This window comes from Cygnus olor, chromosome 11 (assembly GCF_009769625.2).
Source record: "Cygnus olor isolate bCygOlo1 chromosome 11, bCygOlo1.pri.v2, whole genome shotgun sequence".
NCBI lineage: Eukaryota > Metazoa > Chordata > Aves > Anseriformes > Anatidae > Cygnus > Cygnus olor.
Window position 1 is genome coordinate 13,636,716 of NC_049179.1, and position 121,896 is coordinate 13,758,611.

A 121,896-nucleotide genomic window follows, 5' to 3' on the forward strand; every position below is an offset into this window, starting at 1 on the left:
TGATGAAAAAGTGACTCAAACACCATAGAGGAAAAACAACGTGAAAATTCCCAAGAAAGCCAGTGTATAATTTTCCCATCTCCAGGCTGTAATGTAGCAATGCTGCAAAGGTGCCTGTTTGGGAAATAGAGCGACCAGGGAGATTGCAGAAGAGCTGGGTCCTGCAGCAAGCAGGCTTGCCAGAGCATCAAGCATCATAATTTGTTTTTTTTGTGCTTTCTGTGGTGTCCTGCAACCTCTCGGTATGGTGAAGAACACCGGGAGGAGGGGTGGGAAGGGGAAGGTGCTCAACCCACCTGGCATGCACCTGCAAAGGACAACACCACTGGCCATCACGAGTTGACTTGCCAACAGGAGACAGAACTAGGTCCAGTCCTGATGTGATTTATAATTGTTTAACCATTTTAAAGCAGCTCAGACACACACTGACTCACGGCTCTGCCTTCCTGAGACCAGAGGTTCAGACACTGTGGAACAGAAATCAATGTCGATGAGCCAGAGCTCGCTTTTCATTACAGAAATAATGAATAAACAGCTATTCCTTAAAAAGGGCAACAGAAAACTTTACAAGACCATCCACAATTTGAATCCTAGCCAGCTTGAAATATGTGAATACCACAAGCATTTGATCTTTTATGAGAAGGGGAAGAATACTAATTTACTGCTGAAGAATATTTTGGTTTTTTCACCTCCTGTGATGAATATTTCAGCCAGGGAAAATCAAATCAGCTCACGTTACCACACGTATATCAGATCATACCGAGATACCATTCAGAAGGTAATTGAATAAAGTTTTTAATCTTAGATGACATTCAAACAATAAGTAATCAGCTTTCTCACTATTAAATAATATCACTCTTGCCTAACAGGCGGCAGATGCAATGACAGCTTTTAAAGAGATTGCAGTATTAAGCTGGACAGTATGACAGAGCTGACAGTATCTCCGCACCGGTCTCCAGAAAACAAAGTTTGCTTGCAAATGTTTCAGTCTTACAGCATCTCGGAAGCTCACTGGGAAAGATCAGCTCTACTTGTGGAGGCTCAGAAACGCGTAGAAGGCAATTTTATTTGCAGAAAGTTACTTATTTCAAAAGGAGACAAGAAAACTGATACCCATCTCTTACTATTTCACCCCAAACGCCGAGCAACAAGCAAAGGAGCAGCACCAAACAGCCTGCCTTGGGACATTTCACCCTAGACAGCGGTCGGATGAGCCCCCTTAGCACGCAGCCCTGGCTTGCCCCACATCCATCCCACCAAGCTGAGCAGCACCCACGCAGATGCAGCAGTACAGGTAGTGGGCATCAATGCTACCTCTACCTTTTGGGGCACATCTGCCCTTCTGGAAATAAATAAATCTCCTCCAGTCCATGAGTATAAGGGAGACAGAAGGCTTACAGAGAAGGCATATTTTATTGGAACAGTGATATCATTAGGAAAAAAAAGAAAGAAGAAGGAAAATAGGAACAAACATACCTGCCTAGAAGCCTTCCTCACTGCTTCTTTTACCTTAACACAGATATTGCAAACCTCCATCTCTAGGCAGATGCACTTTTAAGAAGTCTGAAAATTGGCTTCATCTTGCCACAAGTGCTCCTACAGCACTTTTCTCCTGGCTTCAGAGAACGAGCCCCTTTCTCGCTGCTTGCCCTGTACATCAAAATATTCTGTCCTGCTGCCTGGCACCAGGCTCGGTCCTGCTTAACTGCACAATGCCCATGAGATACAAACCCCAGCTACGTCCCAGTGTGGCTGGGAAACCCCTGCAGAAAGAATTGCTCTCTGTTGAGAACAGTTAACAATCCAATTAGTTTAAAATTACCTGCTTTTAAGGTGCAAGGCAAAAAAAAAAAAAAAAAAAGTCAGGAGGAATTCTCTTCTTTAATTAACTTTGGTGGAAAATAACTTTGTCAGATCAGATATGGATATGTTTGCTTTGGTTCACTAGATTTCCTAATAAACACATTAACCGTAACTTACCGTTCCAAGCTTAATTGCGCAACTATAACGAAATTCAATAAAGAGCATGGTTAACACTTGCTGAACTGCAGTTGCTCTCGTTATAGCTCTGAGTCATTATGGATGGAGCGGTCAGCTGGTTGCCCCAGAGTCCAAGCAGAACTGGGACCTGACCAATCCACAAGAGAGGCAGAAATGGGGAGAGACCGATATGTGCTTAAATAAACTCATAGAGGGGTCTATAAATTCCATTTTCTGTTAGCACAGCTTCCCGTGGAGAATAAATAACATGGGCTGGCGTGCTGTGTGCTTCTCCTGTCTAGCTGAGCTCCAACACCGCAGACCAGACCTGCTAAGGTCCCCAGCAGCACTTCTGGATGAAGGATCGTGCACCGCTCCCTTAGTGCTCACTCATGGGCCAGGAAGCAGCAATTAATTGTGTTACTCTGCAAGTTAGTACGCTGCTTTAAGCATTTCCATTCATCAGATGGAAACATGGAGGGAAGAGCAGGAGGAAGAGGTGCCACCAACATCTCCCTGCTGCCAAGGGGCACAGACGTCACTGCTGTAAGGATTATGGGGAGTGAGGGGCTTGATGAGTTTCCCTATCAAAAGGGCAGAGCCAAGCAAAACGCATACTTAGGTTTTTGGTAGTAGCATTGTTGGAGCTTCAGGCAAGTGCTTGGGTATTACTCAGCCACATGCTGCGCAGAACTTGGATGATGAGAAACACTAATTTCACAGGAACCAATGCCTCAGCATTCATGAGCTTCCCCTAGCAGGAGAAGAAAGCTGAAAGAGGGCCCCTGAAGACACAGCACAGAGCAATAGATGATGCAGGAGCAGGGCAAGGGCAGAGCAGGCGAGGAGACCCTGCAAGGAGAGCAGCAGGGAGCAGCTCTGGGGGCACTGGGTTTCATGGAGGAGACGTGTCCCACCCCAGGCATGGCCTCTCACATCCAAAGCAAAAAGAAACAGAGACGGGCACGAATAATTCTGGTTTTGTTTGACATGGATTCACATTTCTATTTCTCCTGATAAGCCGAGCAGCAGTAGGTGATCCATATATCTATATATCTATATCTATATCCATATAATAACACGCAATTTGTGAGACGGGCACGTTCCTTTCTCTACCCTTATCCTTCAGCCACCGCAGAAATCAAGCTCAGTCAATCAATCATCCTGCCATCAGCATCTATCGCCAGACATTAGCCCTGGTGACAGGCTGAAGTTCAGATCTAGGCCTCTAACCCCTGGCTGGTGCAAATGAGTTTACACAGCCAGTACTTCTGCAGTCCCCGGAGAAGCAATAATACCTACTACCTCTGGTTTAATGATGAGCACAGACTGCATATTGTACTTTTACAGATACCCTGGAGAAAGGTGAGGGGAAAACGCACTCCATAAGCATACTGATGAGTTATATAGAAGAGCTCCCAGTACCTATTAGACCCTCTAATATGATGCAGTCTATTAAGGGGAGCACAGACAGGGCGAATTACTGTGCTCCATTCATTTTATTAGCGCCAGGCAAGAGGGGCTGTGGACAGGAGAAAGTTCTCTGACTAAAATTCAATCAGACAGCAGACAATGCACAGGATTTTTGCTGCTGTTCCACCCATCATCCCTCAAGATGAGAAAAATAATTCTTGTTCACTTGCGATGGTAGAGAAGAATTACTGCCATACTGGGAGCGAGGGTCGAGGGCATTTTCTCCACAAAGCAGACTCCGATAGCTGGCTCAGTTCATTTGATTCTGCGTCTTCCCCAAAGCCAACCATTTCCCAAGCTGTCCATTGCACGTAACCTCAAAATGGTATCATTTGTTCCACTCCTTGGTAAAGTCCATTTTGGCCTAAAACAGCGGCAATTTAGCAAAGCAAAATAAATTTAACTTCTTTGGGTAGATAGAGCACATTAGTCATGGAAAAGATGTGCGGTATTCCCCCTCCTCTCGGCACTGCAGCCTGTACACGATCTCAGGTGATTCGAAGCAGTTATGTTTGGAAATCCAAGTTTTTCCACTATTTGGCGAACATTCTGCATTTGGGAGGGGAGGGGAGGGGAGGGGAGGGGAGGGGAGGGGAGGGGAGGGGAGGGGAGGGGAGGGGAGGGGAAGGGAAGGGAAGGGGAGGGGAGGGGAGGGGAGGGGAGGGGAGGGGAGGGGAGGGGAGGGGAGGGAAGGGAAGGGAAGGGAGGGAAGGGAAGGGAAGGGAAGGGAAGGGAAGGGAAGGGAAGGGAAGGGAAGGGAAGGGAAGGGAAGGGAAGGGAAGGGAAGGGAAGGGAAGGGAAGGGAAGGGAAGGGAAGGGAAGGGAAGGGAAGGGAAGGGAAGGGAAGGGAAGGGAAGGGAAGGGAAGGGAAGGGAAGGGAAGGGAAGGGAAGGGAAGGGAAGGGAAGGGAAGGGAAGGGAAGGGAAGGGAAGGGAAGGGAAGGGAGGGAAGGGAAGGGAAGGGAAGGGAAGGGAAGGGAAGGGAAGGGAAGGGAAGGGAAGGGAAGGGAAGGGAAGGGAAGGGAAGGGAAGGGAAGGGAAGGGAAGGGAAGGGAAGGGACGGGAAGGGAGGGAAGGGAAGGGAAGGAAGGAGGGAAGGAAGGGAAGGAAGGGAAGGGAAGGGAAGGGAAGGGAAGGGAAGGGAAGGGAAGGGAAGGGAAGGGAAGGGAAGGGAAGGGAAGGGAAGGGAAGGGAAGGGAAGGGAAGGGAAGGGAAGGGACCTGTTTCTGTTGTGTCACAGCAGAAGGCCTGGAGAGCATCAATTAAGATCAAGGGAAAGCTTTAGCAGGACCGAGAGCACAGGAGCAGTCAGCAGCAAAATATTGCCAATTAACATAAAAAGCGCACAAGATGTTCATTCTATTTAAGCTAGTTAAACACCGAGATTAAATGTTATGAACTATTAAATAAAATTAAAGCCAAAATGAACTGCCATGCATGTTATGCCTCGCCTTAATAGTAGCTTATCAGCAGCCCTCACCGAGGAGCACCCCCTGCACCCAACACCAACCCTGCTGCTTCTCGGGGTCTGCCCATGGGTTGTCCCAGCGCATGGGGCAGCTCTCAGCAAGATGAAGCCCAACTTCATCTGTCCGAGCTAGGAACAGCTGGCGATGCATAATAACCAGCAGCCATCACCCGACCATTTCAAGTGACAGCGCTCTTTTCAGAGCAGCATTAAAGTCCACCCCCCACCCCCCATTTCCACATGTTCACTAATTAGTCACTCCTAAAAATACCTCTCTTGCCCCGGAGACCAAGAGGATTAAGTCACAGATTTTTAAAGAAGACACAGTATTTTTATAGGAAGGGAATTTGGTAAATATATGGAAATTAACAAGCTCTCCAAAAAGGTTCACTAATTTTAAATGAAGACTGTTCTGCATCACCAGCTGTTTATACGCACTGATTGAAGGCTTAATTGACAAGGGATAATTGCTTATTCTTCCTAATATATGGCGAATTACATTTTTCTTACTCAGCACATCGTGCTGATGAGGAGCCTGGTGACGGCAGGCAAAACATTTCTTTCGGAGTCAGCTCGGAGGGCAGGAGCGGCACAAACTCCTGCGCAGCGGCAGGTCGGGTGCCCCCAGCGAGCCTCTCCTGAGCACCACGGAGAGCTGTTCTGAGCCCTGACCAAAGCCCGTGGCTCTGCTGAGGGCTGGGTTCTCGTGGCCTTACAAAACAGCTCAGCTACCAGTGCGACAGAGGTGCCAGCGGTTCATCCCTGGTGCCAAATCAGCAATCAAGGCAGCATAGGCATGCTCCGAGTGCAAAACAGGACCAGAGTTTAAAATGGAGTGGGTTTAAATGTTACGAGTGTTGACCAGTCAGGTGAATGTAAGATCTACTTAAAGCAAGAATACAAGCCACAGAAATGTTAAATACTGGTAAGTTAGCAAAGGCTGATAACTGCTTTGCAGAAAACACAACATGAGGAATGATGGAGATTTAAACCCGTATAATATTGGAAAATAAAATAAGTTTGTCCTTAAAATGCTTCACACTTCTTAAACACATTTAAAGGGTTTGAGGAGCCCAAGTGCATTTGGAAACATTGGAGATTAAGTTGGAAGAAGGCATTATTGTTGGGTGCCTTCAAGTCCAACCAATTTCCCAGGCTCAGCCCAAGAGCAGCGAGACACCCTCTGTGTTCAACACTCCTTGTAGGGAGGTACAAAGGTGCTCAGTGTTGGAGTAGAGGTTCTGCACAAGACAAAACTCTTCCTTGATAAAATCCTGACTTTGGTGCTCAAGCAAATGTGTTGAGATGGATCATGGCAGTACTTTATGGGTGCTCTCACAACGTACCCACCCCAGCCCTGCTGATTTCAAAGGCTTTGAATGAGGCAGTCGTACTCCAGGAGTATCTCCTATCTTATCAAATTAGAAGCTTTGAAAGCTAAAGCAAGGATATTCCAAGTCTCTCCATATTCTGCACGTTCATTTTTTCAGTGAAAAGGTATTTAACCTAAACCTTTTCAACTCTGTCTACAGCCAGTAATTGGCTGGGACTGGCAGATAAGCAGTTAAAAGTCTCCAGCTCCTTTTTCAGTTAGGGCTCTCTTGAAAATAACCTATATCACATGTAATGGACTTGAAGTAATTAGTGCTTATTCAGTAAGTTTCACTGGACTTAATTTTTGTTTTGTATGCAAACAGCACTTCTGATAGGTTGAAGTACAATATTTCTTAAAATTAAAACCCGCTGCTGGGAGATGTAATCTAGCATTTCCTTCAAATTAATGCCAACATTAGCGAGAGCAGTTCTTGAGCAACACTACCGCTCCAAAGAGCTCTTAAAATAAGGGATGGATAATAAGGTATATTTGCAGAGGGCTGGGGTTCATCTTTCTTCCAAGGGTACCCAGAGGGCTTACCCTTGATGGCTGTCCTGTCCCCAAGCACATCAGAAATTGCTGCTGAGCACATGCAGGTCCTGGGTTTCCCCTCTCTACCCTGCTATGGGACAGAGCTCCCCGCATGGCCACCAGCTGACCAAATCGAGGTCTTTTTGCTAAATCTCCCTCCGCTGTGCACATTGCACAACCGCTGGTTGAGTTGCATTTCAGAGCTGGATGGCTGGTGACCACTGTATGTCCCCTGTTTACACACAGACACTTGAAAGCATCCTGACACCCTGCTCTAAAGAAAAATCCTTTGCACAGACTGCATTAGCAGTCAGCAGCAGCACACAAAGGACAAGGGCAGTCTGTCAGCTGCGTGAAGCCTTACCCTGGTGTAGCTTGCCCAAGTCATTAAAGCTGGAAGAAGAGTCAAGGCGAGATGCCATCAACTGGAACAGACCTTCAAATAGGGCAATACCGTCCCAGCAAGGGCCACTGAACAGTCCCAGAGAAAGGCAGAGAGGAGCTAACAAGACTCAAATCAATAGTCACTTTGCCTCGTCTGTCCTTTTGCCTTGCCTACGGGAAGGAAGAGACTGCAGCAGCAGGAAAAGTGGTCCCAGGCAGCAGCAGAAGCCATAGGAAGCCCTCTGAACCCCTGCATCCCCCAGCTGCTTTGCCCAAATTTCAGCAGTGGGTTTGCTGGGCAGGGAGGTAGAGGATACCCGCTTCACCCCCTGAGGACAGGCCCTTATTCAGTGCTGATGACTTGTCAGGCACTGCTAAAGACTTTGCAACTCAGGAAGACATCACGACACCATTACAGGTTTCTGCCATTTAAGTCAGGGAGATGAGACAGGAACAGAGAAAAGCTGTGAAGTTGAATTGTGTCTTCGAGGCATTCTTAGGGCTCCAGCAGTGATGCCCAATTAACACAAACAGACAGTGCCAAGAGCACTCCCAAAGCACTAGGCACAGATTACTCTGCAAAATACAGACATCAGCTCACCATTTGCACGTGCTGTGCCTTCCAGAGGCTCTGCTGCACCTCGGCAGAGCTTTTCCCTTAACCTACTGCTGTAGGCTATGGGTCTAGAAGCAATACAATGGAAAGGATAAAAATGAGGATAACCCAAAAAACAATCTGCTGGCTCATTCATCAGCCAAGAATTAAGCAGCAATGGCTGTTCAGCTTGGTGGCTGTTGCTGTACCACTCCATGAAATGAGGCAATTTAGCCAGGATTCATTTGCTCTACAAGGATGTGTTTGTTCTACATGCTACTGAGGATTATTTGATATATAGCTGTTGGAGGACAAATATTTTGAGAAGCGCTGAGTGCTTCTGCAGAGTGCAGGAGCTGTGACATGCACAAGACGAGGGTGTGACTGCGAGACACGGTGCCTCTCCTGCCAGCACAGGTCCCTGCACACATATGTTGGCCCCATCTGCAAAGTTCTTTGTGCAAGGTCAGCTTCCTTGGTCTCCATCCTTGAGGTGGAACCTTGGTGTTTCCACCAAGGCTGTCGTTATTGTCAGGTGTGGGAGCTCAGAGAGGTGATGCCACCAGTGCAGTTCCTCACCAATTCTGCTGTGAGCTTGGCTTGGCAACCTCAAACATTGAAAGGAGAGCCACAAGGTGAAGCACGTTCATGCTGCATGGAGCACACCGGCCCCTCGAGGTGAGCTGGCCTGTCAGGAGATTACTTTGATCCTTCCAGCCTGCGTTCAGCCAGTTCTGCTATCAGGGAGAGCAAGAAGGGAACAGGAGACATCAGGGAAAACAAGAAATCAAAGATGCATCCTCTGCACTTCAGAGCAGAATTACCGAGGTAAGTCCATAACCTCAAGAGCTCTCCAGCAGATACTCAGGAAAACGAGCTATGATGTATGCTTAAACCAAAGAAATCTCCCATGGTTGTTGAACAAGCTCTTGTAGCTCAGCAGACAAGGCACTGTTAGAGCCCAGCTGAGCAGCTCTCACCTCCCCTCGCTGCCACGTCTCACCATGCCGAGGTTAATGCCTTGCAAGGAGGGAGGCTCACACCTTTGGACCAGCCCAGCTGCTTGCCATCACCTCCCAACTCTACCTGGGAGAAGGGAAGGCATGGGGTGGGTGTGGATGTCTGGGGGACAGCAACACTAACTGGTCTCATTTCGTACCTTACCAATGCAAACTAATTTCTGCCATGATCCAAATGACAGTAGCTGGCAGTCAGCACCTGCAGCTGACAGACCAGGAGGCTCAGCCAGCTTGTCAACACTGGCCAGGGTGAATATCTGCTTCAAGAGCACCCGGTGAGCTGGTGGAGAGGGAGCAGGAAGGGTTAAAAGGCCACTGTGAGGCAGACAGGCTTGACATTACAGTAGGGAGCCCCTTTTTGCAACCAAAGGACAGATAGACAGTCCAAGACCCAAACCAGCAGACAGCTCAAGTCAAACTGTGCTGGTTTACAGGGGCTGCTGACCTGACCAGGCATCCCTGGGAACATACAGAGCAAAGGATTGAAGAAAGCTGAAAAAGTAATTGTGCCTGAGACCACCCAATTACAGGTGGAGACACCTGGCTGGCTTAAATACAGAGAATTAAATTTAAGTTCATTAAGGGTCTAACACAGAACAGCCAATGACCTCAAAAACCCACCACTTTCCTCTAGGACAGTGGCTTTTGGATATTCTTGTTTTACCTATTTTTTTGACCACCAAAATTTTTTTAAAGCAGAGAGGACCCTTGTTAAAGGCTTCCCTTGCCATACAGAAGCCCGAGACACCCTGCTCCTGCCACGTCACGCTGCCTTGTGCACCAGCTCCACATTCAGAAAGAAAACAGCTATTTCAGCCTTAAGCTCATGGCAGCTAAAGGGCTACTGCCTTCATGCCAGCCAGCTCCTAAACGCAGTGTTAATGGGGACAGTGCAAGGAGCTTTGAGATGGGCAGAAAGAATGGGTTTGGAAGCACACTGAGCACCAGAAACGTTCTGGGCTTCTGTAGTGGGAATTGGCTACAGTCACTGAAAAAAAAAAAAAAATAATAAAACTCTATATAGATTGCAGCAAAATGCATTCAGTTAGTGCTGCTGTCCTGCCTGCGTGCATCTCTACACAGAGATTGTTCAATCCCAACCACTGCCACCCAAAGAGAAGAAAGGTGGAGGAACAAGCCACTTTCCTAGGTTGTACCAAAGCTGCTGGCCAAAGAAGAAAGAAGCTTTGCCTCCTTCCTGCAGGAGATGCTGAACAAACGAGCCATGCCCAGCAGCAGGACAGGCAGCAGCAGGACCTCCAGCCGCTCTGCAGAGCTGACCCTGTTACATCCTGCTCCTGGGGGCAGCTTGTGGCACAGGTGTGCAGGGATGTGCTTCGTGCTTCAGGAGAGAACAAGCTGCCTCTGACAATGCAGAGAATTTGAATTCCTGCCCAGCAAATCATCCCCTTGAACGGGAACTTCCAGATCAGCGTTTATTAATTCTGGAGTGTGATTTTGTTTCCAAGAAACTTTGTCGGCTGCAACAATAAAAAAAAAAAAATGCTGCTTTGGCAAAGTTTCTGACTGAGGAGGATTCAAGTGACAGCACAAGTGTTTTGCTGATAACAAAATCATATACATTTGTTTTATAGCCATTGCTATTTGCCGCAGAATATTTATGGGATGTGCAGAAAAATTCTGTGCATTCAGCACAGCTCAAACTCCTTTCCCCTGGACAAGCCTTTTACCAGCCAGAAGTTTTGTCTGGACCAAGCCCTGATGGTACCTGCATGGATCCCACAAACCAACACCCCCACTGCCCACCCGTGGACCAGCTCAGCCCCAAGCATGGGAGCAGAGCTGCCCAGAGGCTTTGGACAGAGCAGGAGCTGCACAAGAAGTACTTGGCTGCATGAAGGCAGCCCCCAGCCACAGCACTGCCTCATCCAGCATGCAAACCCTTCACCAAACCAACCTGACCAGAGAAAATGAGCTGGAAGAATGTGTGGTTGTCCTGCTCCTATTGCAAGGTACATAACAGCCCACTTAGGGCTCCGTGTCCCTCCTATATTTTCATTTAAACCCAAACAACATTAGCCTGAATAGACACTCCTGTAGAAGCTGTGTCTAGGCAGTCTAGCTTATCCCTGTTGTTTTATCTGACTTCAGCCCTTTTTATTTAATACCTCTTGCAGTTAAGATTTGGAGCATAAGGCAATTTCCAGCCCTGGCTCCTGCCTCGCTCGGTTTGTCTAATAGATCTTGGGGCAGTGCTGCAGATTACTTGATTGCCGCCGGATCTCGTGTTGTCACCTCTGAAAAAGCATGTTGATGGACACTGATGACTGTAGGTCAGAGCAAACAGCTGGCAAATGGCTACTAGCATTTCTGTGGAGGAAGAAAGACTATCAAGCCTGGAGTATTTATCAGGCTGCAGGAAAGCTGACTTGCCTGCTAAACAGGGTGGTTGGTGTGTTTTTGTTTTTTTTTTTTTCCCTCCATTCAGATGAGGAGGGAGTAAGGATTCATAGGGCTGGTTGCTGGAAAGGAACAGCTTTCCAGCCCAGCAATAGCAGCCCTGCCTGAATTACCACTGTCCTGACAGCCAGGATATATTGCCTTACTACTTTTCTCAGAACAAAATTCACGGATTTGCATCTGCAGCCCCTACCATTAATCATTGAGGCCCGGAGCTTTGACTTCCACGCATCTCCAACAGAGCCCTTTGAATGCAATAGACAACCCCTGGGCAATGGCTCTGGCATGTGGAGGTTGAAGAGCGAAAACCAGGACCACGGCACAAGCTGGGGGCACTGCAAAGGGCCCAGACACCATCCCTGACACCTGCCTTCCTTAAGGACACGCACGCTCACTGGAGATGTGTAGGTCTTCAGCCTGGCTGAGGACTGCAGCCTACCTGCACTGGGTCAGGATACCCGGTTAAACCCTCCTGGCTCACATTTGCCAAGTGAAAGCATCCCAGGTACATGCAGACAAGGCACTGCTCAAAAGTTGTGACTTATCTGCCACCATTACCAAGCACAGCAGGTTTCTTTCCTTTCTGTTGAGCTCATCAATCCATAGAGAGGCCATTATTGTTATTGATGTGCCTCAGACTCCAGGAGTCCTCCGACTTCCAACCCCAAGAACTTTAAAGTCATGAATTAAGCCCTAAGAATCATTATTAAAAAGCTTCCTCCATTGCATTATTTTCATCTGCCGTCTGCTTAAATGCTTTAGGCTATACTTAGCTCAAGGTTTCTCACAACAAGAGCTAGAAATGTATTTATTCTTAATGAAAAAAGTTTAATTCATATCTATGCATAACTCCAGGACAATCGGCGCTCTCATTACGGTGATACTTGCAGCACAGGCGAGCTGCTCTGGTGCTCCCAGCTTGCCTTTGAGAACACCCGGCTCACGATGTGGAAGGATGACAGGCCAGGACCTGGCCAGAGCTCCCCTGTCCTGGCTCCATCCCATCATTTTTCCCCCACAGACCTTTTGAAGACAGAAGCAAGGCCATGCCACAGTTCACCTAAAGATTTTCTTGGGATTAAGTTTCTTATCGTAGGTGCTCACCTGCACTCTTTATCTTTTCTATCACCAGATGAGGAGGAACATGCACTACCTTCATTTTTCCACTTGGATTTAGCAAAATTGAATGGGAAAGCAGGAGGCTGGTAGGAGCCCTAGACCTAAACAGGAACGAAGTTAAACTACAGTTGATTAAAAGATGTTCCCCCCAGCAGTTACGGTATCTAAAGTCCATAACATTCACCCAGAAATAAACAGTCTAGATTTTAATTACTTCACATAATTTATACAGCAGAAAGCTTGTGGTTACAAGTTAGGACGAAATGTTCCTCAAAATCAGTGAAAAGTGACCCTGAAGACCAGAACTGACACCTGCAAGGAAAAAAAATCTCCACTAAGAATAGCCTTAATTTCTGTATGCTTTAGGTATTTAAGAAAAATCCATCCTGTTTTTCAAGCTGGGCAGCTCTTCAGTTTATTTTCTGCTTTATACAGTAATCCTACTGGAAACATCTCTGTGCATACATTCAGTAACTATTTCAACACAAAAGGAAGCCCTACCCAATACCATGGATAGCTTTAACAAATATTGAAAGGATTGTTCTACAAATACTGCGGCCCTGCGTGGCGCTGGGATCGAGAACAGCAGCTGGAAGGTGGCTGCATTGTACCTATGCATAAAGCACCCCTCTTCTTCCACAGCACCTGCCCTCACTATGTGGTACTCGCCTTGGTAAGGGTCACAACATAGCTGATAGCAGCAAAAAGCAGACTTATAGCAAGACATCCACAAAAGAAAGTCACAAGGAACTTGGACGTTCACATTGCTGGTAATTGCTCCACTAAGGAATAAGACAATCTGCTGAAGTCAGTGAAAATTGACTTTATTTGTGAATGACAGCCAACAGAAATTAAAAAAAAAAAAAGCCTTGGTTTGCCCCAAGCAACTTCATCTCACATGGATTGACTTTTGGGAAGTTGTGAACAGCCTCAGATGCTGGCAGGTCTTCACGAGTGGGGAGGACCAGGCACTTTACACAGCCCCATTTGCACTTTGGGTAGCAAGATGCTGGTGGAGGAAAAAAAGTAATAAATGTATTTTAAACTCCTGAATAAGCCTAGAAAGTTAGAGAAACTTGCAGATTCAAAGCACATTCATCTTGGCTGTATCAATTAGCATTTCCTGTTGTGGTACCAAGGTCTCCTTTCCAGAGACCACCAAATGCTCTAGAGCAGCTGTATCACTCACACAGGCATTAATAATTCCTTTAATAAGTAATTTTTAAGCTACCTACCACGCTTAACCATTCAGGACCTCAGTGCTCATCTGCTGCTTTACTGAGGCCTTTTGTTAAGGCACGACGTGATTGACTGGAAGCTCTCTAGGGCGAACCAATTTCCACAGAATATGGCTTTAACAAATTCTATGTAGCCAACTGGAAAATTAAGAGCTGTCTTTTGCTCTGGGATTTATTAAGGTTGAAGTGGTCTTTATAAGTGTCTTCTCAACATGCTGTTGCTATCTAATCAATTGAGGATAAATTAAGGGTTTGATCAGATTTTCTTTCGCAGGAATTGACCTGATGATTAGAGATGATGCCCTGTGCATTGCTTTACCCAGAGCAAGGAAAGCCCAGCTGTGGCTTGCTCTGAGAGGCCACTTTTAAGTGCCCAAGACAGCCTGACCTGACCCTTCAGAAATCACTAGCTACTACAGTTGGCTAACAGTAACTGTACAACATATTTGCATTTCATTTGGCTTGACTGGAGAACCAATAGCTGGTGTTTAAAGAGCTTTAAGCTGTGGCAGCTTGAAGTGCAGAGGGGCAAACTGGATCACACACACAGGCAGCTCCACTCAGGTCCCTACAATTACAACCATGCTACCCTAGCAAGAGACACTTTCTGATTTTTCTTCACAAAAAAAAAAAGTTTCCAAACAGCCAAGGGTAGTTAACAGCAGTAAAACCCAGATCCACCTTGATGCAATCAAATTCCCTTGTCGTCTAACCAGCTGTTTTCCAAACCAGGCAAGGATGCTGGAACCCCACAGCAGCCTTCCCTCCAGACTCTTGCAGGGCCTGTAGAAAAAATCAGAGGGAGTGAAAAAACATCACTACAGAAGCATCATCTGTAAACTAACCCATCCATTTCTTACTATGCAGGGCAGTCAGACACCAACATTAACATGGCTGCTTTGATTAGCTATTAAGCCAACAGAATTGTTGGACAATACCAAATTTAACCTGATATCCTTCACCCTCTCAGCTGCAGAGGTGCCTCTCAGAGATATGGGGGCTGTAAGTTACAAAGATCCTGAAACCAGTATGCCTTCATTTCAGGGAAAGTACCATGGACAGGAGGAGACAAATTATTTTTTCCTGTGAATTATATTTGATAAGAGTCTAGCAGATAGCCCCCAGGAAGACAACAACCTTTGTGTATTTGTTGATAGGAGAACAAGCCGATGATGTGACGGGCCACCAGAGAGGCTAATGAGTTTCTGTAATTATTACAGAAGATCTGCCCAGGAGAAGCTGGAGATTAGCGTCACTGCTCAGACAGCAGTAGGGAACCTGAAAATCAGGACAGGGCCAGGCATCACAAATTCAAGACAGAACAGGTACAAAAATGCATGGATGTTTAGCTAATCTCTCAACAGGAGATTAAAAACATCTCACTTGGGTTTGCAAATGAAAGACCGAGGTACAACTGCTGTCTATAACTAGGTCAGGGAGAGTAACATCAGACCCTGCCTGGTTTTGCATTGAGTCCCAAGATCTGAAATGTTCCCTGTCTCCACTGGCAACATAAGACAATAGAATCTTTAGGCACAAGGGGAATTTTGCATATGATTTCTGGAGTAAACTCTTCAGTCAGTTAAGTGTTTAAGCCTTAGAGGAAGCAAGGCTGGAAGAGCTTTCCTATGGGAGGAGAGGGACAGATCTTGAGAGTCAGTAATGCACAGGCACAGCCAGTAGCTGCCTGCTCCGCACCTAGTTTGCTCCTGCTTCAATGACATCGACATCTCACCATTCCACTGATGCCCACCTTTCCCCATGAGGTGGTCTGAGCATATCCCAGCAGCAGCCCCTGCTTGCAAGTCCCCTGAGCAGGGCTGGGATTCCTTCCCAAGCCAAGATGCTCACAAGCCTTCAGTTCCTTTGCTTTATCCCTGACCCCAGACAGCAATTTCTGTGGGTACCAAGAGCCCCAGTAACATCCGCAAAGCTGTTCATATTTGTCAGAATATCTCCATGAAACAGTTACAAGTTTCTCAGAAAAGGAAGAAGGGAAGTAAATCTAACATTGAAAAATTAAAAATTTAGGGGCATGATCAAACTAAATGAACCTTATGTTAAATTATACGACTGCAGGAATGCCAGCACAATTTTATCATTCATACTTAGTCTGATAAAACCCTCAGGCCTTTAATTTATCTCCACTCCAGTACAACCCTGAATCACAAGAAGGTTTTGCTACAGAGCAGAGGTCAGGCTCGCTGCAGAGCAGCACAGGCTGTAAATACAGCTGACTGGTCTCAGCCACCTCCCCTGTGGGACTGACACCGGGATGCTCTTTGCTAATGATAAATCAGAAGCACAGCACCTGAGAGCTCATTTGCTTTCACGCTCTGAGCAACTTCACTGTTTGAGCAGGCACAAAACCATCCAGCCACCCTCAAACAACTTCATCACCATCATCCAGCAGCTCCATCACCACAGGTTGCCCTGATGGATCCCAACAGCAGTAACAGCTTTGCTATTTTACAGGGCCTCTGCTTTCCTTCTAGGTTGCTCTGAATACAGCAAAGCCCGACTATTTACACCCCTCACCAGACCTCACATCCAGGCTTCTGGGGAAGCAGGAGGTGGCACCACAACACTGAGGAGAGGAGAGCATGCAACACAAGGCAGGAAGAGGAAATTTAGGGTGCTTCAGCTGCCATAATCCCAAAGGCTAAAACCTGAGAAGGCCCTGGGACAGATACCTTGAATTTCCCATGCCCTGGCTCAGCTCCACACACCTGAGCAGGTAGCAGTGGGTACACAGAAGGTGCAGGAGCCCCCAGATGTGCCTGGCTGGAGCAGAGCAACTTTGCCATGATGCAAATCTCTCCAGACGGTGTAAATCCAAGTCACAAAGCTCACATTTGCTGTGGCAGTAGCAATCACAGAATAAAGGCAAATCAAACTGAAGTAGTCACAATTAATCCTACCTGCATTTAGAGGAGTTCCCATAGACCACAGGCAACTGCACAAGCACTACAGGGTGTTCAGGTGAGGGAAGCCAGCATCCTCGGGATCTACCCAGCTTCCGCAACCCAAGTGCCCGGAAAAGGGCTGGGTTGTGTAACAAGCACTTGCCAGGCTTCCTGTTCTCTCTGCTTGTTTTTTTTTGTTTGTGTTTTGTTTGTTTCTCCTAGTCCTAACTAGCATTAGCCAGACTACAAACAACAAGGGGAACATTCCCCTGTCACAATCTTGAGCACGCGTTTTCTGTCTGGAGAAGAAACGGGGTATCTGATGTTACTCTTGTATTCCCAGTCCTCTCCAATTCACCGCAGGACCATGGCAAGTTATTAATAGCACAAAGACAAATGTTTTGGTCCTCTCCCCTGCTCAAATGCAAAAGTTGATTCCTGAGAAGCTCACAGACTTCCAAGCAGCACAGCTGACCCACGCAGACAGGACAGCTCATGCTACAGCTGGCATGAACAAGACCTTCTGTACTTTACTCCCCAAGTCTGTAGGGACATGATGGATGCTCTGCGCATCTTCTGGAGTAGAGATTTATTGAACAGTTTCTGAGCTCAGTGCTGCAGCTGATCCCTGTGAGCCCCATGTCCCTACTCTTTTGAAGCCCTGCCTTGAGTTGTGATTGCCCCAAGGTGGAAATCAACACCTTCTGGAAATCCATGTGGCTCCACCTGCCTGACACATGGGTTTCACACCAAGTTTCTCAGTGAATCTTTTCTACTCCTTATCAGCCTCCCAGCAGGACTCACAGGACCTCTCACTTGGAGGACTAACCCTTGCCAGCCTCCCTGCTCAGCCCATGTGTCACCATAACCCCCAAATGGGGCAGCGTATCACTTCCACAATGCATCTTAAGAAAATTTCAGCTACAAAAAGTCAACAAAAAAGTGAACAGCTGACTACATTGTGGCAAAACTGACATGTGTGGTTTTGAGGAATTATTTAATTTTCCTTATTGATACAAGCTATGCATTCGTAAGCAGCTCAGTGCCTCACCAGCCTCCTGCCAGACTGAATCATTTCAGCTGCGAGATGAGAAACAGCAAAAGTTCAAGGTTGCCACAACAGCAATCAGGCTTAAGGTCTGGAAATACTATAGACAAGTAAGCAAAATATCTCTCAGCCTCAGGACATTCAAGATTCAATTTCATTTAACGAAGCTGGCCGCAATTCACCCTGGCACAACAGCATCGCAGGCAGAAGCGCACAGCAACATTTTGCTGGAGCCACACAGCAAGGAGGGCTCCGTGGTGGCCCCAGCCCCAAAGAGCACGGGGCCACCCTTGGGATGGAGGGACCCACCTGGCAATGAAGGGAAGGCATGGAGCAAGTCAGCAGCACTGCATCAAAAGCAGACCACACAACCCTTGTTTTTGAGGTAGGTTTTCCCCAGCTTGCACCAGAAGCAGCTGTGTTGTAGTTAGGTTTTCAGCTTTGGGGGGGCCACAGGCAGTAGAAAGCCAGTGTTTTCCTTAATGGTAAGTCAAGATGAACTTCACCTGGAGCAGCTTCTGAAATAACTGGTCCTGAGGCATATGCAGCCATGGGACATTTAGCTCTAAGTCAGGACACCCATCTCTGGGGTCATCCAGCAAGTACTTGTATTTCCTTCCACCACACTGCCCCCAGATCAGTGCTTTCTTTGCAGCAAAAGGGCCCTTTAGACAGTTCTAGCCCCAGCAGCTTTAGTCTACCCCAGGATGAAAGGAATCACCAGAGCATCTCCCCCAGGCAGGGGCGATGTGACTGCAGCATCCTGCTGCCTCCCCAGGGACATCTCAGACAGCAACCCGTAGAACTGCACAGAGTAGGCACACATGGTCAGAGACTGCTCTCAAAACAGGGCAATTTTAATTATTTTTGTTCCTGTGCCAGATTATGGCAGTTTACCTTTGGATTAAAGGCTATCAGCTTCCATCCCCCTACTGTTATCCTTTTCTACCCAAAACTTGTTCCCATTGCGCCTGCTTTAATATTTTAAGCTGCCCTGGAATGAGACTTTTCAAAAGAAAAGTTCGTAGCCAAACAAATATGCCCATGACATAAGATGAGTGATTGCACAGCTGAAGCACTGATGTCTTCAGGATTAATCTTACCTAAATATTTCATTTCTTCATTTTGAATTATGAACCTCTTTTTACATAAATACTGGTAGAGTTTATAGATCATTCCTGAAAGCAAAGTTTGATTAAAAAACTAGGAAAACACTTGGGGAGGAAAACTTCGGTCTCATCTAAAAGATGGCATCTGCTATCTTCTGAAGAACCCAAGGCAGGATAACAAATCGGTCACTTATTTTTGATGGCATTTTTATTTAAACTAAGCAGGATATCATAAGCCTTGTGCTACTTTTGCCATTGTTGGATTATTGTAATGAAAGATTTAATTAAGAATAAAGCCTCTGACCTAACTGTGCCTGAGTCCCAGAGTCTGGGGGCTCACTAATCCCTAGTCCCAGCGCTCTGTTGTCTGTGTAGGACCTCAGCATCCCAGACACCTTCAATCTGTAAACCCTGGGCTTGCTCCAGCCACCAGACAGCCTGTCCATGCCCCTATTTCTCACAGCTGTCTCCCACCAGCTCTGAAGACCACCTTGTCAGACCCCACAGTGACATGAAGATAACACCAATCCTTGAGTCTTGCCCTAATAATTAATGTCCAACATGGAAGAGCCTGGCCCAGACACTGCTGCACATCTGGCAAACCCCATTCCTGTGTGTGCCCCTTGCCCCAAAGCCAGGTGCTCAGCCCCACAGCTGGGCACCACCTCAGGGGCTGCTGGAGGGCCAAAGGGAAAGGAAATAAATATTAGGTTTTCTACAGGAGCAGTTCTTCAGGGGCTTTCTGCTTGTTGAGCACATCCCACAAGGTCTTTTCCTCCCATTGGTTGCAGCGTGGACAGGCTAGAGCCCCAAAAGGAATATGGAAAGTGCCCTAAGAGATCTTACAGATGAAAAAAGGAGACAGACATCAAGGACAAACTCAGCCCGGTGTCACCAGGCACCCGAGCAGATGATGTAAGCCATCCAAGTTATGAATTTCATTTAAAGCTCCGTGTGATTATTATATCTGCACAATCTGGGTAGCAATTCTCATCCCACAGCTCTTCCTTAACTAGAAGATAAGTCCTATTAATTACCAGCAGGCCTGGGGATATCTCCTTTCCCTACTACCCTAGTTTTTCAGGCACTTGGATAAATACTGAGCTTCCTCTTGCAGGGAAGGGATTGTATCTGCAAAGCGTTAATAATCTAAAGCTGCTTCCAAAATAGCTTGCATAAGCTGATAAGTTTATCCTACATCTCAACGCTTTAAAAACAGCAGCTCCAAACACCTTCCCTGACCAATTCATCAAGATTTCTATCAAATTCAGGATCTCTATCCCAGCTTGACTCACCCAATTTTTCAGCGTTCAGTAATCAAACCCCAAGATGCCCATGACTCCTGCGTACTAAATTTTCTGCTTTCAGGGTCTTCCTGTGTTAGGAAAGAGGTAATGGTGTCAGGCAACAAGCAGGAGGAGAATATTCCACAAATACAAAAGAAATAATTAGAACTCAGCAATTTATTTGGGAACGCGCATGTGTTTTTGTTGGTAGGAGAATGTCATTCCCTGCTTTTTAATCTCAGGATCCACTGATGTATTGTGACTTTCGTGCTTCTTTGTGCCACGCATTCATATCCATTTTGCTCCCTCAAGTGGGGCAGGCTTTCCAATGGATTGTCACCATTTAGTAATTACAAATATAAATGTCACCGCTGTCAAATAATATAATGCACCTCACGCATCAGGACACAAGCTGTTTAAAATCAAACTATTATAGTAAAGCTGCTGCTGCTGCGTGAATACGCATTGATTAAATTTCTAGACATTAATCATTTTTAATAAAAACTGAATTTTGTCAAGGCAGCTATGAACTTTCCAGAAGACACTGGAATGAAATGATGTCTCCAGAAGGCACTGTTCCTCCAGGCATTGCTTGAGCGCTGGGGAACTGTTTGAGTACATAATGTATAGCTGCAGAAAGCTTTTTCTAAAAATTACCTCGACACAGCAGTTCAACCAATTCTGCCAGGAGAAATGCAAAAGGCCCGAAAGCTGCAGCTCCCAGTAGGTGGCCAACACTCACCTGAGCACCAGGATGTGTGTGTATAAGCGCAGTGGCTGCTTTCTGATGCTCACAGGATCTGGCTTCCCCACGCTGCCAATGCCACCCCAGGATGAGGTCTCCCAGCATGCTCAACAGTGCCAAGACGTTTTTCCTTTTTCCACCCCATCACCCTCAAACCCTAACAGATTTCAGACTGTAGAAGATAGATTATCTAAGCAGTGCTATGAGGGATACGCCGCTGAGGATGTCCACTTACTCAAAGAGAAAAGGGTAAATTTGTTTCCCGTGTGCCTTTCTATGAGCATCAGATCCACCTGCTGCCCACTGCCATCTTTGTCACATCTGGGAAATGTGGCCACTGAAAGGCTCGTGGCACACAGTAATTAAGCAGAAACATGTTTTGATTGAAAGATTTGGGTTACCTTTCTAGAGAAGGGATACCCTGGGAAAACAAGCTGTGACTATTCACCCTGTACATTGGAGAAGTTACTCAGCACCAGGATCAAATCGCAGGCACAGAGTGGAGCAGCCACTTGGCATGATGATAGATTGCTGTATCAGTCTTACCTGTGAGCCTTATTTACAGAAGCACCACAAAAATATTTGAGCTGGCAGCCACTCCATTCTGAGAGCAAATACAGCAAAAAATGTTTTCTAACCTATGGAATTTGCAACTTTAAAAAAAAAGTGTACAAAACAGGTTTCTCCTCACTAGCCCTTCAGCTCCTGCCTGCCTGGTTTAATAAGGCAAAAAGTCTTAAAAGCATGAAGTATTTGCTAAAATACAGGCAAGGATGTTGATGTCATTGCTCAATCTACTGCTGGGAGTGCAGCTCTGAAACTGGGAGCAGGTGAAAAGAGGGAAATCACGTTTGGAGCCAGATGTCACCCAAACTCAGCTTGCTACACATTCAGCCAAGACAGGAGCTGTGATCAGGATTTACACCTCCTTGCAGGGGAGCTGGATGAGAGCACCATGGCACCAGCCTGCACTCAAAGCACTGGTTTCCCAGGATTTCAGGGTGGGACTGAGCCTCACCCAGCCCGAACTGAGCCAAGATGCTGGTGCCAGGCACAGCAGAGCATGACCACAGCAGCTACCTCCTTCCCAGGGCCATACCAACCACAGAGCCCAAGTTTCTTACCCTTTGCCCCCGCTTCAAACCCCCAGGGAGCTCAGAGCCCCCACGCAGGGGTGAATTAAGCACAGGAATACCCTCCTGGTCCATCCCTGGTCCTCAGCCCTGCGCTGCTCCCTCCATCGCCCTGGTAAGCTGCATGTGCAGCTGCACAGAAAAGCAGATTGAGGAACTGAGCTGGGCTAAAAATAGGGGCAACTCTTCCTAAATAGAGCTTAAATTTAGCTGAACACCACACAGCAAAACTGTGCTTGAATGAAGCTGGTCTGCAGGGAGCAAAGCACTGCAAGATGCCTCCTTGGCCAGGAAGGCTCCACTCCTCACCAGAGGTGCACTGGGGGAGCACAGGGTTTCTCCATGCTGATCTTGAGCACATCAGCATCACTCCCTGAAGAGCCTGTGGTCCCCAGTGACACCCTGGCCCTCCCCTCAGCCACCCCTGTACCAGGACAGCCAGCCTCACCAGGCAGTCCGTCTGACCTGCCCTTGGATCCATCAGGAGACCTTGGAGTGGCTTTATTGCCTAGTCTTAACCAACAGCACAAGATGTAAGGTGGTTGCTACTTTTTTTTTTTTAAGCTTTCCTGATCAGTTAAAACACATTCTCATACATTTCAGTGTCATCTCTCTGCAGCCAGCAAAAGAAAAGGAGCAGACATTGTTTGGAGCACAACAACCAAAGACCCTTCCCTTTCTGCTCACCCTAAGGAGCAGGGCAGCTTAACCAGCTCAGCCTCCTCTTTCCCTAGGGCAAACACATATCAGGAGAGAAATTGTGCCAGGACACAAAGTACATTGCCACCTACTAGTGGAGCCAGAATTGCATTTCACATCTTTAAGTGCCTCCTGGGTGTTTATTGCAAACCCAAGTCAACAGTGGGCTTCTCTGGCATCAGCTGGAGCAGCTCTACTGAAAGCTGCCTGAACTGCAAGAGCTTGCACCCAAACGAGCTCCCTGAAGGAGCAGGTTGCTACAGCATACTTCAGTAGCTTTGTTTTCTTACCTGATTTGCCAAAATACAAGCCCTTTCCTGCTCCTCAACATCCCACAATGAGAGACTGAGCTCCAAAGCAAAGCTGCTGTTCCAAGAAAAAGCAGAGCATGTACCCCACTGACCTTAATCCATACCCTAAGCAACTCCTCTTCCTCCAGCCATCCTCTCCTCTGCAGAAGCTCTTCATCCTGCAGCCCAACAGCCTTACCCAACCTCATTTTGGGTTGGGGAAGAGCCTTTTATAAACTCATGGCCCTAAATGATTTTCAGGTGGTCTGGATTCAATGCACCACAAAAAGCTCCTCATCAGCACCTGGAAGGTCCTACCCCAGACTGCTACAGGGGTTCTACAAGCAGACCTTGATCTCTATGCTTTGCAGGTTTGGTCAGCCTGACAGCTCAGGTGCTTTCACAAAATGTAGCTCTTATCCCTGTATAAGGGATATATATCCCTGTATATAATAACCTCTTACCCCTCTTATCTTATCTTATCTCCTCTGAGCTGCATGAAAAGGAGAACAGACCTTGCTGCAGATAGGATGGGTTGGTAATAACTGATGTGTACAACAACATACTGTAATTTCCAAGGAGTTAAAGATCTTTAATTCAGACTCCCAGAGCTGGCAAACAGCGAGGTGTTCAACTAAAGATGCTGGGTCTCGTGCTAGCCAGCTCTCTATGCAGGCAATTGATCCTGGGAAATAAGATGAACTTTGGGTCCCTTCCCACTGAAAAATTTTCTCTAACAAAAACATGAATTTTTGACAAAGCAAGGTGGGTGGTTTTTGCAAAACATCTGTTTTTTACACATATTTTTCTTCTTAAATAGAAGAAAAAAGGCTCAATTTTTTTTTCTCTCTCTCTTGTGGAAAAGCTGTCACTGAGCTCTGGGGGAGTTTTAAGTCTGTTTTCAACTACATTGCTTTTTCTCCCTGCAAAATGCTATTCCCTGGCTGGATTTCACCTCCTGCATGCGTTTCCCAGGTAGGAAACATGTGAAATTCAAGGCAAATCATTTGTGTTCCTTCATGGCGGAGAGAAGAGAGGCCAGCCTAGAGGAAGAGATGACAGGGTCCAAATGGAAAGCTTTTGGTGGCTTTTTTCTTTTTTTTTTTTTTTTTTTTTTTTTATGGACAAAAAACTAACATCTCTATGTGATTAAAAAAAAAAAAAAAAAGACATTCAGGGCAGAGTCAGCAGCAAAGCACACTTTTTCCATTAAAAAAATAAGACGTACAAATGTAATAAGAGCAGCCATGTCCTTCTGCAATTCAGCAGCAATGTGTCACTGAGTTGTATCTGCTTAAGCTGCTGAAGAGAAACCTTTGCTGCTCCTAGGGTTAAATCTGTTTGCATTAATATCAGAAGAGAGAATAGGTTCTTAGTAATATCCAGCATTATATACATATCCATACATACTACTGGGGCGCAATGAGGTGTCCCCTGCTCTTATCCATACTTTATAAATGAATCCATCCTCCTCGTCTCCATTATCCCTGCACAGGGTCAGGAGCACGCCTTGGGGCAAGTTTTGTGTGGTTGGGAGAAACACCCACCCTGCATCACTGCTGGGAAGACTTTGGGAGGTAAAATAGTAGTAGTGTCCAAGGGATGGACAAACAGTGTTTTAGTCATATTGCAGCCATGGAGCTGAGCTCTAATAACACCATCATTCTGATATGAATCTAAAAATCTTTAAAAATCCTTTCATACACCTCAATTATTTTAACCACTTAGCCATCACGTTCCAGGATTGATTCGAACACATGCCAATTATTTAAGTCAATTGCCTATTAAAATTCATTTTCAACAAAAGGTCAAAAAAGCAAATTGAAACCAGATGCAGTACATTATGCCTATCAGTATTGTGATCTGCACAAAAGTTCATTATTACGTTTCTGCTGAGGTAATTCCTCTTGTCAAATTTTGGTCTGTTATGCCAGTGTCGCTATTACAGACTCTATTAATTAAGAGGGTTGTTTTTTTTATTATTATTAACAGAAAGTTTAAAATCCTGCAATCTCACATAATTGGGGATTGCCTACCTACAGCACAGGTTTTGCAGCTGGATGTGCACGTTATATCATTACAGGAGATCTGAGGAGCTTTAAGGCTCCCTGTTGAGAGTCTGTGGAGCCACAAAGCGTTTAGGCAGCTCTCTCATTTAGCATCCAGAGCAGGTACACCCTACCCAGATCCCTGGCCCCATCCCAGAAACCCTGTGGGATGCTTTTCTGCAGCGCCAGCAAGCTGCCGTGCTGCTTTCTGAGCCTTTGGGATGCCCTGTGGTACCATCTGATTTTCTCTTTACAATAAAGACCGGGAGAGCAGTTATTCCCCAGACAGTCCTGCTGATGTCCAGGCTGCTCTTTATGGAGCAAATGCTATTCCACGGGGTCAGGGCAGCAGCATCTGGCCCTAAGAGAAGAGCACCTTAGTGGGTTCATCGATTCAGAGCAGCATCAAGGGCTGGGTGTCTCCAGTGACTCAGTTCTCAGTCCCATAGCCCAGCGTTGGTTCACGCAGCTGATGTACAGAATGTTCTTGGCTCTCCACAATGAAATACCCATTCACAACATGGTCGTTAGCAAAAGTTCATTTCTGGGACATCTGTGGGTGTCCAGGTGTAACCACAAGCGGCTGGAGATGGTGGTGAAGTGGGCAAAGAGCTACCCAGGGCTGCTCTGCCACAGCTCCCAAGCGTGTCCCCAGAACTACCCACTGCCCTGTGCATCTTTATTTTATGTGCAAGGACATGAGCAGCTGGTTCAGGGGCTGAGCAGTAAAGGGGGCATTGGCACGCAAGGGAAAACACAGTGCTTTCTCCTGGAGCATCAGAAGCATTTTCTTTCCTTTGAGATTGATGTTGTGACTGTCCCAAGAGGAAAATTAATTTTCTTCCTAACTAAAGTCATTTGAAAGGAGCCCTCAGTTCCAGTAGAAAAATGTTGGCATTTCCCATGAGAAAACTAGAAACAAACCAAAACGGAAAATTTCATTCTAAAATGCCAGCTTGAAATAGGACATTTGCATTTCCACCCTCTGATAACAGGCACGTTTTTCCAATTAAGTATTTTTTAAAGGGGATGTGTTTTGGTGGAAGGAGGGGGTGTTTGATATTTCTGATTTGGAAATCTGACCTCCAACCCTCAGGTTAAGTCTGAGAGAAATGTCGCTTAAATTAGAGGAAAAATATATATTTTTTTTTTCAATTAATGTTTGGACAGGGGGAGCAGCGGGCCTCCAGCTGATTTCTCTTCCCAGCCAGCCATGGCCCGGAAGGCCTACAACAGTGGGAATTGCATAACGTGAAGGCAATGCAATTTCTTATTCTGTGGGCCCTTGATAACTCCCAAGAAACTAGCCTAGGCAGAATACATTTTATTTTACAGAAGAGTTGGCATCCTACGTGGAGGATCAGTGGAGGGGATCGAGTTGCTCTCCCAGTGCCCACCGTGGCTGTGGCTGAGCTGTGGAGCCGCCTGCTCTGAAGGCGGGTCAGGGCCGCGTTTGCAGCAGGTTTTGGGAACAGAGCAGACCGGCGAGCAGATGATGAGGACCTTCCATCCCCACACAAGCCCTGGGCCGCCTCGGGAGGAGGGCAGGCTCGGCCCCTGCTCTCCACATCTCACACAGCCCCGTGCAAGCAAAGGGATGGCCCAGGAGCAAGGCCCTGCTCAGGGCCTACTCAGGGCCCTGCTACCCCACTGCACTCACTGGAGGCCACAGCCATCCCCTCTCCACCTCTCTTGCTTCCTATTTTAAAAGAGATAAGCAAGGGCAGGATTTGCAGGCAGCTGTGGCCTCTTTGGGTGCAATTCACCACACGGAGGCATCTCGGTGCGGCTCAGAAATGACTAGCATCGAGGAGTCACAACAATTCGGCTGAGATCATCCCAGTGCCAACACAAGGCAGTCCCTGGGTAGGGTACACAGCTGATGTGAAACTGATGCTACACTTGATCTTAGCTGAAAGGCCATTAAAAAGAAATCAGAAGAGACTGGCTAAAAGCAATTTATGGGGTTACAAAATGATGTATTACATGCACCATGGCTCCAGGTTTGCGGTAATTTAGGCTGGTATTGATTGAGGAGAGACTGGGGCATATTCCACCACCTTTTTAATTTCAGTCTGATTTGGCCGCTGCTTGCAGGTCAGCAGGCAATTTGATGAGACAAAAACAAACCAAGCATTAGAGCAGCCTAAATCACCCACTTTTAGAAGTACCTTGTAAATAACGTTAAGGCTGAAGAAGGAGAACAGAGTGAAAGAACTGGCTATTAAGGAAAACAAGACTGAAGTTCCAGATCAAGAAAAAATGGTTTCATGGCACCATTAAGAAGGAATATCACTCACACATACCATCATTGCCTGCCTGTATTTTCCCAGACAAATATGCTGTCTTTTTCCTTGTATTATGGTGCTAATTCTGATTCAATGTGAACTGATTAGGTATCAAAATAATGCCAAAGTATACACAGGGCTGCTTACAGAGGCCTCTAATCATATCATTGCAGCAACGGGATGGATGACTTGGTGTTGTTCCAGCCTATTCACATCATACAATATTGCAGGACTGCCTCTACACCCTGAGAAAAGGGACAGGCTGCAAATCCGAGACTAAATCTCCCACGAAAGTAAATCTGGGATGATTTTCTCCTGCAGGTAGTGATTACAATATTAAGTGTACTGGTGCCTGGAAGGCGAAGGTGAATAGAGAAAACCCATTGTGAGATCAAACACATGGCTTATACCAACCATTGGGTGCTGGGTAAAAATGAATTTTCCAAGTTCACTGCGACTATCTAAAGCTTGAACTCTGATGCGCGCAGGGAAAGACAGACGCAGGCACTTCTGATTGTACTAATTAGCACTTTCCTGTAAGAAGGCTTCTCTGATCTCTAATTGCATGTTCATTTCAGTCTTTTAATATCGCACTTGTGAGGCTCTTTTCTATTCTCCAAAGGTAAGGGGAGGCACAACCCCATGTTGCCACACTCACTGGCAGAGCAGAAGGTGTGATGTCCCTATCTCCTGGAGCTTGGGGCCGTGCTTGGCTCTCCCCCTCGCATCCTTCACACCCGCACCACATGGGTGTTCAGGGAGGGAGCTGGGGACACATCCTGCACTGCTCAGAGAAGGAAAACCCTGTCTTTAATCCAGAGTAGCAACTGCTGAAAAGCCATATCCTTTTTCTGGCTCTCAGGGTGTTTGACCAAACACAGACGTTTTTCGCTCATAATAAGATCAAGCTGAGGATGTGGAAGTGGAGGGAGGGTGAACATCTTCTGCGGACAGTAATATCCTGGTCCCAAAAACACCCAGATGTTTGGAAGCCCAGCCTGGCCAGGCTCTGATGGACTCACAGCCAGCATAGGAACTGCAGGGCTTAGCTGCCAGTGAACCCAGTTCCTCCCTTCTAATAATTAGTTGAACAATCAAGTGAAACCACCTGAGCACCTTGGTCCTCTGCTTCCACTCCAGAAGACCTCAAAAGTTATTGGCAGTTTTAATTAAAACTAGCTTTGAAATACACAGCAACCTATAATGGGCATGGCTCCTTCCAGATAATACTGTAATAACCCTCACTCATATTAAATATAGCGGCAATATTGTTCACCAGAGGTGAGGACATTAACACAAATAATCAGCCTCACTGTGATGGGGAGAGCACTGAAGCCAAGAGGGAGTCTGAAAGGATTGCGTAAAAGGCATTTGCTCCCAAAAAGAAAAAGTCCTGCAGCTCCCTGCCCTCCTTAGCATCCTGCCCAGAAGGTCCCTGAGTGTCCAGCAACTTTAGCTCAAAGGTTCCCCCTTACTTTCTTGGCAACATGCTGCCAGTAGGAGGCAACTTCCAGGTCCCTGCATCTTTTCCTCTGGCCCATCCTATTTATGTGAGCTGTTTGTCACCAACACACACCTCTGGCAGGAAGGCTGCAGGCACAGCAATCACAGAGGTGGTCACAATTTCAGTCCACTGCAATTTTATTGCACAATGGAGCAATGGAAATTTTTGTTGTTTCCTCATCATTAGTGAATGACAGTCAAATCTTCATTGTATTTTCTAGTAAAATATCTTATAATCAAATGAAAAATCCTAAAAGTAGGCTTTCTGGGGACAGCAAAGAAACCATAGTCCATTTGAAGGAGCTCTAGTTGAATACTATAACATAAAGACATCCAAGATCATGGCTCATTTTGAAAACCATGTCTCTATTTCCCAAAACACTGAGCATGTGCACGGAGCTAAGTGAAACAAGATTTTGCTCAGAAGACCATTTCAGTCAAAAAGGTTGGTTTTATTTTTTTAATGAATGAAACAAAATATGGCAATATTTATCCTTTGAGCCAAACAAAAAAAAAATACAACCTACTTCCTTCGAGGTCTTATTCTTCCTTCACGCTGCACCTCTAACTAGATAATAAAGGGAAGTGAAAAATACTGGGTTTGTACTCAAAATTTGAAAACATCTTCACAGGATTTTTTCAAGCTTCTTGGCAAAACGCTTCGCTTTCCGATAGATTATACTTACCTTACTTATATAACTATAAGCTCCTGCTAACTTGAAATCCCTCCCATATGAAATGCACTTCAGTGGCTGTTCTGTTCAGGAACAGTTCATCCCTGGGAAAATATTATTGCTGGAATGTTACGTGAGTCCACAGCTTCAAGCTGGATGGTGCATTTAAATTCTCTAAAGAGGCTTTTAGGAATTCATAACAGTGCTCGATCTACCTTTGGGGGAAGAAATATGTCTTTTTTTTGAGCTGCAGCAGCTGAAAGCATTAATTGGCTGATCTTTTCACCAACAATTCATTATATTTGATTGTGTGCCTTTTGTGCAGCTGTTCTGTTACCCCAGTGCCTTGTTAATACTTCCTAACTGCAGGATGTCATCTTTGAAAAAGGGAGAGGGGTTCCAGCAGTTGCCCTGTTCCCAAAGAATGAAAGTAAATTCAAAGATGGATGGGAAAACAGTTGTCACCATGATGATAATGAAACTGTATTAGTGCTTTTCCTCGGGAAGCTCTGAAATGAGGCAGCAAGATGCATGTGTTTCAGCAAAATAATTATGTTATAATGAGACTACCCTAATGTATTCAGTAAGAGAAACTGTTAAGATGGTCTTAAATGAAAGTGCACATGCAAAACAGGTAGCCTAAATGATGGAGTTAGGCTCCATATTTTCTTCCCAGATCTGGAAGATTAGGATCGGTGTAGTCAGAGAGGGATCCAAGTGTAAAATCCAGATCTGGATTTCAGGCTTTCCCTCAAGAGGTGGAGAATTTACAGAGGAAGGCTTTTGATTCCGATTAATTTTATAAAGGAAACGTGCAAGTCTATCTCTTCACTCTGGTTCCCACAAGAAAATAACCTCAGCCCTTCTGATCCCAGAGGAATGATGATTTACAACACTGGTAACGTGCACTGAAGAAAAATACAACTTGTTCCTGAAAACTGCTGATTAAAGTGATCACAGCAAAGCAAAATAACTCTGGGCTTCCTCCTTTTATCACTTATACCTGCTTTACCTCTTGTTACTCCACTCAGCAGCATCGGCTCTGATTTAATCTGCAGGAAGAATGCTTGTCCACAAACCTGATCAACGCAATCCAGCCTTCACAAACGTGTACCAGTGCAATGTACCTTCTAGCGAGGCTTTGAGCAGAAATATTTTTAGGAATATGAACTGCTAAAATATAAAATTCCACAGAAATAACACAAGAAGAGGGGAAAAAAGAGAGAGAGATGGCAAAAACATAGCATCCACTGCCTCCTCACAGCAAAGTAGTGCTGTGTAGGTTAAGGGCTGCTGAAGTGGCAGGAAGGTACAACATGGCAGGTGTTTAGCCTTGTCACATCAACCATCACGGCTGCAGGATCTGCCAGGAGACTGCCACAGAACTGACCACGTAATTCCCATCTGGGCAACTACAAGACCTTTTCCTGGTCTGCCCCCCATGCTGTTGCCTCTCTGCACTGTCCCAGGAATTGTGTGAAAGTCTCTTCTCTTCTTTTCTTCCTGTGGACTAAGAGTATGTTGTAACCTTCGTGGGGACTGAGGCTCAGAACACAAAGTGTACAGGGAAGGCTTCAGGAGCCCAGACCATTTCCCTGCTAGAAACTGAGAATCACAGGAAATCTGGACTAGAAACAACTCACAAGATCTTCTTATATTTGTGAATTTCCCTGATCAAGGTCTATGCTATGTCATCCCTGGCAGATACTTGAGAAAACTTCCACTGATGAAAGCTGCACGGCTCCCCAGCAGAACTACACCAATGCTGCAGCTGTAACCACTACAAATTTCTCCTCATACCCAAACTGAGCCTCCTTTACTGCAGTTCAGACCCACCACTATGCTCCACCATGGACAATGAGAAGCATTTAGCATCCCCACTCCAGCTTTGCACACATACGTGGCTTGTAAGTCCCCAAACATGAGGCACACCTATTGCTGGTGGGCTCTTCAGCTGCCAGACGAAGATCCAGCAAGGTCCAAGGACTGGAGGCTGGAACATAACCTACTCAGATTAAAAACTGGGTGCAGTTTTGAACAACACAGTTAGATCAACAACTGGGATGATTTACCACAGGCTGTGATGGAGTCTATGACATGCAGTTTAAAATTAGGGTGCCGGATGTTTTTAAACGATCACTGTTTCAAACTGGAATTAATTCAGAAGCATCCTCTACACTGTGTTTACTCTGCATTACGAAGCTATATTATACTCTTATTTGATTGTTTGGTCAGGATTGCAGCTTGGCAGGTTCCTCCTCCTTGCCTAATTAGTGCTTCTTCCTCATAGCTCAGCGCAGGACTTGTTTTTCTCCCCCCACAGAGCCCCATTTCCTGTGCACACCCCCTCACACCACACACTTATTCCCCTCTCCCCTGACCCTTGAATGACAATGACCCAGCCCCATGTATGAAGAAGAATTGCCCTTTGCTCAGCTGGGCTGGCACCAAGCTCCTAACCCCAAAGCTGTTCAGTTTGAGGAGCTGAGGGCAGGAGAAGCACTTCACACATGGCAGCCCAGGCCGGTTTGCCACGCAGATGTGGTACATTCCCTCCTGCAGCACCAGCAGTGACGTGAGTCACTCGCCTTCACTCCTCTCAGAGCAAGGCCTTTCCTGGGGCTGAGGCAGCAGTCGCTGCGCAGAGGTGTGCCACGTGAAGGCCGGGCTCTCGTGATGACAAATCCTCTGCTGCCGCTCTGCTGCTCTGTTGGCCTACATAGAGGGAAGCTGTTAACAGCAAGGCCTTGTCTGTCTTCGTTGATGTGAAGTGCCTGTAAATCCACGGGGTTACGGCCAGAACCCAGCATCACCCTAGTAATCATGCAAATCTCCTCCTTCTAACACCCTCAGCGAGGCTCAGCCAACTTCCTCCTGTATTTTGGCTTCAAGAACACAGCTGATTTCTCATCCTAGCCACTGGCCATGCTCTTGGAAAAGCATGTATAAAAGACAGCTGAGCCAGGCTCCCCATGGCCCATGAGAGTGCACATGAAATTCTGCACCAGGTCCTAGACAGAGCAGCACCAGAAACACGAGACAGTCACCAGCTGGGACAGAAACACGGACAACCCGGAAGGGGTTGAAACCCAAAATTAAACTAGACTGAGATGCCTGACACAAAGCATTAGAGATTATTAGCATAATCCCCGTAGCTTGGCTCAGCAGCACATCCCCAGCTATAGCCTGGACTCAAAGAAGAGAAACCGTGGCCTGGTACAGGGAACTGGCATTAAAGGCAATGAGGTGACACTAGTTTGGGCAGTGAGGGCTGTCTGAACAATTAGGAATGGGATGCAGTACCTGGTTCCCCTGTGTCTAGGCCCAGCGTCGTAGGGCTGCCCCTACACCCTCTTGTGCCCCTGCTTCCAGAGTAAACAGAAAAACAGCACTTGCTGGGGCTGCCCTGCTCCAGCCACCACCGCACGTCCCTCGGTGCCTTGCAGTGACATTACCTGCCCCAGATAGCACACAGAGATCGCTGCAGATTCCTCCTTAGGATGGCTTCAGGTTGTATGTGGTGAGGCACTGGGGGATAACAAGGGTTATTGAATCAAGGCTGGCAACACGGGTGCAAGGAACGCAGCTCCCGGAGCACACAGTACTCCTGTTGTGAGGACCACACTCCTTACAGCCCCACAGACATGGCTCACCCAAACCGCCCGAACCTTTGCTGGCTCTCAGGAGCAGCAGAATGTTATCAGATCAGCCTCTGATTTCCTCTGCTTCCACAGCACAAGCAAGCATGCGAAGAAATAAGATGACATTTGGCTTCTTGCAGAGAACAGCAGATAATTTAGGGAGATTAAAGTACAGCCTCTTCTCCCACAGAAACCATCTCCGCATGGCTGGGCAGCAACCTGGCTCAGCTGGAACGATGCTGCTCGAGCGCCTCTCTGTGGATTTGGGCTCCTCTTCCTCCTGCACACAATCTTTCTCAATCCAACTGGTATTTTTTTCCTTTTTGAATACAGAGCCCACTTGCTCCTGTTATACCCAGGAAGCAACTCAGAGTTCACTGAACTTGCCACTGAGCGAGGACTTGGCCCAGCCAAAACTCTAGCAGTTTCATCTGTTGATTTTCACCTTTGTATCTCTATCATAAAGGCCTTTCTATAATTTCCAGCATCAAAACAGCTTAAATTGGCTCAGATCTACAGCTGTCTAAGGCTCACAGAGTGACCAGGAATGAAAAAAAAAAAAAAGCTGGCAAGCGCATCATCTTTGGAATAAGCAATCAGGAGCCTCTGATCCTCTCCAGAACATGCTGTGGAGCTCAGCACACAGCTCCATGACCAACATGCATGTCAACACGCTGATCATACCGATTTTTTTGTATCCTTTCAAGAAGCAGGAAACAAAGGGTCCGCTGCTGAAGTCATGAGGAAAAACAAAGGCTCTTCATCAGCCTCCCGCAGCTGCTTGTTGTTTTCCTTTCTCTGTGGAGCCTGCCAGCTCCTGGTTATCTTGGCCAAGCACATGATTAGGGTTTTAGAGTAAATTCAAACTGCAAACAAACAAGCACATCTTTAGATGAATACACACAAACTGGTGGGTGCACAGGACACCTAACTGTTTAGTAGATCATGTCCTGCCTCTTCTGTGGATGCTAGGCAAGCCCCGTTCCACTTCTGGGCAGGCAGCAGACGTGGTACGATTAGAGGGCACAGATCCCCAAACCCTTTACATTTGCACAAATAGTAAGAATTAGATTTAGTGCTGCTCAAGCAGACACACAGTAGTTGTGTTGGCTCTCTGCAGAACGGGAAGCAATGCAGAACTAGGATTTCCTGCCCAGAGTAATCCCCTGTGCCCAGATATGGCAGAAGGTCCATTGTTTCTTAAACTACCGTAGAAACCAAATAATTTAGCTGTTACTGCCACCACAGCAAGAACAGAGGAAAAGATCAAGGATTGTTCCTTGATCACTTTATTGCTAAACCAGGTGGCTCAGTTTAAATAGGCATTGAAGGTAGTTTGAGCTAACCAGCTTGACTTTGCACTGAAGCAGATGGCAAGTGCTCACACAACCCAGTATCAATATCCATAACAATCAGATGAGCTGTGGAGCTGTAGTCTGTGGCAGACGGAAAATGACAGCACAAAGGACTTTACTGTGGCCCTCAAAACCCTTCACAAAGGTAGCACATTGGAAGGTTTAAATACAAATAGCTTGCACTTCTCCAGAGCAAAACCAGCCATCTGAAACTTGTGAAACAAATGGAGTGCTTCTCCTGTTTCCTACCTCCACAACAGACTGGTTGCTGTTATTTCCAGAAGAGCTGAGACCTCTCATCAAAACTCAATTCAAAATAAGACAATTTGCTATTAAAAACTGAAGTGGGACTTTGGCATGGGAGTGCCTACATTGCTCAATCTGTGCTGAATCTCTGGCTCTGTGTATTGATGCTTTGCTGAACCTTTGGGGGAATCACTAGATGGAGACCTGGAAAAAATACAGCCCATCCTTGCACACAGGAATGGTTGCTGGCAGCTTTGTAAGATTCTTTGTGAATTAGACATTAACCCTGGAAGCATGACTGGTTGTAAAAAGACTAAGGCTTTCTCATGATTTTATATAAACCTTTACTTACATGCACTAACACAACCCCTCCTGAGGTGGCAGCTGTAACAGCACAGCTTCTACACAGTGCCAGGAGCCAGGCAGAGATATTTAGTTGATGCTCAAGAAAGCATGTTTTCAGTGACCTCTCTTAAATCCCCTCAAGTTCCAGAAGACCCTTGACTGCCCTGAGCAAAGACACCCAGTACAAAAATGCAGTTAGCCCCTGACTGAGCAATCAAACTCTGAAACTAACATCTAGATACTGCCAAAGGACTGAAAACACTGACCATGAAAGACTGATCAGGGAGCCTGCACAGGCTTCCTTGTCCTGTCCACAGGAACTTCCTTGTGCTGTGCTGCTGAAGGGATGCTTCAGCTTTCTGTGGCCTTTGACCTGTGTGCTTGGCCATGCTCCTGGCCTGTCTTTGGCTCAGCGCAGCCCTGGCTTCTCTGAACTCCCCAGCTTCTGTCCTGCTCCTCAGTGACATCAATACTTGGCTCTAACACCAATCCTATCTTTAACTTAACCCAGTGATCTCGTGTGAACATTTCCAGCCTGCAAACCCTAAGTAGTCTTATCTCAAACCTTCCTTCTTTGAAGTCAAAAGAAACAACTTGACTGAGGAGCAGCCTAGGTCAGGCCTGAAACACTCTGCAGGGTCACTGTGGCTTAGCCCTGCAACCCTGTATGCTCTGGGGGATGCCCACCTTCATGGCTGATTTGCTGCCTAGTTTGAAAAGACCAGATCCCTTGCTGAGCACAAGGATGCTGCTGCCTGCCCATCTGGATTAGAACAGAAGAAGACACATACTGGTGAGCCTCAGAAACAGAAGGACAGAAGATCAGAGTCTGGTAAAAAGCCAGTCTTGTGAAGTGTGAGAGACATTTATTGGTTTTGTTAAGGAGGGACATTGTAACATACCATATTGCTCTGATGTTCCAGGTCTCTGAGAGGACTCAGAGATCCAGCACAAACCCTTAGCTGAAGCACAAAGTTGTTTCACCTACCACCTTGGTAAGAGTTCTTTCCTACTTGAAGACTCTTCCACCAGCTGTGTTGATCTCCAATGAGGAAGAGCTGAACCCTGCTGGAACAGGCTGAAGGTTAGATAAACAGAGAGTCGGGAGCAGATCCTTGTGGCTGTGGCAGACAAGCAGATAGTTCAGATAACAAATTGCCCCAGGCTGGAAAGCAGCAGGATAGATTTGAATAGAGATGCTGTTAAAATATCAGTGCTGGATCACGGGTCTGTAGGATTAGGATAGTGCAGAGCCTGGTCCTCAGGATGCATGGCTGACTATGGCTTCTTCTGTCCCTTTATTTTCTGACTCTCCTTGTCCATGGCAGCTGCTCGTGCCTGCAGCCGACTCCAGTACTCAGGCAACTGCTCCTCGAGTCCTAGCAGGCGCTGCTGCCTAGCAGGGGAAGAAGAGGGGGTTAGAACAGTCCCTGCCATTCTCCCAGTGCTCACACAACCCTAGCCTGGCTCCCCAAGGGTCCCTGGGGTTCCTCTTCATAGCAGTAGCCTCTGTATTTCTCCTTACCTGAGAGTCTGTAGACACAGGTCTCACTGCAGTCATATCTAGTCTGCTCTGGCCTGAGCTCTCAGTACCCAGAGAGGATGTTTCCCCAGTGTTTCTGGCATGAGGCAGACAAGAGTCTGCTCTCCATCTTTTTAAGAAGGGGGGACAGAACCGGTGGCATAGGATGAAACTTTTACTTTTCTGTCTCTAACTAATCAGACAACACCACAGGATTCACCCTGGAAACAAGGAATCAGAAAAGACTACTAGCTAATAAGTGCTATAAGGTCATACCTGTACCCACCTGTTCCACTTCAAAACAGAGAATTAAAGCAGAGTGATAAGAAAGAACAGAATGTCACTGACATGGAACAGGCTCCAGGTAAGAATTCAAGGAAAAAGTCATCCAATAAGAGATGTCACATTGCCATCTAGTGACAGCATGAATTCAGCACATCAGCTAAGCTCTAATTTACAAATTAAGCAACAAATTAACCGAAGAATGGAGGTGAGCAGCAACGTACAAAGAGATCCCAGCTCTGCCTGTCTATGGGGTCAAAAGGAAGAGGACAACAGTTAAGCAAGGATCATATTATCCGACAACCTTGCACAACCTGTGTTACCCAAAAGTAACTTAGAACTAGCAAGTCCTCTTTACCTGGAATGAGAGGCCTGCCCCAGGCATCCTGACTTACAGTTGCACATTATTCTACGGAGGAAAGAAGGGGAGGAGGAAGGGGCATGTGTTCTTGGTGGCTGGCAGGGATCCAGCTAGCTGAACATCAACTTTATCCAGACATAAGTCTGTGTCACAGTACACAGAAGAACCCAGAAGCTCCAAGGCGAGACCTTGCTTGGACCTCAGCAACGCCACAGCTTACATCGATGCACTTACCTATCAGGCAGAAGGAGACTCTTACCTATCACGCAGGAACATGTTACATCTCTCAAACAATGGCATGTTCTGTAAGGACTTGAAAGGCAAATCTGGTTTCTTTGGGAAAGCCTCCTCCAGTGGGTAGGAGTTAAAGTAAAAGAGGAAGATGGTGCTGTGACTGGCTCTGCTCTGTGCCAATGCATCTGCCTGCTGCTCGTCTCCTAGACAGAGACAAGAACAGTGTAGGTCTCTTAGTAGAGACGTACCAGTATACAAGAGCTTGTCAGGTCTGAGCGATTCTTGTAGATTAACTCATGAGGTCATGCTGTGAGAATTTGTGCCCTCCCCAGACATTTGCCTGCCAAGAAACACAGCCCAGCAGTGTCCTTTGCCCTCTCACTGCCACGTCACTGCACGGTCCCACTTTTCATCTTGATACCCACCTCGAAGAAGCAGGCACCAGTTCACAGTGTCCAACGTGAACACTGGCTGCCAGGGGGATGCTACAGCATGAGAAGGAGGACTACTGAAGCAGCAAACAGTCTGCGATGTGGCAGTGTTCATCAAGGACACCGTGCCATCCCGGGAGAAAACCAGGGCCTGAAACAGCAAGTTGACACTTAAAGGTGGATCTAAGAGAGGTGAAAAGCATTTCCTGGAAAGGGCTGGGAATGTCATTCAGGACTTGACATTCAGGATTTGACATCCCCAACTACGATGCTGTTTTCTTTGCTTGCCCAGTAGTCGTAGGACCACAGCAAGTCAAGAACAGGCTGTGCAGGGAACTTGGACCAGAATTGCTGGGCTGGGATTGGGAAGGGGCAGCAGGACAAGTCAGAAATTAAGTAGATGCAGTCTTCTACATGGCTGGCTCTGGTGAAGGGCTTTTAGTCCTTTTCTCCCCAAGCCTGAAAACTTGGAGGCTATTTGAAAGGTCTGTGTGGACTTGTGTTTACAGCTTCCCACCATGATGCCCTCCTGTATTTGACTCTGATCCTGGAAGCTTCACAGCCAGACCCCCTCATTTTTGCAGCTGGACGCTCCCACATGCAGGCCTCCAGTGCCTCCCACCTCAGTGGTCATTAGAGAACAAGGGAAAGGTACAAGGGGATACCAAGTAAGATCAAGGAAGAGAAATCGTTTGAGAGTTAGAAGGTACATGCAGAACTGTAACTAGTGCAGGAAGTCCTTGAGCTGAAAATAGCTGGAGGCTGGGAAAGAATGTGAGGAGAGAAACATCTGCTTGCCCTGTTCTTATTCTTCTAGGTACCCAGTTAAAGCCATCACTGGAAAGAGGGTGCTAGGCCAGATGGACCTGTGCTCTTAAAGAACTTGGCAGCAATACTCACAGCACTGGGGAATGCCAGGACAGGCACCAGTGCGCTGACAACAAGATTTGGATCTTCAGGCCTGTAAAACAGACACAGGGTTATGCCACTGTCTCATGCATATCACATGCACTGAGAGGCTGTAATAATGGCAACATCAATATGTGGTACAGGGGCTGGCATGAGGTTCCAGCCAAGTCCTTTCCCTATACAAACAAAGCCTGCTTCCTCCTGAGAAGGAACCCCCAAGGCCTATCTATGTGCATAGCTGCACAAGAACTACACTGGAGATTCAAGTCCCTGCCTGACATGGAGACAGGAAACCATAGCTCCCAGAGCAGCAGCAGGCTCTCTTCTCCTCAAACCAAGGGGATAAGTGAAAGTAAAGTTGATAGAAAGATGTCAGGAAATGCTTAATTTGACTTCCAAGTGGAAGTTACTCTGGCAAGGACAGAAGAAAGAAGTGCCCTGGGTACCTGGCAGAGACCCAGCTAGTTGAACATCAGCAGTGCTACAAGCCCCTGTGTTCTAGTGCACAGAACCCAGGAACACCCATCGTTCTGGAACAACCATTGGATTTTAGGACTGGGACTGACTCCTAGTAAAACCACGTTTGTTGCTGACAGCAACATGGCAGAGCTATCTGGGTGAAGGCAGTAGAAAGTCCTCTATCCCACAGAGATCTGGGCCTCCCTGATGGACCTGAGCACTATAATGCAGCTTCTTCGTCTGGAGTGAGATCTATCAGAGACTACCTCACCTGTCTGCCAGCAGCGTGATGCTGGGCTTCTTGGCCCTGGATGCTCTCAACAAATACAAAGACCCATCTGTACACAGCACTAAAAGCTCCACGGTTGGAGAGGGAGGATCTACACCAAGGCAAGGTGTCTCACTGCTGGCAGCTGCAGCACTCTGCAGGAAGTGGATGCTACGTATGGGACGTTTCTCTGGCATGGCAGTCACAGACAGTGGATATCCTGGAGAGGCATTAAATAAAAATTAACCAACTAACTAAATAAATAAATAAAAAGGCAGCAGTTTAAGAAGAAAAAAAAGCTACCAGAATAGCCTTGATGGCAGAGGAAGATTCTTCTGCCAGAAGAATCATGCATCGTGGCAGAATGATACTTCCACTGATGGCAGCCTGGACTACGATGCCACAACAGCCTCAAAGATAGCCTGAGGATGCAGTGGCAAAGCAGTGACTGTCCCGCAGCCTCAGGACGAGAGAGGTGTCAGTGCTCGCGGCAGCAGTTCACAGCCCCTGCATTGCTGTGCATGGGAATGGTTCTATCAGGGCTATGGAGTCAGGCTGCTTTGGCAACTTCTGGCAGAGCATCCCATGAACAAGCGAGTCCAAACTAACTTCAGATTTGCTTGTAAATTCACTGGCAGCTCTCTGCTCACACCAAGCCAGAGCCTTACACTCCTAAGGAAGGGAACAATCTATCCATTGTGATCCCAGTGCACAGTACCTAAAGGCAAGCTCACCTAGGTGTTTATCCCAAATAGTTATTGCTGAATCTTCACATGCCAGTGCCAGGTACCTGGAGCAGGAACTGACAGCTGAGCATGCAATTGGAGCTGCACATGGCCACACAACATCAGGTTTCAGATCAGCATCTAAACAGGAGGACACAAAGACAGATAAGAAAGTGCAGAACATTCTCTCTCATGGTACCAGCTTCCAGTTTCCCAATAAAACATGTACTATTCTGCAGTCTCTTGATGGGGTTGCTTCACTAAAGATTCTGTCAGCCTGTACAACACAGAACCCTGCAATCCAAATAGCAGCCTAACACACAAGATATGGTGTAGCTCTCCTCCCCATTCCTCATTTCCCTGAATAGTGGAAGATCTGGCTGAGTGACAGCTACTGGCCACTGAATACTCTCACTCCCCAAAGTGCTCTTTTATGGAAAGTAAGACTTCCTTACCCACTTTTTCCTTGAGTGGACGGTTAAGTAAATAGAAACAGAGATTGTGGCTTCCATCCCAGTACACACTGATGCTAGCTGGAACATCTAGAATGGAGAAGGGGACGATAAAAATAGAGGATATCAAGGGACAAAGAAAGGAACAATCCAGGACACCAAAACCCCAATTAGAAAGCTCTTATCAAGGCTGTCCTGGTTTCCCTGACAAGACTTATAGAAACTCTGCTCCCACAAACTAGAACACAACAAACTCTCCCTTGTCTGCCTTTTTTTTTTTCCTTGCCTATGTGTCCCCCTCATTTAGTTATTTTAAACCAAGGAGCCAAGTTTGTTTGACTTCATGCTGGTGACTGACTTTAAAGTCTTAGGGCTGACATTTTTACCCAGACTTATGCCTTTGAAGATGGAATTTATAGAGCCAACCCAACCCAGAGTCACTGAGTTCTAACTGAAGCTCAATGTCATGCAAATGACAAACTTCACGTTAACATGTTTTTGCTCAGTTGAGTTACCTGGCTGTACTTTTATTTCAAGTCCCCCCTGTAGGATCCAGCTGGGCAGGAGAAAATGAAAAGTTGCACGCCTGAAAAAGGAATCAATAAAGAAAGGCCTTGATAAGTAGGTAGTGATGCAACAGGCTCTGGAATTGCTCTAGCCCCCTGCCCTGAAGCCCTGGGGAACAGAGCTAAGAAAGAGGCTTCCATCTACACTTGAAGTGTCCCATGTTGAAGTCTCATGGAACGAAATGCTGGCTGGGACTCTCACTCACCTGGGAACCTCATCCTTGCTCTCACTCTCACCCTCAGCCTCCAGAAACTCCCGATAAATGCTGCGGAAGATTGCCTCCTGCTGCTCCCACTGAGAGTCCTTGATCAGGTGATTGTGCCCCAAGCCAAGCACGCTGCCATCATCCACTTTCTTCAAGGCATCCAAAGGGCCTTTAAAATTAGTTCCTAGATTACAAACATAAAGGGAAGAGGCACAGCCCTGGGAGGAGTAGGCACCATGAAGATGTGGGAGAGTCCCAGATGCACTTTTACCATCCCACCTTCAGGGTGGCATTGTCTTGAAGAGGACCACACTGCATTTTCCTGGTATAAGTATTTCAACATTAACATATTATCTGAGACTTTCCATATCACTAACCCATCTCCCAGTATTTGGAGGCAGGGATTAGAGCAAGTCAGAGGACCCAGCTCACCTTGCCTTCCTGTGGCATGCTCCCTGACATCATCCCAGCACAACGTCTGCTCCCTCCCCATCCTCTCTATAAAGCTTCAGTATGTTCCTGAATCCAGGAGTCAGAGTGACAAAAGTAAGGGTGCTGTCAGGTTGCCAGAATCTAGGAGCAGCCTCCTCCCTCTCTGGTGACAATGAAGCCAAGGGTGTATGACAACCACTTCCAGACACACTGAAGTGTTTTGTGCTAACAAAGATAGGCCAGGAAGGGACAAATGAGCACATTACTGAAGTTTTCTGACTGTTCTGTAGACTTAAGGGTCATGATTCCTTTGCCACCTGAAGAAGACAGCATGTTCTAAGTACAGAAACAGTCCCTGACCTGTAATGGGCTTGGGTGGTTTCACTTTCAGCAGCAGCACTGGGAGACTCAGCTTTGCCTCAGCTTTGTTTGCAGACACAAAAGACTCCTGCAACAGAAAAATGTCAGCCTGAGAAGTGGCTTCCCTGGAGCTGTGTTGTGTTCAATGCTGCTAAGTTTTCACCTGTCAGAAGTTCATGGGAATCGAATGCCTCCTGAAGGAAGCGTAGGCAAAGCTCACATTGCCTCCTATACTGAGATACTCATTTTAGGCTCATTCTTCAGGCCAAAACACAGAAACCCAAGGAGTCCACTAGTTCCTTAACACCATTACAAAGGATGGAGGAGTTCACTCTTGAATGCCCAGAAAAGTCTCTGCTGAAGGAGAAGCAAGAGGTATGAGGCAGGTACTACAGAGGGTTAGCTGGAGGTTCTGGGCAGAAGGTGTCTATGTGTGGAAAGGTGAAATCTAGAAGGGCGAAGGTGATGTACGAGAGGGTTAAGCACTGACTCAGCATTTAAGATTTCCCTCAACAGCCCAGGACTTTCATTGAGGCTGGTTACTATCTCTGTAGAACAGTCTCCATGCGGCTCCAGACTTTTTGCCAACAAACTGGTGATTGCATCGGTTAGTTCAAACAAACTAACTGAGGCAGGGCGGAGGCACTGCCTTGCTCAGGTGGATTCAGCTATGAGCCCCCCAGATCCCTCTCGTAGGCAGCCTAAAGCAAGAACCCAAGTCATAGGCCCTTGCAGGACCAGACTTCCGAGTGGAGATCTCAGGCCTGATTCCCACTGTGCTCCTCCACCTTCCCCTAATAACATAAGGGAGAAACCCTGTGGGAATACCCTTGCACAGGGCCTCCTCAGATGGGGCAATACTGCTGGGAAAGGAGCTGACGGTTTCAGGGAGGAGCAGTAGGAATGCTAGCCCTGGGACCAAAGGAACCTCATTGGAAAGCCTGTCTTGGGAGAGTAAACATGTCCCAATAACACAAAGGCCTTGTGAAATGTGGGATGGGCAGCTGTAGAGACACATGCTCCATCCCCCTGGGCTGACAGACTTGTTCAGCCTGTATCTTGCTGTCACTGTCTGCAAGAGCAAGGTTTGGGGAAAGACCTGTAGGCAAAAGGGTATAAGAAAAAATAGCATGGAGAGGGGTGGAACTGTTTTGTACCACAGATGTCCAGCTTGACCTCATCTCCCTGAAAGCCAGCCCTGCTGCAGCTCCTGGGCTCCTCTCTGTCTCCTTCAGCCAGGAATCTTTAGGCAATCGGTAGACCTCCAGCCAAACTTTTGAGTTGCCTGCATTGGGAAACTTTGTTGAGCAACTGGAAACAAGGAGTAAAGGTCTTTCAAGCAAGCAGCCTCTGTTATCTCATACCATTAAAACAAAATGTGGAGAGTTTTTGAAATATAAAATCCTGGTGAACTCCATATAACCCACCTCTCCTCCCACTTAGGGCTTCACATGCTTGACTGAGGCTGACATTACAGCCTTCATCCAGTTCAGCCCCTCAAAGCCCCACAACCACCAAACAAATTCCATGAAGTAACTAAGTCAGAGAATTTGACCTGACGCCTCTGATGTAAAGCAGAAAGTGAGATATGGTTTCACACACTGGCTCTCTACAAACAGTTGAGATATATAGTTAAATCAATCATATATAAATCATTCTCAGCACATATCCAGGCAGGTACCACCAAAGAGGGGTCCAGAAAACCTGCTAGCAGCAAATGAGTTGACAGAGGCAGCTGCCATGAAACAGCAGAACAGTATAGCAAGGAGAGTTGGTTGTAGTGCTTTTAGAAATTGTCTCTATGCTGTCTGGCTTACATTGGCAGAGAAATTTCTTCAGGTCTACATGCTTGCAGCATAAAAGTGAGCCATAGTGAACCAGAGGAAGAACTGAGGTAAGTAATTCTGGGGACAAGAGGAGCCTTCACTGAGCCTCTGCTTTGCTAAGCCTAATGGGAGCTGGGAACTGCACTGACCGGTTCCAGTCAGCCAACTTTTGGGATCAGTGCTGATCCATACCAGGCCTTTGGGGAGGAAAGAGAGCGGCAGGAGCATGTCTCTAAGCTGGAAGAGGGACTGGGAAGGCTAGGAACAGGATCCCTGGGAACCCAGAATGTTTGGAACATTTTAAAAGCATTGCTGCTGGCCCCTGTGCTAGAACACAACAGCCGTCATCAAACACACCGTGTTCTTGCACTTGCCTTGCAGCAGGACTCCTGCATAATCACCTCCTGAGGACAGCACCACCTCCACACAAGTACTTCGCTTGCTAATATCTTCCTGCCAAAGAAAAGCAGGCTGGCGTCAAAGCAAGATCACTGAGTCACTGAGCTCCACAGCCTTACACAGTTCTCAATACTGTTGGAAGAACAGAACTGAATATTCTTTCCCAGTAAAGTATCTTGTGCCTAGGGTTTTGTTTCTCAGGTTTCCTCTGGGTTGGCAGGAAGGTCTGGTGGCCCTTAGTGCTACTCCTGTGTGCTCTGTGTAAACACCTCAGAGATGTTTAGTTTGCGCCTTGCATCAGGCTGTCCTTTCGAGGTGCATGTAAGCCATTAGTTCTGAAAATCACTTCCCTGAGACTAGTGTAAATGAAGATTTATTCCTCTGGTTCATATAGGATGGTGTCAGGGACCTCCAGCAGCTACTTTTGCTGCAGATACATCTCTGGGACGTTGGCATGGGATGACTTTGGCACTCAGAGAGCATATGTCACACCACCAGCCAACCTGCATGCTTCCGGCTCAGTGAATGAGCTCTGGTGTCAGCATGTGGCTGCCCATGACCGAATTTCCTGAAGGCAATTAGTACTCTTCATGATTGATTATTTACTAGTCCTTACGCAGTGTCTATGCAATTAAATCAGTACTTACCACCTCATTTAAGATCTTAATGAGTAGGAAGCTTTCCCTGTGAAAGCAGAAGAGCGAGACAAGCCCTGCAATAGAAATACAGAAGTAGGAGGAGGAAAGTGAACAGATGGTAGCCATGCTCTTGGGAGAGGGCTGTTACAATATGTCCAGGAGAGTGGACAGGATTATGTTTTTGTTTTTTTTCTGGGCTCAAGGAAGAATATCCCACTGCTTCCAGCAATAAACTTTCACTGGCTTCCTTTGTCATCACCAGCAAACACTCGATTGTACACAGAGATGGATAAGACAGTCTGAAAAGCACCTCCACCAGAAATGACAGGTTTCAGATGAATCAACAAACAAACTTGTTTATCACAGGGCTGTGCAATTACAGGTGCTGAAACAAAGCACAAGCAGGAGGTCACACCTAGCAATGCTTCTTTCCATCTGGTCCAAGTTATTCCTAAAACTTATTGCACTTCAGCCTCAGCCCTGCATCTGCCTCTGCTGTTCCAGTGAGGACACCAAACCCACACCCTTTCCTAATCCCAAGGCCTTAGGGCCACTCTATCACCCTACAGCCCATTACCTAACACTCTTGTTTGCAGGGCTTTCTAGGAAATACAACAGCCACACTCACATTCCTCCTGATTTAGCACTCTTCCATAAAGCAGCTACCAACCCTTCAGCTCCAGAGCGCAGCCATCCACCAGCCAGGTCAGGGAAACCCACGTCACACCTACCCATTTCATCCACAGTGAGCAGGACATGGTGCTCGTTCCCCAAGTCCGAGGAGTGGATGACACAAATCTCTGTCTTGACTGCATCCCAAACACAGACCTGCTTACAGTCATACATCCTGAAGGCAGCCAGACCCACGGACAGACCAACAAAGATGAATTTTCCAGACACTGACAGGCAATTGGCTGTTCCAGTTACCTACCAAGAAAGGGGAAAGATGTGTGCACCCCACTTCAGACGAGGAGGATACATCAGCCACACTAGCCAATACTCTCCTAACCTTTCACCAATAGCAAAGGCTGATTTATTCTACAAGGGAAAAGCTTTTGCATGAGCTTTCATCAGAAGAGCAGGGGAAGAAGGTCTCATCTCTTCTGTCACAGAGATTGCTCTGTCAGGAATTAGAGAGTTTATTTCTCTCAGAAATAAAAAAAAAAAAAAAAAAAAAACTGCTCCCACCTTTCACAGCATATTCACTATTACACAAAGCTGAGCTTGCTCATTTGCATGCTACTGACTAATTACCTTCTGGGCCAACAAGGGTGGAGCCAGCCAAGGAAGCAGAAGGTGAATTTAGTACTCTTTAATACCTGCTTCTTTCTTTTCAGAGAGATGTGATAGATGGGTGGCAAGCAGAACCTGTCAGACAAGCTTAGAAACTGCAGCCTTTTGAAATGAATCGGGGAGATGGTGGTGGATTCTGAGGAAGGTGATGAACAGAAGGATGTAAAGCCAACTGAATGGATATTCTCTAGAGAAACCGTCAAGGTAATTGCTGCTATCCCTGGTGTAAGGGGCTCTGTACCTGGAATTCAGCTGTAGGAAAGCATTTTGTGGGCCGGACCTTCAGTTTTTGTGCTTCTCGGAGCGTCTCCCTTCTTTCGATGATTTCCATAGCATTTTCAAAAACCAGCATCACCAGTTTGTTGACCATCCTGAAGGGCTGAGGCAACGCATCACGTATTCGCTCGGGATCCTGCAGGAAGAAGTCTTCCTCGTCATCCTTTAGCCAGTCCTCCTCAGATGGCGGAGGAATCTCCAGGGAATGCTTCCGGACACGCGCGGGCATCTTGCTGCCTCTCCCAGTGCAGAGCACACCACCGGTGCAGTAACCACAGCAGGTGCAGGAGAACGAAGAATCGCACAATATCTACTTTCCTGAGGTAAAGGGGAAAAAAAAGAAAATATGGTTAATGATCGTTAAGAGGGAAGGGGGTTCCTTTGGGCGTGGGCAGAGCAAACTTGTTCTTTATAGTTTATTTCTACTTGTTGCATCCCCTCTGTTACTTATAGCTTTTGTTCTGCCCTGCAAATATCGGCCACACAGACATTGATATTTTACATTTACAAAAAAAAAAAAAAAAAGTAAAAGTTTAGGACTGAGTTTGTTAAGATTTATGAGAAGGCATTAAACAAAAACAACCGGGGGGTGGGGGGAGGAAGCTTTTCGCGGGGACACCGGCCCGCACCCGCCCCGCTGTTGCCGGTCGCCATGACAACGGGCCGGCAGCGACGCCGCCCGGCCGGGGAACAGAGGCCGCAGCGGCAAGGTTCCGCCGGCGGGGCGGAGCGGGGCGGAGCGGAGCGGGGCGGCCGCCGTTCTCCTCCCGGTGCTGCCCCGCCGCCGCCGCCGCCGCCATGGAGCGCTTCGTGGACTTCACCGACCGCAGCCAGGGCCGCGAGCGGCTCCTACGGTGAGTGCGGCGCCGCCCCACGGGCCCCCGGCGCCCCCCCAGCCCCGGCGTGTCGCCCCGCTGCCGCTTCGGCCGTGTGCCGCTCGCCCCGTGTGCCTGCGGTGTTTTCACCCCGCGTTCCTGCTGTGTTTGCCGCCGCAGAGCCGCGCAGTACACGTGCATGCTGCTGAGCTATGTCATAGAGCGTAAGGCCGATAAGGAGGAGCTGGTGCTGAAGCTGAAGCAGCTGGAAGCCAGCGTGAGCTCTGGCCGTAAGAGTAAGTACCGGTGTCCCGGGGCCAGCCTCCGCCACGGGCACCTCCACCCAACTCGCCTGGCCCTCTCCGTGCCTCACCTTGGGACACAGAACCCTTCTAATGTGCTCACAGAGCTGTCAACGTCCTTACCCTGCCTTGGCTTGCCAGAATCAGTAAGGCTAAAATGACATTTATCGCTTCTTTAGCCTCTTCTCCGACGAGTTGTTGCTGGGAGAACTGGAGAAGTAAGGTAACAGCCAGCTGCTGCTGCAGGAATCGAAGTTGACATCCCTGTTTAGGGACAGAACGAGGAGTTCTGACACACAACTGGCTTACTGCACTCCCATTAGTCCTCCCGGCTAACCGAGTGAGGCATCTTAACGTTAAAGATCACCATGCCATGAAAATCACCTCTGAAGAGCCATCCTTCAATGTGGCTTCTTAAATCTTACTTCACACATGACTTTCCTTTAGCACTTACACTCTACTAGTAAATTATATACCCTTCCCTACTTTTCTCGTGGTCTAACTGTATGCATCACTTCATTCTGTGTCACCCCTGCATCTGTTAGGGTTGTGCTGTTTGTTGCTGTGGTTGTCCTGTTTGCTTTCAGCTTGATCTTACACCTACTTATCAATTACTCAGTCCTGGAACAATTTCAATATGTGAGGCAAGTACGCTGATTTAATGTGTTACCATAGATTCATTTTATTACGCCAATTAGCTCTGGAGTATGGTAATTTCCAGGAGAGAGGCCAGCTGGTTTATCAGCATAGCCATAATTCTCTTGTTTGTGCTAAACAAACCTCTAGTAGGCTTCAGGCCTAAATTCAGGGCGCTTGTAGCTCCACTAAACTTGGGTACAGCCAACATCTATCACTGTTACACTGCAGCAGGTTATTAAAAGTATTTTGTGTGATACAGTATTAACATTCATGAGGTGAAACCTAAACTGTGCAGGGCATGAAATTGGGTTTGTTAAGTGTTATAGCTTGAAGTGGAATACACTGCTCCTGTTTGCAGGGAACTATGTGTACCTCTGACAAATTCGTGGCTGAGGAGGGACTTGGGTGTCAGCGTGCTCAGCATGGAAATCACCAGCTTTTGCAGAAGCTTAGGAAAGGTGTAGCTCGTGGTGGCAATGGGGTTTATGCAGTAACATCTCCTGTCCAGCGTTAAGTGAAATTCACAGCAGTGTACCACTGACACTGGAGGCTCTGTTTGTGTCGCTGCCCTGTTCAGAGTCATATGGGTCCAGAGCACACCCAAGCACTGAAAATGGAGCAGCAGGAAAAACTGGCAACTCCTGGCTATTGACAAGATTGTGTTTAGGACAGTAGTACTGAGGGATTTACACCCCTTTCCTCCCTAATACTAGCCTCTCACACTGTGAACTCACAATTTTCCTTAACAGTGGAGAAAATGTTTAAACATACAAATGCCCAAAGCCTGTTAAGTTTATGTAAATGTAAGAAATGTACGTGTGGGCAGTGATGTGCCGAGTCGCCCTGCCTAGAGCTGTGTCTGTGCAGTAGCCATGCTAGCCATTGTGGTGTCTCCTGCAGTGTTCCGACTGGGCAACACGGTGCATGCCTTGGTAGCAGCCAGGAGAACTACGCAGCTGCCAGACGTGGTTCCTCGCGTCTGCCTGACAGCTTCCAACCTAACCCGTGCCCTGTACTTCGTCTGCGACACAGTTCTGTGGTTGAAGAGCGTTGGACTCCAGCCTGACATCGATGCGCCAAAGTGGCGGAACTGGGCTACCAAGTGCTACTACTTTTCGCTGCTGATGAACCTGGCCAGGGATTGGTATGAGGTCTCGTGGAGGCTGGAACAAGCTGTACAGGAAGAAAAGATTAAGGAGAATTCTTCCTGGGACAAACGAAATCAGGAACTAAACTGTTTGAAATGTGATGGCTTGCATGGTTTTTTCCTCCTCCTGTTTCAGATACTTAAAAATCATCCTCCTCTGGTGCTAGACATGGTGAAGAATCTCTGTGATCTCTCGGGTCCTTTGGATACACTGGGAATCTACAAGACCAATCCAGGAGTGATTGGTTTCTGTGGCCTCCTCTCCTCTCTGGTGGGGATCCTCACATTAGCAAGCCCTCATCTGAAGCTGAAACAGTGACAGAGAGGAACCGCACGGTGTGCGGTGAGCCAACAGCTTTGAACCTCTGACAGGTTTTTATTCTCCCTGTGGCACTTTACAAATGAAGATATCTCACAGTAACCTCAAGATGAGTTTTGTCCCCTGAATAAATGAACTCCACCCTTGCTCCTTCCCTCTCTCTTTGCAGATGGTGCCCAATGGAGTGAAAATGGGAAAAGACAGAATAACATTGCACAAACAGAAACAGGACTTGGAACGTGGCTGCCAGATAAGGAACTACTGATGATCCTTTATTTTAATACAGGGTTACGAAATAGCTGCCTAGACTACTGCAATAGGTGATAGGACTCATAATTAATCGTGTTTACACTGGAAAGCTAGAATTCGCCAATCAAAAGTTCCTGCAGTCAAATTTTCTACAGCGTGTTCAGTCAAGTTAGGAACTCCGCTTATATGGCCTGAAGTGAAGCCGGAGTGTTGTGATGGGACTGGACTGCTGGACCCTGACGTCTGTGGGCAGTGGTTTGACGATAACTGAGAAGTGGTGTTACCTGACCTTCCAGTGATCTCCGCGTTACATGAGCACGCACTGTTGACGCTAGACCTATGGTCTGGTGAGTGCCAGCTTTGTCCCAGGGCATCAGCACCTTCTTCTTTTCCTTTGTTAATGTGAGCCAAGGACTGCTGGCCACTTACTCTGACTTTTCCAGCTGAGGATTTTGGTGAAGGACAGTGCCTGGGAAAAGCTGGTCTCATTGCCGATAATGCTGTGATTTGTAGGGAACTGACTTTCCAAAGCTGTGAATCTGGAACCTCTCCTGAGCACTACATTTCCCATTACACATGCACCTTAACTCCCAAGCCCCCATGATTCTCAATTCAACGATTTTACATTAATCGCAGTGTGATAAGCAGCTTGTTCTTCTGTTTTAATTTTACTTGAAAACATCCACTGTAATAAGGAGCTTTGGAACCTGTATTTAAGGAGAGAAGGCTGTCTTGGAGCTTGTTGAGTCAAACTGCAAGGGTGTGTTTCCAGTTGTGTAAGCTCCTGGAGGGAAGGGAATGGAGTTGGACTTGATCGTATCGGAATCTCCTTGAGAAGAGAAGCTTATTACCTGGATTTGGGCATTCACGTTTCACATTTTCTTTCTTTATCCTCATTATCCTCCCATCACAACCACAAGATTTCTTTTGCATTCCCTCGCTGGTTCTACCGTTTGAAAATGCCTTATATTTGCCCTGTGACAGCATAATTGCTCTTCAGTTACCTAGCTGGGAATGATTGCCTGGCACTGATCTAGGTTAAAGGAGAAATGCTGTGTCCAACTGTGTCACAGTTACATGACGTGCAGTCTTTGTCGCTCCTGACTTTGCAGAGTACACCACACTGTCTGAGAAAAATTTGCACATCACGTAGGAGACAAAATCATCGCTTTTCTTCATCAGAGCTCGGCCTGTGTGTTCTGTTGCTTTCAGATGCAAGGACTCCTTGTTTCATCTGTCAGGAGATGTGAACAGAGATTACTCTAACCTGATACTGTCTGTAAACAGAAATTAAAAGGTGCTGGTCTCCTTTATTAAAAGAAGAAGGCTGTGGAATTGAGTAGGCACGGTAATGCAGTGCCCCAGTTTACCTTAAGTCGTTGTGGTCATGCCTGGAATCCCTTCCACTTTGAATCTGAAGTCTTAGGCTGCCAATGAAGGGTTCGAAAAAAGAGGTTGCTGAGCAGGATAATTAAGTGTGTCTGAAGACCAAACGTGGCCTGCAGCAGCTCTTCTTTTTAATATGGAAATGAACACCATTAAAAGCAGAGCGTACTGGCAGTTCAGACCATAATGGATATGTTGCCTTCAAGGGCTTCCTCCTGATACACTTTTTAATAGTGTGGTTGTTTTGTTCCTTTACTCCGTTTGCCTTTGAGATGCTGGCAATGTGTTACCCATCCCTCCCTCGGTCAGACTGATCATTATCCTAGCGTGCAGCAACCCCTACACCCTCTTAACTCCTCTCCTAAGGAAAGGAGAAGAATCTCGATGCCCTGGCAGTGGAGGTTTGGCTACCCTTTGTCTACAGAATTTTGTCTTCTTGCAAGAAGCTGCATTACGAATTCCTCTCAGGGGACCTCTTGGATACAAAATAGATCTTCCGCTGTTTTGCAAGCTGATTCCTCTTTTTCCCTTGTAGTTCATAGGTAAAGGGAAAGAGATTAACTTGCTGATGTGGCCTCTGGCCAGATATACCTCGCTCTGCCCTCTGCAGAGGGAGTAGTGTGGGTTTTTTGCCCTTGTGCCAAGCAAACACTATGCAAAGCCACAAGCCAGTTCTTGATGTTTCTCCTGGAGGGACTGGGGTGGATTAACAAGTACAGACTTAACCTGGGAGACAGGGCAATGAATTTTCAGCCTTACCTGCCCCATTCTGTATAGAACAGGTCGGAGCATACAGGAGTAACTTTACTGGATGTTAAGCACTAACACTTGCCTTTCTGCTCCCCAGCTGGAGGCTAGTAATTTAATGTACTTTAATGTGATGCAACTGAAGCCATAGAATCATGATCAAGTGGAGAAGATCCTTTTAGTGCCTTTTCTTTGTATGTTTCTAATCCAGCAGTTGGAGTAAGGACAGCTGTTTGAACGCAAGCAATAAACTTATCTAAGAATGACACCGTGTCTGTGTGTGATTTAGAGGGTGGAGAAGAGATGCCGAAGAAGGAATCCTCTCTCATATCTCCAAATAGGGCGAAACTGTTGAAGAGATACTGCCTGTGTTTGTTCTCGGGTTATAGATCTTTCCTTTCACAGGAGCAGGGTGGCAGCCAGATTTGACAGGCTCATTTACAACCCCAATTTCAGCTGCAAAAACATTAAGAAGTAAACATGTGAGTACCTGGTAAAAGTGCACATGAAATCACCTGAAAAATGGCATTTTGGGAATTGCCATCAGCTGCCTTGAGTACAAGCGGTTAGTGCTGGAGCCTTCAGCCCAGCACAGGCACAGCTAGGTGAAACGAATGGCTACACCTGCACTGAAATACCTTATAAACAGCCTGTCAGTTGGATGGCTCTTTGTGTTGTAGGGCAAATTGCTGCGGTTGTTTAATAATGAACACCTGCTCAGGGCAGAGAGTGAAGGATAACATCTCTGGTTGAGATGGGGAGGGATGGGGAAGGGATAGCCATTAAAACTGAGCTCCTGCTGGTAGCTTACTGTTTACTCCTGTCCCCTGCAGTAAGAGCTTTGCAAATTTAAAAGCTCCGAAATGTCACTTCCTGAGTAATGTACAAAGCGTTGTGTTCGGCAACAATTTAGCACGAATTTCCCTCTGAATTACTGGTCTCATATATATTTCATAATGGTAGCAATTAACAGGGGAATGGTACGTGAGATAAGGAATCCGCTCACAGACAAGGCTTTCCTAGCATTTATACTGTGCTTGGCACGATATTTCAAGAAACGTGTCAGCCATTCAAGAGTCCCAGGTGAGCAGCAAGAGTGATCAAAGGTCTAAAACCCAACATCTCTAGGGAGGGATCAAATGAACTGGCTTTGTAGAGGAAAGGTGACTGAGAGAGGGTGTGAAGGGTCTTCATGTGTCTAAAAGGCTTTCTGCCAAGTGGAAGGCAGTAAATTGGTCTCTAACTCCATCCAAGAGGTACATTTATATCGCTGCAACGGAGAATTAAATCACACAGGTGATGTTATTTTGAACTGAAGCAAAACAAAACACTAAATAGATTGCCAAGGAAGACAGTATTTAAGAAGTAACTGGACAGACGCTTGCCAGCAGTGATTTGGGGATGGTGATCCTGCCATTGGGCGTGGAAATAAATTAACTACTTCTCCAGCCCGCCTCCAGACCTAAGTATAAAGATGCCTCACGTGTCTTTAGGGCTCTAGCTCACCCCCAACCATGGTATACTAATGGGAATGGAGCAGACTGCAGAGACAAGGATGTAAACCCCTGCTGCCCTGCACCCGGCCGATCCGGGCTCTAAATGCTGCCTGCAGAAAGTGTTTGTCATGGGGCTGGCACAGCCTCTGTCCCGCAGTGAGGGGAAGGGGAAAGGCCACAGCAGGGCAAAGGCTGCGCTGACTGTTGATCCCAGCTCGTGCCAAGGCAGGGAGAAGGCTGGCACTGCCCCTACCCGGCCAGCAGAGCTGGGAGAAGCATCGGTGCCAAGAGAGCAAACTTGTGAGCAGGCTGCTGCCCTTTGTCCCGCTGTCTGGAGAGCAGTGACTCACCCCGCTGTGGCGCTGGAGCCCGTCCAGGACCCTGGTGTGCCTCTGTCCCAGGACACTGGTGTACCTCTTTCCAAGGGGTGAGCCCAGCAAGCAAGGCAGGTCTGCGAGCTTTGCAGGGCTGGAAGCAAATCCAGGCTCTCTGGGAGGAAAGGAGGAGCGAGCCATGCTGCCAGGAGCCCAGAGCCACGCAGGCTTGGGCGCGCACCTCTGTGTCCTGCACGGGGGTTAAGGGACAGAGGCCGAGCTGCTGCACTGCTTGGAGGCCACATTCATGGGACTGCGTCCTGTTTTGGCCCCACCAGCCCAGGAGAGATCCTGAGGGTCAGAAGAGTCCAGCATCACTGAGGGGTTAGGACATTTAGGGGTCTGCAGCACGCACCGTGCGAGCTGGAGCACAAACTGCTCTGAGGTGCCCAGAGCAAGGAAGAGAGGTGGCAGGCACATGTAATAACAGAGAAAGCTCCAGCTGGACATAAGGTAACAGTAATTTGCGATGAGTGTGGCTTAGCACTGGAACTGGGGCCCAGGGAGACGGGAATTTTAGCCTTGGAGATTTGCAAGGCTTGGCTGACCTCAAGCAGCCTGAGCAGGCTTCAAAGGTAGCCCTGCTTTGAGCGGGTGATGGAGGAGGTGGCCTCCAGAGATCATTTACAGCGTGATTTTTTGTCTGATTCTGTCTGCTCCAAATGCCTGGAGCTTTCCTGATGGAGTGTGTGCCATCGTGTCTGGTCCCAGAGGTGACGCTCCCAGCCAGGCCTGTGCCTCCCATGCTGACGGTCTCGTCCTTTGGCCCTGTTAAAGGAACCTGGTCCTGCTCATCCCCACTCAAAACACTTTTATCCTCCTCCTGTCCTGCAGCTTGGCTCCATCACATCCACCTTTCCTTCCCTCCTTCAACGCTTTTTTCAGTGTTACATCAACCACGAGCTGCAGGCCTTCATTGCAACGCCCCTTCCTCCTCTCCTGCCATGTCACAGTCCACAGCCAGGCACCACAGGAAGGCTTTAACCTCTTCTGCAGCCATCACCCCCATTTTCTGCAGGAAACCCTGCCTGACCCCTTCACCTTCTCTCTGGCTGCCTGTTGCTCAAATTCTACTGCTTTTGAGGTGGTCGGGTCCGCGGATGGCACCTTTCCACCTTCTTTTGGCAGAGCAGGATCGAACCCACACAGCCCCCAGGCCCTGCAGCAATTGTGGCGGAGAGGCCATTTTTGCAGCCACCCGTCCCAAATTTGGGTGGCCTCGGGGAGCTGTTTGCCCAGTTTCCACAGCAACCCATGGCTCCGAACCCAGCTGGGAGGTGGGGCCTGGGGGTGGTAGTGCCTGGGGCACCGCACACCCCGGCACAGGACCCGCACGCAGGGACGGCGCTGCCACCACCTCCTGCTCCGGACAGGCAGACCCTCAGTGAGTCTCCGGTCCCCACAGGGGGGACAGCTTCAGCAGGACTAGTCGGGGTGAGGGCAGGGATTGCCTGCATTCCTTAAATCTCCTGAATTCAGTTTGCTGCTGAGAAAAGGGAGCCGGAGCTGTGCTCGTGGGTGTCACCGAGGTGGGAGCAGCACTGTTGGGGGTTTCGCGGTGCTTTGCAGCCCAGCTGGGTGCATGGGGACAGAGCGGATGGTGCTGAGCCACGGGGTGGTGCACAGGGGGATCTCACTGTCCCCATCACAGCCCCACATCCCAAGTATCACCTCTCAGCCTGCCTCATCCTGCCAGCGGCTCCTCTCTCCGCTCCTCTCCCAGCTTCCTACCTTTCCGCACCTATCCCCCCATCCTGGCTACCCTGAGCTTTCTTTCCGGCCCTGCTAACACATTTCATCCTGCTTTTACCCTGCTCCTCCAAACCAGATGCCTCTCAGCCCGTTCTTTGCACCCTCGGGTGCTGAGGTCCGCTAGCAGGGGAGGAGCGCGTGGAGTTGTTGGCTGTAGGGTTTAACTGGTAAAAAGTCATGCCTTAGGCAATGGCGCATCCATGGCACCCAGGGGAGGTGCGTGTCCCAGCCCAGCTCCCGCCCATCGTGGGGCGAGCAGCAGCGAGCGAGGAGCCCAGGGGCAGCACAGCACAGCCTGCGGCTCTGAACTTTGCTTTGCAGGCGGACGTGTCGCGATGACGGCCAAGAAGAATCAGACCCTGCAGGATGGAAGTGCCAAGGTGAGTGTGGGAAGAGGGAGAGGAAAGGGCAGAGTGTGAATAGCGCCGGGCAGCTCATACGGGCTGCGCCAGGTGGATGCGAGTCGCACCTTGTGCTGCCCCGTGTTATCTTTACCTGTAATAAAACAGAGCAAAGGATAACGTTTGGCATGCTTGAAATTATCTAGTTGGGAATCAGGAAAGTTAACCCCGAGCTGGAAGGAGAACGGTCAGGCTTGGGAGATGGGGCGAGTGGGGACCAGCAGCGCTCCAACGGTGTTTGTGGTGTCGTTTGTGGGGTCGCTGCTCCTCCAGCAGCAGCAGCCAGCCCGGTTTTGCACAGCTGAGCCATAGGAAAGGAGGCTGGGAGACTCTCACTTGTGCCACCTCCTGGCCCTCAGCTTCCTGAGCAACTGCTTGCTGCAGCAGAGCCTTGAGCTGACACTGGAAAGCAGGGAAAGGGGGCTTGGGGACATGCCCTCCTCCTCCAGCGGGAGCTGAGCTCCTGGGTGGTCACAGCGATGTGCCAAATGTCCGTAGGTGATGGGACGTTTTTTGGGAGCTGGCTGGCCCCTAACCGTCCCCCTCTGATGCTCAGGAGAACGTGCTGCAGCGGGTCCTGCAGCTGCCGGTGGTCAGCTCGACCTGCGAAAGCCTCCAGCGGACCTACGCCAGCACCAAGGAGGCCCACCCGCTCATGGCCTCTGTGTGCGAGGTCTACGAGCGGGGCGTGCAGGGCGCCAGCGCCTTGGCCTTGTGGAGCGTGGAGCCCGTGGTGCGCAGGCTGGAGCCCCAGTGTGAGTCCTCCAACGCTGCCGGTGGGGAGGGGACAGGGGAGACACGGCAGGGGGAGCCTCCCGTGGTGCTGGCACCGGCACACGGCACCCCCGGCGCAGCCCCCAGCCTTTCTCACCAGCCCGCTCTCGTGCTTTTGCCCGAGGCAGTCACTGTAGCCAACAACTTGGCCTGCCGGGGCTTGGACCACCTGGAGGAGAAGATCCCTGCCCTGCAGTACCCCGTCGACAAGGTGGGTCACGGGTGGGACAGCCGCAGCCTCTGGGATCCTGCAGCCCCCCTGTGGAGCACGCAGTGCTTCTCCTGTGGGGCAGGCTCTGGGCTGGCTTCCCGCCTGCCTCTGGTCATTGCTGGTGGTGAGGGGCTGCTCCGGGGCACCCCGAAGCAAGGAGTTGGCCACAAGGGTTGAGTAGCTCCCAGATATAGGTCAGCAGTGTCCTGTGTGCCATCCCCACCAGCCGCCTCCAGCCCAGGCTGTAGGAAATTGTCATGCCCCTCCTGGGGCAGTCTGCTGGTGCGGCCACGGCTGGGGGCTCCACGGTCCCTCTGGCTGTCCCCTGCCACCTGGAGCACGCCAGCAGGGCTCTTCTCCATCTCTCTGCCTGAAGCTCGCCTCCGAACTGAAGGACACCATCTCCACCCCCCTCCAAAGTGCCAAAAGCACCATTGGCAACTCCATGGACAAGATCCTGGGGCTGGCGGTGGAGGGCTATGAGGCGACCAAGAGCACTGTGGAGACCACGGCCAGGTACACGAGGAGCAACTCGGTGAGCCAGATGGCGGCCGCCGGCGTCGACACGGCACTGGGCGGGCTGGAGAAGCTGATGGAGTACCTGCTGCCAGAAGAGGACGAGGAAGCAGGTAGTCCTGATGCCCAAATCACCGCCAGGGGGGCTGCAGAGGGGTGTCCCTGCAAGGCAGAGGGTGGCTGGGATGGAGGAAGCACCCTGAGGCTAGCCCTGTAAGAGGTGGCACCTCGCCTATGGGGTGCAGGTGGAGGGAGGATGCTTGGTACTTGGCCACCGGAGGCTTTTGGTGTGGGGCTGGCCAGGTGGGCTGTTTCCCCCCCCGGGTTGTAACCCCTGCCGCCCGGCCCTGGGCTGCTCTGCCTTTAGATCAGAAGCCCAAAGAGACTCGTGGGGCAGCAGCAAAAGTCTCCCAGAGGAAGCCCAGCGCTCCCAGAGCTCCCAGTGCTCCCAGTGCTCCCAGTGCTCCCAGCACTCCCAGTGCTCCCAGCACCCTGGGCCGGATCGGAGCCCTGGTCAGCACCGTCTCCCACCGCGCTTACCAGCAAACCACCCAGAGCCTCCAGCGTGCCAAAACCAAAGGGCAGGAGCTGGTCACCTGGATCCCCATCGTGGTGAGTGCCGCAAATCCCCCCCAGAGACCCCCCAGCAAAATGGGGGCTATGGGAACACCCCCCTGTGCAGCATCACACGCACACCCTGAGGCCAGACCTGAAATGCTGGGATTCCTACCGAAGGCTGGGATGGGATTTTCATCGCCTTTTCCCATGGTAAAACCCGAGAGCCCTTTTCCCATGTTCCCAGAGAGCACAATAGGCAGCAGGGGCAGTCGCTGCCAGTTTTCCCCTGCTCAGCAGTGGGAGCTGGGGCCAGCAGTCTCCGTGCCATCAGCACATTCACACAGCTTGCAGCATGTTAGCAGGACGAGTTATTTCTAGCTGGCTTGCAATCCATATAGCTGATTTATGGCCTTACCACAACATCCTCCCCACACCAAACACCCTGTGGGAGGACCAGATACCATCAGGACAGGGTCTTGATCTCGCCTCTCCCACCCCGTGCTGCGGTGAGAGCCCCTTCCCAGCCGGTCCCAAAGCCCCGGGGCTCCCCCCGAGCTCTGGTTTTTGCCCCCGCAGGGCAGCCTGGCCAAGCCGAGCGCACCCCAGGCACCACAAAGCCACGGTGAGGGGCAGGGCACTGCGGGCGGCTGGCTGAGCCGGCGGCAGAGCAAGGTGCCGGAGCAGAAGCAGGAGAAAGCGGGGAAGAAGGAGGACAGCCACGCCAGTGAGGTACGGAGAAACAGGAGGACGGTGAGATGGGGTCATCCCAAAGCATCCTCCTGGTCCCAACATGTCCTCACTCTCCTCTCCAAAAAGATAAATAAACGCACTCCTTTTCTGGCACCTTCCCAGGGGCTGGGCACAAGCCAGAGGATTGACTTTCCCTGGCTTATTCCTTGGGGAAAAAATCCTAAACCCCCCAAATCTGATGGCTGTGGGCCGGGCACGATGCAGGTGCCCCAATTCCCCGGCCCAGCACCAAGTTCCCAGCTGTTGCTTTGCGGTCTCGACACCGAGTGTCCCTCCACTGCACGGTCCCGGCAGTGAAAAAAAGGGCAGGAGGACCCTGGGTGGGGCGGATGGAGGTTTGGGGGGGCCCTGCTGCCAGCACAGAGAGCCGGGGCTGGGAACTTTCCCTGCTGGCAGCAGCTCTGCTGGGACGCAAGGACGGGAAGCTGCAGGTCGGGGTCGGTGCCCTTTGCCTTTGCCTGCAACGGAAATGCGGGATCCCGGGGGGCTGCGAGGGTCTGGAGGGGGGGAGCTGGTGGGGGCCGGCACGAGTGGCTGTGGTGGCTTCTCTCTTCAGGCAGGGGACGTCCCCGGGCTGGTGGGCAGCGTGGCCCACAACCTGCAGAGCGCCTGCGCCTCCGGCATCTCCAGCGTGAAGAAGGTCCCCGCCGTGGCCTGGGACGCGGCCGAGGGGTTGATCCTGTTCACCCCCCGCAGGCTGTCCAGGGCCATGGAGACGGTGGATGCGCTGGGGGGGACCCTCGTCAGCGCCCCCAAGCATCTGCTGGGCACCCTCTACAGCTACGTGCCGGTGAGTTCATCGCAGATCAGGTCCCGTCCACCTCCGGAAAAGCCTTTTAGGTCCAACCTCTCCCCATGAGTCCCCCCACGGCACCGTGTAGGGCCAGAGAGTCACCAAAACCTGTGATGGGGAGTCCCCGTGACACCCCCCAGGCAGGGCACACCCCAGTGACACCAGGCCCTGAAGCCACCACGCCACACATGCCCTTCTGTCCCTGTCGGGACGCCGTTCGCCCCGCGTGTGCTCCAGGACGAGACCTCAAATTCCTGGGGAGGCAAAAGTTCAGGCCGAGCCCTCGTCCCCCTCTCCCGCTCCTCCGCCTCCCTTCCTGCCCGTCCCCTCTCGCCGCTCCCCGGGGGCCGCGTGTCCTGCGTTCGCCCACTCCCTCCTCCTCTGGGGACCCCCGTGGGGATAAAATGTCCCGTCCTGAGGTCTCTCCCCTGAGACCTCCCTCGGGGCCGCCGCTCACGCCGGCTCTCAGCTCCGCAGGCAGTCGGTGAAGGACGAGGCGGCGGCCGGGGGCAGCAAGGCCGGCCCTGAGACGGAGCAGAAGGAGGAGGACGGCAAGCCTGCCGCTGCCCCCGCCGAGGAGAAGTCCCAGCTGAGGGGCGACTGGCGGCTGTACCGCGGCCACCACCCGCTGTCCTTCCTGGGCCTGGAGGACCCCCTCTTCATGCGCCACAACCTCTACCGCAGCCCGGCCTTCGAGCCCGAGTGCCCCCTGCCGCGGAAATCCGCCTTCGCCCCCTACAACCGGCGGGTGAGCGAGGGCTCCTACCGCTTCGGCCCCGAGGCCATGTACAGCCGGGCCTACTACGCCAACCTCTACAGCCCGGCCTTCAAGAAGGACTGAGATGGTGGGGGCACATGGCTCGGCCCTCCCAGCACGCTTCGCCCCGCCGCTGCCTGCGTCCCCACACCCCGCACGGACACAGATATCGGTGCGCCAACGAGCAGGGACGTCCCTCTGGGGGTGTCTGTCCGTGCTCATGGGTCACATCCATGGCTGTGTCCCGCTGGGGTGCCAACCCCCCGTTCCTGTGCTGGAGCCCAAGCAGACCATAGGAGAACCCACGGGGTGCTTTGCCCTGTGGCCATCCCCGCCACGCACACCCCCCGCAGACACAGGAGGGTCCTTGCTCTGCCCCGGGGGTGGCTCTTCCCTGAGGAGTGCGCCGGGGCCAGGAGGGGGAGAGCAAAGGCAGCCAAAAGTGCTGCTGTTGGAGGGAGAAGTAGGTGGAGGAGAGACCAGAGGGGACCAGAGAAGGGAAGGAGATGTGGAAAAGAGCAGAAAGGGACCGGCTCTGGGCCACCCTGGTCCTTGTTGAGGGTCAGAAACGAGACCGGTGACAGCGGGTGGAGTGCCTGGACCCCCTTCTCCTGCAGTTCTGCCCCACTTCCCGCAACTTGTGGTTGTATCTGCTGCAGTAATAAACCTTCCCTACCTGTCCCTGGCGCGGTTTGCTTTACCAGGGCTAGCCCAGGAACAGAATGGGTTGAGGAAGGGGAAACTCAGCCCCTGGTCACCGAAGCAGAGACAAGGGGATCCCAAAGGTGCCTGCAGAGGCTGTGCTCGCTGGGTCTATGTAGCAAGACATAAAGGGCTGGGAACACCGCGGGAAGGAGGGCCCCTGCCTTTCGCCATGCTCGGGCAGTGCCCAGCACCATACGTGCCTCTTCCCATGCCTGGAGTACAAATTCACAGCCACGAGGAGCCAGGGGCTTCCTGCCAAAGAAGATTTATTCCATTTAGAGGAGAACAGAGCAGAGAAATCACTGTCTGTACCGCACACACCACCCCCTTCCTACACACTGCTTTCCCAGGCACACCAGGGAAGGGGAAAAGCCTCCCCTGCCCTCCTCCCCACCTCCCTTCCTCCCCGGGGACCCGCAGGCTCACAGAGGTCTGGGTTTACGAGACGCACGGTACAATCCCACATCCTGGGAACAAGCCCGGCGCCTGACTTTCCCATGCACAGCCCGCGCGCCACTTGCACAAGGGAAATGTCCACAGCCACCAAAAGGCTGCGGGCGGGAGGAGCAGGTCACCAGCGCAGCTCTGCCTGGAGTCACGGAGAGAAGGAGGATGGGACGGGAGGGTCAAGGACCCTGCCTGATGTCCTCTGGGGTCAGCAGCAGGATGCCAAGGTGACAGCTTGGGGACACAGAGCGGGGCGGAGGTGGCGTGTCCTCCCTGCTCACCCGGGCAGCTTCCCAAAGAAGGAGCTGGGGATGGCACTGCCTGGAGCAGCAGGAATTACCTGCAGAGGCAGACAGAGAATGCAGGGGGCACCTAAAAAGCTGGTATGGCAAAGAGCCGAGACTGTGCCCCAAAGCCACCACAGAGCCAAGAGCTCGCCAGGATTTAGCAGGGGAAGACCCTTGGCTGCGCCAGCCACATGCGGCAGGAGACCCAGATCCTGAGGCTCGGAGGTAATCGGGGAAACCACCGTGCTCGTGGAAACGCACCCCATCTCCACGGGCACCTGGGGGAGGCTCCGTCCAGCCGGGCAGCACACAGAGGAGCAATGCTCAGGCCACGGCTCAGAGGGAGTCCGTTCGCTTGCGGGCAAACACTGCTGACATGGTCTTGACGATGCCCCGGATGCCAGTACCCTTTTTCAGGGCCAGTTTGGTGTCGGGGATGCGCTCGGCCAGTCCGTGGAAGACCATGAGGGCCCCATGATATGCCTCAGCCGCAGAGACCTCGTAGAACCCACAGTCCAGAGAGAGAGCCAGGAGCCGTCCCTCCTCGCTGGACACCACCCGTTGGTGGTGCAGGTCCCGTTTGTTGCCCACGATGACGATGGGCACCTTCTCCTGGCTCTGCCCCTCCTTGGCTGCCTTGATGAACTGGATTTTGGGGGGCAGGATGTTGAAGCTGGCGCGGTCGCAGATGCTGTAGACCAGGACAAAGCTGTCTGCCCACTGGATTCGCTTCTCCTCCGAGGAGCCTTCATCTGCCTGGTCCTGGGGAAAGAGAAAGGAGGGTGTCTTTACCCACCTCCTTCCCTCCATGCCAGCCTGCTAGCACAGGGTGCGGAGATCCTGAACCCATCGGGACAGGAACGGCAGTGAGCAGTATGGAGGTGACCAGATAGGGACACTGGAGTCAGAGCTGCTGCCCTCCCCTTCCCACACAGATGGGAACTGGCACAGGTAATAACAGCGTGGGGTCCTCCGTGGGGCACTCCCACTGCATTAATACCTTGTGCTCAGTCCAGAGGGATAATATCAGTGCCTCAGTGTCCTCCCCGGTCAGAAAACCGTGTGCTACGATGACTATTGCCATGAACAACGCGGCTGCCCTGTACTCAGCAGGCAAAAAGGGCTCAGATCCTAGAAACCATCTGCTGAGTGAGCCTGATGAGAGAGCTTTGTGTAGCTGGGGCTCCCAGCCTGTGGGTGCCGCTTCTAGCAAAGGCTGGGTTTTCATCCTCGGGGTGAAGACAAGTAAGGAGTGCAGCCCTCTCACCTGGGAGTTGGGGACGTCCCAGATGTGGAAGAGAATCTCTCGGCCGTCCACAGTCAGGGTGTGGCTGTAGATGAATTCTGCCAAAAAAAAAGAGAACAAAGATGCTTGCCCACATAGACCCCAGAGACAGTTCCCTTGCACTAGGTCTTGTCCCCTAAAAGCCTTTAGTGCCCACCCTGGGAGACTGCAAGCCCCGAGGCACAGCTCTCAGGCTCTCTCTGTACAGCAGCAGCTGGGGCCATGGGACAGATTTACCTCTGCCACAAGAACCCCGCGCTCAGCCCACACACACCTGTGCCACCTGAACCTTTTGCACCCCAAACAAATGGTTCTGAAGTGAAAAAAAGGGCTCACTGAACAATCACAACCTTCAAGTCTCCCAGGAGCATGTGAAGGCTTTAGGGAAGCACAGGAGAGGACGGGAAGGAACCAAACCCTGCAGCAGGATTGGGATCAGGCTCAGTTTCTGACCTCCCAGTCCCCAGTGGGCGTTTAATGGGACTGGCCCTGGCCCAGCACTCACCCATGTCTCCGTACTCCCCGATAAAGCGCCTGGTGAGGAAACGCACAGTCAGGGCTGCAAAGGGGAGAATAAGAATCACAAAATAATCCTAAACCTCCCAGATTCATGCGTAAACCCAGACCAAGGTCGGTGCAGACCCCAAACACACTCAGGCAGTGTTTCCCCCATAAACCTCGGATTCCCTCCCTTCCAGCCACCGGTCTGCAAACAGCGGAGAGGCACAGCATGAACCGGCACACCAGCAGACCGCAGCTCGGTGGAAAACACCTTCCCCATCGCTCTCCTGCTGCCTGCAAGGTCGTGCTCAGATTCCCCACCCCGGTACCCAAAAGCAGAGCCCCATCTCCCCCTCCCGCCCGGAGCACAGCGGGGTTGCTCTCCGCAGCTTATTCTCCAAAATCTGCTGCAGCTCTCGTCTTTTTTTTTTTTTTTTTTTTTTTTTTCGTGGTAGAAAGGGGTCTCCCTGCCTGTAAAGTTTCAGCTCTCAGCTCGCGGTCGTTTCCTACCTGATTTCCCCACGCTGTCCGCTCCCATCACGAGCACGTTCGCTTCTGCTTTCAGGGCTGCGGGGCCAGGCACCTCCAGGAGGGCAGGGTGGTCGGGGGTGAAGCTGGCGCTCCTGCGCAGCCGGAGCCCCATGCCGAGCGCGGCCGTGCCCTGCCAGCGGTCCCGGCAGCGTGCCCGAGGCCACCGGCGTGTCCCACGGCACCCAGGGGACCCGCCGGGGCCACACCGCTCCCAGCAGCCGCGGGGGAGCTGTGGCCAGGGCTGCAGACGGCGGGATTAAAAACTTTGCTATCGATCGGCTCATCCCGGCCTACGTCAGCGCTGGGGCTGGCCCCGTCATCTCGCAGCGTGACGGGCTGCCCGCAGCAGTGCTGCAGCACGCGTCCCAGCAGGCTGCCCACGCCTGCCCGCGAGGCGCCCCGTCCCTTGGCAGGGCCACGCCGTCCCTTGTCACCTCCCCGCGGACTCGTCGCACGAGTGACGGGGCTCCTCGTGAGCAGCGGAGCGTCTCGTGACAGGCGTATCGCGACTGATGGAGTGTCTTGTGGCTGGTGGGGCATCTCGCAGCCCATATAAGTGATGGGGCATCTCACGACCGATGGGGCATCTCATGGTGGAGGGGGTGTCTCACAACTGACAGGGCACCTCACGACCGAGGGGGTATATCGTGACCGATGGGGCATCTCACAACTGATGGGACATCTCACGACTGATGGGGTGTATCACTACCAATGGGGTCTATCACGACCGATGTGGGTATATCATGATTGACGGGGCATCTCACAACTGATGGGGTATCTCACAGCTGATGGGGCATCTCAAGACTGATGGGGTATATCACGACCGATGGGGGTATATCACGATCGACAGGGCATCTCATGACTGATGGCTATCTCACAACTGACTGGTGAGATACAGCTGGTGAGGTATATCATGATAGATGGGGTATCTCGCGACTGACGGGGCATCTCACGACTGATGGGGCTTCTCACGACCGATGGGGTACATCACGGCTGACGGGGCATCTCCCAACTGATGGGGTCTATCACGACCGGCAGGGCACCTCAGGACCGCCGGGGCCCCCCGAGCGAGAGCACGCCCCCGGCCGCCCGGTGCCCCCCTCACCTCACGGCAGCCCCCCCGCGTCCCCAGGTCCCCGCGCCCCCGTCCCCCCTCGCCCCCCGCCCCGTCCCAGCGCCCCCACGCCCCCGCTCCCCCCCCCCGAGCGGCGGGGCCGGGCGGGGCCGCCTGACGCCATCTCCCCGCGCCGAGCCGCGCCGGGCCCGGCCATGGCCCCGGAGGGGGCCGCGGTGCGGGTGGCGGTGCGGGTGCGGCCGCTGCTGCCCAAGGAGGTGCTGCGGGGCCACCGGCCCTGCCTGCGGGGCGACGCCGCCACCGGGGAGGTGGCCCTGGGCCACCGCCGCCGCTTTCGCTTCGCCGCCGTGCTGCCCGAGGCGGCGGGGCAGGCGGCCGTGTACAGCGCCTGCGTCCGGCCGCTGCTGCGGGCCTTCTTCCAGGGCTTCAACGCCACCGTCTTCGCCTACGGGCAGACCGGCTCCGGCAAGACCTACACCATCGGCGAGGCCAGCGTCGGTGGGTACCGGGCGGCACAGACACCCCCGGACGGCCCTCGGGCTCCCCGGGGCTCCCCCGGCGCTCCCCCGGGGCTCGGGGTCTGCCTAGGGTGAGGGGGCAGGGGGCGGCTTCCATCCCCTAGCTGCTGCCCCAGCCCCGGCGCCGGCCCCCGGTCCCCTCACGGAGCCCCCCCCAGGGATGTTCGGCCGGGCTCCGTGCCCCGCATCCATCGCAGGCGCTGCGTTTTGCCCCCGTTCCCAGTCAGTTTTCAGCTTCCCAGCCGCTCTGGGGGCTGTCGTTTTATGGGGCCGCTGGAGACAAAAGCAGAATGACTTAAAATTCGAATGGCGCGGTGCCACGGCCCGATAAAAGCAGTCTCCGAGCGCACAAAGAAAACTTCTCTGAGCTAGGAAGGTTTGTGGAGTAATGCTGGTTTCAAAGGAAAGCACATTTCAGCTTCAGGCGCAGTGCTGGCTCAGTAATGCACCTTAGGAAGAAGTGTGCGCTCGAATCTGCCACCGCTGTGCAGGAGAGCAGGGGGATAGGATTTGCCCCAAGGTCCCATGTCTTAAATAAAACACCACAGGGAGGTTTAACCTCGGCTCCCAGTGGGAAAGCAGCAAGGCTGCTCCTTTCTAGAAGCAGCGTGTGCTGCGGCAGGCTCCTGCCTCTGTCCCCAGGCAGTACGGGCACCCGCTGCATCCCGTGACCGTGTCCTTGTCTCTCTGCCAGCTTCCATCAGCGAAGATGAGCAGGGCATCATCCCGCGAGCCATGGCTGAGACCTTCAGGCTCATCGACGAGAACGACCTGATTGACTACACAGTGCGGGTGTCCTACCTGGAGGTGTACAAGGAGGAGTTTCGGGACTTGCTGCAGGTGGATACGGCCAGCAAAGACATCCAGATCCGGGAGGATGACAAGGGGAACATCGGTACGTGTGGCTGTTCTCGGGCTCCCTTTTCTCCCCGTTCCCAAGGCCGTTTTGGGGTTAGGCACCTGAAAGCAGGGCCAGGCCTTCCTCAGGCAGCCCATCACTTATGACCATGGCTCCGTTTGCTGTTGCAGTGCTCAGCGGCGTGAAGGAGTCAGAGGTGGAGGGGCTGGACGAGGTGCTGAGCCTGCTGGAGATGGGCAACACAGCCAAGCACACGGGAGCCACCCACATCAACGCGCAGTCGAGCCGTTCGCACACCATCTTCACGGTGACGATGGAGCAGCGGCGCGGGGCCGGCCGCCTCACCCGCCTCGCCCTCCACAACCACCCCTCGGTCCCCGCCTCGGGCCAGGTCCTGGTCTCCAAGTTCCACTTCGTGGACCTGGCGGGCTCAGAGCGAATTGTGAAGACTGGAAACACGGGGGAAAGGCTGAAGGAGAGCATCCAGATCAACAGCGGGCTGCTGGCCTTGGGCAACGTCATCAGCGCCCTGGGGGACCCTCGGAGGAAGAGCAGCCACATTCCCTACAGGGATTCCAAAATCACCAGGTACAGATTGGGACCGGGACCCCACAATCTCATGGCTGGTGGCCCAGCGGGAGGGACATGATGCTTGTCCGTGGCTTTCTGGCCCCCTGATGGCCTTTGCCATGCCCAGCCTGCCAGGTTTGGTGGCGGAGACCCCAAGCTAACTGAGAGGGGCTTGCAGGGCGACTCATCCCTTCTGCTCGCACACCACAGCTCTCAGTGTGACTGCTTGATTGTGAGAGCTCTGCTGGTCTGGCATTTCATGAGTCTGCCGTGTGTGGGGGTTTTCACGTAGGGAAGGCTGAAGAACAGTGAGGCCAGGCCACCAATTTCAGGCTAGCTCGTTGTGGTGCTGCAGAAGGGGAGGCTTGCTTAAGTCATGCTACTGAATCTGTGGTGGGGTGTCCATGTAGGGTGTCCTGGCCGTTCCTGCCCAGCAGTGACTAAAGATGCTTCTGTTTGGTTTGATTGGTGGTTTGCCTGTGACGAGCCACTCTGCGGTTAGTTTTTAGCTTGAGCAGGTGCCCTTTGCAGTCTCGAGCGTGTTCCCTCACAGCACATACGTAGCAAGGAACACAGAGTTGGGTAGCGCACAGCTTCAGGCATTACGCAGATGGAAACTTGCCGTGGTGCAAACTGTTAGTCCTCTGCTTAATAACTCTGCTCACTGCAATAGTGCTGGGCTGGCTGCAGAGTGAGAACATCATTCTCCTTGGGTTTGAAAGCCTTTGAAAAGGGCTGGAAACCTTTTGGTTCCTGCGTTATTTTGCATTTCAGCTATTTTAATCACCTGTGTCTGTGCTTTCCCCAGGATCCTGAAAGACTCCCTGGGGGGGAACGCCCAGACTGTCATGATAGCCTGTGTCAGCCCTTCCTCCTCCGACTTCGATGAGAGCCTCAACACGCTGAACTACGCCAGCCGAGCTCAGAACATCCAGAACAAGGCGGTGGTGAACTGCCGCAAGGAGACGGAGCACGTTGAGGAGCTTCACCGGCAGATAAAGAACCTGCAGAAGGCGCTGGAGCAGCGGCACCGCTCGGAGACCCGCATCATCAACCGCTCCGACACCACCAAACGCGGCGCCCCAGACCCTGCGGCTCGGCTGCTGGCTGAGTGCGCGCACTACCGGACCTGCACGGACGCCGCGTACCGGCTGCTGATGGAGCTGCAGGAGGACAGCAACCTCACGGTGGAGCAGATCCTGCGGGTGAAGGAGTGGCTGTGCGCGGTGGAGAGCGAGAGGAGCGAGCTGACCTCGGCCGGGCTGGATAGCGGCATCGAGAGCACCTCCGCGGAAGATCAGAGCCTCGAAGCTCGAGGCTCAAAGCTGGCAAAAGCCCAGGTAACGAATCGTTGGGGTGTTTCAGCGCTGAGGTGGGGAGGAGGTGGTGTTCCCCTGTCCCACCGCTGGTGCGGAGAGCAGCAGCCACAGCACGTGGTGGAAGGAGCAGGAGAGGGTGTGGAGGAAAAGCAACCTGGGCAAGAGGCCGCAGGGTGGGCAGGAAGCCATGGTCCTCCCAGAGCGTGTTGCAGACAGCAACAGCTTGGACTCAGCTGCAGCTGGGAGATTTATTTCACAGGCAAAACCTCCGCAAAGCTGTGCCTGCAGAGCCCTTATGGAGGCCAGCACAGGGAAGGATGGACAAAGGTGAACGCTGACGTTGTCTCTCTTGTATTTTGGGGACAGGTGAACACAGAGAAGGGGTGTGAGTCCATCAAAGACGAGCATGTGGCCAAGCTGCAGAGACAAGTGGAGCGCCTGGAGGAGGAGAACCGTGACTTCCTGGCTGCCCTGGAGGATGCCATGGAGCAGTACAAACTGCAGGTATTTCTGGGCTCTGCTTCCTTAAATTGGACCTGCCCCAGTCGAGGCATTAGGGCAGGTAGAACCTGGCCTTTGGGCTCCTCTGCAGCAGGTGTGGGATCCACATGTATGTAATGACATTTTTTTGTTGCTTTCAGAGTGACAAACTGCAGGAACAGCAGGATAAGATCTCCGAGCTGCACGTGCGCCTGGAGATGGCCATGCCAAACCTGTGTGTGCCAGAACTGCTGGAAGACCTTCACCTGGTCACTGCTGCCCAGAGGCCTCACACGGCCCCTCTGGCTGCTGCGCAGTCCCACGGCCTCAGCGTGGTTCCCTCGGGGCTCCTTCCTGCCGAGCAAAGTGGAAGGGTCTTTTGTAGGAAGGTGAGAGCGCAGGTCTGCCCCTGAGGAGCTGCTGCCTTTTTGCTGTGATTCCCTTCGCCATAGGAGTTGTTATTTCCACCCCTGAACATGAACCTGGTCAAAGGCGTAGTCCAAAGAGCCACACTCAGCATGCACACCAGGAAGGATTCTTGTCTCGAGAAAAGCTCAAGCTTCCAAACTGAGGCTTTTACCTCCATGTTAGTGGCAGGTCCCAGACTTTGCTCAGCTAAGCAGCAGCTGTCTGCCTCTAGCAAAACTCAGTTCTCCTGCAAACACTATTTTGTGGCTTTTCTGTGTGCCTAGTAGTGATTCCCAGCTGAGAGTCAGCTGCTTTTGTGGTCACTGGCTCTCCTGCAGCATATTTTCGTCTGATTCTCTGCCCCGGCAGCTTGACAGCAATCCCTCCTTCCAGGACGAGGACCTGGCAGGCTGTCACCCGAATCACACGCAGCGTCCGCCCAGCAACGCAGAGGTCAAAGACACGGTGCCGAGGAGGGAGCTCAGCCAGGACGCAAAGAAGCTGGCAGAGCTCTCCTCAGAAGACGAGGAAGAGTGGGAACAGAAACAGTCCCTGTGCCAGCGCCGGTGAGTTGAGGCTGTCCCGGCACCCTACGTTGCCTTGGTAGGTGTGTGAGCCTGGCCTGACCCGAGCTGGGAACAACAGTGCTGCCACAGGGAGCTCGGCCTCCTCTGCATAGGGTGTAGAAGCAAATGCTACTTCTGGGGTCAGCGGTGCTGCTGAGACAGCTGCCTGCTCACCGGGGAGCTCACCGGGATCTTTTCCGACCCTTGTGGATCTCAAGGTCCTTGCTGGGAACAGCCCTGGTGGTGCCCAGCCCCAGCTGATTAACGTGCTGCTCTTTCCAGAAATGGGATTCAGAGCTGGAGCAAGAGGGAGGCGTGCAGCAAGTTGAGCGAGGAGCTGAGCGGAGGCAATCCCCGCCTGATTCAGGAGGAGCAGCTGGAGCTGCTAAAAGGCAAGCGGCAACCGTAGGTGGTGGGACTGGGGGCGCTTTTTGGGTACTTCTGGTAGAAGGGCACTGTGTCCCACCTGGCTGAACCCGGGGGACAAAGCGGAGCAGATAACGTTCTCACTGCTTTTGTTGAGGAGAGATTTGGCCTGCTGGGATGTGGGAAGAGCTGCCTGCTCTGGTGTACGCAGCAGGTGGCTCCGGGCAGTGCTGCAGCAGTTCTTGGCTACAGCTCTGAGGTCTAACTGTCCTTCTGTCCCCTGGCTAGGATGGGAGAGTCCTTATCTGGGAATCTGTGTTGCAGAGGCCTGCAGGAGGCGGGAGCGCCTTCCAGGGAAGGACTCGGAGTGGAGGCTGGTGCAAGCACAGCAGAAGATCCGAGAGCTGGCCATCAACATCCGCATGAAGGAGGAGCTGATCACGGAGCTCATTAAGACAGGTGCAGAGCTGCTGGAGAGGCAGATAAGCAGGGGGTGGTTGGGGAACGTGCACCCGTCCCCTGCGAAATCTCCTCCTAGGTGGGATGCTTGGTCCCTGCTTCCATCCTCCCCTTCCCTCGCTGGGTGCCCCCTCCCTTCTGCTGGCAGCAGGGCACTGCTTCCCTCCGCCTCCTGCTGCCTGAGACCTTTCCCCTTGGTTTCTACCCAAATTCCCATGCCTAGAATTGCTGAAGGGAGCTGGAGGAGGAGGGCTGGAAGTCCCTGCGCTCAGTCTGTAGCCTGTAACCTGCCAAAAATATTTGGACAGAGAGGGAAGGTCTGCCCTGGCTGGGAGGGAAGGGGACCTGGAGGTCATTGCGGAGGGGCTGCCTTGCAGGCAAGGACGCGCAGGCCCTGAACAAGCAGTACTGCCAGAAGATCAGCGAGCTGGAGCAGGAGGCAGAGCAGGTGCGGGCCGAGCTGAGCGACAGCCAGAAGCAGCTCCAGGAGCTGGAGGGCAAAGAGCCGTGGGACCCCGGGGAGAAGCGCAAGCTGCAGGAGTACCGCACGCGCGTGGCAGCTGCCCAGAGCAAGGCGCAGGTGAGTGTGAACAGAGGGCGCCTGGCCCTGTCCCCGTGGGAGCTGGGGACACTCTGCCAAGGGCTCGGGGGCCACCAAGCAGTTTCGCCCTCGGGCAGGTCCTGTGCAAGAAGAAGCAGGCGACCGAGAGGCTGGTGTCGCTTTCGGCCCAGAGCGAGAAGCGGGTGCAGGAGCTGGAGAGGAACATCCAGCTGATGCGGCGGCAGCAGGGCCAGCTGCAGCGGCGGCTGCGGGAGGAGAGCGAGCAGAAGCGGCGGCTGGAGACGGAGATGAATAAGCGGCAGCACCGCGTCAAGGTAGGAGCTGGCAGGAGCAGCTGTGCGACCGCTGCATTTGTGAAGGCGATAGATGGGCTGTGCAGGGGCAGGTAGCTCTGATACTGTCTGTGATTCTCAGCATCAGGCTGGAGAGAGGATGGCGGGTGCTGCATTTTTTTTTAAGAGCTCCCAGAGAGCTGACTGGGAGCATAACCTCTCCAGCAGCCCGCAGTGCTCGGTTCTCAAGCAGCTTGCACCCCCTCGAGGCTAGCGGTTGCTCCTTCCCGTGCAGGAACTGGAACTGAAGCACGAGCAGCACCAGAAAATCCTGCGCATCAAAACGGAGGAAATCGCAGCTTTCCAGAGGAAGCGGCGGAGCGGCAGCAACGGCTCGGTGATCAGCCTGGAGCAGCAGCAGGTACGGGCACCGCGAGCCTGCCTCGTCCGTCCTGCCCAGGGGGCAGCCCTGTGCCAGGCTGACCAGGGAGGCCTGGAAGCCGGTGCCTCAGCTCGAGACTTGGCACACTTGATTACGAGTCCGTCCTTCCCTTAAGGAGGACAGTCCATATAATGTCACTTGCATCTGGTAGCAAAAGACTTAAATCATGTCTTAGCTCCAGGGCCAGGTTCCCTCCTAAATCATCAGTAGAGAAGCCTTGAAATCGCATTTGTTCACAGAAGGGGGTGGTGGGAGATACAGCCCCCCGAGGGCTCCTTGGCAGCTGGGGATTTGACTCAGCTCTGTGTTTTGGCAAGCTAGGAGGATAAAAGCAGTGAAGTCTGGGCCATACGGGTTAGCAGACGTGGAATCAACCCCACCGCTCTTTATGCTATCAGTTCTTGGCGCTGCTGCTGTCTGCACACATGCATGGCTTTTTGTCTCTTTCCTTCAGAAAATTGAGGAGCAGAAGAAGTGGCTGGACATGGAGATGGATAAAGTTCTCGAGCAGCGCCGGGCCCTAGATGAGCTGGAGGACGAGCTGAGGAAGCGTGAAGCTATCGTGGCTAAAAAGGAAGCCCTGCTGCAGGAGAAGAATGGCCTGGAGAGCAAGAGACTGCGCTCCAGCCAGGTAGGACATGAATGTGCCGCCTCTGCCCCTCGCTTGATTTCCAGCAGAGGTGGGAGGCTGAAAGACATCGGTGCTGTCCTGGGTCTGGCAGAACCAGGATAGGTGATGGTGTTGGAGAGCAGGTGGGAAATCTGCCTCTGCAGGAGAGCCTGCTTGTGCTGTGCCTCTGACCTGGTTGTTTGGAAATTGTTGGCTTACGTGTGCCTGGGGTCACTTGAGGGGGTGGAAAGGGGCTGGGGACTTCCCTTTGGAGCAGATCCCGTCGAGCACCTTCTGCCGCAGGCGCTGACAGACGACATAGTGCGCGTGTCCAGCCGCCTGGAGCACCTGGAAAAGGAGCTGACTGAGAAGAACGGGCAACTGCGTCACGGCAGCGCCCACGACCAGCAGCAGATCCGCCAGGAGATCAACAGCCTGCGCCAGGAGAAGGACCAGCTGCTCAAGCAGAGGCTGGAGCTCGACAACAAGCTGCGCCAGGGCACCCTGCTGTCCCCAGAGGTACCTCTTCTTGGGCTGAGAAGTAAAGATATGAGCATGGGGTCAGCAGCAGATGCTCCTCCACATCCCCAAACTGGGCACATCCCAACCTCCCATCAGCATTGTCGTGGCCATGAGATGAAAAAGGAGGTCGAGGGCAGGGGTTAGGCAGCAAACCCCTTTGCTCTCTGGTAACTGCAGCTCTGCCCCGGCAGGAAGAACGGATCTTGTTCCAGCTGGACGAGGCGATCGAGGCGCTGGATGCAGCCATCGAGTACAAGAACGAGTCCATCACGTGCAGGCAGCGAGTCCTGCGGGCCTCGGCCAGCCTGCTGTCCCAGTGCGAGATGAACCTCATGGCCAAGCTCAGCTACCTCTCCTCCTCCGAGACCCGGGCTCTGCTCTGCAAGTACTTTGACAAGGTGGGAGTGCTGGGGGGAGCCGTGGTGTCCGACCAACCTCTTGTTTTCCTCTGCCTCGAGCCTTCTGCCTGCCTCTTACTGTGCTTTTGCCCTACAAATCTCTGAGACCCCAAAGATCCTTACCTCTCCCACCGCCTGGGAGAGAGGCTTAAGTACTAGCGATGGGATGCCTGCACCCCTGCAGTGCACACCAGCGCAGCCACACGTTGCTCTTCCCTCCACGAGGCAGCTGTGCCCCCCTGGGATTACTAACCTTCGTAACAGCCTTCACACGCTGTACCAAACAACAAACTCGATGAGGCACAGCGGGGCAAGGCAGGCTTCCCAGGCTCTGTAGGCGCTGAGCTGTTCCTCGCTTCTGGGCCCTGGCAGGTGGTGACGCTGCGGGAGGACCAGCACCGGCAGCACATCGCCTTCTCGGAGCTGGAGATGCAGCTGGAGGAGCAGCAGCAGCTGGTGCACTGGCTGGAGGTGGCCGTGGAGCGGCAGCGCCTGGAGACGGATCGCCAGCTCACCCTGCAGCAGAAGGAGCACGAGCAGAACATGCAGCTGCTGCTCCAGCAGAGCCGCGGTAACCACCCAGCTCCCAAACGGGCGGCGGCGACGCTGCTTCTGGCCTTCAGAGCTGGAAGTGGCCTCGGTTTCCCTTGCAGAGCACATGGACGAGGGGCTGGCCAGCAGCAAGCTGCAGTACGAGGGGAGGATTCAGGTGCTGGAAAAGGAGCTGAGCCGGTACGTGCGGGCGAACCAGGAGCTGAGCCAGAGGCTGAGCAACTTGAGTCTCCAGGCAGGAGGGACCAAAGGTGAGAGGAGGCCCAGGCTTTGCCTTCCCTACCACACTCAAGGCAGGACTTTAAGGCAGTGCTTTGCTCTGACGTAAGAGTGGAGATCCTGATGCTCATCTCACTCCTTCCCTGCAGGCATGGAGAGAAACGCGCACGGGGCTGGGGACAGAGCTCCCCCCGCACTCGGGACCTGCGAGGAGCCCAGCCCTGGGGAGCTGCCCGTGCCTCTGGCCGCCGCTGAAGAAAGCCATCGCGTCCGGGATGAGAGCAGGGACCTGGTGCACGCCCCTTTGCCATCGACCTGGAGGCGTTCTTCCCTGCCCAACGACAGTCCCGGGGACCCGCGGAGGGACGCAGAGCACTTGCTCAGGGCAGGGCAGCCCCACGAGGTGCAGCTGCCCCGGGGCCTCCCTCCTGCCAAGCCCCGCTGGGAGCCCCGCCGAGCCAGCCTGAACGTGAGCCCCATGCCTCACCATCCAGCCATGATCGACGTAAGGAAAAACCCACTCTAGACGCAGGCTTCACGCTCCCCTGGCACGGGGCAGGAAGGAGCAGGTACTGCTGACAGGAGCTTAAGGGCCTTTCTGCCCCCTACGCCAGCCTGGCTACAATGCCGTTACATTTCAGATGCCCAAGGAAGACAACGACAGGCCTTTCATACGGGAAACAGGCGTGCGAGGCGCAGGACAGCCAGTTTACACGCTGTGTTGCTGCCACGCTGGACGGCACCGACCCAACGCCTTTCCTCCTGCACCCTCCGCAGCTTGAACACGGGGAAGGGGGAAACGCCTCCCACCCTGGCCTCTGACACTAAAATCTTGTTTACAGTTTGGAAACCTCTGCCGCAGGGCTTGCTCAGCCCTAGCAGCCTGAGGGCGATGCGCAGCAGTTTCAGAGAATTTGTAAATAGGTTTTTGTAGTAACTTTTTGTAACTTTTCTAATAAAGCAGAGTGAGTTTTATGAAGCAGTTGCCAGAGGCTGCAGTGGTCATTTACTCGGGGTATGCAGGGAAGTTTTATTTACAGCTCAGCGCATGGGATCTTAGCCATTCACTGCCCCACTGTTGACTTAGGAGCGTCCGCTTTTGTAAGTGCTTGGAATAACGGTGACAAATACCTGTTCACCACACTGCTTTTCATTCAGCAGTTCAGCATTTCCTCTGCCCACAGCGCCTGAGCTGGAAGGCTTCCTCTATTAAGTAGGAAAAGCAGCTCCAGACAGCAGCGTAATTGCCTGAAGCATCCAGGATTAAAGCAGCCCTGCTTCAATATTATTTTCCCTTCCTGCCTATAAACTGCTTTAAATAAAGCAGTGTTCCCTTACAGCTGTGAGGGAGGTTAAACACAGTCCGGTGACTTGGCACTGACCCCATTCACGTGGAGGAGGAGTACGTAAGTGCACCGCCCCTGGCGGAGGCAGATTGAAGGTACCTGCTTTAATGATAGGGGGACTCCTGAGTAGAAGCAAGCCCCCCCCGCTGCAGTTGAAGTTGTGAGCACCCCTACCACAACCCCCCTTTCGCATTTTGAGGTATAACATTAACTGAGTTAAAAGCCAGCAATCGGAAATAAAATCACCTTCTGATCTCATCTCCAGTTATTCCACCCCAAGTTTTACCTCTCAAAGAAGCGTCCCTGTTCGTGGCACACTGGCTGCAGCTAACAGAGGGACCCACTTAGTATGAGGACGAGACAAAGAGCAGGAGCGTGCAGCCTGCTTTCTGTACAGTTGCCTCCTCCCTCGTGCAGTCACAACCTCTCGCCCACAACATGGGGTGGAGACAGACTTCCGACCAAGTGACATTGTGAAAATTCGCATCAGTTTATTTTTACAAGAAAGCTGTCAAAGGTGGACAATTCTCCCTCTTCACTGAGCAGGACTGAACCTTCACCGCACAACTCAGCTACTACGTGCGGGAGAAGTGTCAGAAAGGACGGAGAGCTGCCATAATTGAGGCTAAAACCTTTAGAGCAGTCCTTATTTCCACTGCTGTATCCTTGCATCCCCTCTCCCACCAATACAGACAGCTCCAGGACAGCACCAATTAAAAGTTCCTTGTTAAAATCCCCATGGCACGGCTCAGGTAATAGTATTTCCCGTGTTGTATGGCTCCAAATTCAGCTGAGCAGCCTCTTCCGCGAGTAAGTCCTGCTGAGGGGCCGCTTCCTGGAAGCCGCGCCATGGAATGGAGACAGCTCCTGGCTGGTAATAACTTCAAAGGCATCCGATTCTCTTTCTACAAGAGATGGAGAAATTAAAGCCACAATCTGCCAAAAAGTTACTTCCTGGTGACTCCAAAAAACCCAATATCAACAGGAGCAGTACGCTGAACTTCTGTTCTGCTACCCTTTTCTTCATTGCCACCACCCCACCTTCCAAACTTCCCAGTTCATGCCAGATTTCTTGGGAGTGCGAGAGACAGACACAGAACACAGAAGTGGCCAACACACACGCAGGCTTTCTGCACGAAGCCCAAGCCCTGGCCCAGCATCCTCTTGCTCTCATTTAACTGCGGGCAAGGGGAGCACGCTGGCCAGCCTGCTCAAGCCCAGCCTTCCCTTGCAGCACACGCGGTTACCTCGAGCACGTTTCCTCCGAGACGGCGGCGTCTGCCCCTTACACAGCAGCGGAGACTGAGTCAGTGCCAGAAGGCTGCTAGCAGAGAGCGCGCTCTTCACCGGTGGAGTTGCGCCTGGAGAAGCACAGAGACACGCTGCAGCAAACTGACAACTCGACAGTGCCGTTAGCTAAGTCTCAGCCCTTATTCTACCTTGAAGCTTCCATCAGCACAAGTAGTATTTAGAATTTGTCTAAAACAGGGGGTTTCTGGCACCAAGCAAGTCTGCAGTTGCATCTTCATGCATTTCGTTTTCTTAAAATCCATTGCCTGGTCCAATTTCAACACGTACTGCAGCGTAAGTGCTGTCGCTTTCCTCAAGTCATGGTTTGTATTCCATCCTGTGTGCTGTAGTTACCTTACAGAACCTTTTTCCACTACGTGCTTCTACAGAGAGCAACTGGATGCGATTCTTAGTTTTTCCTTTTAATTTTTCCAGCCTCCTGCTCTTTCATATCTATTATCTCTTGCATTATTACTCCACTGATGAAATGCTCACAAACAATGCCAATAGCTGAATTCCTCACATCTGATCTGCCTCTCCACATAATTAGCTTCCGTGTCATTTGCAACCCACTCTTCCTCTCTATCTCAGTCTCCCTAAGATAGAAAGAAAGTAGTCATGTCTTTTCTCTCTCCTACCCCACACTTCTAGCCATCTCTGAATTTCAAGAGTGCCACTTAATTACCTGATAAAAGGAAGACATCATCATCCCCCATGCAACTGTGCTGCACAGGAGTTACGAGTGAACACGCTCTGGGCTTCTCCGAAAGCACCGAGTCTATCCTTGATTTGCTTCTGTTGCCCTCATCGGGGGAAAAGACACAGAGATCCGAGTTGTGCTTATCACTGCAAGTTCTCTTAGCCTCATGGTTCTCCTCCTTCTCTGGAGACAGAGATGTAAAGGTCCGCTTCCGAGATTTTAAGCCAAAAGTTCCCACGACAAAGCTCTCTTCAGCTCTGGGTTCAGAATCGGTAGGAGACGCCTGATCCTGCAGCCTGCAAATCCCTTCCAGTTCAAACTCTCCGAGCATACTTATTACTTTGCTACTGCAGTGCTCCAAGACCTTCACTTCTCCTCCTCTGCCTGCTGACATCCTTATTTCATCCGCATTTTTCTCACTTCGACCACAGCTAGCGTTAGCAGTGCTGCCTGCTGCTCTCTTTCTCCGAGGCCAGTCCTTGATAGCCTCAGGGGTGCTCTTCCCCTTCAGCTTTGGAGAAGGCGTCTGGGGAACTTCTGCCTCCAGGGGCGACGGGGAGGTGGCGTTCGAAGCACAGCTTGTTGGGGTGTACGACTGGCATATGTAGGTCTGTCCCCCACCTTTCCCAGGCGTACTGTGGAAAGAGCGGAAGCAGGAGGGTGAGACGCAGGCAGCTGCTAGTTTCCCTGGGTGTTTGCTACACGAGGTCATCGCAAGATCACCGAAGGGGCTTTCTCCTCCCTTGGGTTTGCTGGCGTTTGCTTCAGGTTGAACTTCCAGCGCTGAGCAAGAGCTGATCTTCTTAATGCGAAGCTTGGGTAAGCCTGACGCTTGCATTTCAAGTTCAACTTCGTAAGTCGGCGGGCTAGCAGAAGGCACTTCGCAATGGCCTTTAGGAGTGGAGAACCTGGCTGGAAGCTCAGGGTTCCCCATCCGTGCTGCGGCCTCCCGCTGCCTCCTGTCTGCCGTGCAGCGTAAGGAGTAGGCAGGAGCAGACTTCGGTAGAGGAGGTGAGGTACTCAGGGCACATCTGGAGCGTCTCCTAAGAGATGGAGCCTTTGTCCTCGTGCATTCTTCTCTCAGTAGGCTTCTTGGCTCCACCTCATCGCTGCTTGTTTGAGAACTGCTTAGGAAGGACTCACAGGTGCTCGCACTGGAGTTACCCCCCTTAACCACCTGCTCACACTCCATCTCGGCACTCAGCGTAAGTTCTCCAGCAGGCACCTTCGGAGAGGAATGCTCTTCCACATTTCCTGGGTCCTTTCCTGGAGAAGAGTTTTGAGCCATTACATCCATTGGTTTATTTTTCTCTGACACAGCGGTATTTTCAGGAATTTGGGGCTTACAGAGCTGGAGGCTTTCTACACAAGAGTTATCACCATTATCACGATGATTGTCCTTATTTCTGGAAGGTGTTTCACATGGACGTGTGAGGTCCTCTCCTCCAGAATTTGGCTCACATCCACCTTGCTTGGAGGTGTTAAGTGGGGACTTTGGCAAAGAACCAGCGATACCTGGAGATTTTAGAAGAGATCTTTTAGGCGCATTAAATTCCCCGTGAGACTCGCTAGCCTGCACATGACAAGGAGAGCTGATTGCTGCGGCACTTGTAGAATTTCTACAGAGAGGAGAATTGAAGGGAGACTCCAGCTTCACAGTGAGCTCAGACATTTCTACAGTCGGTGGGCTGGCAGCTAAGGTAGGTAACTTTGAACCTGAACCTTCAAGCTCCCTGGGAGTGCTTTCCGTTGCTTGAGATACGGCTTCTGACTGCACCTGGATTTCACTTGGAAAGATAAGCCTCTGAGTACCAACTGAAGAGGATAATTTTGAGAGGGATCTCAAGGAACACCTTGGAATTCGCAGTTCTGTAAGAAAGCTTTCCTGGAGGGCAGACGGGGAAGAACCAAGTGGATTTGAATTGTTCCGAGGTAGTGAAGAGTTCACAGTGTTCGATGCCTCGTTACACTCTGGCATTTGTAAGCCAGCCTCTTTGCAAGGAGGGGAAAGTTTCTGTTGTGGAGCACAATCCTTAGATGTTACTTGCAGTAAGCGAACCCTTTTACTTTCCATTAACGCAGATGGGGACTTGACCCCTTGTACAGGACGAGAAAAGTACTTTCCCAAACACTTAGCTGCACTCTGCTTGGCAGCTGGACTTCTGCTGGGAGTCTTCTCCAGTTTTTGGGGAGTCCTGTGGAGAATGCGAGGTGATCTCCTTGGTAGTTTACTGGCAGAATTCAGTAGCTTCTGCGTAGATTTATGAGGTGTTTTTCTAGGAGTCTGCAGTGGAAAATAAAAGGAATCAGCCTTGTTCTATTCCAACAGTATTATCCATCCTTCTTAATATTTACTTCAAGGTTTAAAGCAAACTGTTTGATTAGACTTAAACACTAAATTTACGATGTATAGGTCTCACTAAACATAAATAGAGTAAGGGGATTGAAGGAAGAGAGAGGGGCAAGTGTTTTTACCTGACAGGCCGTCAGCTCCTCCAAGCTTAAAGAATCTTTTCTTGTTCTCCTCCTTCCAGATGAATGCTTCTCTGCAGGGCTACACTTATCAATGACTGCACCAAAAAAAAGTCTCTTGGGAGTCTGGACTGTGGGGCTCCTGGAGCGCAGCTTAACGCCTGTGAAGTAGAATAGTACAATTCAACTAACACCAAGTAACTTGCCACAAACAATTGTCTCAATCACTTCAGATGTACGGACAGGTAGCGTACAAAGCTGTCTGCTCTAGCAGTTTTTCTAGCCTGATATTAAGATTCACTGGAATTATTATTTCTCAAACTAAAACTAATATCCATCCATAGAAAGAGTGCTCCTGAAAAGAAGAAAAAGCTCAGCCTCCTATTTTATTTACAGCTCATAGCATCAGAAAGTTCTAGTTCAAGGCTAAGGATTCTAGTAGGTAAAACAAAGAAATAAGTGAAACCATTGCAACTGATAATCCTACTGAGAAAGCCAGCAAAGAACAACCCATCAGTCATTGCTTTATGCCTTTATGCTGCCAAGAGACAAAGTAGCTTTAGGATTTCTGTCCCAAATTTTACAGGGTTGCACTGCACTTAAGGGATGCAGAATGGCAATCAGTGATATTCTGTTAGATGGGCCTGACTAGTTGAAGCCGGCAGTGTATTCATCGTAGAAATAGCTGCCTCTCCATCCTACAGATGGAGATTCTCAGTTCAAAGATTAGTCGGGATGAGTTTTTCCTCTACAGAAGACATTACATGATAGCTCTTCACTCCTTACGGTCTTTTAGAGAACGAATCAAACTTAGAGCTATCCGTGCCAGCTTTTCAGATCAGCAATATCAGCCTGCTCAAGTTCCATTCAGTACCTGCTACATCCTGCTGAGTGCAGCTCTCCCATTCTCGTCCTTGGTGGACTCGCTGTGAATTCTGTGAGCTGGGCTGCGTAGCGGAACAGAAAACACCAGAGTGGGTCCTATTCAAAGACAGTTGTTTGATGCGTGGACTTCTTCTTAAACCTGCTTCTGAAAGGCAACATCAGAGACTGAGCCTTCTTTCTCCCTCAACAATGGGGACATCTTCAGGAACAGATCACAATGGAAACGAACACACTAAGAAGAAACTTCCACACAGCTAACGTTATCTCACATACAAGGGCAAGTACGTGAAGAAAAACGCTTCTACTTTCCTGGGGTGTTTGGAATACTAATGCACACAAGTCTCCTTCCAAATCATAGTCTCCTGTCCTCTTAAGTCATTTCCTCCCTCTCCAGCAATTGCATAAGAAGGAATACTAGAAAAATCCATATTCAATCCAAGTTACATCCAGATTACATTAGTTAACTCTCCATTAGTTAAGTCTCCTCTTTTTACTATATTTTACCTTCCTACTTGCCCAACCATGCTCTTTTCTTCTTCCTTCCTGGGGAAGGGAAACAGCAGCAGCCAATATGACATAGCCACCTGGCTCTGCAGAACGCCTGTCTGTGACAGTAGAGGTCAGAGCAGTTTTAGGGTCCCAGCACTAACACATTACATTCAAAAATGTGACCCATGAAGTCCTTCAAATATCTTCACTTAAGAAAGGTAAATAGTAACTTTTCCAAGTGAAAATACATAGGGTAGTCAAAGGGTAGTCAAAGCAGCATGCTGCAAGGAGTTCCATCAGAGGAGGCTGTGCTCCACCAAGAACTGTAGAATGCTTCTGTATCACTTATTTGTGAGTCACCTAAATTGAAGCACACTCGTCTTAAGGACTACAACACAGCAAAAATACCTTTAATCAAAAAACCTTACTGCTTACCAATTATGGCCTTCTCTGGAGACTCTTCTACAACACCAGTGTCACAGCCTGGATCAGAAGACCTTGAAAAAAAAAAACAATTTAGACTTTACTGTTCACGTTTACAAAAACGGAACTTACCATGAAAACTGAGACGCAGTACTATATTCTACAACAATACACTGCTTTGGGGGCTACTCTGAGCAGCCAGCAAGCACTCTGCCTCCTATTAAGACATGACCGAGTATAAGCATCTTTCTAGCTGTAGGATAGATAGCATTTGCTTCCACATGAAACTGCTAAGTTTAAGCCTGGATTGCGCAGGTTGCAGCACAGACTTCCTCTTCAGAAATTCTCAGAGCAGCAGCTAAACCTAAACAGCACTTTGCTGCAGGAATTGAAGTACTTTTACTTACACTATGAAACTTAGCCTCCACTGGTTCTCTGTTCTCTTTGCTACCTTAGGTGAAGGTGACACTTTCAACACAAAGAAGATATCTGGTTCGTGTGCTCGGCCGTTAAACACCCAGCACTTACTGACAAAATTCAGAAAGAGCTTACTCACCGGCCTTTGATCTGCCTATGCAGTAGTCTCCTAGAGACCTGCTTATGTAGTGGTGTTTCCGCAACTCTCTTGGTCAATAACTTGTGATGATCTTAAAAATAAAGAAATTCAAGCAATGAATGGATATAGCACCACACAATTATAAAGCAGTTAGGAGAAAGAATTAATTTCACACGGGTTTCAGCTTACGAATGACTGCCGATATGGAACAACTAGGCATCAGCCTCCCAGCACTCAAATTATTTTATATATTTTAAGAGTCCAGTGTCTACACTTCTTTCTTATTCCCTCAATTTATCAATAGCACTAACTTTAATGTGACACACATAAGCTTACTTTCATTCTTCAACATTCATCGGCAGATCTTTTTGTAACCAAGCATTTTTAACATTTGATTTCTTTGTGAGGTGTATGGAATTCAGTAAAAAACAGGTTTCGGTTCCAATGCCATCCTATTCTCTATACAAGCAACCACAGCAATGATTCAAAATGCTTTCTCCTGAACTGAAAACACTGCACAGTTAGTTACAGAAGCTCTTCCATAGCTATCCTACACATGCCAGTTATGACCTACCTTTAGCACCTTCATCAGAGCATTTGTATTTTAGGCCTTCCACAGCAGATACTGACTGGCTTCTAGGCATCTTTTTCATAGACCTTTTGGATGGTGAACGTATCCCTTCGTTGAAGAGGTTCCTCCTTACCTTTGTAACCTCTGTGAGGCAAGACAAAGCAAGAAATGATCAGATTAAAAGGAAAAAGTAGCAAGTCAGAAGTACTTTAGAGGCCAGAACACACTGAAAAGTGGCGTGGTTTGGTTGTGTTTTTTTTTGTTTGCTTGTTTCTTTTGGGGGGGGGGAGGGAGAGTTGTTACTGGACTGTGTCATCCTCTAAATCCATCCTGGACTTGTATTAAATTTGTATTATCCATACTTTCCAGCAATAAGCTGCTAGCAGGTGCCATAGCAGAAAAAGCAGCCAGCCAGCATCCCAGATGGAGCAACACTGAGTAAGCTACAAAGTCTCAACTGAAGTACATGTGGGTTCAGGGAACAGATGTGGGATTTAAATCTATTACGTATTTTTGAGGAGAAACATCCTGTTTCCAGATGTAAGAGCTTTCTCCTGCCCTCACTCTTTTTCAGAGCAGATGGAAATAATTGCAACAGCCAAGGAAGAACTGAAAGGTTGTGTTTTTTTTCAGGATATATGATGCAAGTTTTCTGTACATGAGCGCACAGAAAACAACTATTTTTCTCCTCAGACTATTTTTTTCCAGAATTCAGCAAAGTTTCCTTCAGATTTCCAGGATGCTTCAGCATGATTTCATGAGCTCATTGAAATTTACAGGGATAGCACGTGCTGAAGACGCACCTTTCCATGGAAAAGCTAGAAGTCAATATACCTTGCACTGCTTCTTTCTGCAGAGGCATTTGTTGGGATTTCTCAGTGGCAAGGTAAGAACGTGAGCTCTCCTAAAACAAATAAAGAAATTAGACTCACTGGAAGTTTTGATACGAGGCATACCTACTGAGTTAATACAAAGCAAGACTTTTTTCCCCACTCAAGTGTCACTTCACAATGTTGCTCCACCCCTGCACGAGCAACCCACACACAACCCTTCTGTGAGAGTTTTACCTTTCTGATGGGAGTCTTGGCTGTCTTGGGAATCTCAATTTGACGCAAGTTCTGTGATGCTTCTGTCATGCTCCTGTGTCTGGCTAATATATTGTTCCTTTAAGAAGTTATACAAAGGTGAAGTTAAAATAAGATCAGAAGTGTAGTTATCAACCTAACGACAATTAAACATGGGTTTCACTCTTGAGATAGAAAGCCTTTATCTAAATTCAGACTGCAAATTATTAGTTAGTACATCATTTGTTACAATATTGAAAAATGATTTGCAATATAACTACTATAACTAACTTTAAGGTTGGTATTAAACTCACTTCACAGTTTGCAGAAATGTACACAGAATCCCCAACACAGAGGGCTCCAGTAAATCGCAGTTTTCACTTTAATGATGCACGGTCACCTAACTGCGTAGTAGAACTTCTCTCAGAAAAGGCCCACAAACTCTGCTTGCGCATAGAGCAGGCATACAGAATCAAATCAGGATTACACTTTGATATAATAAAATAATGGGAAGTTATAATGAAAACTGGGAGCCCTTTATATTTCCCATCAGGCTTGCAGAGCTCTCAGCAAGTGTGAGTTTGCCCCAGCTAGCCATCCAGCAACAGAAACCAAAATGATAGAGCTATAGTTTAGTTAGCTCCACAGACACAGGCCAGGCTGCAACAAGCTGCCTCGCTCATTTGGGATTATTACCTTCTCTTTTTGGCAGATCGGGTGCGCAGTTCCTCCAGCTGATCACCCTCACTGCGTAGGCAAACAGCACTGGGAGTTAGGGCAGATGATAAAGACTCTGGAAGGCCTGGAGATTTGCTATCCAGAGTCACTGAATCATCACTGAAGAAGTCTGAAGGCAGAACAGATGCCAGCTTTGGTGGTATTTGTGTACCCAGACTGTAGTAAAGATCTCCAAGGGTCTTCGGTATAGAATTCATATACCTAGAGCATCAGAGAACCCACATCAAATAAAGTCCCCCACAAAACCAACTACATTACAATCCCCAGGTTTAAACAATCTTTAGGTATCAATTAAAAAAAGCTTTTTTGCCATTAGTTTACATGCTTATCAGCTACGTTTCCGTTAATTAAAGGTGTAGCAAGCAGAACAGTCTAAACTTCTTAGAATTACAATAACGCAGTAAATCAAAGCTGTAGATTTCTGTTTACTCAGAGAGCATGCAACTAAAACCAGAGTCCTCAGTAACAACTGAGTCACCCCAAAAAACTTACAATTCCAGTATGTCCTCTAGAAACTTTGTAAGATAAGCTGGGTCTTCAGTCAGACATAAAATGCGCAGCATATCTGTCATCTGGAAGAGGAGGAAGCCAGGTGAGAAAATGAATTAGGCCATGACAGTTGTTAACACCAGATTTTTAACAAGGAATACAGAACGTTACAGTAGAATCAGGGGAAAACTACAGGTTCCAGATCTACATCCCTCGTGCCGTCCAAAACCACAACTTGGCCTATAGTTTACTCACCTCTTCTAACAGCTGCTCCATTTCATCAGTGTTGCTTTGTAGTGAAGGGCACTGAAGACACAACTCAAGGCGCAAGAATACCTGAAGTTGACACCTAAGAAAACAAGCAGTCATTTACTGCCCCCTTTGTCTGGAGGAAACTGGGTATTTACTTCAAAACGTTTACTCAAAAAAAACAGTAAATATTGCAGGGGAAGTGGCTGCTTTTGACAACCTAAATCAGTTAATACTTCCTTTTGGTGGCAAGGGAAATGTCTTATTTCAGATATTGGCCGCAATGCTTGTCATATAATATATATTTGCATTTAACAAAATGTTTTTACTGCAACCAAAGATTCTTTGGAATGTTTACCCATGTAAATACCTTTCCACTTGCACAGAAAAAAAGCTACCATCAAGAATTGCTAACTAACTCTATTGAAACAAATAAAGTGTCTCGTACTCTCTGACTTTGGTTTCTTTCTCTGAGCCATGCTGTTGTCTGAGCGTTTTGCTCGTCTTCAGGAGATGGTTTCTGACTCGTTCCATGCAGGCCACCTGTAAAGACACAATTACAACAAAGTTTGTAATTTTGTGCCACTATCTTGGGAATAGCTTGATTTTTTCTTCTCCTTCAAGGAAGGAATTGCTTTGATTTCAGTGACTTAGCAAAGATTAATCATGAAAAGCAAAAAACAGAAGACGACTTTTTAAGATATGGTTTGTTAGAATTTATTTTTTTAAAATACTGTCTTTAAGCAAAATTAAAATTCCAAATGAGGTCAATGTAAATGAAAAAGGATCTGCTGCAATCTTTTACCAATGGTGTGAACTGATAACTGAAATGGATTTTCTGACATTCTTTACAATTATCTACAGATTTTTACTACTGATTCAGCACAGATAAGAGTTAGTGGTTTTGACCAAGTGCAAACATATAAAAAAAATTAAGGTAAATTGAAGGAAGAAAAGTAGCCCGAAATAGCAAAAACTCAAATTCCTAGACTAGTAACAACCCTGCTTACATATTCTCACCTACCTCTTTCTCTTTGGCGTTTTGTACTTTCCAGAACCTTTTAACGGCCGTGATCATGTTCTGGGCACACACAGATGAAAGAACTTCCTCAGCAACAGCCTTCTGATAGCTTGTAATTAGGTGGGCCTGCAGTTCCTCCTCAGTTTTGAAGTCTGCAAGGGAAGTGGTTAAAGTCAACTAAATACCAGTTTACCACTCCCTACTGATGAAAACCCCATTCCAACTGAAGAAAGGATTATAGGAGGTCGTTAACAAGACTTTTCTCCATCAAAGACGCATGCAGACCACAGAACAATAACAAAAGCAGCCCTAGGTCCAGAACAAATGATCCAAACATCACCAAGGGGTACTTCCCTTTACTACTTTTGGTACAGAACTACAACAGAGGACACCACAGATCTTTATTGTTCTTTTCAGGTGGAGCAGGAAATTAATCCCAGAAGTTATAACATTATGATGTAAACCTTTACAGAAACCTACTGGGAGAAAGGTGGAAAACTAGAAGTAATAACCAATGTGTGCCAACACGAAGCTATAGAAACCCAAACAATCTGCTCCCTACCTACTGGTACTCCATTATTTTCTCTCTCTCTCCTTTCCTTAAAAATCCAACATAACCTCCTACAAATATCAGAACTGCTAAGTCAGTACACACCTATTGATACTTTAAGCGCCTTTTCTTCCAGTTTTTCATCCAACCTTTTTACCGAAAGCTTCTGTGGAACCTTCTCACTCACTGCTGGTGACACACCATCAGGTTGAAACTTCTGTGCTTTTACATTCAGTCTTGCAACATTAAGCATCTGCAGGGATCTGGACATGGTCTTCATCTTCTGCCTGACTGGAGTTCGGGGAACCCCACCTGCAACACAACAGAAAGGGAGTTAGTTCCACCATCGAACAATGAGGCAGGAACACCACCAAGGGAGAACATCATTTAGAGTTATGTGCTGCTATCAGGCAAGATTAGTAACTTTTAGTTGAAAATAAATAGGCTCTAAAAGGTTTGTATTTCTCCACGAAATGTACAGGCAGCAGAGGAGGTAGCTAGTTCTCCAAGTCAGAAGTGACCGAAAATTTTCACTCCGTGTAAGTTAGGAGTAGAATCAGAAGTTGCATATACCTGAAGCAATTTTGTGTCACAGAAATAGAAGTACCTGAAACAGGGATGTATCGTGAGGATACATGCACCACTGGTTAGCATGCTAAAATGTAACGATGAAACTCTTCTGGAAAACAAAGTACTTAATTCCTCCAAACTAGGAAAAAATAAAGAGGTTTCCAATATTTAGCAGAACTTGTAGCGGTCCCTGTTCCACCAACCAGTGAAACTGCAGAGCTCTGCATGCTGCTTTTTAATCGTCAGTCACTGTGTAGCCTTGAATTTAGGAGCCATTTGGGCCGTACTAAAGGACAATATTAACATTTAAGTTATGCTGTCTTTAAATAGAGAAAAAAAATCTAAAGCATGCCACTACTCAGGAGAGGATGGATCTTTAGGGTTTATACAATAAGGAGGCCTGCTGAGAAATTTCTATCATCTTTAATTGGTAACATGCACATATAATCTCAAATCATACATACGTCTTTTTCTGTTATTTCCTGGTCCAGCTGTGGCAGATATTTCACTGAATTTTCTTTGGTACAGCTCAGACAGACTTTCTGAGAGTTCCACTTCAGATTGGTCTGCACCATCCTTCTCGTTAGCACAAGGAACCTGCAGGAGCCTACATAAAAGAGCAATTCAATGCAGGTATCAAAAAAGAGAGGGGGAGGCACACCTCTTGTTCTTACTGCACATGAACCTGCTTCTACATGCGAGCCTTTCCTCCTCTAAGCCTTAGGGAAGCACGATTCTACAGTGCAAGTAACACAGGCTGGTACTCTTCTAAAGCCTGCTCCCTAACAGCCTTACGGAAGCAATAAAACCACCCAATCCACCATCTTAAAAGAATCACACCAAACTGGAAACAAGCACAGCAGGAGCTGCCTGATGTACGACAAATGCCACTGATCCACGTCAAAAGCGCACCTGAGCAGCTTCATGCTACCTAGGCTGTCCTACGTTACGCATTTTTCATGTTGCATTCAGCAAGACCTTTAAAGAATGCAGATTAATACGTTCTCAGGGAACACCAACAGCGATAACAAAACCACCTGTCTTCCAGTACTTTGCAGCGAACCTTACTGAAGCAGAAGAGGTGCAATCTGCCACCTGGCAGATCTGAATAGCTTTGGTCATTTAAACCATCTATCTCACTCCTGAAGCTGTCAAGACCTTAATGCAAGCTGACTGCTACCCAAATATCCTGTTCCCACTCCCTTTTGTCTCACACACCAAGGCATACTGAAGCAAAAGCATATCATGCTTTTATTTCTGGGCTCAGTTTACTAAGATGAGCATTTCATTCTAGCGCTTTGAGCAACAATACAGCCATGCTCCCTAAAAAGGGTGCAGAAATTCTTGAGTGCTACTCAGACTTGTTTCATGAAAAGTACCTGAATGACTCCATGAGGTCTGAGCCCGCTCCACAAACGTTTGATGAATGATACCATGCTTCAAGCGCTGAAGGATGCCAACTCCCTGTACTGGACAGCTCCCGTCGGACCCACTCTGGCATAGGAGCTTCTTCTGAACAGACAAAAATAAAAATATTAGAAGGAAGCTAAATGAAATGGCAGAAGGCTCTGAGGCCTCCACAGAGGCTCTAAGACAGAGGTTTCCAGAGCTCAGCTCATGGAGGGACAATTTACTAGCCATACATCAGGCTGGGAGGCCTGTGAGATTCACAGTAACACAAAAGAGGTGAGCCAAAATCAGTCTCCTTGCAGCCACACGCGAAGGTTTTACAGAGATAGCCCACGTGACACTTCTTAGAAACTTGTCCCCAGGCATGTGCAGCTGTGCTTTACCTACAAGGCAATAGAAACTAACGCTGTCAATAAAACTGAAAGGCCTGAGCCACAGAAATCAAGACAAAACGAGACTCCTCACTGGGGAAATCACGAGATCTGATGTGGAGGGGAAGGCTCTGAAGCTCGAGTGGATCAAAATACGGTAAGCCTTGCATTTCCTAATGCCTACCTGCGCTAGCTAGAGAATCCTCCGTTGACATGTCAATTTTACTCAACACACTATGCACAATATCTGGGAGATGCAGAGCGGGATCTTGGGAAGAGTCCTCCACCACAGCTCCTTCAAGGTCGCGCTGCTGAGCTTCTGCGGTCTGCTCGGCACGCAGGAGAGTGAGAACCGCGGCGCTCTCAGAAAGCGGTGACAGAACAGCAGTGCAGGGGCACCACGTCTTAGACAGAGACACGTCAGCAACCTACAGTGAAAAAATAATACACGTTTACATTTTCTGGAAATATACAAAGCCTTAATGAGCACAAACATTTTACAAACTGGTTGTAGACATCCGTGATCTTCTAAAAAACGTTCCAAATTTAGCTCCAAATGAGCAATTTGCAGTGTAACAAATACCAGTATTATTGTTTTCACAACATGACACTGTCACCCTTTTTGCCACAACTTATTTCACAACAGATATTAGCTTAGGGCAAAGAGAAAGATTTACCATGTGCAGTTCTTCAGCCACTAGACTCCTCAACAGCTGATGAAACAGTACCCGGTTATGTTCTGCGCAGTCAGCCTCGGAAATGTGCAGTATCCAGCTCTCTGTGAGAAAGCTGCCAGCCTGCATCCAGTTCCAGCCCGTCACGCTGCCTTTCAGGAAGATATCGACTGGACAACGCAGCTGTTGTTGGCTCATGGCTAGAGGTTCCAGAATCACAGCACAGTTTTCCTGCTTCTTTCCTCCTGTGCAAGGATAAAATAAAAAGAAAAGCCCTAAACTGTGTAAAAGATTCTTTTATCTGGATGGAGACAACTTCAAGACAAGAAAAACAACTATCGAGATCAAACAGGGAACAGCTCTTCAGTAAGATCTCCCCAGGCTCTCATGAAGGGACTGCTAAAGAAAGAAAACGCACGCTGCATGCTGCTTTAAAGCTAAGTTTTCTTTTGAAGGCCCTTTTTATGCGTCTTCTTGGTTTAGCCAGATTGAAGAAACTGAGCTAAAGCATGTAGAAGGCTGTATGCCCATATGGTATGGGACCAGCAAAGAGCTCCTCATGCATCCAAACTTCCGGAAAGCTTGGAAGAGACCCGAACAGGAATACAGGCCAATAACTCCCATACCAGAGGAACAAGAGCACTTGAGGATTTAAAGCACATATGATAATAAGAAACACAGACCCTTAAACATCTAAAGTTACTCCCGCTCATGTTGTACACAAGGGAAACTCATCAAGCACCCTGGCTAACAGCCTTGTTATTATTATGCCTTTAAAGAGAATTACCGGGCATGCTGAGAAACAACGTCCCTTCTTGCTTGGGGAATGCTGCTTGAAATACGGAGGCCTTCGAAAACAAGCAGTTCAAGGTTGAGTCCAGCGGCAGAAGCGACGTCCATGGCAGTGTCTGCGGCACTGGGGAACTTGGGTCTCCAAGAAAGCCGTGACCAAGGTGCGCCCTGTGGCGGCTCAGACACTGCACTAAGGTTTCAGACGGCAGAATGGTGCCTCCTATCTGGTGGAGCAGTTCAAGCATTGTCCAGTATCCAACGTGATCCGGGGATTCAATCACCTGAAACGAAGTAACAGAGGGGTCTCGAGTTACCATTGGCAGTGAGACGATCTCTCCCCAAACGACAAATAAAGACCGCACGTTTTTAGGAGAAGTGGTGTAACAAGCACGCACAGAGCAGCTCAGTTCTTCCCACGTGTTTTCGTGGACTCTACCAACTTCCAGGGGCACCCAACAGAGAAAAAACTACTCCAGGTGAACTAAGAGGTAGCCAGGCCTTTCAAGGATGCGTTTCTGAGGTTAGTATCTAGACACCTGAACTGCCACACTGCTTATTTGCAATCCAGAACAGCTAGAACTACTACCTAACTCACTCCAAGGACAAGACAGCCCATCAATAAACACTGTAGTTACTAAATCACTGACACACCCCAGTCAAAAGGAGAACTCCCATTGCAGCTTCCACTACAAGGACACCTTCCATTGCGAGGACACAGGCAAAGCAGAGACTTTTAACGCCTTCTTTGCCTCAGCCTCCAGTGCTGATGCTGGGCTGCGGGACCCAGGGTGCCCTGAGCTGGAGGACCGTGATGGTGAGAACGACAAACTCCCAACCGACCCTGAGCGCGTGCGGGATTTGCTGCTCCTCCTGGACCCATACAAGTCCATGGGTCCGGATGGGATTCATCGCAGGGTGCTTAAAGAGCTGGCTGACGTCATCGCCGGACCTCTCTCAATTATTTTTCAACGACCTTGGGAACGTGGAGAGGTCCCATCGGACTGGAAGCTGGCAAACGTTGCGCCAATTTTCAAGAAGGGCAAGAAAGAAGGCGACCCTGGCAATTACAGGCCTGTCAGCGTCGCGTCAGTGCCTGGTAAAATTATGGAGATGATGATCCTGGGAGTTACTGAAGCGCACCTGGGGGACAACGCAGTCATTGGTCCCAGCCAACGTGGGTTCACGAGGGGCAGGTCCTGCCTAACAGACCTGATCTCCTTTCATGATAAGATCACCCATCTAGTCAATCAAGGGCAACCAGCTGATGTGATCTTTTTGGACTTCAGCAGTTTTTGACAGGGTTTCCCATAGGATCCTACTGGACAAAATGTCCAGAGTAGAGCTAAACAAAACCATCATGCGATGGGTGAGCAATTGGCTGACGGGCAGGGCTCAAAGGGTTGCGGTAAATGGGGCCACATCAGGCTGGCGGACGGTCACCAGTGGGGTCCCCTAAGGCTCTATTTTAGGGCCAGTCCTCTTCAGTGTTTTTATAAACGATTTGGATGTAGGCCTAGAAGGTGTCCTGAGCAAATTTGCCGACGACACCAAACTTGGAGGAGTTGTGGACTCGGATGAGGGTGGAAAGGCCTTGCAGAGAGACCTGGACAGATTGGAGAGCTGGGCGATCACCAACCGCATGAAGTTTAACAAAAGCAAGTGCCGGGTCCTGCACCTGGGACGGGGCAACCCCGGCTGTTGGAGTTTAAGAAGCGCTCGGACTGTGCACTTAGTCACGTGGGCTGAATTCTTGGGTACACCTGTGCGGTGCCAGGAGTTGGACTCAACGATCCTTACGGGTCCCTTCCAACTCGGGCTATTCTATGCTTCTGTGATCCTAGCCGTCAGCATCTTACTGACCAGGACTACGTGGCAGTGGCTGCAGACCTCCCTCCCACCCAAAGCTCACCACACAGAACAGGATCCCCTCCCTTCTCCTACAGGAGCTCGGCGTAGAGACGGCCCAGCAGAGCCTTCGCTCCCTACCTGCGACCACTCGGCGGTGTCCACCCAGTACAGCGTGACCTTCTGGTCCGCCAGCAGCTCCTGGACGCCCCTGGGCAGGAGTTTCTCCGCCACCTCCTGGGCCGTGGGCGGCCCGGGGGGGGCGGCGGCGGCGCTGCCGGACACGAACCGCCGCAGCTCCCGGCCGGAGTGGGGGCAGGGCGAGAAGAGGAACACGGCGTTGGCGAAGCCCTCGGGGGCCGCCCGGCTCTCGGGGGCCTCTCCCCTCGCCGGCCCGGGCGCTGACCTGCGGCTGCCGCGGAGGGGCTTGGCGGGGGAGGCGATCTCGGGCCGCTCCCACTGGAAGCCCAGCAGCGTCTCCTTCAGCCCGCCGTGCGTGAGGGCGGCGCGGGGCGCGGGGCCGGGCAGGCCGCTGCCGGCGGCCCCCACGCGCTCGGCCAGCTCCTCCTCGAAGCGCGCCCAGGCGCCGGGCCCCGGCTGCCGAAAGCCGCCGCCCCGCGAGGCCCCGCCGCGGCCGCCCAGCGAGTCGAAGAAGCGGAAGGCCCAGCGCAGGCGGGGCGGCCCGAAGCGGCAGCACAGGTGGTTGAGGAGGCGCAGGGCGCCCCGCCGCAGCCGCGCCCGCCGGCACGGGCTGGCGGTGTCCAGCAGGAACACGGCGCTGGGCGAGCACGGCACCGACATGGCGGCGGCGGCGGCCCCCTCACGGCCCGGCGGCCCCCTCACGGCCCCTCACGACGCCGCCGCCATTACGCGCTCGTCTCCTCGCGCCTCAGCTTCGCGCTCCCTCATTGGCCGCCGCCGCCAGCCCGCCTCCCTGAATCCGCGCCTCTCATTGGCTCGCTGGGGACGGGGGAGCATGCGCGTTGTGCGGGCCCGCGCTCCGTGTCGGAGCGGTGCTAGCTGCTGATTGGCCGCAAGCGCCGCGCGCCGCCTGATAGGCGCGGCGTCTGATTGGCGAGCGGCGGTGAGGAGCTCGAGTGGGCGTGGCCAGCGCTAGGGCCGAGCCGATTGGCGGCCGCCGCCGGTTTCAAACTTAAAGGCGGGAGGGGAGGGCGCGGCGGTGACGTCATCGCCTGGCCGCCCTCTCATTGGGCTCCGTGGCGGTGACGTCAGCGTGGCGGGGGCGCGCCGGCGGGTGTTCGCGGGGCCACGTGCCGGGGGTGCGGGAGCGCGGCGGTGCCCGAACCCCGCTCCGCTGGGGCCCGCACGGGGCCGTTCCCCAGGGGACCCCGCCCGTGGGCAGCCGCCGCCCGCCCCCCGCGGCCGCGGGGCTCCGCGCCCCGGCCTGAACCGGCCCGGCCGGGCGTGTTGATGGAGCACCGGCGCCGTTAATGGGCCGGAACTGCCGCCCGGCCCCGGGAGCGGCCGCCCAGAGCACGGGAAGGACACGGGGACGCGGCGAGCCGCACCGTGCCTCTGTGTTCGCGCTGCCCAGCGTGGCTCTGGGGTCGGTGCAAAATGCCCGGCCTCGTCTCCCGTTCCTGGAGCTTTCCTGCTGGCCCCAAACCTTCCGTGGTCCCTGACCTTCCTTGCGTTCGCGCCCCGCGAGGCCGGCACGCGCTCATGTGCGTCAGGGCGGTGCCCTCGCGCTCGCTGTTGGGGGGCAAATGACAGCCCGAGGTGCCTCGCTGCTCCTCTCTGCTGCAGCTTGCTCCTGGGTGGAAGTGGAGGAACCACGGCTCAGGCAGCCGAACGCCTCGGAGCTGCTTCTCGGCCTGCTCGGGGTCTGCCCTGCTGGCCAGGGCCCCGGGAGCTACCGGCCCTCCTGCTGGGGACTGCTCTCGGCCCCATATGAGGTGCCGTGGCTGGGGGCTGCTCCCGGCCGTGCCGCTTGTCACTAAGCCACCGGTGAGTGTGTGCCCTGAAGATGAGGCAAGGCGCTGGTGCTCCCGCTGCCACCGCACAGCAGCTGGCATCCGTCCCAGCAGCCCAAAGAGGACGCTTAGCAGAGTGTGACCAAAACCTGCCCTACCAGGGACCGCCTGGGACCAGAAACGCGTGCAGGGTACAGGGACGTTGTGGCAGCGCCCAGTGTGGGAGCACGGGACCCAACAGCCCCACCCTGGGGGCAGCCACCCACCTCTCCTCCTCCCTGCTGCTCAAGCCCCTGCTCCTTCCCTGCCTGCGCCAGGTATTTGCTCCTGAAGCTGATCCAGCTCTCGGGGAAGCTGTGGGAGATGTTGGCTGAGCCCCAGTGACCTGCTTCTTTCCCAGCCTGACAGCCAGAGCCGCTCACACCGCTGTTCTTGCGCTGCTCTGCGCTTGTGCTGCTCACCGAGAGGTTTGCCCTCTCCGCCCGCTCCCCAAGGACACCGACTTTTCCTCTTTCCAATAAAGCCACTGGGCTCTCGCTGGACAATCATTTACTTGCTGATAAACGTGGTTTTGTGGGAGGAAGGGAAGGCCACCAGAAAAATCATTTGTAGATTGGGCTCACGTTTGGTTGGCACTCTGATCCAAAAAGTGTTATTCTGAACTTAGAAAAGTCTTGCTTTCTTTTGACCTTTTTCTGACGTTTCTCTCTGAACAATATTTAATGGCGAGGCCTCACTTCAGATACGGGCTGAGAAAGCCCAGACCTAGATGCAAGGTTTGATCTCCCACCACACCAACGCTTTGTCCAGCCCCAGTGGAAAGTTTGTTTTGCATTCCGCTGAGCCAGCCAGAAAGCTTTGTTTTGGATTGCCTCAGGTGCTTTGCTTCCAGGACACTCCTCAAGGACCCACACACAACAAGTCACCTGAGGTGCTGGACGAAGCCCAGAGACTCTCCTGTGCTGCGTGAAAGCTTCGGAGCTTCCCCACATCGTGTCCCATCAGTGCCCTGTCCATCCTGGGTGCCCAGCACTACTGGTAGTGGCTGTTGTTGCTTTGCCCCTAATTTTGGAGGAGCAAGCAGGGCTGGGCATTACTGTCCCTTGTGCCTCTGGGCAGCAATCTGACAACAGCAGGAGCTGCAGGAAGGTTTGGGTGCTCCTTGGACATTAAAGTCCTCGGAGGCGTCACTGGCCTGGGCGCAGCGTGACGGTGAGCTCACTGCTGCCTGCTGGGGAGCAGTTGGGTGCTGCGAATACCTGCAACTGGGGCAAATTCCTCGGTTCTCCATCTGAATGGAAGGGAATTTGATCCGTCTCCGGCTGCTCACCGGCATGAGCTCCGGCGTAATTCCAGGGTGGAGCGGGACGTGTCCCGTTGTGCTCCCTCCAGAGGAGCACGACGCACAGCGCATACCTTCTGCGGTCACCTCTGGGACCAGCCCAGCGCCCGTGCCCCGGCGCGGGCAGCGATAAGATCTGCTGGGACAGCTCGCAGTGAACCAAGGAGTCCCCGTGCCCTCCTCTCCTGGGCGAAGCTGCCCAGAGGCCTCCGGGCAAGAGGGAGGGATTTCTGCACGCTTCAGATTTTGTTTTTACGTCTCTGAAATATTTTTAGTGCTCGTAAAAGTGAGGAACTGGGAGAGACCCAGCTGGGACCGGTGCGGTACAACCCTCACCCAGAGCCTTCCCAAGGCAACCGGGACCTGCCCGCTGCCAGCCCAGTTCCACGTCCCGGAGCAGAAGGACAAACGGACCTGCCCCAAGTCCCTGCACAGCCCTGCTGATTTCCTCAGCAAACCGTGGGCGGGGTGGCTGGGGGTACATTCACAGACACCCGCACGCTCACGGGGCTTTGGTGGCTGACACTCGAAGGCGTTAATTGCTGCGAGGGAGGGGAAGGGCAGCTCGCAATCGACCTGGCACTATGGGCGCTGGACGTGATGGGACCGCGGCACATCAGGCAGGTGTTGCCCCCACCGGGCACGGCTGCGGCTCACCCTGGCGTGGAAATTCCAGTACCGCCCCGGGGAGCAGTGCTCCTGGAAGAGGCTCCCAGGGCACAGGCGGGTGAGAGCAGATGAGGGCTGAGCCCCGTGTGCGGCAGCCAGCAGAGCGCGCCGGCTCCGACGGGCTGGCAGAGGCGACGTGCTGATCTGCAGGTCGATAAGGAAGGGGCAGTGCGAGGCGGTGCAGCAAGGTGAGACTATCGGGCCAGTGGAAAAGCTATTATCCCTCGTGCTCTGCCTGCAGACGCTGAGGAGGGAGGCAGGGGACAGAGCTGCCGCAGGACAGCCCATGTGGGACCTCCCGGGCTCTGCAGGGACAGGGCTTTGGTGCTGCTTTTTGGGGGATGCCACCAATTCAGTGAGACCCCAGACTGGAAAGCTCTGTGCTTTGCTTTCTTCTGCTAAAGAGTTGAGTCCCCACATAGAGCACAGCTGCTGGGGCCAGGCTACCAGGCTGTAGCAGGTCCCCTTATGTTACGAAATGCTCCTTTGTGCCTCCGTGTCTCCTTTCTCAAGGTTTCTAAGAGCTGCTCCAGGGCAGGGCTGAGGACTGGTCCCGCCACGTGGCAGACAGGAGGACACCCAACTATCAACAGTGCTTCTGGCAATTAGGGCTCAGGTGTCGCTCAGGGGGTTCGGCTTCTTTCTGGCCAAAGATCTCTTCTTGGTGTGTACGGCTGCAAATGCCCTGTAGTTGGATGCCCAGAGGATTTCTCAGCTGCTGGGCAGCATCACGGGTTACGTGCTGCCCTGCTCCCAGGTCACCCTCCGTGGTGGATCTCTCACTGGCTGCTCTGCCACAGAAACCTGCTCCTTGCTCCCGAGCTGCATTTCCCAGGTTCTTTCCAAAGCTGTCTCTGCCCTGCGTGGAGCCCAAATGGGACTGGAGAACGATTTTGTGCAGCCATCAGTCTCTCAAGACCATCCACGGCATTTTTCTGCCATCTGTCAGTTTGAGAAGAAAGCAAACAAGAAATAATAATAAACTCAAATTATTGCCTAATCAACACAGAAATCAGCGCTGCTTGCTCAGCCTGCAGGCCACAATTAGATGCCATCAGCAAATTTGGGCAGCTTGCCTGGGCTGCAGTCTTTCATCTCTGGAAGACTGACAGGCATCTGCGGGATCCGCAGGCAGAGGAAGGAGCTGGGCTCCTCTTGAAGGACTTGCCCAGCTCTTTGAGGGCAGAGCACCTGGTTCAGAACGATGGAAAGAGGAAGGTTGTGTTTAGCGTAACACTAAGGGAAGCGCCGTGCTGGAGAAGGGGATGTTCAGCCTGCAGCGAGCGCTGAGCTCTCCAGTCCCATCTCCGGCACCCGGCTCCTGCAGCCCCAGCTCAGCTCGTCTTGCCAGGAGGACACGCTGGGTAACCCACTCCTGGAAACGATGCGATGTGTCAGCTCCACGTCCCTGCAGATACACGGCAGCCTCGGCAGGGCCACGGCGTGCCTGTGCACGACCTTGGCGTTTGGTTGGAAGCCTCTATCTTCCTCTTCCTCCTGGGACTGTCCCACGGACCTTCACGGACCTGCGCCCAGTGACTCAGGCTGCCCTGGCATCCTCGGCAATGGGGAAGGGCGTTTGCAGAGCCGAACGAGGGGCGAGGGCAGCAGGACATGGCACGGGCAGGGAGGCTGCAGGGGTGGCAGGGTCAGGACGCCTGGCCCCGCTCCGACAAGGGGACGGGGAGGGCTGTGGGGCAGGGCAGAGCAGGGGGCAGGACACCCAGCTCCACGGCTAGGAGTCCCCCGGGGAGGCAGGGCTCATTGCTGCTGGGAGCTGCCGGGAGAAGAGGTGCTGGAGCCCCGGCTCTCCTCCCAGGGAGATTTGCAGAGAGCAAATCTGTGAGTCTCCGTGTCTGAAACGTGATCCCGCTGGAGGCACCTCCCTGGGCCCCACCTCGCATTCCCCGACGTATATATGTCGCCCGCGACGGCCAGGCACGGGGACGCGGGCTGACACCGTGCCGGCGCGCCGGGCGTACCTGCGGATGGAGCGGCCGAGGCACCAGGGGATGGCGAAGAACACCTACATGCGCTGGCGGCTCCCGCTCGTCTGCCTCCTCTGGGAGGTGGCCATGATCATCCTCTTCGGCGTCTTTGTGCGCTTCGGCCCCGAAGCCGATGCCCACTGGGAGGAAGAGAAGCACAAGATGAACCTGACCAGCGACATCGAGAACGATTTCTACTTCCGATACCCGTGTGAGTATTCAGGAAGCCCAGTCCCAGTGCTGGTTGGCCGTCATCCCATCCCACCCCACCCCACCCCATCCCATCCCATCCCACCCCATCCCACCCCACCCCACCCCATCCCATCCCATCCCACCCCATCCCACCCAATCCCATCCCATCCCACCCCATCCCATCCCATCCCACCCCATCCCACCCCACCCCACCCCATCCCATCCCATCCCACCCCATCCCACCCAATCCCACCCCACCCCATCCCACCCCACAGCACTGCATCTCTCAGATCTGGAGGCCGAAGCTGCAGGATGGGCTTTGGAGACCACCACCCTTGCCAGGAGGGGAAGCAAGGGCAGACCTCCAGAAGGGCAGCAGACACAGGGCTAATCTTCCACCTTAAATGGCAGGCCATCCCAGGATGGGCTTGCAGGAGGAAAGAGCTGTAGGACGTGGCTGGGGATAGGCAGTGTCACAGGTCTGCGAGTGCTCCAACATGTCCATTGCAACAAGCCCAGCACACACACACCACCCAGAAGATGTTTTTGTTGCCCCAAGTGTCTGGGGAGAGGTTAGAAGAGAGGTTTCAGCTGGATAGTCCCTTCCCAAGTGCTTCTTCTGTCTTGCCCGTTTATATCTGGCTTGGGACAGAGCCTCTCAGAGGTGATGTCTCCACTGACTGTTGGAGGGCTGGGCTTTCCCCTGACACTGCTCTGGGCGCACTCAAGAGTGTCAGAAAAGCCTTGTGGCCCTCTGGTGCTCTGGGGGTCTGTTGGCAGTGTGCCGTGCCACCAGTACGTGACGTCTTTTCTCCAGGAATAGGGCTGACGTGTTCCCTGCACCCTGCAAGTTTTGGCTTGCTGCCCCCTCCCTCGGCTCCGGATCAGAGCAAGCTTCCCCGTGCATACGGAGGAACGGCTGCTGAGATCCTGTGACATCTTCCTCCCCTTCCTACGTCCTCCCCCTCACTAGCAAATTACCCTTTGGTTGCTGCCATTTTGATGCCAAGAGTCCTCGTAACCTGCCAGCTTCCCAGGGCTGATCGCTCACGGCGCCCGATTGCCGCGGGGATTGCCCAGGTGGCTGAAGCCCTTCTGGCCAGGCAGAGCCCTGGGCTGGCTTTGATCTCCAGGGCTGGTCATCTCCTTTGTGAGCCGTGAGGAACAGGCTGCTTCTGCAGGCAATTGTTTCCAAGGAAGCAACGGGCCTGAGTCATGCATCTATTTAGAACATTTCCATTAAAAAACACCTGCTAAATCAAAGGAGCTATAGAAACCTGTGGCTGCTGAGGATTAGCTGGTTCAGAAACGAGCTGCTTGCAGAAAGCCGCTGCTCAGAAACCCTTGTGGCTGAAGGGCTGGGAGGGCACCAGGGGGCCAAGAACGAGCTTGTAGGAGCTCAGAGCGTTGCAGCCCTACTGTCCTCACCGCCCATCTCCGGTCCGCAGCACCAGATATCCTCTCCTCAAATGGCCGAGCGGATTCACACAACTAGATCAGCCTACGAGCGGCTGCTTAGCTCAGGTTAGCTTTGAGTTTTGTTTCTGCTCCACACCTGAGGAAGGGCTCACGTACCCAAAGAACAGCTTTTTTTCCTCCAGTATCTAATCAGAACAATCCTCTCTCTACAAGGATAGACCGACACAGCAGGATGGCAGAACCAAAGCATTTCAATCCATGTCCATCCAGCTCTGTTTAGAAGAGAGCACGATGGTTAAACACCCAAGGGTCATTTGTATTAACACGTCTGTGACTGCTGCTGCCCGTAGGACCTGCCCAAAGCTGTTGCAGTGGGCGAGCAGTGACGACCTGAAGTGATGAGGAAATGCAGGATGCATTCGTGCAGTCGTGTCACTGGTGCCATCGACTCCAGGCAGCACAACACTGTCTTCTCATTTTGTATCACACGCTGGTACTCCATAATGAATGAATGATCTGCTCCCTAGGGAAAAGAAATCAGATCCTTCGGCACAGGTAGTATTCCCAACGCCCAAATACCTCCTCTGGATAGCGACACCAACTGCCCTCCCACAGAAGCAAGGTCACAAAACCTTTAGGGCATGGCACTGCCATGTAACGCAAGTGTCATTCTTCTCAAGGGAAAACAAAGGCAAGGTTTAGAAAAAGGCTTTAGACTGCATGCGGTTTGAAGAAAGACCTGCTTTTCCTCCTGGTTGTCTGCAGGATCTAACGCAGCAGGGATCCTCTGTATTTTCCAAGGGCACACAGACCGCAGCCCTGCCTCTGACCCGTGTATTTCTGCTTTGAGGATGAAATTAGGAGTATATGATGCAAATGGCTGCAGATAATTCTAGCTGTGTATTGTGCTGCTTATGCTTGGGAAAAAAAAAGGTGGAGAGAATAAATATAGCTGCAGAGAGAAAGCGTGTGTGACTGCACGGTAAAACCAGAGTTACGTAGACCGCTTCTTAGGACTTGGGGAGAAGTCTGCTTGAAGTGACCTCTGCCGAGCAGGGTCAGCTGCAGATCTCGTCTTTTCCATCTTTCACGAGTATCTTCATAGGTGGAGGCATTTTTGAAAACAAGTGAATTAACCTGTCTCCGCAACCTGACGCTACATCACTGGAGCCTGTCCAAACGCTCGTCTTCACTCAAGTTGCAAGATCTTGTAAAGCACCGGAGGATGGAAGCCAAGACTTCTGCAGTTGCACACACCCAAACCCTCACCCAGCCCATAGTGGAGGCAGTGGCTACAGCCCCACCGTCCCCGAGGAGCAGATCCAGGGCTGCTGGATGCCAAAGGGCCAGCAGAGGATCGGGGGCAGAGCAGGTCCTCAGTCACTGAATTTCTTCTGCCCTGAGCTTATTACATGTCCTACTTTTTTTTCACTGGAGTGGCCTCCAGTGTGAGGGTCTGAATGGTTCAACTCGTAATTACGCAGCGTTTCAGCTCACTTAATTGCAAAGTGATGCTTATCTGAAAGAAACATTTAGCATTAAAAAGTACAGCAGGTTTATTGCACCGAGTATTTCTCTCAAGAGGCTCATGCAGGTATGGTTTCCCCCGGGGAAGGGCATCTGAGGGGCTCCAGTTCGCAGGTATAAGCACTTCTTGGAAGAACTGGGTCTCTCTAGTTTAAGCACTCAAAATCTTGCAAGGTGGGATCCTGTTCTCAAGGGTATTTTGCCACTGATTTCAGCAGCAATTAAAAATGTATTTGTAAACTTCCCCTGTTCTCATGTTTTTCCCTAAACACTTGCTCCGAGCCATCACCAGGACCCCTATGTTGGATGGGCCTACCCAAAATGACCATTTGTGTGGTTTTAGCAATATTTGGCAGACCCTGTTCACTTCACATGATGTTTTCTGAGTTTTTTTAAGAAGGGGAAGAAAACAACATGAATAGAAAAATGTTTTCCTTTGCACACTCCATTAGTCTCCAGTCTTCTCTTGCAAACAGCTTTTAATAAACATTTTTGTCTTTCAAGACTGAACCTTTTAACCAAAAATTCAGTTTCCAAAAGCTAAGACATTTTCACACTTGGAAATGTGGGGACATGGGACAGACACACACATTTTCCTTTGAATTTCCGCCCTACTGCCATGATGTGGTGCGTTTTCTTTCCCCACCAAATTCAAACAACACTCGCAGCCTTGCCATCCTCTCAGAGCTGACGATTCCTTCCCTGTGCACAGCTTTCCAGGACGTCCACGTGATGATCTTTGTGGGCTTTGGCTTCCTCATGACATTCCTCAAGCGTTACGGATTCGGAGCCGTTGGTTTCAATTTCCTCCTTGCCGCCTTTGGGATCCAGTGGGCTCTCCTGATGCAAGGCTGGTTCCACTCTTTCCAGAACGGGAAGATCCTCATTGGAGTGGAGAAGTAAGGAGAGATACGGGCTCTGGGGTGCCACCTCCCATGGTACTGTTCCATGGGAAACAGTTTTGGGGGAAGCTCCCTACCTGGACAATATGTCAGGCTGGGAGGAAGGTCAGTGGGAATCCCAGGGCTGGCTCCTGACCACCTGCGTGTCTCAGGGTGGGATCTCTAGAGGTGGGTGTGGGTGAGTTATGAAGAGTATTTCCTTACTAAACCACAATTTCTCTTCCCGTTTTCCAGCCTAATCAATGCTGATTTCTGCGTGGGTTCTGTGTGCGTTGCCTTTGGGGCCATCCTGGGCAAAACCAGCCCCATACAGCTCCTCGTCATGACCTTGTTTCAAGTCACGCTCTTTGCGGTGAATGAGTACATCCTCCTCAACCTGCTTCACGTAAGGCTTTAGGCAGTCCCCCTCTCCCCCTGGGTGAATGCAGGTTGGAAAAATGGATGGGCAGACCAGCTGAGCTGGATGCAGACCACATCTCACCTCCAGTAGGAGTGGCGGTTCCAGAAACGAACCTCTGCTTTCCCATGGCTGCAGGTTAAGGACGCAGGTGGCTCCATGACCATTCACACCTTCGGAGCCTACTTTGGCCTCACCGTGACACGCGTCCTGTACAGACCCAACCTGGAGCAGAGCAAGGACAAGCAGGGCTCCGTGTACCACTCTGACCTCTTCGCTATGATCGGTGAGTCAGCAGCAGCCTCAGCTTCACTGGTATGTGCGTACCGCTCAGCTGCAGAGAGCTGGTTCCTCCTTGTGTCACTGGAAAAAACAGAGCAAAACCAGGATCAGGGGCTGAGAAGCGCTCTGTTCCAGTTCTCAGCACCTTGGGACTACTCGGCTCCCCTCATCAGTGCCAGAGCTGAGGTGGTGTCTGGGAAGACAAGGCAGTGTTTTGGCTCCCCTCCTCTGCCAGCCCCACCTGGTGCTGGTCCCAGTATGGGGTCACGGCTCTGGGCCAGCAGGACTCAGGGATTTAACTTCCCTCTGCATAAAAAGATCTTCCTTTAGAGTTTTTTTTCAATTCCTGTGTTCTTTCTTTTCCCTTTCTCTTCTCTGCCCCCTCCTCCCCATCCCACCAGGTACCCTCTATCTGTGGATGTACTGGCCCAGTTTTAACTCAGCCATTTCTGAGCACGGGGATGCCCAGCACCGGGCTGCCATTAACACGTACTGCTCACTGGCTGCTTGTGTCCTCACCACAATGGCCTTCTCCAGCATGCTGCAGAAGAAAGGCAAGCTGGACATGGTAAGCTGGGAGCCGAGAGCCCTATGCTCCCCAGGGGACTTTTAATGAGGTTGACCAAGGGCCCAGGAAGCAAGTGACACTTGTCCTTTGCTGAACTGGGCTTTGGGACGTGATGGTGCAACCAGCCTCCAACCAGATACCCAAAGGGTGCACTGAAAATGCAGGTGGGAAGTGAGTCCTGGTGGTCGTGAGGTGCAGGCTGGTGCCCTGCACGTGGTGAACCTCAGACACAGCTCTCCCAGGAGAGCTACTGATGGGCATGATGCAGAGCCACATTTGGCAGCGCTCCCCAGCAAGCTGAGCGGGGCCTGTGCAGCAGCTTGTGAGCAATCGGGGGGCTGACTTGTACGTGTTATGTGTGTGGGCGTACAGCTGTGTGACAGCAGAGCTGGCATGACACATGGGTGAGACAATTTCCATCTCATCACAACTCCCCACCCAGATTGGTGGATGCAAAGAACGTGTGTGGTAGGGGAGTGGGAGTCTGTGTGTGCCTGTGCTACTGACAGAGGCTGCCTGTTCTTCTCCTCTTGTTTTTCACCAACGAGCAGGAAAGTGGGCCCTGATATTTCCTATGGAAGCACTTTCAGAGCTGATTCTCCTGCTCTACCATTTGCACCATCCCTGAACAATCGGGATCTCTCTGAGATGCCAAGACGGGGCGGTTATTTCTGCAGGTCCACATTCAGAACGCAACACTGGCTGGCGGTGTGGCTGTGGGCACCAGCGCAGAGATGATGCTGACTCCATACGGCTCCCTCATTGTCGGGTTCATCTGTGGCATCGTGTCCACGGTGGGGTATGTCTACCTCACGGTGAGTGCTGCTCTGGAGGTCTGCAGCCCTGGTCCTGCCAAGGAGACCAGGAATGGATACACTTCCCTTTGAGTGATCCTGCTTTCCATTGTCCCTGAAGGAGATGCACTTCTTACTCCATTAACTGCCTCAAAACACTCAGGAAGGCTCAGTCTCCAAACAGGAGAGTGTTTGGAGGATAAATTCTTATTTTATCTTCAGCTTCACTTACATCGTTGTCTAAAAACCCTCAACTCTTGAACAGGACACATAATACCAATCTTCTTTCTCTGCTTATCCCAGTCCTCCGTGGAAGGAACTAATCCTTTCCAGGGTTGTGCTCATGTCTCTGATCTCTTTGCCTCCCTTCCCTTCAGCCTGTTTTGGAGTCCAGGTTGCACATCCAGGACACATGTGGCATCCACAACCTCCACGGCATGCCAGGCCTTATTGGGGGCATTGTGGGAGCCATCACTGCAGCTGCAGCCACAGAGGATGTATATGGAAAGGAAGGGTAAGAAAGCTTGAAATTCATCCACAAGAATAGATTTTACCTGGGATTTATGGGCTGGAAAAGAGGAGCAATTAATAGTTTTTGCTCTGTGTCCAGAGTTGTCCCTTGTCCCCTCAAAAACATGGGGTGCACTGACTATGTTGGGCTTACTCAAGTATGAAAGACTAATCTTCTGTAGCTGACTTCTGGTGTCCTCAAAAAGTGAATCATAACCCCACTCCTTGGCATTATTCTGGGGCACAGTGGGTGGGGAAATGTTCCTTCCTTTATCTGTGCATTGTTTTGGGGTTCCAGTAAGGCTGAAGTTCTGAAACAAAAGAAATGTTTATATTTTGGACTCCTCCTAGGTAAAGTTTTGCCAGGGGCCAGAAGAGGAGGAAGTGAACAGTGTTTTGTGTCATTGCAACACTCTCCTGGTCCATTGTCAAAGAGGGATGGGGCTAGGGAGGAGCCCTCAAGGGAGCAGGGCAACAAAGCTCCTCTACCTTGGCTCTGCACAACCTTTCTCCACCAGGATAGATCTCTGCCAGAAGTAATCCTTGCCATTTCCATCCTCTGCAGGTTCATTAAGGCGTTTGACTTCACTGGCAGCTACAAGACGCGGACACCCAGTGTCCAAGGAGGGTTCCAGGCAGCTGGCATTTTCGTGTCTCTGCTGATGGCTTTCGCTGGGGGGGCCCTTGTAGGTAAGCAGGAGGAGAACATGGAGAGGTGAGGGTTAAGTCCAGCCTGCAACTGAAATGGAGACTTCCACGTACTGCCACCTTGGCTGGACGAGTCCTTCCTACTTGTGTTGCAAGGGTTGCATCTGCTGTACAGAAAGGGCAGCCCCAGGCTTGCTCACATCACTTTTGACTCCCTACAGACAGGACTACCCCAAAAGCCCAAACTGGGCAGTGAAGAGGGAAGACTGTATCCCAGCAAGGTCAAATAGAGGAATGGGGGTTTCGCTGTGGTGTGGGTCAGACCACAGCATCATCTTCTCCTCGCAGGGAGATCGGGTGGATGTTTGTGTTGGTCTAGCACTGAGCACCACGTCAGGGCTTGACTCATTCCCTCTTCTGCTAGGAAGGCTGGACTCGGGCCACCTGGACCTTTCCTCCATCCAACATGTCCTTGCTGCCACTCCGTGGGCAGCGGGAGCACAGCAGAAACCCCATCTCCTTTCCAATCTCCTGACCAGCGTGGTTTCTTCTGGCATCACCCAGGGCCATGAGTAGCAGGGTCAGAGCCCAGCACCGGGGCTGTGCACTGGGGTTCAGAGCCAAGAATTGGGGAGCACCCCTTTCCCACACAAATTCCACCATCACTTGGGCATCTTTTTTCACGAGCAAGGCAGCACCCCAAAATCAGCCCTGATCGGCGGGGATACCCCTGAGCAATGCGTTCCAGGGACGTGCTCAGGGTGCCCCTGACTAGCCCACCACCTTCCCTGGCTTCTTCCAGGGGCCATCCTGAAGCTGCCCATTTGGGGTGATGCAGCTGATGAGAACTGCTTCGAGGATGGTATCTACTGGGAGGTAAGGCCTGGGGTGGTGGCGGGTGGGCTGGGAGGCACAAGATGGCGCTGCCGCCCGTCGCATGAGGGCCTGCGGCGGAGCTGAGGGGGCTGCATGGCTCCGCAGGTGCCCGAGGACGAGGAGAGCGATGTGTACCACATGCACAACCCCGACAAGCCTGCCTCGCCATGAGCCACCGGCTTTTGGGGCTGCCACCTCAGCGGGGTGGCAAGGCTACCCCGGTGGCGGGAAGATGGCAGTCGCCATCTTCCTGCCGTCGGAGTAGCCCCGCCACCCTGCCCCTGTGGAGACAGCGGGTGGCCGGAGAAATCTCCCTGTTCCCCGCTACCCTGCCCCGCTGGTTCAGTTTTGTAATTAGTTCCTGTGAATAAAATAAATACATGTTGTTCTGAGGGCTCTCTTTCATAGTGTATCCCCTTGATAAAAGGCAAGGGCACAGCAGCTAGGTTGTCCATGGCAAAGGCTAAAGCTCTGTGGGGAGCACAGGATGGGGCTTTTGGGGAGGTGGTGCTGGGGTGCAGGGGCTGTCCCTGTGCTCAGACTGCTGCCCAAGGCCTGCCTTTGAGCCTGGCAACGCATTTGTGTGCTTCCCACTGCCATCTCCTCTTGATCACTCTGCTGAGGCCTCCATCAGCTCTTTGGGGGCCTTGTTTGCTTGTACTGCACAGGCTGACAAGGCCCTTTCCTCTTTTTCAGTTTCATCCATTTCTTCCATTTTCATCATATCATTCCTCCCACTTCACAGTGCTATTCTAGTGGCAAGAGCCCAAAGGCAGAGAGCACAGCCCCGTCTCTTAACCCCACTTCCTTCCAGCCAGCAAGGCCATCAGGCTTCAGCCAGAGTTATAGGAGACAGGAGTGAAAATCAGGCCTAAAACCTGTGTGTTTTCCAGGGTGATGTGTGAGGAGCAGGAGAAAAAAAAAGGGGGAAAAAAATAAAAAAGGAGGTGGGAGGGCTGATAGGTCTCTTCACCGCGTCTAGCTGTAATTCTCACACCTGAGGGGGGGAGTCAAAAGTAGCTATTCACATCCCCTTGGGATATGACACCCTCATTTTCCATGCTGGGTAAAGACAAAAACCCTTTACAACATGTTTCTGGAATTTGTCAGCGGCTGCCAGCAGCAGCATGTTAATTAAATGTCGGCAAAGATGGAAGCAAGAGGCTCTGCTCTAATTGGACACTTTGCTTGGTGGAGCTGAAAAACATTGTGACAGAGGAGGAGGCGCCGAAACACTGTGTTCCCCCGCCATGGCGAGGGGATGGGGACAGCCAGGCACAGGAGATGCTCTGTTCTGAACCAGGGTTGTCTCTGCTTGGCCTGAGACAACCTCACTGTTGATAAAAAGAGGAGCAGCTAAAAAAGAAAAGGCCTAAAATCCTCCACAGGAATTGTCTTGAGCACAGCGGTGGCGTGGGACTCAGGGAAAGGGCTTTGTTGTCTAAAGGGAAATTTCAGCTAAATCGCTGTTAAAATACAGCATTCCTAGTTCCTGGGCTAGCCCCCTCCTTTGGGACAAGCTTGGGGTGTCCCTCAATATACCAGTCCAGCATCCCTAAATAGCAGATCCCCCCATCTCATGCCAGGCACTGCCATTGTTGTCTGTAACTCAAGAGGCTTTAGCCAGGATAATTTTGCTCCTGCCCTGGATTGGCCAGGTGGCTCACCCAAGTTAGCCCTCTCCAACCCGAACCAGTACAGGGATGGGAAAAAGAGGGGCTTTGACCATTAGCCATGTGTCCAGCCATGCCAGCCCCATGCAGGGTGGGGAAGCAGTGTCCCACCATGGGGAGGCTGCATCGAGCTCCTACAGCCTCTGGTCTCTCTTCCTTGCAAAGAGCCATGGAGTTCAGTAATCAAAAAAAAAAAAACTGAGCAGCCCTTATTGTTTTAACAAGGCTGCCAGCACACATCTCCATCAGGACAGGTCTGTGAGCAGCAGGAGATGGTCCTGCTCCACATGCACGTGCGGGCAGAAGGAGCCCCAACCCCACTCCCTGTCCTCTGGGCTCTGCCTCCTCCTCGTGGGAAGACACCTGAATTGCCCAGACTCCTGGGCAGTGAAGCGTTTTATTGCTTGTGCTCTTGCAGGGCTCAGTCTGGTCTCAGTACCTAAATCACTCTCTGGGGCCGGCCTTGCAGTTTTAATTCCCTGACAAACAATGCTGGGGTCGGGCCAGCGTGTTTGAAGTGCGGTCACGGCCCCAGCAGTGGACGGAGGGTTTCTCGACGGGGAGCAGAGGATTGGCCTGCTCTGGCAGGCAGGAGGACGTGTGAGAAAGGAGCTGTTGATACCCTCAGGGATTAGGTGGTACAAATTGGCTGGGAAGCACCGGAGGCATTGACCAAAGCTGTCCTGGGGCAGGTTCCCATGGGGGGGCTGGCTGAAACAACCCGCCCTCAAGTAGGCTGGAAGGGCCAGCCTGGCTGCTAATCCCCTGGGAGCTATGGAGCACGAAGCAGAAAAGAGGTTAAAAAAAAAAAAAAAAAGAAAAAAAAAAAGAAAATCTCATGTAAAGATGGTGGTTTCCCCAAGGGGATGATGTTAGAGAGAGCGGGAAGGGGGTGGGGAGGGGGGAACAGCACCATTTAATCCTGCTTTTAATAGGCAGGTGGTGGGCTTAGATCACACTCCCGCTCCTGCAAGCTGCTGCAGAGATTTTGGAGAATGGCCGTGCGGACTGGCGGGGACCCCTGCATCCCTGCAGAGGATCCTCATCTGTGGCAAAGGGGCACGTGCTTGTGTCTGTGCCCATGTGTGCCCATGTGGGGGCAGGTACGTGGTGTAACCCCAGACAGGGGCTGGCGTGGGCTCCCTGCACGCCCAAAGCCTCGGTGGCTGTCCCACGCGTGGGGTGCCAGCGTGTGCAAAGCCCCTTGTCCCCGTGCACACGCTGCAGCCGTGTGGGTGTTGTCTCGCATGCACACCCACCCACCCTTTCCGAACGCATACGCACACACCCTGGCTCACTGAATGCCACAGCAGCGCACCCGCCGTGTGCCCGGTGGCGTTGGCACGCCTGCGGGCGCGTGCCGGCGTTGCACGCGCGTGTGCCCCTCATCACACCCGCAGGGGCGCGTGCCAGCCGCCTGGCTGTGGCACGGCTCTGCACGTCTACGCACCTTTGTGCTGGTGCGAGTGCGTGCGTGTCAGACCTGGTGCGTCCACGCCTGTGTGAAAGGCTCTCCAGCCCCTTCTTCAGGAGTGCTGTAAATTGTAATCAGATTAAGGCAGCCAATCACTTAGGGCCCTTGAAAAGGGCATACGTTCCCTAATCAGTACCTAGCATTGAGTCTCACAAAGGGTCTAAGTAACTCGGCAGGGGTCGGGCCCTCTGGAGCGCAGGGGAGGGGGCTCGCCTTTCTTTTCTCTCTGTCCCTTGTAATTATGTCAATTTGCTAGCCAAATTGTTTGCTTGAGTGGACAGTGGGGGCTTGCCCCCCTTCCCGCCTCCCCCCCCCCCCCAGCCCCATTCATGTGCTAATGTGGGAAGGAGCATGGCCTCCTGACTTCAGGAGGTGGCCGTGGCCTCTCGAGGAGCAGCACGCGGTGCCCGCACCCAGCCCCGTGTCCCCGGGCTTCTGGGGACACCCCATGCCCCGGCCATGGAGCTCGATGAGGACTTCTGGCCTCCATGTGCTTGTGGACGTGAAGACATGGTGTTGCTGCTCCTTGGGTTTCATTCCCCACCACGGGGCTGCCGTGCCAGGGGATTCACCCCTCTGGCTTGGGAAAGGGAGCAAAAACTCAAGACCTGCAAGGAGAGGTGGTGAACAAAGGGGAGGAGAGGTGGCACCACCCATCCATGGCCAGGGGGATGCTGCCTGCACGGACATCCTTGCGAGCAGGCAAGGGGCCTGGTCATGCACATGCTGAGCTGCCTGCTGCCACTGCCAGGTGTCCTGAGCCTGCAGGGACGTGGAGAAAGGGGTGACAGCAAGAGGAGCCCATACTGCAGGAGGAAGGAATGGGCTGCAAGCATCCAAGAGATGGAGAGATGCTGCTGGAACAGCCGCATGCAGGACTCCCCATCTCCTCGCTGCCACCCAAGGCATCCATCCCCACCCTGCCTGGGACAGCGGGGAGCAAAGTACAGATGTCACTGCGTGTCCCCTCCGCATGCCTTCACGTGCAGCCCGGCTGACCAGGGGCTCTCCTGTTAGCTCCTGTGTGCCACCTTCCTTCACCCGCACCACAGCTCCCCTTCACCCCGTCCCAGGGCCGGGAGCGGTGCCAAAGCACGCAGCGGCTTCTGCGACACACCTCCCCACCCACCCACATCCCAGCATTTGCATATATTCTGCCCGCAAATCCTTGTCAAGGGGAGCCTCTTTATTGCCTGTATAGATCACAGGGTGTTAGTTAAGGGGCTTCTTTGTATTGCCTCAGACAGCTGGGGTCATCAAAAGTCCTGCGGTGGGAAGGAGAGACAGGAGGAGGGGGGAAGCCCTGACAATACGGACTGAAGGATTAAAGGAGCATATAAAGTTCCTATTGAGTGAGACAAGAGGCTGTTCACTCCCAAGATTGACAGCAACCAGGAGGCGATTCCCAACACAATGTCCAATTAATTCTCTACCCTCTTCGCTGCCGTCTCCTCCCTCCCTCTCTCCTCTCCTGGGCTGGTGCATGAGCAGGGAAGGGCTGAAGCTAAGATCCTCGAGAAGGTAATTAATTATTCCTGACTAAGAGGAGCTTGCTGGGGTGTGACCCTGTCCCCAGGCTCCTGAGCACCCCGTCCCCCTCCCATGGGCTCCCATGAGCTCTGACCACTTCAGGGGAGTTTTCCTTTCTGTCACAGGCAGAGCTGTCCCACCGAGGGTCCGTTTCCATGGCAGGTTCTGCACAGTAACCACGGTTAGTGCCGAGCCCAACAGAAGTAGATTTGGGCTAAATCCAGGCATAGTTCTGGGCTGGCAGGGCTTTGCAGCAGGGCAAGGCAGCAAGAGAGATAGGGAGCAGGGCAAGATGCATCAGCAAGACGCATGGGCACACAGAGCGTTTAGGGAGAGGCAGAGCAGCGTGTGATTGTAATTTTAATTTTAAAATTCTACTTTTTAAATAAAAGATTGTAAAATCTATGGCTTTGGCCAAAGTGTTCTGGTTCTCAATTCCCAGACAAAAGCATTGCCTTCCCGCTGTCCCTCTCTGCTCCAGCCGGGCTGCTGGCTGGGACTTCAGGGCACTGGCGTGACAGCAGCTTGATCTAATGAGCACGGAGAAAAGGAGCAGCGAGGACACGGCTGAGCGGAGCCGGGGGACACTGGCTGCATCGCCTCTGTCCCCTGGGCTGGCTGCCCATCCTGGCCCAGGTGCTGGGCGCAGGAGTGCTTGTAGGGGGTGTATGTGAGTGTGCTGCCTCCTCTCCTTGCATCTCCTTGCTTTACCCCCGCATGTGGGAGAGCAGAATGCAGGCCACCACGTGAAATTCCTGCAAACCACTGAATATGAGTTATTTGATTTGTCTGGTCTATTTCTTTTTTTCCTCTACAAATACGTCAGCCCGGAGGGAGGGAACAACCAGGAAAGCACCTTCCTCCGAGCTGGCCACCTTTTGGCACTCTCTGCGTGACTGAGGCTCCCGGGCAAGAACCCTTCCACAACAATAAACATCCCCAAAAGAGCTGCACTGGGAAGAAGGAGCCACGCAGCCAGGAGGACCCAGTTCTCACCGCAGGGGACGCTTTGGCCAGCCCATCGCCCCCCGTCCCCAGGGGACCCACCCCGCACACCCCACGCTCAGGAGGTACCCCCAGGAGTTGCAGCACGGGGCTGCCCGCGGCTCGGCGCCTCCGCCCGCTCCCTCCCGCCGCACACGCTCCCAGTGAAGTTGTTTGAAAGTCTTCCGGCAGTTTTAGCGGGCAGGAATAACAGATTAGCCATGATCTGATCAGCCCAGTATCTAAGCTGTATTCTCCCCGCTGACAAGTATTTGAAAGAGGGGAGGGGCCACTTGCAGCCCGACGATGAATCTTTCACCGACAAGAAAAGGCCCTTTTTTCTCCCGCGAGCCGCGGGCTGCTCCGTGCCCTGTTGCTAAGCGAGACCCGGGGCTGCCGCTTGCACGCCTGCACGGGTTAGCGGGATCAGGAGATTCACACCAGACATCTTGTTTTGGGGGGGGGGTTCTCTCCTCACACGCCTTTGACTGGCAGATAACAGCTCGCCGGCGAGCCCCGGGGATGCTCCCGCTGTGCTGCAAGCCCCAGGGGAGGGGAAGATTGCAGAAGCCTCTGGAGAGCTGGTTGGGGTGTCAGGGTGGGGGCCCCAGCTCTAAATGTCTGTGGTTTGCTGCCACGCTTGTGGCTGTCCCCAGCCTGGCCCCATGCACCCCCACAGCCCCCATATCCCGTTGGGTTGGAGTGCAAAGGGGCCTTGGGGATGTGGCCTCAGGGGATGCTCTGCGGGCAGCCAAGCAAGACCCGGGCTTGGCTTCACACACTGGTCCCTCTGCGCACGGGTTCGAGAAGGGGACGTGGCGGAAGAGCCAGGAGGGCGATCTGCAGGCCGGGGCCAGCTTTTTGGTCCCTGCAGGCTCACGCTGCTCCTGAACTCCCTCTCCCCCTGCCAGCCGCAGCCAGGGCAAACTGCCCTGCGAGAAAAAAGGGAAATGGCTAAAACAAAGGCTTCCCAGGCGATTTCTGGAGCTGCCACCATGAGGTGCCCTCGCCTAAGACATGGTGCTCACATCCATCTCCCTCCTCTCCTGCACGCAGCGGTGCAGGCAGGGCTGCGGCTGCCAGGCTCGGGGCTGGCACCTTCCCAGGGCCCTGCCTCATGGGCAGGGGGATGGGGGGAGCGGGGGGCTCTCCTTCGTGAGCTTAACCAGATGCCAAAAGGACTGAGAAAGTCACTGCTGCTCCGAGCAGCACAAAAAGGAAAAAAATCCCCGGCCTTCGGGGTTGGAACACAAAAGGCCGGATCCATGCCTGCGACGCAGCCCCTTTCCGGAGCTTGAGCAACACAAAGCAGATGAAAAAAAATGACTTTTCTGGTGAGATGGTCTCTCCTCCGGCATGGGATGGTGGTGTGTGCCATCCCACTGCATGGGCAGGTCTCCTGTCCTGCTGTGCAGCCAGGAATTGCCTGTCAGGGCTGGGAGAGCAGTGGGAGAGCCGGGGGGCTGCAGCCCACTGCCCTTCATCCTCCCCTGGGTAGGCCAAAGGCTGTCTGATGTACTTCTTATGTCTTACTGGCCCGCTCTTCCTTAAACCCTTCCTCTTGGATAGGCTCCCCTCTCATTCACTGTACCACCTGCAAAACCCTCACCCAATATTCCCTCTGTGGGCGTAAAGCCCCAGATCTGGCTGTCCCCAACCTTCACGTCCTCGCAGTAGTGGCCAGTTATCGGGGACCTCCCCGTGCTGCATACGGCAAGTCACCAGCATCAAAGGAATTGCTTCTGGCTTCGTTTCTTTTGCCTCGGTCGCTTCTCCTGGCTTTGCCCCCAAATCTTGACTTCGCTTGGCCTGGTGCTTGGAGGGTGTCCTGTGGTGATAGCTCTACATTTCTCCTGGTCCTGAACCACCAGGACCGATTTACTCTTCTATTCTGGGTAGTGGGAATGCAGAAATGCCCTGTAAAACCCTCAGCTGGGAAGGCAGTGGTCTGTGAGAGCGGCCTGGCAGTCCTCCTGCCTGGAGGAACACCCATGGGCAGCACAGGGGCTCTTCCCCAGCACCACACCTTCTCAAGGGAGGAAGGAAATTTTACCTTCAAGGAGTAGTCACTAAAACCCGACCTGAGAATCCACGTCCCAGCGCTGAAATAAACCATTGTGTGGCAAAGAATAGTACACAATGTAAGCACTCAGGAAAGAAGAAAATAATTTTATCCTGATTTCTAGTGTCTTCTTGACTTGTGAGCACCCTCCCATGCTCACACATGTCAGCAGAACAGGCACACAGCAGCGAGATATTTATATGAAAATCCTGCTGTCTCCGCAGCTATCTATAGCATTGCTGTCTGTGCCCGTGGCTCCAGCCTAAGGTTTGGTTCCCCTCGCTGCGGCTCGAGCAGCTGGAAGGTCCCCGCACGAGGGGACAGAGCCGGCACCCCATCCTTTTCGTCATCAAAAGGGCCCGAAATAAGCAGCCACCACGCAGTGGAAGTGGTGGCTTGGCAGGGGTGGGACCCGCAGGCGCTGCAGCATCCTTTCTCGGGGCGCCGCCGGGAGGGGGTCACCCCACTCCCCCCCTGCAGACGAGGGCCCCTGGCTCAGAAAGACGGGGAGGCGAATCAGTATGCAGGAGTGGTCGCCGCTCGCCAATAAATTAGCATAAACCACTCTAGGAGGTAAATAGACATACAAGGCGCCAGTGTGTGCAGCGTGGGCTGCGGCTTTGTCTCAGCCCCACTATTGTCACGGCCCCTGCTGCACGCTGACCGAGTGGGGCTGTGTGGTGGTTTCTTACACTTTTGACTGCTGGATAAAAGGGGGGAACATAAAGAGAGGGGAGAACTTTTTTTTTTTTTTTTTTTATAAGTCCAGACGAAGTTACAGACGTCTGTTAAACGTCAATTACAGCTGAATAAAGACGTCTGCTTAAGGCTTAGTTATGGCTCCTTTCAGCCACTGAGATTTTTCCAGGGCTGGCCCGGGATGCCTTCGGCAACCTAATTTGGAGATTGTAACTCTATAAACAGGCCCCGGCATTAATCAAGGCTGGTGAAAATGCAAATGACGGTATGGAGGGGGCTCGGGAACAGGACGGGGTCCTGAGCCTTGGAGCTCGGGGCAGGGAGTAAAAAGGGGAAAGTGAAGGCGAGGAAGAAAGGGGCCGTGCGGAGGAGTGGGGACCCGTAAATAGGGAGCGTGGTGGATTTTTCCCACTTTCCTGCTGGAGCTCTGGGGGGTCTTTCCATGCCAGGCCGCTTAAGGTTTTTCCCAGCAAGATCAAGGCCAAAACACCAGCAAAGCGGGCATTTAATGCTTCAAAATCCCCAAGGACCAGTGGGTGCTTTGGGGAGCCCAGGCTGCATGAGAGTGGTGCTAAGAGCGGCCTGTGGGAGGGCAGTCACGGCTCCCCACTACTTGTCATGCGTTCTGCTGGTGTGATCTCCATTTTGTCACAGCAATAAGGCCTCTGAGCTCTAGCTGTGGGGAATGAAGCCCCAGATCAGTGCTGTTCATACCCTTACAAGCCATCCTGATGACCACAAAGACCCAAGAGATCTGTGTGGAGAAAGGTGCCCAGGCACCTAGGGACCTTGTCCCTCTGGGATACCTCCACGGCAGGAGGATGAGGGCGAAGGGCTGTAACCACACTAGGCCTCACCACAGCGTTGCCTTCTGCACCCTCTCCTCACCCCTTGAAATACAATGGCTTGAGGGGAGGACGGGAAGGGGGACTTGCTGGAGAACATTACAACCAAAACGCACACCCCAGGTCCTTCCCCTGCGGCCAGTGGCAGCCTGCTCTGGAGGGGACAGCAGGCCAGCACCCTGGCTGACTGTCACCCACCCATACGTCCACCACGACGGGCTGAGAAACCACTTGCGTGTTCACAGAAACCCCCCGAAGGGCTCCCTCCAGCCTGGGGAGGATCTGCAGGAGGGATTCGGGCTACTTTCGGTTGTGGTTTCTACACAGCTGAGCAGTTTTCTCACAAGAAACCCATGGTTTGTCCCAGGGAAGCGTGGATGAGGGAGGCGATGCATCAAGGCTGCAGGGAAGCCTGTGCAGGGAGGTGGCCCATGTTCACGAGCATCTTTTGTGGGATTTTATTTTTTTATGACCAGGTGCTGTTCCGAGGGAGACCAAGAGAAGGGCAGGAGGTGAGACCTGGGAGCACTGCGTATCCTGGTGAAGGCATCACCAATTCTCCATGGCCCTGATGTCCTCCTTCCCCCTTTCACCTGGGAAGAGGAGGACAGGTGGCTTTTGGGGGGAACCGCCAGCATTTCCACAGGAAAGGAAGGCCAGACCTTGCGCTGAGGAAGTACCTCTGAGCCCAGAAAGCAGGAGGCAATGGAAAAAGGAGGGGTGGACGTGGGGAGAAGAGAGCAGAGGGCCAAAACCGGGGGGATGCAGAGTGGGGCTCTGAGCGAGCCCCGTGGACAACACCCAGGGCTTCCCGAAAAACAGGAGGACGGGGTGGGCCAGCGACAGCTGGAAGATCTAATTGCTCCTCTCCGCAGACCTGCTCGGCTCCCTCCCTCTCAGATCTGCATTTCAATATGAGAGCAGCAGTAAGTGGGATGCCGCTGGAAGGGGTTAGAATGATTAATCATTTAAAAAGCAAGATCTTAATTACAGGGTGCAATTTTTGCTATTTAAGGAGTCCATTAGTTTCCAGAAAGGAAAAAAAATATATATATATTGCAGGTTATTCTCCTTTTGAAGCAAACTGGGGGGGGGAAAGAGGGCTGAGGGGGGGGGTGCAGCACCCAGGCTGGCGTGGCCGCCCCTGCTGGGGCGAGGGCGTTGGGGCGCGAGGACACCGAGGGGGAGGCGGTGTCACTTGTTCCCCGAGCAATATTTTTGAAGGGTGCTGGCTGCGAGCGCTTGCTGCGCTCAGCCACGCGCTGGCACGATCCAGCAGGCTTCTGCTCGCCGCAGCTCCTCCTCCCCGGGGACACAGAGAGGATGCGGCCCCCGTCACCGCTGCTGCTGACCCCTCGGCCGAAATAGCTCCCGAAGGGCGCGTTGGGGGGTAATTGCCGTGATAAGAGCTCGTCCGCTGGGAGCTGGGCTGAGACCTCTCGCAGCTCGTCTCACCCAGGGATGGGCAGCTCGTGGCCGTGCCACTGGGGGCTGCGGAGCATGGCGCACCCACCACCAGCATCCCGGGGACACGGGGACCAGGCTGCGCACGGGGTCAGTCCCGTCTTGCCCCGCGCCGCAGCCGGCGGGGAGGTGACGGGGGTTAATCGCCCACCGCCTCCCCTCTGACCCTTCTGTGGGTTTTTCTCTTGTATGGTCATTTAGCCGTCCCCTGACACAAAAGGGAGCGATTAAACACAGCTCAGGCCCTTCATGCTTTAGTGGATTAATTTGCTGATCCCCCACGGATTAAAGGTCTCGACAGGATCAGCGGGAGCAGCGGTGCAGACCCCGGCGGGAGGAGGCCACTGATAGTCCCGGGCAAGCCCCAGCCCGGAGCAATCCCCGGGGACCTCACCCCCTCCTCACGGTGTCACCGAGCCGTGTCAGGGTTCAAGGCATCGGAAGCTCAGCTAAATACCGGCTTCCCCAAATCCTCCCGCTCGCTTTGCTAGGCGAGCGGCCCCGCGCCCCTCGGGGATTTCGGGCCATGGCCACGTCATTTGTAAAAGATGCGAGGGAGCAGGGATGCAGCACTCGGATGGAGAGTTGCACGCAGCGCTGCCACGGACATGGCGTGGGCTGGGGGTCTCTAATCCTGCTCCTACAACGGTGGAGAGCTCATCCCCAAAGCCTCCGGCCGAGGCAGCAGAGGGGCGAGCAGGAGCAGCAGGGGAGAGGGGGATGAGTTTGGGGCGCTGCACCCGGTGGGGGCTGCGCTGCCCTCCCCAGGCCCGCGGGAAGCAGAGATTGCATCTGCCTTTAATTACTCCCTCTCTGCATATCAGATGCTCGTGCACCTTCTGCACATGAATGCTGATTAATTGCAGGGTTAGGCTCTGAGGCAGGCCGGACCACATTATTTCTGATGTTTGCTCTTTTCACGAGGAGAATAAATGCCATGAATCCACAGTAATCAGTGGCTTTTAGCTTGTCACTCTTATGACACTCTTTACTTAGACCAGGAAATGGCAAATGTGGTGGAAATAAGAACTTTATTATCTATTTTTTTTGCTCCCAAAAGGGAGGTGTGTATTGGGGGCTGGGGGGGTGGCAGAAGAAGGTGGTGGGGGCATCTCGCCGCGCGGGAGATGGAGAAAGAGGCTCCATTTTCCCTGCATCCAAGGAGCTGTGCTTCGCCACGTTCGGCGAGGGAGAGAAGAAAAGCGGCGGCGGTGGCTTTGTGGCGGCTCCTCGGGGAGGAGGCCCCAGCGGGCAGGGGCGGTGGGGAGGTGTGGGGCCCTCGGGCTGGGCCATCCCCACCCGCCTGGGCCCCCCCGCTGCCGTCCGTGCTGGTTTGGTGGCCGCGAGCAGCATCACTGCGCCAGGTCACGCCGGGTCCCCAGGAGGTACGCCCGGGCATGCAGATGGTGAACGGGCCACCACGAGAAGATTGGGGTGTCCTGAGGCTCGGCTGGGGTGCTCAGGGCTCCTCCAGGGAGGGGGTGGCTGCACCCATGGGTGGGAGAGCTGCAGGGCTCTGGGTGTCACCCTGCTGTGACCTCCACTGCGACCACGGCCTTGCAGCAAGGGACAGCCGGAAATATTTAACATGGACACACACCGTAAGGCCACCTCCAGGGCTGGATGTCCCTTCAGGCCCGGGTGACATCCCCAAGCCCCACAGCCCGACGGGAGGAGAGGAGCAAGGAGGAGGACCCACAACATCCCGACGCCGAGCGGGGACAAACATCAGCACCGCGTCCCTCGTCCCCGGCCTTCCCTCGCCAGCAAACCCCGCTCGGCCCCAATCGGCTCAGGTGGGAAACCCTTTCACCGCCTCCCTCAATGCCCTGCTACCGATCTCATTGCCGCCTCTTAGCTCAGTGCGAGGGCAGCCCTCCGCTTTTCAGCCCCGAACATCTGGCGTGCAGCGGGCGGGCGGCCGCCGGCCGCCTCCGGCCCCCTCCCCGCGCCCCCGCCGGGGACGCCCGCAATTAGGCAGCCCCCGGCGCCCCGGCCTCGGCCCCGCTCAGGTGAGCGCCCAGCCAAGGAGGGGTAATTAAGGTTAATCAGGGGGCCGGGGGGTCAGGGCGGTGGTGGGGAGACCCCGCGAAGTCTAATGGCGGCCGTAATTAGGCAGCTGTGGAGAAGCGGTTAATGAAGACGGCGACCGTTAATAAAGCTCTTCCTGAGCAGCCTTCTGGCCCGGGTAATTGAGGGATTTGCAAGTGCCATCTCCCCCTTCGCCCTGTAATGAGCAGACCCCGCGGCCCGCCTTAACCCTTCCGGGGACAGAGCCGGTGGCGGCGGCAGGGCCCGGGCCGGGGCGCAGGGCGGCAGCCCCCAGCCTCTCCCACGCCAGGCCCTCGCCACCGGGTCCCCGGGAGCCCTTTGAGCCCCGCTCAAAGCGGCTGGCAGCGACTTTTCTCGCAGATGCTTGGGTTTCCCACGCCTGCCGCGGCATTATGCAATCCCCCCCCGGCCCCACCACCCACCAGCGCCGGGATGTCATCATCAGCCCCGGCCCTGGGAACCCACATTGTTAGCTTAGTAAATAGAGAAATCCCCACTCAAGCATTGCAAATGAGGGCAGAGGGGGAGCCGGGGAACCGCTGCGGCCGCGAGGTCTCTCCCCTCTTTGAGTTGTCAGATGAATTCAGCGCTTAACAAAGAGCGAGGGAGGGAGCGGAGCTGCCGCTGCAGCTGGGCAGGGCGGCAGGAGGAGGCAGGATGGCGATGCCACCGGCCACCGCTCCGGCACGCAGCTCCGAGCCCCTTGCTACCTGCCCAAGCCTGGGCACCATCAATGCCGTGTGCTCAGGGCCTGCAGTGCACCTGGGGGGACATTTCTGGCTGCAAGGTGGCCACGCAGGGCATGGTGACATGTCCCATCCCTGCTCAGCACCTCTGCTGCCCTTTGTACCCGCGTGGCTGCGGTGCCCTGGCCATCGTGCTGAGCCCTGGGGAGCCCCAGGGCCAAATCCCAGCTCCAGGGGGCTTCTGAGGCAACTGGGAGGTCTCCGAAATCTTTATTAAGATGCAGCGGCGTGGCTGCCCTTCCCTGACAGTTGCCTTAGCCTTGAGCTGGTGAAGGTCACAGTAATGCTCTGGGAGCTTAGCCAGCTTTCTTCCCCCTCGCTCCCTGCCTGGTGCTGGGGGCAGCGATGCTGTTTCCGAGCCACGCCGTGCTGCCCCAAAAAGCCCCTCCTGCAGGCTGATTTTTGCAGGGTGCCGGCCCTGCCCTGCCTCTGCTTTGGCCCTGGGGATGGAGCGACCACACCAGGGGTTTTCGCATGGCCAAACTCTGCCCCTTCAGCAGAAGACCAAAGAGGGGCGGATGTTACACGTGCTGCCCTGCGCATGGCAATGAGGTGCTGGGAGAAGAGTGCAGCATTTTGATTCGGAAAGGGCAGCGAAGGAGAAGCCTCCTCCTGCAGCTCCATGCCCTGGGGGCGCAGGTGGCCACAGCACTTGGCACCCACACCAACAGAGAGCCACACGGGCTCGCTGCAGCCGCACCAGCACCCGGCATCTGCCAGCATACACACACAACCCAGGACATCAGCGGTGGCTCAGCCCCGTCCTTCATCCCCCCCCAGCCCCGTGGCAACACCCCCGGCCTAGCAGTGTGATAAATCAGATCCCCTGCTCGTTGGCTCTGTCCTTCCCCTCGTGTGAGCAGGTTTCCTGACCCCAGCAGGTGGCCAGGGCTCACCTCCCCGGCCGCAGGTGTGCCCGTGTTTGGGAGAACACACAGGAAAACTGCCCCACCTCCCACAGCGCCCGGCTGCTGGGCTGCAAGTTAACGTCACTTCCAGCTATTTCAGGGTGCCTTTTTTCTTGGGCAGATCGAATTCCTATTAAATCGTGGATAAATAAAGAGGGAGAAAAGGCTCAGAGGTGACCAAGTGCAATCCAATAGCAGCCCGGTGGCTGCTGGTGTTGAGTATTACCAACACAGCCCTGTAATAAATACATCCTCGCCCCAATTATTTACCAGCAAACCTGCTTGGCAGATCCCACATGGAATACAACACGTAGATTTTCCTGCGAAGGTTTATTTATTTTTTATTTTTTGGCTCCATGCTCCATAAAACACATTTACCCAGTCACATACAAAATACATTTATCCAGTTT

The 121,896-nt window shown here is 51.8% G+C and overlaps 7 protein-coding genes and 1 long non-coding RNA gene across 28 annotated transcripts; 4 read left to right on the forward strand and 4 right to left on the reverse strand.

The window, feature by feature from the left end:
• Positions 1-13,172: 13,172 nt before the first annotated feature.
• LOC121076217 lies at positions 13,173-23,008 on the reverse strand. The gene is made up of 3 exons (XR_005823394.1): positions 22,932-23,008; positions 14,284-14,385; positions 13,173-13,373 (listed from the first exon to the last, which is right to left on the reverse strand). It is a non-coding gene; the product is annotated as an uncharacterized LOC121076217 (long non-coding RNA).
• Positions 23,009-35,762: 12,754 nt separating this feature from the next.
• Positions 35,763-46,786, reverse strand: WDR93 (WD repeat domain 93). Of its 9 annotated transcripts, none has more exons than XM_040569991.1 (15): positions 46,523-46,786; positions 45,720-45,915; positions 44,998-45,062; positions 44,326-44,404; positions 43,283-43,410; positions 42,126-42,213; positions 41,334-41,502; positions 41,077-41,147; positions 40,565-40,651; positions 40,119-40,250; positions 39,388-39,604; positions 38,649-38,709; positions 37,743-37,899; positions 37,343-37,520; positions 35,763-36,314 (listed from the first exon to the last, which is right to left on the reverse strand). In XM_040569991.1, exons 1-15 carry the CDS (start codon positions 46,784-46,786, stop codon positions 36,197-36,199), a joined length of 2,010 nt encoding a protein of 669 aa, XP_040425925.1. In that variant the 3' UTR covers positions 35,763-36,196. The 9 variants fall into 9 exon arrangements, with proteins under 9 accessions (XP_040425925.1, XP_040425924.1, XP_040425926.1 ...); XM_040569990.1 differs by having other exon boundaries at positions 41,334-41,517; XM_040569993.1 differs by having other exon boundaries at positions 36,191-36,314; positions 37,318-37,520; positions 41,334-41,517.
• Positions 46,741-52,427, forward strand: PEX11A (peroxisomal biogenesis factor 11 alpha). 4 transcript variants are annotated; one of them, XR_005823307.1, is made up of 4 exons: positions 46,741-46,880; positions 47,553-47,668; positions 49,214-49,832; positions 49,949-52,427. XR_005823307.1 is itself a non-coding variant. In XM_040570000.1 (3 exons), exons 1-3 carry the CDS (start codon positions 46,741-46,743, stop codon positions 49,777-49,779), a joined length of 822 nt encoding a protein of 273 aa, XP_040425934.1. In that variant the 3' UTR covers positions 49,780-52,427. The 4 variants fall into 4 exon arrangements, 3 of the variants coding, with proteins under 3 accessions (XP_040425934.1, XP_040425935.1, XP_040425936.1); XM_040570000.1 differs by having other exon boundaries at positions 49,214-52,427; XM_040570002.1 differs by lacking the exon at positions 46,741-46,880 and adding an exon at positions 47,150-47,411 and having other exon boundaries at positions 49,214-52,427.
• A 1,636-nt stretch (positions 52,428-54,063) lies between these two features.
• PLIN1 (perilipin 1) lies at positions 54,064-61,222 on the forward strand. Of its 6 annotated transcripts, none has more exons than XM_040570006.1 (9): positions 54,064-54,484; positions 56,105-56,163; positions 56,741-56,939; positions 57,087-57,169; positions 57,546-57,798; positions 58,053-58,297; positions 58,820-58,972; positions 59,550-59,783; positions 60,256-61,222. In XM_040570006.1, exons 2-9 carry the CDS (start codon positions 56,119-56,121, stop codon positions 60,625-60,627), a joined length of 1,584 nt encoding a protein of 527 aa, XP_040425940.1. In that variant the 5' UTR covers positions 54,064-54,484; positions 56,105-56,118; the 3' UTR covers positions 60,628-61,222. The 6 variants fall into 6 exon arrangements, with proteins under 6 accessions (XP_040425940.1, XP_040425938.1, XP_040425943.1 ...); XM_040570004.1 differs by lacking the exon at positions 54,064-54,484 and adding an exon at positions 55,083-55,415; XM_040570009.1 differs by lacking the exon at positions 54,064-54,484 and adding an exon at positions 55,542-55,560.
• A 260-nt stretch (positions 61,223-61,482) lies between these two features.
• Positions 61,483-64,989, reverse strand: LOC121076041 (ras-related and estrogen-regulated growth inhibitor-like protein). Its single transcript, XM_040570010.1, has 4 exons — positions 64,279-64,989; positions 63,773-63,826; positions 63,250-63,326; positions 61,483-62,744 (listed from the first exon to the last, which is right to left on the reverse strand). The coding sequence occupies exons 1-4, from the start codon at positions 64,409-64,411 to the stop codon at positions 62,319-62,321; spliced, it is 690 nt and encodes a 229-aa protein (XP_040425944.1). The 5' UTR covers positions 64,412-64,989; the 3' UTR covers positions 61,483-62,318.
• Positions 64,990-65,540: 551 nt separating this feature from the next.
• Positions 65,541-75,478, forward strand: KIF7 (kinesin family member 7). 3 transcript variants are annotated; one of them, XM_040569809.1, is made up of 19 exons: positions 65,541-65,872; positions 66,587-66,787; positions 66,922-67,339; positions 68,130-68,661; positions 69,007-69,144; positions 69,282-69,509; positions 69,898-70,094; positions 70,377-70,486; positions 70,785-70,919; positions 71,297-71,499; positions 71,598-71,795; positions 72,049-72,174; positions 72,650-72,826; positions 73,109-73,324; positions 73,519-73,725; positions 74,098-74,296; positions 74,379-74,528; positions 74,646-75,065; positions 75,138-75,478. In XM_040569809.1, exons 1-18 carry the CDS (start codon positions 65,569-65,571, stop codon positions 75,020-75,022), a joined length of 4,116 nt encoding a protein of 1,371 aa, XP_040425743.1. In that variant the 5' UTR covers positions 65,541-65,568; the 3' UTR covers positions 75,023-75,065; positions 75,138-75,478. The 3 variants fall into 3 exon arrangements, with proteins under 3 accessions (XP_040425743.1, XP_040425746.1, XP_040425745.1); XM_040569812.1 differs by having other exon boundaries at positions 69,922-70,094; XM_040569811.1 differs by having other exon boundaries at positions 69,922-70,094; positions 74,646-75,478.
• Positions 75,479-76,313: 835 nt separating this feature from the next.
• TICRR (TOPBP1 interacting checkpoint and replication regulator) lies at positions 76,314-94,021 on the reverse strand. Of its 2 annotated transcripts, none has more exons than XM_040569808.1 (22): positions 93,143-94,021; positions 91,152-91,437; positions 90,368-90,609; positions 89,875-90,118; positions 89,289-89,421; positions 88,374-88,516; positions 87,445-87,651; positions 86,793-86,941; positions 86,217-86,311; positions 85,775-85,868; positions 85,523-85,602; positions 84,989-85,231; positions 84,296-84,392; positions 84,063-84,132; positions 83,232-83,372; positions 82,658-82,748; positions 82,114-82,175; positions 81,179-81,331; positions 80,308-80,465; positions 77,818-80,116; positions 77,090-77,203; positions 76,314-76,747 (listed from the first exon to the last, which is right to left on the reverse strand). In XM_040569808.1, exons 1-22 carry the CDS (start codon positions 93,800-93,802, stop codon positions 76,629-76,631), a joined length of 5,880 nt encoding a protein of 1,959 aa, XP_040425742.1. In that variant the 5' UTR covers positions 93,803-94,021; the 3' UTR covers positions 76,314-76,628. The 2 variants fall into 2 exon arrangements, with proteins under 2 accessions (XP_040425742.1, XP_040425741.1); XM_040569807.1 differs by having other exon boundaries at positions 81,179-81,334; positions 93,143-94,019.
• A 4,084-nt stretch (positions 94,022-98,105) lies between these two features.
• On the forward strand, positions 98,106-107,288 carry RHCG (Rh family C glycoprotein). Of its 2 annotated transcripts, XM_040570359.1 has the most exons (10): positions 98,106-99,145; positions 102,785-102,971; positions 103,209-103,359; positions 103,510-103,657; positions 104,055-104,221; positions 104,899-105,036; positions 105,393-105,529; positions 106,091-106,215; positions 106,976-107,049; positions 107,155-107,288. In XM_040570359.1, exons 1-10 carry the CDS (start codon positions 98,935-98,937, stop codon positions 107,218-107,220), a joined length of 1,404 nt encoding a protein of 467 aa, XP_040426293.1. In that variant the 5' UTR covers positions 98,106-98,934; the 3' UTR covers positions 107,221-107,288. The 2 variants fall into 2 exon arrangements, with proteins under 2 accessions (XP_040426293.1, XP_040426292.1); XM_040570358.1 differs by having other exon boundaries at positions 106,976-107,249.
• The last annotated feature ends 14,608 nt before the right edge of the window (positions 107,289-121,896 follow it).

Coding starts and splice junctions, on each gene's coding strand:
- PEX11A (XM_040570000.1), top strand. CDS start 46,741: ATGGCGGAGGAATCTCCAGGGAATGCTTCCGGACACGCGCGGGCATCT. Junction 46,881..47,552: donor ACAATATCTACTTTCCTGAG/GTAAAGGGGAAA, acceptor TTGCCGCCGCAG/AGCCGCGCAGTACACGTGCA. Junction 47,669..49,213: donor CGTGAGCTCTGGCCGTAAGA/GTAAGTACCGGT, acceptor TGTCTCCTGCAG/TGTTCCGACTGGGCAACACG.
- WDR93 (XM_040569990.1), bottom strand. CDS start 46,786: ATGCCCGCGCGTGTCCGGAAGCATTCCCTGGAGATTCCTCCGCCATCT. Junction 44,405..44,997: donor TTAAGATCTTAAATGAGGTG/GTAAGTACTGAT, acceptor TTTCTTTGGCAG/GAAGATATTAGCAAGCGAAG. Junction 40,251..40,564: donor TCCACTCAAGGAAAAAGTGG/GTAAGGAAGTCT, acceptor CCTCCTGTTTAG/ATGCTGATCTGAAACCTGAT.
- RHCG (XM_040570358.1), top strand. CDS start 98,935: ATGGAGCGGCCGAGGCACCAGGGGATGGCGAAGAACACCTACATGCGC. Junction 99,146..102,784: donor TTTCTACTTCCGATACCCGT/GTGAGTATTCAG, acceptor CCCTGTGCACAG/CTTTCCAGGACGTCCACGTG. Junction 102,972..103,208: donor ATCCTCATTGGAGTGGAGAA/GTAAGGAGAGAT, acceptor CCCGTTTTCCAG/CCTAATCAATGCTGATTTCT.
- TICRR (XM_040569807.1), bottom strand. CDS start 93,802: ATGTCGGTGCCGTGCTCGCCCAGCGCCGTGTTCCTGCTGGACACCGCC. Junction 86,312..86,792: donor AAAACGCCAAAGAGAAAGAG/GTAGGTGAGAAT, acceptor GTGTCTTTACAG/GTGGCCTGCATGGAACGAGT. Junction 85,869..86,216: donor AAAGAAACCAAAGTCAGAGA/GTACGAGACACT, acceptor TTGTTTTCTTAG/GTGTCAACTTCAGGTATTCT.
- KIF7 (XM_040569809.1), top strand. CDS start 65,569: ATGGCCCCGGAGGGGGCCGCGGTGCGGGTGGCGGTGCGGGTGCGGCCG. Junction 68,662..69,006: donor CAAAGCTGGCAAAAGCCCAG/GTAACGAATCGT, acceptor TTTTGGGGACAG/GTGAACACAGAGAAGGGGTG. Junction 74,297..74,378: donor GCTGCTCCAGCAGAGCCGCG/GTAACCACCCAG, acceptor TTTCCCTTGCAG/AGCACATGGACGAGGGGCTG.
- PLIN1 (XM_040570003.1), top strand. CDS start 56,119: ATGACGGCCAAGAAGAATCAGACCCTGCAGGATGGAAGTGCCAAG. Junction 57,170..57,545: donor TGCAGTACCCCGTCGACAAG/GTGGGTCACGGG, acceptor CTCTGCCTGAAG/CTCGCCTCCGAACTGAAGGA. Junction 58,973..59,549: donor AGGACAGCCACGCCAGTGAG/GTACGGAGAAAC, acceptor TTCTCTCTTCAG/GCAGGGGACGTCCCCGGGCT.
- LOC121076041 (XM_040570010.1), bottom strand. CDS start 64,411: ATGGGGCTCCGGCTGCGCAGGAGCGCCAGCTTCACCCCCGACCACCCT. Junction 63,827..64,278: donor GGACAGCGTGGGGAAATCAG/GTAGGAAACGAC, acceptor TCCCCTTTGCAG/CCCTGACTGTGCGTTTCCTC. Junction 63,327..63,772: donor CGGGGAGTACGGAGACATGG/GTGAGTGCTGGG, acceptor TTTTTTTGGCAG/AATTCATCTACAGCCACACC.